This window comes from Meriones unguiculatus, chromosome 6 (assembly GCF_030254825.1).
Source record: "Meriones unguiculatus strain TT.TT164.6M chromosome 6, Bangor_MerUng_6.1, whole genome shotgun sequence".
Taxonomy (NCBI): domain Eukaryota; kingdom Metazoa; phylum Chordata; class Mammalia; order Rodentia; family Muridae; genus Meriones; species Meriones unguiculatus.
Genome location: NC_083354.1, coordinates 126,430,027 through 126,574,205, shown reverse-complemented (window position 1 = coordinate 126,574,205; position 144,179 = coordinate 126,430,027). Strand labels below are relative to the sequence as shown.

The 144,179-nt window shown below is 38.1% G+C and overlaps 1 protein-coding gene across 4 annotated transcripts; it reads right to left on the bottom strand.

Moving 5' to 3' along the window:
* Positions 1 to 40,328: 40,328 nt before the first annotated feature.
* On the bottom strand, positions 40,329 to 119,196 carry Triqk (triple QxxK/R motif containing). Of its 4 annotated transcripts, none has more exons than XM_060386006.1 (5): positions 119,062 to 119,196; positions 107,108 to 107,260; positions 73,369 to 73,450; positions 50,765 to 50,850; positions 40,329 to 45,238 (listed from the first exon to the last, which is right to left on the bottom strand). In XM_060386006.1, exons 3-5 carry the CDS (start codon positions 73,427 to 73,429, stop codon positions 45,125 to 45,127), a joined length of 261 nt encoding a protein of 86 aa, XP_060241989.1. In that variant the 5' UTR covers positions 73,430 to 73,450; positions 107,108 to 107,260; positions 119,062 to 119,196; the 3' UTR covers positions 40,329 to 45,124. The 4 variants fall into 4 exon arrangements, with proteins under 4 accessions (XP_060241989.1, XP_060241990.1, XP_060241991.1 ...); XM_060386007.1 differs by having other exon boundaries at positions 73,369 to 73,447; XM_060386008.1 differs by lacking the exon at positions 107,108 to 107,260.
* Positions 119,197 to 144,179: the final 24,983 nt, after the last annotated feature.

The following is a 144,179-nucleotide window of genomic DNA, read 5'->3' as shown; positions in this document are numbered from 1 at the left end:
AATAACCTCCTCTTATTACAATGGGAAAAAAATTCTCCCTCTCCATAATCCTATAATTCTTTCTGCAATTTTTGAAAGCCATCAAAAAAAAACATTGCTGAGACATAATTAATTCATTAAAAAGAAGCTTATAGTAAAAAATCCTCCTGTACACCAAATGAAACCTTCAAGAGATTAATGACATTCTATAGAATGTGGGAAACTATTTTTCATTCTCTCTGTTAAGGGATTAGATCCAAAACATGTAAAAATCTCCACAGTCAATAGAAACACAAACATAGAAAGAAAACAAATGATCTTTAAAATAGACAAAAAGACTTCAGGAGATCTTTTCCCCAGGAAACAATATAAAAGGCTAGCAGGTTTCTGAAGGAAGGGCTCAGCATTACTAGTCATCACAGATATTAAGATCAAAACCACTATAAAGTATTACTACCTCTGTCTTCTAATGCCCACTGCCTTATTATTGCAAGAGCTGCCATATGTAAATATTTCAGATATCTATAAGCAGACAAGTTGCTAAGGAAAATATAAGATACAGATGCTACACAGAACTGTACCCAACCTTACAGAAGAAAATGTCCTGCCATTATAAAACTATAGATAAACCTGGAGAACATTCTTCTACGAGAACGGAGCCAGGCACAAACGACAAGTCTTACACGGCTCCAGTAATGTGGTGTGTCCAAGTACGTGTCAAATTCGTAGAAGAGTCGGAAGAAGAGGGAAGTGTAAAACTGATTTATAATAGACACGAGGATTCTGCTAAAGCAGAGAGAGATTTAAATGTGTCTCTGTAGTTGTATCTCAACTGAATTCAGTTCCTCTGAATTGCTCTATCTCCAATCACCCAAACCATTCTGCTGGCATAGTCTCTCTTATTCTAGGAAGGCAAGAAACCAAGTCACTAAGCTAAATCGTGCCAAAATTAAAATAATCTAGAAATTTTTTTACACCATCCCCCCAAGATGGTTATTTAACCTTTCCTGGGCAGCTGCTGTCCTCTCTTTTGCTGCCTAATTAAACCAGGGAAGAAATGCAGGTCAGGTGTGAACAGCCAGCTACATACTTCTTCATAAAAAAGCAGTAAGGCACCTGATTTTGGATTTTTTTCCTGAAAATTTAATATTGTGCTTCTTATTTACACTGCGCATTCCCCACCCTACTCAGGTGTAAACTGACGAAGTGTTAGCCTCTTCTAGTTCATCTGTGAATACCGCACTCACTCCTAGCAGCTGAGGATGACTGGACCTTCACCTCTTCTTTATTTCCTCAAAATAACAGTTGTCAGATGCATAAATACAGACACGTCTATATAAATAAAGCCTCAAAAATAAACCTGTTCGGGGAATCATAAGCTCATGCTAAAATACTTTAACTCAATCAATTGGTGCATTTGCCTTTTCCAGTGTGTGTTATCTTAGATTAATTGTCATGCTGTCTCATGTGGTCAACCACATCCAACTAAAACATAGCTGGGGTATTTGAGTGCCTGAGTATGCTAAAAAGCAACGCAATTATTTCTCTATGTTGCTAGCAGAGCTCAGAGTCTCTAATCTCTGTGGCCCAGGCAGATGCTGGAAGGACGGAAATGGTAAAGCCTGGGCTGCACGGATAAAACGCATGCACTACAGAACACTACCAAAAGTTTTCCATCAAGGGGCAGAGACTTGGCTTTGTAAATTGTTCTACTTTTTTAAAGAAGACTGACATTCCGAGGGAAAAAAAAAAAAGCTAGGTGTTGTTAGGTGTTATTGAGGTAAATTACAGGAAGTATGTCTTTGTGATAAATTGTCTTAGATGGTGATTGATGATTAAGAGTAGAGGACAATGCAGCCACTTTTGATGAGAACTGATAGACTAAGATCAGAAAGGAGAGGAGAACCTCCCCAATCAGTGGACTTGGGGAGTGGCATGCATGCTGAAAGGGGAGGAAGGGTGGGATCGGGAGGGGAGGAGGGAGGGGCTTATGGCGGGATACAAAATGAATAAAGTGTAATTAATAAAAAAATTTTAAAAAATGGTTGTGCCAGATATTGAGAGTAAACAGTAAGAAAAAAAAATATGTCCCCATAGAAATTATGCTAGCTAGTCAGGGTCATTGTTCTACAGAGACAGTAGAAGTACTTTATAGCTTCTCTACCCAACGGTCTAGGCATAGCCACGTGTCGCTGTCCATCACTTAGGAAGTGGCTAGTACATTGATCAAAATTCTATATTTTGTTTAATTTCAATTAAGTATCACAGAATCTCAGTAGACAACCCAGGATGACCTTGAATTCATAATCCCCCTGCTTCAGCCTCCCTAGTGCTGCAATTACAAAATCTATACCATGGTACTCAGTTTGAAACGTCTTAAAAAGGTCATGCTATACCCCCGGTTACACAACACACTGATTACTTCTGCTATCCAGTAACGTCCTTCACTCCCAACAGCATCTGTACCCAGGAACCCAGAGGTTTTGTTTGTTTGTTTGTTTGTTTGTTTGTTTGTTTTTAATTTCAAAAATCTGCATTATCATGGCCAAAGGCATCCTTTTTTATCTATTTTATTTTTATTAATTACAGTTTATTCACTTTGTATCCCCCCTGTACCTCCCTCCCTTTTCCCCTCCAAATCCTACCCTCCCTCTTCCCCACCCGTGTTCCTGCCCCACTCCACTGATAAGGGAGGTCCTCCTTCCCTTCCCTCTGATCCTAGTCTATCAGGTCTCATCAGGAGTGGCTGCATTGTCTTCTTCTGTGGCCTGGTAAGGTTGTTCCCCCCTCAGGTAGAGGTGATCAAAGAGCAAGCCAATCAGTTCATGTCAGAGACAGTCCCTGTCCCCATTACTATGGAGGCCACTTGGATACTCAACTGCCATAGGTTACTTCTGTGCAGGGGTTTCAGGCCATCTCCAGGAGTGGTCCTCAGCTGGAGTATCAATTTCAGAAAAGACCCGTGTACCCAGACTTTTAGGATCTGTTGCTCTCCTTGTGGACCTCCTGTCCTCTCCAGGTCTTACTATCTCCCACTTCTTTCATAAGATTCTCTGTACTCTGCCCAAAGTTTGACTAGAGTTTCAGGATCTGCCTCAATACCCTGCAGGGTAGAGCCTTTCAGAGGCCCTCTGTGGTAGGCTCCTGTCCTGTTCCCTGTTTTCTCCCTCCTCCAATGTCCATCCTCTTTGCCTTTCTGAATGGGGAATTCTTGGTCACATGTACATTTTCATGCATTGAATAAAGAAGGTTAGAAGTGATGAGGAGACAAATACGTGAGATTTCAAGGATCAGTTTCTCAAATGCCTCAACCTTCACCTGAATTCGCCCTTACATGGTACTTTAGTTTTCCATAGATCCCCTAGTGTGGTCGAATACTAATCACCCTTTGGGAACATCGGTTCCTACCAATGCATCTAGTGGTTTCTTCCCAGGTGATCTATTTATGATCCGACTGCCTGCCATTTTGTAATTCAGTGTATAAATATAGTGCACATTTATAGTTTTAGTGGAATTTTCTTATCTGAGCTCCTGTGCTCATGCCAACAGCCAAAAACAAAAAACAAAACAAAACAAAACAAACAAACAAACAAACAAACATCCAATAAAAACCTCAATGCCAAACACCAATTTTCATTTTAGAGGAAGCTCGCAAGTAAGCCTACCAATCAGATAATGCTGTTATATTGATACTACTATCTGACTATGAAGTAACATCTGATAAGAGGTAGTTTGTAAAATATAGATGTTTTGAAGAAGGAAGCAAATTATGAGACTATAAATGCAGTCTGTACAGCCATCATTAAAGTTTTATTTATTTTCATCTATATAAGAAAATACCCAGCATGCCTATCCAATTTTGTATCCATGCAGAGATGCTGAGGTGTGGGACCTTTCAGGACAGATAGCTCTTCCCCAACCTGGGTGAGAACATTTATCTATAATGATGATGCTGTATTTGTAGCAGAAGTCATTGTCATTGAGAACCAAGTAACAGGACATTTCCAGAGCACCTTGGAGGACCAAGTGATTCGTAAGGCCACAGGTAGTCACTACTGATTAGGTAAGCAAAATCATGCAGTTCTTCCATTATTTGAACCCGAATCTCCTGTCAGTAACCTGAGGATGAACTTGGGATAACAGGAACCTTTATTTTGTTCCTTTTGCTAATGTGGCCATGCCTGATAAATGTTATTTCTGCATATATATATATATATATACATATATATATATATGCAGATTAAATTTAAAATATATATATATATGCAGTCTTAAATTTAAAAAAGACAAGAGAGGAAGGAAGGAACAATAAAGAATAAAAGAGGAAGAAAAAAGAAAAAGAGAGAGAGCTTAGTGTTTTTCAAAGTATAGTTTTGAAACCCCTAGTTTTAGAGTCACCTGGCAAATTAAATGGCTGTTTCCTACATTCTGCTAAGTGACTGTCAAAGAGGGTCAGGAAATATGTGTTTTATGGGAGGCATGCATTTAGATGAAGCTGGTGAAATAGCAGGAATGGGCAAAAAGCTCCTGTGGACGCTTGCAGATCACAAGGAAACTCATTGGACCACAGCCCAGGACGTTCAGTTGAGACTTTGCCAATTCTCAAAAACTTCAAAACTATTCAGTCTAGGTTTTGAGACCAGAAGACTTGAGTTTAGACCCTGGCTTTGACACTTCCTTGCTGCTGCTCTTGAGCAGGTTGTTATTGTCATAAGCCTTAGCTCCCTTCATCTTAGCTATAGGCAATAGTGCCTTCTCAAAGACTGAGGATGAACAGAGAAGACAATGAATTGTTCAGCAGAACAAGTATTGCCAATGTCATCACCTCTCAGAAAAGCCCTAAGAGTTTATAAATCATAAGGTTTTTCTTGAAAATATTCAAAAGTAGAAGCTATAAACGCTGGGTTCTTTAGGGGAATAATGAAGTTAGCAGCTAAAATTTTGATTGAAATTTGGAGTGACATTATTTTTCAGGGGAAATGCTAAAACCAATGGAATCTTTGGACAAGAGTTGAAATCTGGGATGTGTGCAGAAGGATAAAACACATTAGAAGACAACCCCCATTGTGCAAAAAACCCGTCCCTGAATAAAAAGTAGCAACATTGCAAAATCTGCCTCTTTCTGTTGATATAAAAAATAAATCTCTCTATCCCCCTCCAGCTATAGAAAAAAATCAGGTCTTAAAGTTATGCTTTCCAATTTATATTATATTATTTCAGTTTTATCAGTTTGTATTTGCCAGGATATGTTTCTTTTTTCCATGTTTTTCTCATTTACATAAAAATATAATGGAGAAAAAATATAAGAATATCATCTTCCCAGATGGTAATTTGGTTTCTGTGGAAGGAAGTGAAAAATAATACAGTGAAAATTTGTGAATAAGGAGTAAGGAGAGTTGGATGATTCGTACTTGCTTTTGGTGCCATTAGCAGCTGGCTGTGTGATCATAAGGGCACTACCAACCCCTGCTGTGTCATCCGGCTCTATCATCTGTAAGACTAGAAAGATGCCAGCTGCCCTCTATGCCTGTGAGACTGGTAATAAGATCAAATGAGGTGTCACAGTCAGTGCTTTGCAGAAGCATAACAAAAGAACACTTATTTTTGGTAAATGGTGGAGCCTCTCTTCTTAAGCCAAGTGCACCCATATCACCTTTAAAGGCACCAGGTAGAATTGAAAGAGGCAACATATAATTATAATGGAGCTCAAAAGATCTACTCTCCTGGGCCTCCTCCTCGCCTTCCCATTGTCATGTCTGATGATTAATTATGCGGCTCCTTGACTTCCCTCTTTGGTGGCTGGCCACCCTAGGGTTGCAGCCACTTTTCAAATCCATCTTTAGGCTTTCCAGCTATCCAGGACAGAAGTCCTTCCTGGAGTTAGGGCATGCCAAAGCTGAACCCAAACCCCCCCATTAGCCTAATTGACAGCATGGTTTTTCCCTGGGGAGAAGAGTGATAATCTAGCCATTTATCTTGTCTGTAGTTTTATCACCACTGTGCTCAGGCAGAGATGTTTAAATATAAAAATGAGATAAGGCACATTCTTCCCAGACTATGTGCCATTAATGCCAGGTTGGGGGTAAAAAGAATGAAAGGGAAGCATCTGGGATTGTGGTCCCCTCTGTTGCTGTTTTATGTCTCAAGTGGCCTTGGAGTAAGGGGATGCCCGTGAGGGCACTAAAGGACATCTCTTTGTAATTGAGAGCAGGCGGAAGCTGCACGGCCACTGCGAGCAGTGGCCTATGAAGCAGCTGCCTACCCGCGGCTGGACCGCTGCTTTTCTGAGACACGAGAAGCCCATTAGCAACATGAAGGGAAGGTTTAATTCTGCAATGAGATGTGGACAAATGTATGCCTCCCATTGAAACCCATGCAGTAGCTTCCAAAGTTAATTAAAAGCTAATTTTCTAATGAGGTGGTAACACTGGCAACAGCATACTATCAGTGTGGGAGCTACAGCCAGCAGCCGGTGAGGGAACAGGCAGCCGCCCTCTTACAGGATGGAACATCCTACCTGCATCCATTAATTAGCCTCCAGCTGCATTGCTTTGCTACCAGACACTGGTATAGACTGTCACAGAAATCATCAATTGCTTTGGCAGAGCCAAGATGTGTTGATACTTATTATGCAGTCGGCTATTTGTAGCCATAACATCACAGGCAGAAATCCATTCTTGGAAATATTAAATCTAGGGGCCGTGCCACGGACACTCTGTTCTGTCAAGTGCCAGGGGCACTTTAATCCTTCAGGCAATTGCTAATTGTAAGCCAGACTTGCAATTAGCCTTAATAAACAGAGCAAAAGTGCCTTAAATTAACTGCACTTATGTTGGTCTTGCCTCTTGTTTTGATTTCAAACACATAGCCAAACAAGATGACTCTTGGTCATTATCCTAATGATATGGGTCTCCTGGCCATAGACAGACACCTGTGGCCATTCCTTGGCATTCTTCATGGAAAATGTGGAATGGTGTCAGGCAAATAGATGCTGAATATCAGCACACTAAGAAGAAAAGCATTACATGGAATCTCAGAATCTTTGATACTTTGGACTTGCCATTTTATTAAATTATGTTAGGAAATTCATTACTTCTACTATCTGTGACCAAATGCTGATACAAAGTGAGATAAGAAATGAAAAATTTACTTTGAGTCATGATTAGATATGGCAGCAGGAACATGAAGCTGGGAATCTTCACATCTCAGTGGACCTTAGAAATAGAAAATGGGAAACAACATTTTTTTTTTGTGTGTGTGTGTGTAGGGCATATCCTCTGGACCTTACCATTATGAGGTAGTAGATTTTTAAATGACAAATCTACTCTAGCATTCCAGTTTCCTCGAATCTTCAAATCTCTTCATCAATGTTAAGCCAAGGAATATCGGGCTTGCCTAACTCATTCATAGAAGACTATCTTTTCAACCATACATCAGCTAACAACTTAAATGGACTATTACCACTTTTTAAGCAGTGCAAGCTTTAACATTAAATCAGGTTCTCTGAATTCAACAAAATGCAGTTTTACATTTTTTTTTCTATCAGTATCTGGCATCCTTAAAATCTATTTACATATGCATATTCCAGATTCTGCTTCTAAGGATTAGAAATCTCCGTGAGTTCTGTGTAGGTATAGAATGCTTTCTCATACAATATGTTGTGCATCTCACCTCTAAGGCCTGATGAGACCTGAGTCTGGTTATCAGTGCAGAGGCAAAGGGTGGTGATGAGACTTGGCACTGAAGGGCATCACATTTTGCTGCTTGGCATCTCATTCAGAACAAGTCACTGCTGTATCTATTGATAATGGAGAATCAGTTTCCTCAAGCTAGAGCAGAAAGGCAAATAAGAGAGGTGGGATGGGAACACAGCTGCCACTAAGGGTGTGGAAGTCGGTGCCCTAGCCTTATTGGAGTCCTCCCACACAAATGTGTCCCATGTTTCAAGAGTCACACTTTTCCTATCACTTTAATTCCAGATGTACATTGAAAGTGAAACTCAATCTATGTTCTACTCCACCAGTTACATGGTGATGGCTTGTGTTTGGATTTCAGTATGTTCATTTGTATGGTTACAGGGAGAAGATTCTAAGGGTATGGTTAGAAGCCTTTAGAGGTTTTTATGCACTTACGTTGCTGAAAAGTTGAATCTTTGATTGAATAGTTTCATTTGATGTTTTGTACAGAGATGCTTCTAAAAGAAAAGCAAGCCAATATCATTATATTTGGTTATTTCACCAGAAAAGTTCCAAAGGATTATGTCTAGATTCAGTAAACTGCTTGCCTTTGACAAGTGGTAAACCAGGGAAATGAAATGTACTTATTTTACATCTTTATTATTGTTTACCATAATATCTGGAGCATCTTTAGTTAAGTATAATTATCTAGAAAGCCAACTCCCAAAACAGGAGAAATAAATTTTTAAAATTCTGTTTCTCAAGAACTATCTCACTTCTGGTACCAAATCTGTATGAGAGCAGGGTTATCTAGAAGAACAGAACCATTAGAATATAAATATATTGTAAAAGAGATTTTGTCTGGCTCACTTATAAAAGAAGAGAGAAATATTCTAATTTTGTCCAGGTCCGTACTGGAGAGGCAGAAGGTACAGTGTGCTTGATTTAAGAGCTCAGATTCCTCAGCCATAAGTCCCCAAAGGTCAAGCCCACGTTGGAAGGCTGAATAAGCTGGCGTTTGGCGTCAACGACAACAAGAATGCCATGTGGAGCTGTCATAAAGAAGTACAGGCGGGTGTGGTCACGGTGACTTTTCCGCCCTCCTTTACACATCCAAGCAACCACTGGGATGTACCAGCCACTGGGAGGGTAAGTTTTCCGAAGAGAATTAAGCTCTGAATACTTCATTACTATGCAAAGGTTCATAACACCAGTTCAATAGAAGAGCCTGTTTTAAGTAATTTGTTCATCTTGGAAAATATTACAGTTAAGTTATTCCAACTGGTCTTTATTTGTAGCTTTTCACTATTGTTAGCATCCATTTTTCTCTTTCTTCTGTACCTTCCTTTCGTTTTTATTGTAAAGGTTTGTTTTCATACACTACCACATCATGCTTTTCTCTGCCCAACTCCTCACTGGTCTGTGGTAGACGTTTTGGTGTTTTAAAAACTTGTTATGTAAACATGTTTTTATTTTAATCCCAGGTGTGAGCTATGGGACTGATTCTGATTTTCCACCATAGCGAATGTGGGCTCTGAGAGGGGCTCTTTGTCTACTGCAGATAGTTTAATTCTATCTGAAGAAATAAATGTCAGAGCCCAGAGAGAGAACGAGGTCTCTGAAGAAGAAAGCTGCTGCTACTACTTTTTGCTGCTCCCAGTTGCTGTTGATGCAGTCTGACAAGAAAAAGAACTTGAAGATATCCTGAAACAAAGATTGGACTTGCCCTAAGGACCCTAATGACTCTAAACAGCAGGAAGTAACTGAGGAGAACTACATGCCCTTTCCCTTCTAACCTTCTTTCTCTCTTACCTGGTGTGGAAAGGGATTGGTGTTAAGAACACAGGTAAAGGAATAAGAAATATAAATAAAATAGTTTTTAAAAGTATGCCAACACTGATCCTCTCCATGCCTTCCCATCCAATTTCACACTCTTTCTATTTTTAATTTCCTTTTCTTTTTTATATTAATTACAGTTTACTCACTTTGTATCCCAGTTGTAACCCCCTCCCTAATTCTCTCCCAATCCCACCCTTCCTCCCTCATCTCCTCCCATTGCCCTCTCCAAGTCACTGATAGGGAGGTCCTCCTCCTCTTCCCTCTGACCCTAGCCTATAAGCTCTCATCAGGACTGGCTGCACTGTCTTCCTCTGAGGCCTGGTAAGGCTGCTCCCCACTCAGGAGTTGGTGATCAAAGAGCCAGCCACTGAGTTCATGTCAGAGACAGTCCCTGCTTGCATTACTAGGGAACCCCCACTTGGACACTGAGCTGCCATGGGCTACATCTGTGTTTCTAGGTTATCTTCATGCATGGTCCTTGGTTGGAGTATTAGTCTGAGAAAAGACCCCTGGGCCCAGATATTTTGGATCTGTTGCTGTCCTTGTGGAGCTCCTGTCCCCTACAGGTCTTTCTATCTCCTCCTTCTTTCATAAGATTCCTTACACTCTGCCCAAAGTTTGGTTATAAGGCTCAGCATCTGTTTTGTTACAGTGCTGGGTGGAGTATTTCAGAGGCCCTCTGTGACAGGCTCCTCTCCTGTTTCCTGCTTTCTCCGTCTTCCAATTTCCATCCTGGTTGCCTTTGTGAGTGAGGATTTTTCATATTACCCAGGGTCCTCCTCCTGGCTTAGTTTCTTTAGGTGTGTAGATTTTAGTATGTTTGTCCATATTATATGTTCAATATCCACTTATAAGGGAATGTACATGATGTGTGTCTTTCTGCTCCTGGGATACCTCACTCAGGATGATGTTTTCTAGATCCCACCATTTGCCTGCAAATTTCACGATTTCCTTATGTTTAATTGCTGAGTAGTATTCCATTGTGTAAATGTACCACAATTTCTATATCCATTCCTCAGTTCAGGGGCATGTGGGACATATTTTAGATATATGCCCAGAATAGTGGATCAATAGAATTGAATAAAATATGCAGAAACAAACCCATACACCTACAGATACTTGATTTTTGACAAAAAAAAAAAAGCCAAAAACCATACAATGGAAAAAAAAAAGACAGCATTTTCAACAAATGGTGCTGGGCTAACTGGATGGCTACATGTAGAAAAATGAAAATAAATAAATATTTATCACCCTGCACAAAACCAAATTCCAAGTGGATCAAAGACCTCAACATAAAACCAGACACACTAAATCTGTTAGAGGAAAAGGTAGGGAAGAGCCTTGAACTCATAAGCACAGGAGACAACTTCCTGAACAGAACACCAATAGCACAGGCTCTAAGAGCAAAAATCAATAAATGGGACCTCATGAAATTGAAAATCATCTGTAAAGCAAAGGACAATGTCAACAGAACAAAACAACAGCCTACAGACTGGGCAAAGATGTTCACCAACCCTATATCTGACAAAGGGCTAATATACAGAATATATAAAGAACTCAATAAGTTAAAAAGCAACAAATTAAGTAATCCAATTAAAAAATGGGGTTCAGAGCTAAACAGTGAATTCTATGTAGAGCAATATCGAATGGCAGAGAAACACTTAAATGCTCAACATCCTTAGTCATCAAGGAAATGCAAATCAAAACAACCCTGAGATTTCACCTTACATCCATTAGAATAGCTATGATCAAAAACTCAAATGACAATACGTGCTGGAGAGGTTGTGGAGAAAGGGGAACCCTCCTCCATTGCTGGTGGGAATGTAAACTTGTGCAACCACTTTGGAAATCAATGTGGTGCTTCCTCAGATACTTAGGGATAGTGTTTCCTCAAGATCCAGCTATACCACACTCTTTCTTTTGCTCTGTCCTGAAAAATCAAATTATCTTTTTCTTATACTTCCCATTTACTCTTCATTATTAGTCCACTGTCTTTCTCTCTCTTACACTTATACATCCCTGCACTCTCTAGTTCTCTGCAGCATTTATCAAGGTGATATGCAGGGTGATTCTTGTAGGTTGTTATCAGTACACTGAAATTTCAAGAGAACCCACAAAACCACCTGATCATATTCAATGCAGGTATCTGAAAGGATATTGAAAGCACACTGGAAATTGACCTAGAGTCATTATAATCTAAACCCTGATATTTGAGTGTCTTGGTCTTCTTTGAAACAATCTTCCATAGAGACCTGTGAATGCTGAAGCCAAATTTGGGTTCCATTTAGAAGAATAACGTGGAAAACAATGGTAATTGATAACCAGTGAATGAAGATCAGACGTTTGTTTAAAGTGTATTTTGTTTAAACAGAGTAGGAGACACATGTCTGAGAGAAGCTGCCGGGATTACCACCCGAAAAGAAAACGAATGAAGTCAATAACGCCCTAGTAGAAGAAGCAGAATCACATGTTCTGTGAGGCTGAGGACAACACTATTGGCTGCTTGACAGTGAAGCAAGCCTCAGAAAACCTGTCATGGAAGAAAGAGAAAGCAAAGTAAACACATAAGTAATTTCCGTTTGTGATGGACTCACTCTGAGTAATGAAGTGGACAGTCCCCAGCTTAGAAAAAGAACAAGTATCACGAGGCAGGTTTGTCAGAGGACGCATCTTTAAAGAGGTCATGGACCAAACAGAGAAGAAGCAGAGTTACAACACAAAAGCTAAAGTCAACTGAAAATACTCATCACAGAGGTTTCTTATCTTGTGATGACTTTACTTTTGCAATGTTACTATAGTAAGTGGATTAAAGATTGTTATTCAGCATATCACCTGCTATGAATTTAGACTTATTTAAATAGTATTCACTAAGCACCTACTATGTGTAGGCTGAGTGCTAAGGAACAATATTAGCAAAACCAAAATGATGCCTGCAGAAGAGCTGACATTTTTTTGTCATTAAAACACATGACCAAGGACCATGTATGGAGAGGACCTAGACCTCCTGCTCAGATGTAGCCCATGGGCAGCTTAGTCTCCATGGGGGTTCCCCCTTCAGGGCAGCAGGGGCAATCACAAGCATGAACTTGGTTGCCTGCTCTTTGTTCAACTCCCCCTGGTGAGGTGGACTTACTAGGGCACAGAGAAAGGTGATAAATTCCTGATGAGACATGATAGGCTAGGGTCATATATTACGGGAGGAGGACCTTCCCTATCAGTGGACTAGGGGAGCAACATAGAGAAGGGGTCCAGATGGGATGAGGGAGGAGGCCACAGCCAAGATACAAACTGAATAAATTCAAATAATAAGAAGAATCATAATATCCTCAAACCACTTTAATCAGGTTTCTACAGTTAGTATTAAAATATTTTTATTTCTTCATTGGAAATATAAAGAAAAGGGTATTTGAAATGATGTAATTCTAAAAGACTTTGAAAGATGCACAGCAGCTTTGTTTGCTTTAGGGTCTCTCTTTGCTGTTCAGATTGATGTCAAACTGGGGCAATAATCCTGCCTTACCTTACCAGTACCGAGACTGAAAGAAAATTCTGCCAAGACCTGCTCTGTTCTATATAACATTCATAAGAGCCAGTTTAAAAAAATCCCTAAGTTCTGTATGAATTAAAAATATTTTAGTTACATTATACAGTATTTTTTAAAAGTTTCTTGAATGTTTAAAACAGAATATACTTAGGGCCCTCCTTGTTGTTTAGCTTCTTTAGGACTATAGATTTTAGTATGTTTTTTTCTATATTTATTTTTTAAATTTTTTGAATTTTTATTTTTTTCTTCACAATTGATTCATTATATATCCTAATTGAAGACCCCCTCTTCAACTCCTCCAGTCCCTCATTCCCTCATCCCCTTCGCCTAGTCCAGTGAAAGGGGAGTTCTCTATTATTGCCATCTGCCCATAGCTTGTTAAGTCTCATCAGGACTGCCTGGATCCTCTTCCTCCGTGGCCTGGCAAGGCTGTATCATCAGGGGTGAGTTATCCTGTATTATATGCTAATAATCACTTATAAGTGAGTATATATCTTGTGTGTCTTTCTGTTTCTGGGATACCTCACTTAGGAATAATCTTTTCTAGATCCCACTGTTTGACTGCAAATTTCATGATTTCCTTGTTTTTAATTGCTGAGTAGTATTCCATTGTGTAAATGTACCTCAATTTCTGTATCCATTCCTCTGTTGAGGGACATCTGGGTAGTTTCCAGATTCTGGCTATTATGAATAACACTGCTATGAGCATAGTTGAGCAAATGTCCTTGTTGTATGGTTTAGCATCTTTCGGGTATATACCCAGGAGTGGTATTGCTGTATCTTGAGGTAGCACTATTCCCAATTTTCTGAGAAAGTGCCAGATTGTTTTCCAAAGTAGTTGTACAAAGTTACATTCCTACCAGCAATGGAAGAAAGTTCACCTTTCTCCATAACCAATCCAGCATGTGTCATTCCTTGAATTTTTGATCTTAGCCATTCTGTTGGATGTGAGGTGGAATCTCGGGGTCATTTTGATTTGCATTTCTTGGGTGACTAAGGACATTGGAAATTTCTTTAAGTGTTTCTCTGTCATTCCATATTCCTCTGTCAAGAATTCTCTGTTTAGCTCTGTATCCCAGTTTTTTTTTAATTGGATTACTTGCTTTGCTATTATCTAACTTCATTCAGAAGGCAAACAGGATAGACATCAGTAGAAGAGAGAGAACACAACAGAAGCCTTCCATAAGGGGCCTCTGAAAGTCTCTACCCATCAGAGGATGAAAGGAGATATTGAGACTTATAACCAGACTTTGGACAGGGTGCAGGAAACCTAATGGAGAAGAGGGAGATAGAAAGACTTGGTGGGGGCAGGAACTACACAAAGATACCAACAGAACCAAAAAACCTGGGCCCAGGGGGGCTGCAGCAACCAATACTTCAACCAAAGACCCTGCATGGAGATAAATTAGACCCCCCTGCCCAGTTTCCCTTGTAGGGGGAGGCAGAGGCTGTCTGTGACATGAACCCAGTGGCTGGCTCTTTGATCAGCTTCCCCCTGGGGGTACAGGCAAGGAGGAAGATGATGAAGCCAGGCCTAATGAGACCTAATAGGCAAGGCTCAGATAGAAGGGGAGTGCACCTATCAGTGCACCAAGGAAGGGGCATAGGGGGAGAAGAGGGAGGGAGCGTGGGACTGGGAGGGGATTGAGAGGGTTACAGCAGGAATACAAAGTTAATAAATTGAATAAAAGAAAGAAGAAAGAAAAAACACAACATACTTTTAAAGATTATATTTTGAACAATTCCATTATATTCACTTTGAAAATTTTTAACTTTAAAGTCTTTTATTTTAAAAATTTTAAATTTTTTATATTAATTACAGTTTATTCACTTTGTATCCCAGCTGTAGCCTCTTCCCTCATTCCCTCCCAATCCCACCCTCCCTCCCTCATCTCCTCCCATGCCCCTCTCCAAATCCACTGATAGGGGAGGTCCTCCTCTCCTTCCCTCTGACCCTAGCCTATAAGATCTCATCAGGAGTGGCTGCATTGTCTTCCTCTGTGGTCTGTGCTCCCACCTCAGGGGCTGGTGATCAAAGAGCCAGCCACTGGAGTTCATGTCAGAGACAGTCCTTCTTCCCCTTACTATGGAACCCACTTGGATAATGAGCTTCCATGGGCTACATCTGTGCAGGGGTTCTAGGTTATCTCCAAGAATGGTCCTTGGATAGAGTGTCAGTCGCACAAAAGACCCCTGTGCCCAGATTTCTCGGTTCTGTTGCTCTCCTTGTGGAGCTCCTGTCCCTTCCAGGTCTTTCTATCTCCCCCTTCTTTCATAAGATTCCCTGCACTCTGCCCAAAGTTTGGTTATGAGCCTCAACATCTGCTTTAATAACCTGCTGGGTAGAATCTGTCAGAGGCCCTCTGTGGTAAGCTCTTGTTCTGTTCCCTGTTTTCTCCCTCTTCAGATGTCCATCCATTTGCCTTTCTGAATGAGGATTGTTCATATTATCTAGGGTCTTCCTTCTTGCTTAGGTTATTTAGGTGTAGAGATTAGTCTCTCTCTCTCTCTCTCTCTCTCTCTCTCTCTCTCTCTCTCTTTACATATAACATGCATTTACTTAAAAGTAAGGAATAATATACAAAGAATGCAAATGAAATCCTACATGCAAACTAATTTGTCTATAAAATGAAATTATGGTATGTGACATCTTGCGTGTATTTCGCTTTTTCTTATGTTTCCTTATGTTTTACTAAACCATGTCCTGTTTTTTCATAATTTATTTTTAATTTGATTTAAAAATAGTTACATATTTTGAAGCTTTAGACAATCCAGTGTTTATTTTACATGGTTATGAAATATATCAAAACATAGTAAAATTGCATATATCTAGCTTATGTGTCTTCTTAGCTTAACTGAAATTTCTCACAATTTCGAAGTAGTTGAAGCTCTTTTATTTATGTTTTGCTTAATTAATATAAAATAAGTATTTATCAATTTATTTTTCTATTGATGGAAATTTATTTTCTTTCAATTCTTTGCACATTCAAAATAGTTTGTATAATAGTACCTCATGTATCCATATGATTCAGAATAAATCATATAAATACACTTACACATCAACACTCAGCCCTATGTATTGGAAAAATAACATGGCAGCAAACAGAAACATGTTAATATCAGTTACAAAATATTTTTATGAAGATATTTATGGTTTGGGATATATATATCCTATGCATATATATATGAAAGAAGTTGATGACACAAATGTCCATGAAACAAAAAGCGTGATATTCAATTTTATAGAAAGAACCCCATATTTGTAAAGGTGTTTGTGCCAATATGCAATCATATCTGCCAGTAACATATAAAAGGTCTGTCATTTCATATCACCAGCAATATTTGATATTTGAAGACTGATTTTTATCCAAATGTGTATACATATATAAAATCCCACTACACAATATCTTTAGTATTTTCATATTCTTGGTTTTCTAAAAATTATTTGTTGAGCTTATGGTCTAACTGGATGTCTACATGTAGGAAAATGCAAATAGACCCATATTTATCACCCTGCACAAAACTAAAGTCCAAGTGGATCAAAAACCTCAACATAAAACCAGGCACAGTAAATCTGTTAGAAGAAAAGTGGGGAAGAGCCTTGAACTCATTGGCACAGAAGTCAACTTCCTGAACAGAACACCAACAGCACAGGCTTTAAGAGCAACAGTCAATAAATGGGACCTGATGAAACTGAAAATCTTCTGTAAAGCAAAGGACACCATCATCAAAACAAAATGAATTCTTAACAGATTGGGAAAAAATCTTCACCAAGCCTTTATTTGACAGAGGGCTAATATCCAGAATATATAAATAAAGTGAAACACCAAAAATTCAAGTAAACCAATGAAAAAAATGGGGTACAGAACTAAACAGAATTCTCAATAGAGGAATATTGAATGACAGAGAAACACTCAAAGAAATGCTCACTGTCCTTAGTCATCTGGGAAATGCAAATCAAAATGACCCTGAGATTCCACCTCACACCCATCAGAATGGCTAAGATCAAAAACTCAAGGAATGACACATGCTGGATCAACTGTGGGTAAAGGAGAACCTTCCTCCATTGCTGGTAGGAATGTAACTTTGTACAACCACTTTGGAAATCAATCTGGTGCTTTCTCAGAAAATTAGGAGTAGTGCTACCTCAAGATCCAGCTATACCACTCCTGGGTATATATCTGAAAGATGCTACACCATACAACAAGGACATTCATTCACCTATGCTCATAGCAGTGTTATTCATAATAGCCAGAATAGGAAACAACCTAGATGTTCCTCAACGGAGGAATGGATACAGAAACTGTGGTACATTTACACAATGGAATACTACTCGGCAATTAAAAATAAGGAAATCGTGAAATTTGCAGGCAAACGGTGGGAACAAGAAGAGATCATCCTGAGTAAGGTATCCCAGAAGCAGAAAGACACATTTGGTAAATATCAACTTATAAGTGGATAGTAGCCATATAATATGGGATAAACATACTGAAATCTATAGTCCTAAAGAAGCTAAACAACAAGGAGGACCCCAGGGAAGAGGCTGAAACCTCACTCAGAAGACCAAACAGGATAGACTTTGGAAGCAGTAGAAGATAAGGTACAGGAAAGGAGTCATCCACAGGGATCCTCTGAAGACTCTACCCATCAGGGTATCGAAGGAGATGCCGAGACTCTTAGCCAAACTTTGTACAAAGTACAGGAAACTTTATGGAAGAAGAGGGAGATAAAAAGACTTGTAGGAAATAGGTACCCCACAAGGAGACCAACAGAGCCAAAAATGCCTGGGCCCAGAGGGGCCTGAAGAGACCAGTACTCCAACCAAGGACCATGCATAGAGAGGACCCAGAACCCCTGCTCAGAGGAAGACCATAGGCTGCTCAATTTTTTAGTGGGCTCCCTAGTAAGGGGGACAGGGTCTGACTCTGATATGAGCTCAGTGGCTGGCTCTTTGATCAGCTCCCCCTGGGGGGGGGTGCAGCCTTGCCAGGCCACAGAGGAAGATGATGCAGCCAGCTCTGATGAGACCTGGTAGGCTAGGCTCAGATGGAAGGGGAGGAGGTCCTCCCCTATCAGAGGACTAGGGAAAGGACATAGGGGGAGAAAAGAGAGGGTGAGTGGGACTGGGATGAGACAAGGTAGGGGGCTGCAGTGGGGTTGCAAAATGAATAAATTGATTAATAAATTAATTTAAAAATTATTTGTTGAATTACACAGTTTGAATACTAAAAAACACATGTCAACAAACAATGTAATAAATTCTAATCATATTCAGTAGAATTTTAGTTTTGAAATTATGTATGTGCGTGTGTGTGTGTGGCGTGCACATGAGTGTACATGCTTGCAGAGGCAGGAATTTTGTTTCTTCTTTAGCTGGAGTTACAGTTAATTGTGAGTGACACCACAGAAGTGCTAGGAATCCAACTCAGGTTCCCAAGAAGAGCAATATGTGTTCTTAACAACTAAGCAATCATTTCACCCGCTGATACATGTACTTTAAAGCACTCTTAAATTTTAAATGATAGGGCAAAAAAGAGTTGAAGTTTAAAAATGCAAGCAATACCTAAGTCATATGACTCCAGTTTCCTATTTGCTCAGGAAGGGCGGTGAGAAACACGTATGAGATCTAAAACAAAAATTACTAAAACTAAATTATTCATAGTAATTAAATCACCTTAATAAAAATTTTAGTATCTTATTAAGTATGAAAATGTACATATATCTAGCAATGGGATTTTAATTGGAATTTGGGCCAGAAAAAAACTATGAATGCTGGTTTGTAAACTCCTGGCTTATGTGACCTTTGAAGGAGGTATCATTGCATGGCGTGCGATTTCAGGGACATTTGTTAATTGAAAATAGCCCTGAATCAACATCAATTTAAATTCCACGTCCTTTGGAGGGACCTTTCTAGTAGATTTCAAAGTACAAGTATATGCTAAGGGACCCTTAGCACCCCTAAATAAGAAACTAGAGACTTCTAGAGCATACCGTCAAAGAACATCTCTGAGTGAATTGGGGTATGTAAATATGGCTAAGGATAAGTCTCAAAGATTATAATTTATACCAAGGTAAGAGGAAGGGCATGGAAGGACAGGCTTCCCCCAGTCAGGTTAAGGTCGCATGATTTTCACCAATTTCTCAAGATCACAAAGCAAAATGATCTTCAGACAGAAAAATGTAAGCTGAAGAATAGCAGAAACTGAAGCAAAAGATCCACACTGGAACCATTGTATCTCAGTTGCACAGATACCTCCCAGTACTTTTCATAGTCCTTTCTTAGAACATATAGAAATTTTGTTTCTTCATCTTATCACTCTACTTGAATATCCTTAAGAAAATGCAGAATTGTCATTTTATTTCAAAATTTTGAAATACTTCAGGAGGGTAAGTGTGCCCAATAATCAAAACCATGTTAGAGAGCTGATTCCAAGTTATGGTCTGGCTTGAACCCTGCATATGTCACATAAGCCTAAAAACTAAGAATTTTCAATCATGGACACGTCTGGACCAAATTTTGATTAAAAACTTATTGCTAGAGATATTCCAATTTTCATTCTCCTCAGGATAATAAAATTTTTATTAAGGCAATTTAATTGACATAAATAATTTAATTTTAGTAATTTTCATTTTATGCTCTCATATACATTTCACACCCATCCTGTTTAAGTCTTTGGGGAAGATTTACAATAGAGCCAACATGGGGCTTAGGAGATGGCTCAATAAATAAAGCACTAGTGAAAAAACCGTGAATACCCAGGTTCAAACCCACACAACCCACATAAAACATCACGTGTGTCCATGTACACTGTGATCCTGTACTGAGAAGGGGAGTCGGAAAGAACACACGTGTGCACTAACCAGAGTCCCATGCAGTTGGTGAGTCCCTATGTCAAATGGTAGACCCAGTAGGTGTAGAATGATGGAGCAAGAAACCTGAAATCGACCTCGTGCCTCCATAGCCTGTGACGCAGAGCATGTTTATGAAAAGGAGACTGGCAGTGTACACTAAAAACCTATCCCAGGCTCATGTTTTAAATTTTTATTTATTATAATGTATTCAATTTGTATCTCTGCTATAGCCCCCTCCCAATCCTGCCCTCCTTTCCTCTGCTACTCCCATGCCCCTCGCCCAGTCCACTGATAGGGGAGGTCCTTTTCCCCTTCCATCTGGCCCTAGCCTATCAGGTCTCATCAGGACTGGCTGTAATGTCTTCCTCTGTGGCCTGTCTCCCACCTAGGCTGTCCCCCACCCAGGGGTTCGAAGAACCAGCCACTGAGTCCATGTCAGAGACAGACCCTGTTACCCTTCCAAGGGAACCCACTTGGAGACTGAGCTGCCATGGGCTACATCTGTGCAGGGGTTCTACAATTGTTCTCAATATATACCATAGGAACACAGAAATCACTACACACCACAGGGTGTTTGTAAATTTCTTATTAAGTGATACTTAGGGGTTTTCCTACCAGAACTCTGACTATAACACAACCTTACATGCTCTATACAAGAATAGATAGCATAGATTAACGGTCTCACACCTGCCACTCATGGAAAGCAGAGAGAAACAGACCCGAAGAAGTGTTTGTGAAAGGCTCATTCTGAACTCAGACACTCTCCGTTTAGAAACCCAGACTCTTAACTTCTAGATGGTGACACTGAAAAAGTGACTTCACCTATCTAAGGTCCGGTTTTTCAGTGTCAAATGGGAATAATAATCAGGGGAATTCTCAAGGCTCAAAGAATGCAGGGCACTGGAAGAGCTTCCTGATGGGCCACGGTGGCAGAGCCTGTAGCGAATGATAGCTGTTGTTGCTATTATCATTCTTAGCTAATTAAATTGGGTGGTTTTGGAAGTGGCAAGCCCACGCAGTGCTCAAGGAAGAGGGGCTTAGTATAATGGCACAATAAATTCTAAACTGTTAAGAGAAATTATCATATGAGAAAGCCCTAATCTCACATGTTAATATAATGCTTCATTAAAATGTTATTAATAATCATTAATGTTAATTTTATTTCAGGGTGAGCTCTGCCAAAGTAGTCGGAGTACAGCAAAATCATACATAATAAATGTCTCAAACATTGTAAAACCATGTATTAATGCACATATAAATGGCTTGCTGAAAATAATGGAAGATAGCAACTATTATGTGAATATTTTAAGTGTGTTTTTACATTTTTAGTGGCCAGCTATTTAGAATTATAAAAAAATACACAGTTCCCTTTAATTCTGGGTGGTGTCTACTGATCGCTGAGATGTTCTTTGTAAACAGTTTCTCTGACCTTAATTTGGAAGTACATTGCCCAATTTGGGATACATATACAAATGATAGTTGCCTGTTGACTTACCCTGATATCAGAATATTAGCTACTTCAATTTCATTATTTGTATATTATTTATGAATAGAGATGGCCTTACTGCCAAATGGACAGCTCATTGGACTTTAACTAAATATAAACATATGTAGGCTATAGCCACTGCAATACAGGAAAGGATGTATTAGACCGGAAGCCAGTCTTCAGAGAGGTAGAAACCTGAATGCTTGATTCCATATCCAATTGCTAGATTAGGAAATGTGCTGCTGATATACTCTGGGGAGGGAAAAAAAAAACCCACACCGTTGTTAATGGACTACTACTGAGAACAGAAAAGCACTAGAAAGTAGAAACAGAAAGATTACAGAGAAGAGAAGAGATGTGTAGTGAAAAATGAGTAGAATTCAAGTGGATTGGAATAAGAAGTTCATGCAGATTAAATGATTTGGGGAAAAGAAAGGAATATCTTCGATTAGCTTCGAGAACCATCGTGAGAACCATTGTAAAGTAGACACAGACACAAAGAAGAAATAATATAGAGAACTATAGATGGGGAAAACGAGCAAAAGCATAGTGTGACAGGAGTTACAAGGGGGAAGGCCATCAAGCAGAACAAGGTTATCACGGTGTGAAATGCTGCAAACAGACAAGAATCAGGAAGGTAAGTGAAAAGGTAGGGAAACATGGGGAAAAAAACATTCAGCTAAACTGGACATCTCAAGGATTATAATTAACTTCAGGTAGAAAAAGATGTGGAGAAGATCTGATGACAGAAACAAAACTGCAGTAAAAGACGGGTGAATGCAGATGAAAAAGACAAAGCACGCACTTGGAAAAATCCTTTCTGAAATGCTTCCTCTTGCACTTGGCTAAGAGAAGTCAGTATTTGAAGACTTGGTAGAAGATGTGTTGTGAAAAGAGCAAGTGTGGAAACACAGATAAAAGCAACATGAGCTATGTGGCCGAGAGGAGGAATCCAGAAGGAGGGCTATGCTGCCACAGGACCTGTGTCATTGGTGAGTGAAATGAGCCACAAAGGCAATGGATTCTGTGCATAATCTTGAGCTGAGATTGTTTGGATCTTATTTTCTAGATCAATGTGTTGTTGTTGTTTTTGTGTGGGTTTTTTTTTAGTTTATTTTTCTTTAAAACAAATGAACAAAACAAAATAAAAACTTCAGAATCTCCACTCCAAGTAAATCACAATAAATTGAAATATAAAAATATAAAAAGCTCATAGTGACTTCAGTCCCGTTTTGTTTTGATTTTTGGTCTTGCTTTTATATGATGGATAAGCAGCATGCAGTCACAGTAGCCACTGGCATATCTAAAACAACTGGCCATTTTGTTAGTATTTTCCCTGAAAGAAAATCCTTTCTGGAGTCACACCACCCTAAGAGTAGTCCAGGAGAGCTAGCGTGCCACCTCAGTTCATGTTTTCACCAACTGGTAAGAACTCTGGTTTCCAAAGTTTAGCAGGGCATGCTTGATTTGCTCTGCATCCCCCATAACTAAGAGATATCTTTTCCTGATTTGCCATTTCTACAAGTTGGCCTTTAAGGGTTATCAATAATATTTGACATAATAAGTCTCTTTTTGTGGAGCTGCTTTCTTGCAAGTAATGCTTCATGATAACATCGACACCAGTCCTAGCTGCAGTTTGGGTACCTAAGTGTCTGAGGCTTCAGTAGAGGAATTATTATCAATGGGCAAATCATCAATGTTACCCCATGTCCTATTATTTTGCCGGCCACCTCAAGTCCAGCCCTTCTGCAATGATCCTGGGTTATGGAGACATTGGATAACAGTCTTTTGTGGCTAATGAGAAAAAGCTAGATAAAAATAAAGGCAACTGGAAGAAGATGGTGAAAGAAGATGTGGAATGTCTATCTTGGGATATCAACGAGAGTCAGTTTAGATAGACCTATGATGGGGTAGGGTGGACAGAAGCATGGGAGAGAGGAATGAGAAGGTTATGTCAATGATTTCTAAGTGAAATTTGTTCATCTTAAGGTATCCAAACTATTTTCTATTCATTTACTAAATTACACTACAGTTTATGCATTATAATGTATGTGGCCAACTTTAAAAAATTTAAAAAACCTTATAAAACTATTTAATGGGATTGGAATTAGCAATAAAATATTTTTACCACCAAAGACAAACATGTTACTTGGTGTTGAGAGCACAAAAGTCCTTGTGCCCACAGATCACTGGGAAAACCAGGAATTTTAATCACATAGTGTTGTCTTTTCAATGGAGGAAATAAATACCTGCTTTCCACTCAGAAAGCTGAAAGTGGACATTGTTAATGACCCAATGACCTTTGCTCTCTGGAAAGCCAGACTTTGCCCAAATCGCCCAGAATGTTTACCCCAAACTCTCCTTCTCTAGACCTTTATCTTTATCTCTCAGTTAATAAAAACCATCCTTAGGGGAGATGTCACATGAACTTTATAACCTCAAAGCCATCTTAGCCAGAGTCTACCCCAGATACTAGGCCCTTAAGCTACAGAATCCATTTTCATGGTTACATGTACTTTAAATTAGATATTGAAGTAATTATGACTCTTTCTCTACCCAATATTGTATCACATAAGAAAACGTTCTTTCTAAAATTGCACTGTGTTTAAATAGGCTTACAATAAACTGCTTGGCATGAGACTCTTGAGAAGTTTGAACTAGCACCTACTAAGTCAAGCTGAACTGAGTTTTCTTCTTTGTGGTTTATTTTCTTGTCAATTGTTGTGATCATAAGGACCCCCACCATTTTGTTAGAATTTATAAGGGTAGGAATGCCTAAAGAGAGGTTGGAAACTAATCTGTTACAAAAAGGAGATGATCTCACATTCTTCACATTGGGTAGCTCTCACTTGCTGAAGTGCTGTCTTTGGTTGTGTCATAGGACGGACACAAAATGTGCGTTTGTCCCTGTCTTGTGGTCAGCTTGCCTCGTCCTTCCTCTCTGAGGCTTCTTTACCTTATTGGTTTTCTTTTAACACTGAAAGGCCTGAAGGGCCTCTGTTCATCTCCATTTTATAATTTTCTCATGGGACTGATTCCAGTCTTCTGAATAAATATTCACACTTTGTAACATCTAGATTTTTATTTCCATCTTTGATGTCTCCTCAAGCTTTGAGCATTTTATTCTATGTAACCAGTATAAATGTCCAATAAATACTTTTGAACACCCATGTCCTAGGTATTAGCTTTAGCACTTTCCACATTTTATTGATTAAGCAGAAAACATGATATAGTCCATAAACAGAAGTATGAGAGTAGTCCACATACTTTCGGGTTAGGAAAACTGTAAATAGACAGTATGGTTAATAACTAAAGTGTGTATACTGTGCAAGAGTGATATTATTAACAGGTGAAGAAATGGTCATGACAAGAGATTTGAGGGTTCAGGGGGAAAATAAAATATAATAGAGTGGGTATTTTATAGAGTATTTTTGAATTTTCACTCAAAAGGGCAAATAGGATGGACATTGGAAGTAGAGAAGACAAGGAACAGGAGCCTACTATAGGGGACCTCTGAAAGACTCTACCCATCAGGGTATCGAAGCAGATGCTGAGACTCATAGCCAAACTTTGGGTAAAGTGCAAAGAATCTTATGAAAAGAAGGGGAGATAGAAAAACCTGGAAGGACAGCAGCTCCACAAGGAGGCCAACAGAACAAAAAATTCTGGACCTAGATGGCCCTGCAGAGATTGATGCTTCAACCAAGAATCACATGTGGAGAGGACTTAGAACCCCTGTTTAGATATAGCCCATAAGCAGCTTAGACTCCATTGGGGTCCCTAATAAGGGGAGCAGGGACTGTCTCTGACATGGGCTCAGTAACCAGCTCTTTGATCACCTCCCCCTGGGGGTGAAGCCTTGCCAGGCCACTAAGGAAGATGATGCAGCCAGCCCTGATGAGACCTGATAGGCAAGCATCAGATGGAAGGAGAGGAGGTCCTCCCCTATTGATGGACTAGGGGAGGGGCATAGGGGGAGAAGAGGGAAGGTAGATGAGACTGGGAGGAGACCAGGGAGGGGACTACAAAGTGAATAAATACAAAGTGAATAAATTGTAATAAGTAAATAAACAAACAATAAATAAAAAATAATAGAATGATTTGTATTCATCTTTATGAGAAGAAGCCATCCGAATAAATATTAGGGGGATCTTAGAAAGCAGAGTAAGAGTCCAAAGGCTCTGTGAGGAGAGAGACTTAGTAGTTTAAAATCACTTATATATTTCCAGCTTCTAACAAACAGTGCCTTGCACTGCTCAGAAACTCAGTATTTATAGAATGAATGAATATAAAATATAGGCATATGATATGCCAATTTCTAACTACATTTATACATCTTTTGGTATAAGACAAAAATGTTAGGGATTTTCCTATAGTTACAGGCAGAGGACAAGGAAAAAATACTTTGGGATTTTGTATGCCTATAAATACTTCCTATAGTGTGGAAAGATACTTATCAAAATGAAAATTATCAAAAACATCACAGATTCTACCTGTATAATATGATTTGTCTTAATTTATTTCTTATTGATTTTTATATTTTTTAAATAAAAACACATTATTGTATACTAAAAAAAGATAATTGTACATATATGTATGACCTAAACCTGCGAAGTTTGCTGAATTTATCTAAACTTTGCAAAGGGGACAGGATGGTCCTTGTACATTGAAGACTCGCCTTGGGATCTTATTATAATTTTTGCTTTGGGAGACAGACTCTAATTGTGGTGTGCCTCCACAAGCCATAATTTAATGAACCTGAGGCCTCATTTCTATGACCAAAGAAGACAAGGAACCTGGAGCTCAATAACACTGTTTTGTTTCATTAAATGTTCTTAACTGTTGGTGTGGAAAAGAATGTGACTCGTCTCTGACAGATGATGAAAGGCAGCCGACATCATTAGTGTCCATCATATAACTTCTGACACCTACTGGAACGAGGGCCTCTTTTTGCTCATGATCACAAGTAAAATCTTTCCACAGATTGGTGTGACATTGCTGCTTAACTCAGTGTTCAGGCTGTGCCATGCAGCCAGGGTGGTTCCTGTTCCAACCTTACACACCTCCTCAGATTTTCAATCATTTCAGCTCCACGTTTTAGGACACTTCAAGGGACAGTGACGCGCACAAAGGAAGAAGGTTCCATAAAATGCTTTATTAGAATTTCAAAAAGTACCATCTCTCATACTGCTCATTACAAGAAACAACCTGATATCAGGCAATTTATGATTATTAAAACATGTAATTTGCATTTAAATTAAATGAATTAATAAATACTAAAGATTAAAATAATGTATCATATTTTCTTATTGTTTGCTGCTTCAATTTTTACAAAACTACAATAAGGAATAAAATGCATGAGCTTTTATAATTATTATTTTATTAACTGAGAAAGCATGGAGAAAATGTGAATTGGAAAAATTAGTTTTCATTATTTCCGGCTTGGTCAGGAAAATATGAACTTATGTACATTCTTTCCTTAAAGATTCTTTTAAACAAACTTTTAAAAAATTAGATTATATTGCATTTGTTTCCCAAAATTGTTCTCAGTATGTACCTACTTAAGAAACCTTCAGAAGGGCATGTAATATGTGACCCAAATATGTTATTATAATTTCTTACATAAAATAGTTCTCTTACAGCAGTAATAGTCTCCATAAGTAATTTACTGATAAAGTTACATGTGAGATATTATGTCAAATAATATCATGAAAATCAGTACTGCAAGTCCCCTTCCTCAATCTATTGAATGTAGCAACTCAAATATTTGGAAAAGTTTAAAATTTAAAATATAACAAACCTATCAGAAAAATTCCAAGGTAATTTTATTATATTTATTTGGAGGGGATAGGGGAATGATAAATTAAAATCTGTTTCCATTGGAATTCTGGGATTAAGGACAATAATACCCTAGTGACGGTGAATCTCTGCTTAAATTCCATCCCTGCTTCATGCTGATACTATGAAAATAAGTAAGTAAGAAAATGAATGAATAAGAAATGCTAAGCTGGGTAAAGGGGTACATATAATCCCAGCACCAGACAGGGAAAAGCAGAAGGGTCGTGAGTTTCAGCCAGCCCAAATATACATAGCAAGACCCTGTTCTTTGGACAGAGTACAGGGAATCTTGTGAGGGAAGGGGGAGATAGAAAGACCTGGAGAAGACAGGAGCTCCACAAGGAGAGCAACAGATCCAAGATATCTGGTCAAGGGGGTCTTTTCTGGGACTGATGCTCCAGCCAAGGACCACTCATGGAGATGGCCTGGAGCCCCTGCACAGATGTGGCCCATGGCGGCTTAGCATCCAAGTGGCTTACATAGTGATGGAAACAGGGACAGTCTCTGACAGGAACTGATTGGCCTGCTCTTTGATCACCTCCCCCTGAGGGGGGAGCAGCCTTGCCAGGCTACAGGGGAGGACAATGCAGCCACTCCTGATAGACTAGGATCAGAGGGAAGGGGAGGAGGACCTTCCTTATAAGTGGATAGGGGAGGGGCACAGGTGGGAAAGAGGGAGGGAGAGTGGGATTGGGAGGGGAGGAGGGAGGGAGCTACAGGGGGATACAAAGTGAACAAACTGTAATTAATAAAAATAAAAATTAAATTAAAAAATTAAAAAAAACTGCAGAAAAGTATAAGAGTAGAAATGACTCAATAGTACCTTTATTGAGAAAAGGAAAAACAGCACAGATATCAACTTACTATTAACCAATATATAAAGCCACATCACAGTTCAGAACCATGACATGACTGTGGGTGCAGAAGGAAACTTGAAAATATATGAGGAAAAGGTAGAGTATGTGTTCAAGCCACAGATTCCAGTGATGAATAGTAAAAGTTTGAGTCAGATATTTAGTAATTTTAACACTGGCTACCAGAAAGAAGACTGAAATTAGAAGTATTTAAGTCAGTAGCTTTGAAAATCATTGCTTCTTGGAAAGTAACATTAAAGACAAAAAAAAATAATGAAGGATGGGACTACAAGTGGGTAGACTGATTGCCTGGCATGCACTAAGCTCTGGGTTTGATCTCAACACCCCATAGAGTGGGCAGAGTGCTGCATGCTTATAATCCAAGCATTTAGAATTAGGGTACAGGGAGAATAAAAACTCAAAGTCATCATTGACAGCACAGTAATACCAGCCTAAACTCTACTAGACTGCCAAAAAAAATGAGAGAGGTGAATGAAAGCAATAGAAGCATGATGACAATGAGCAGGAAAAGAGATACGATTTTGGTACTGATGAAGTGGTAGAAATGAGAAAAATGTTAGGAAAAGAAACAGGAACCTTCCGGAAATGTGAACGAATTGAGGTGTATCTCCCTCAGCAGTAGTACTCAATAAAAACTGGCCTGACTCTGCTGTCTACTGCTATAACAGGGACTTGACTCTTCCTATGAATAAGAGTATTAACCGACAACACTTCACAAAGCTAACAGAATAAGAAAATTAAAAATACTTCATCTGATATCTTGTTTACACAAAGAACAAACAGATAAAAAGGGTCTAAAACAGTGGTATTAAGTTAAAATGTCTCAAAAGCATTTGAAGATTAGATACAGGAATAAATACATGATGAAAAGATTGGTAAATAGATAGACTAGATGTATGTTTGCATAAACCAGACTAAAACTTTAAACAAAAACACAAGCAGAATAAAGGCATAATGGAATCTATCTATCTATCTATCTATCTATCTATCTATCTATCTATCTATCTATCATTTATCTTTCTACATACACACAAACACACATACACACACAAAGAAAATAGAGATGGTTAAATCCATCTCAGAAGAGAGCTAAAATATACCCAAGATATAATGAAAATATTATAGTGAAAAATCAAGAGGGGAACATTGAAGAAAACAATCAAGATAATAAAAGTGAGATAAATATTATAGTTTTGTCTTAGTCTGCTTTGTCTTGCTTTGATAAAACACTATCCAAAAGCAACTAGGGGAGGCCAGCGTTTATTTAGTTTGCATGTCCTGATCACAGCCTGTCACTGAGGGAAGCCAGGTCTAGAATTCAAAAACCCTTATTAAATCAATAAGTGGAGAAACATTATATGAAATGAATGGACATGAAAGCCTAAGATGAAAAGCATGAAGGAATGAAGCTAACCATTTTTTAATACTAGCCTTTTTCAAAGTATTAGTGGCTTTAACTTATCTGTTTCAGGAAAAAAAAATCATGTTAGTTCAATGGTAAATCTCAAGGCCCCTGTTATATATGAAAGACCCCTCTGGTAAAGAGCAATTTAAAAAGACTGGTTTCTGAACATTTTGGAGAAAGAATGTGCAAATTGTGATAGGAGAGAGAAAAAGAGAGTGAGAAATAGATGATGATAGATAGATACATAGAAGATTATGATAGTAGATAGATGATAGATAATGATAGATAAATGATAGACAGATAGAAGATAGATAGATAGATAGATATAGATAGACAGAAATGATGGATAAATTATGCCTACATTTAAGAAGAATTTATCATGATAATGTAATAGAATGGCTCAGTAATGTTAGAAATAAATATGACTCCATCTTACACTTGACAGAATATTAAGATAATTAATACAAATAACAGGTTATGTTGGCAAGAATGTGGTGTAAGAGGAACAGCCTTCCATTGCTGGTGGGGGTGGAAACTTGTACTGCCCCAATGGAAATCAATATGACAGTTTCTCAGAAAATTGGGAATCTATCTACTTCAAAATCCAGCTATAACACTCCTGAACATAAAACCACAAGACACACCAGCCTACCACAAGGACATTTACTTGACTGTATTTATAGCAGCTTTATTCATAGTAGCCAGAAACTGTAAACAACCTAGATGTCCCTCAACTAAAGAGTGTATAAGGAAATTGTGAGAGATTTACACAATCAAGTATTACTCAGCTGTTAGAAAAAAGCGACGTCATGAAATCTGCATGCAAATGAGGAGAACTGGAAAAATCATCTTAAATGAGGCAACATATATCTAAAAAGACAAACATGGTGTATACTCACTTATAAGTCGATATTAGCTGCTAAGTAAAGGATTATAGCACTGCAATCCTCAGACCCAGAAATGTTATAGAAAGAGGAAAGGTATAGGCAGGGAAGCATGGATCTCCCTGGGAAGGGGAAATGGATTTTGTGCGTGGAGCGGGACATGATGGGATGGGAACAGGAGGGATTGGGTACAGGAGGAAGGAATGGAGAGAGCATAGGGAGAGAAGACTGGAAGAGGTAAGAATTCAGAGAGTTATGGGGACGCTTAGTGCAGTGGAAACTTCCTGGAACTTATGGGTGTGGCTCGAGTGAGGTCTCCTAATAAAGGAGGATGTGGAACCTGAACCAGCCATATTCTGGGACTAGGACACCACCAGTTCAGCCACAAAATCCAGGCTGCTGGTGAGGTACACTGTATGAGAGAAGAGTGAAGAAATGAAAGGATGACCAATACCATTATTATGGTTTCACATTATCCCAATATCATTCTTAATGCCCTTTGATAAACAGGATTGTATAGTTGCAAATATTTACAGAATCAACAGTAAAACTAAGTAAAACCATAATATATTTTGTAACACAAAAATATAAATATCATTTAATTATCCGTTCGAAACCGTTCAGGTAACAATCCATGCTTCATGGTGGTGACTGATTAATTTTTAACACACTAACATAAGTGAAACATGACTATTTCAGGGGTAAAAACTTCCACAGAAAAAGAAAGACGCAAACAAACAAACAGAAGCAGAAAAAGTGGCTAAGAAGTTCCCAGATAAATAGCACTTGCCATTTTAAGTTGGCGACGAGGCTTCCTAAGACCACCCTTGTGTACAGAACTGCAGGTAATCCACAGCCAGGCCTGAGAGACCCTAGTTAAAACCTAGCTTGACGTGAGCTGATAAAGAAAAATTAAATAGTGCTAAAGTTGGAAATGGACGAAGTTACCATTTTTTTAGCACAATGCCATATGATTAAAGAAAATTCCAGTCTTTGTCGTGCTTATTAGAATATCAGAATTAATACATTGTTTAGTATTATCACATCAGCAGGATTTATATGCAAACATTCTTTGTATTTCTTCATAGCAATAAAAATAATTTTTAAATTTTACATGAAAATGGGATGGGGACTTGTCCAGGGTGTTAGTTGAGCAGTTGTGTGGGATGGGGATAAAGAAGGGTAGATGAGTGTGACCAGAATGTATTAAACATGTGTGAAATTGCCATGAATAAATTCATTTAAAATGGCCAGGATACCATAAATACTAAAAGATATCTAAGAATATCTCTGACATAAAAAGCACTCACATTTTTAGGTAGAAACTTATGTAACTGCTTTAATGAGATGGACAAAATAAATAAAATAGCACGTTCCCTGGGCTAGTTTTGGGTTCTATTAAAACAGACAACTTCTCTCGTTGATTTCACAGAATGACGTGAAAAATGGTTGAATCTCACCAGAGGAGAACAACCGTTTCTAACATGGGATGGTCACTGAAAACTACACGACACACAGTTGCTTCTGCAGTAAAGGTTGTGCGGTCACCTTCGACTCTCCAAGTGATTGCATGGTGATGGCTCGAGAATGGACCCAGACTGCAGTCCTGATCTTACACCATTCAGGATGTTTCACAAGCACAGCATACCGGGAAAGCAGAGAACAGCCCAGGGATAACTCTGGGACAATGTACGCAAGGCTGCCCCGGGGTGCTAGTGAGAGAAACCAAAGCCTGGCAAGGAAGGGCTGCACAGAATATGTCAGCTGATCTAGGCAGACATTGCTGAGACTAGGAGGAGAGTATTTAAACCATTCCGGTGAGGCACCTAAAATTGTACCAACTTAAAAAAAAAAATGGGATGTGCACTGAACGTATGACAGGAGTCTACCACAGAAGGCATCTGAAAGACTCTACCTAGCAGTGTTTCAAAGCAGACACTAAGACTCATAACCAAACCCTCAGCAGAGTGCAGGAAATCATATGAAAGAAGGGGAGTTAGTATGATATGGAAAGGATAGGAGCTCCACAAGGACCAAATATATCTGGGCACAGGGTCTTTTCTGAGACTGACACTCAACCAAGGATATAACCTAGAACTTCTGCTCGGATGTGGCCCGTGGTAGCTCAGTAACCAAGTAGTTTCCCAAAGTAAGGGGAACAAGGACTATTTCTAACAGGATCTCAAGGGCAGGCTCTTTGATCTCCCCCCCCCACCCCCCAGGGGAGGAGCACTCCTGTTAGGACTTTGCAGCTAGCCCTGAAGATACCTGATAAAACAGGGTCAAATGAAGGGGGAGGAGGTCCTCCCCTATCAGTGGACTTGGAAAGGGGCAGGGAGGAGACCAGGGAGGGAGTGTGGGGGTGGGGAGGGAATGAGGGAGCGGGATACAGCTGGGACACAGAGTTAACAAAATGTAATTAATAAGAAAAATAAAATTTAAAAAAAATCAATTCTGGAAGACACTTTGTTTCCCTGCTGTGGCTCCCTCCCTCATCTCCTTCCAGTCCTACCCTCCTTCCCTCTTCCTTCCCCCATATCCTTCCCCTAGCCCTCTGATAGGGGAGGTCCTGTCAGGTCTCATCAGGACTGTCTGGATCCTTTTTCTCTGTGGCCAAGTAAGTTCACCTCACCAGAGGGACTGAACAAAGAGCAGGCAACCAAATTCATGCAAGTGAACTGTCTAAGCTCTACTTAACTAGGGAACCCACATGGAGACTGAGCAACCCGTGGGTTATATCTGAGCTGGGGGTTTAGGTCCTCTCCATGTATGGTCTTTGGTTGATTCATCAGTCTCTGCAGGTCCCCTTGGGCCCAGATTTTTTGCCTCCACTGGTCTCCTTGTGGAGTTCTTGTCCCTTCCAAGTCTTCCTATCTCCCCCTTCTTCCATAAGATTTCTTGCACTCTGCCCAAAGTTTGTCTATGAGTCTCAGCATCTGCTTCAATACGTGCAGGGTACAGTCTTTCAGAGGCCATGTGGTCTTTTGCTACTTCTGATATTTATACTGTTTGCCCTTCTGAGTGAGGATTAAGCATCTTCCCTAGGGTCCTCTTTGTTGTTTAGCTTCTTTAGGACTATAGATTTCAGTATGTTTCTCCTATATTATACAGCTAATATCCACTTAGAAGTGAGTGTATACCATGTGTGTCTTTCTGCTTCTGGGTTGTGTCATTCAGGGTGATCTTTTCTAGTTCCATCTATTTGCCTGCAAATTTCATGATTTCCTTGTTTTTAATTGCTGAGTAGTATTCCATTGTATAAATGTACCACACTTTCTTTATCCATTTCTTGGTTGAGGGCCTTCTAGGTTGTTTCCAGATTCTGGCTATTAAGAATAAAGCTGCTATGAACATAATTGAGCAAATGTCCTTGTTGTATGGTTGAGCATCTTTCAGATATATGCCCAGGAGTAGTGTAGGTGGATCTTGAGGTAGCACTATTCCAAATTTTCTGAGAAAGCACCAGATTGATTTCCAACGTGGTTATACAAGTTTACATTCCCACCTACAATGGAGTTTTCCATTTTCTCCACAACTTCTCCAGCATGTTTTGATACTTGAGTTTTTGATCTTAGCCACTCTAATGGGTTTAAGGTGGAATCGTTTTAATTTGCATTTCCTGGATAACTAAGGATGTTGATCATTTTTTAAGTGTTTCCCTGCCATTCAATATTCCTGTACAGAGAATTCTCTTTTAGCTCTGTACCCATTTTTTAAATTTATTTTTTTATTAATTATTGTCTATTCACTTTGTATCCCAGCTGTATCCTCCTCCCTCATATCCTCCCAATCCCATCCTCCCTCTCTCATCTCCTCCCATGCCCCTCCCCAAATCTACTGATAGGGAAGGTCTTCCTCCCCTTCCCTCTCACTCAAGCCTATCAGGTCTCATCAGGACTGGTTGCATTGCCTTTCTCTGTGTCCTGGCAGGGCTGTTCCCCCATCAGGAGGAGGTGATCAATGAGCCAGCCACTGAGTTCAGGTCAGAGACAGACCCTGTTCCCAATACTATGTACCCTATTTTTTAAATGGATTACTTGTTTTTCATAGAAACAGACTGATGGATCAATGGAATTGAATTGAGGACTCAGAAATAAACCCACACACCTAAGGATACCTGATTTTTGACAAAAAAAAAAAAAAAAAAAAAAAAAGCCTAAACCACACAATGGAAAAAAGACAGCATCTTCAACAAATGGTGCTGGTCTAACTGGATGTCCACATGTAAAAAAATGCAGGTAGACCCATATCTATCACCCAGCACAAAATTAAAGTCCATGTGGATCAAAGACCTCAACATAAAAGTAGACACACTAAATCTATTGGAAGAAAAAGTGGGGAAGAGCCTCAAACTCATTGGCACAGGAGAACACTTCCTGAACAGAACACCAACTGTTCAGGCTCCAAGATCAAGTAAATCAATGTTAATTGTACACGGAGATCAACAGCCTCTACTTCTTGCTAAATATCGTTTCTGTGCATTTAAACACACATATATACCAGAGACATTTTTAAACAAAATAGAATTGCATTCTATGTAATTTTATAACCAACTTTCTATTCTCTGATCATTGAGTCACTTTAGGGACTATACCATGCTTGTTTTATGGGTTAACATGGCTTATTTGTGACTCTGTCCTAGGCACCTCCATTGCTCTTTGAACTTTGGATATTATGCACAGTGCTGTGGCTAATATACTTAGGTCATTTTTTGCACACTACCAATGTCATTATCATGCAATGAACATAGAAAGTATATACAGCATTTAAAGCTTTAAGGAACACTGTAAAAGAGCCTTCTAGAAAATATGCCCAATTACCACTCTCAAACAGTGTGGGAAAGACAGTGTTTCTTCAGATGCTTAATTAAGTTCAAGACTGCAATGTTGGACAGTATTTAATGTGGGGTTATCTAAGAGTATTTACTTTATGATTTTTACCTCATAAATCATTATCTAGAAATAATTTTCCATTGCTTCTCAGCCTTTTGGTTAAGATCAAGTGTAGAAATAATTTTCCTACTAAACGATCCCAAAGATGTCTGCATTTTCACCTCATAACTTATATGATTTCATTTTTCATAGACTATATCTTTAATCAGAAATAATCTAATAATAAATTATGGTATACAGGCCCGGTTTAATTCCTAAAGGACACTCAGTTTTAAAACTACACTTAATGACATATCCCTTCATCATTATTATATATTGTTCATTAAATATCTATGTTTAGATCTCTTATTACATAAAGCAGCTTTTTTCCTGCTGGTCTATTTTTTTCTATGACTATATGCTATATTTTATAATGTTATTTTATATATTAATAGTTTAGATATTAAAATTTTCTGTACTCAGGGGTATTGGTGTTAATACAACTGAATTATTCCTTCCAGAATGACTGGAGGTTTGTTTTGTATTAACGCTCCCTTGTGTTCTTGTTCAGAGTTTTTATTTTTTTAAGCTTCATCATATTTACTATTTTTTTCCACATGCACCATAGTTTAAATTGACATTAGGAAAGATACACTTGAGATTATATTTACTAACCTGAGAATTCCTTTCATATACATGTAGATCAAAGAAGCTATTAATTATCATTTATGTTCGAACAGGGTATATTATATGAATTTCATTCAAAGTTTTGGTATATTAAAAAATCTTAAATGGAACATGGTGCTGCATGACTGTAATCCCTGTAGTCTGCAATCCTTGTGGAGGTGAAGGCCATTGAATCAGAAAGCCAAGGCTGTTCTTGGAGACATAGTGAGTTGTAGGCCTGCCTGGGCTACGTGAGTTCATCTCAAATAAACCAATGAACAGCATACACACACACATACATACACATATGTACATACACATTAACTTACATACATACACATGTACATAAGATTTCATGTATATGCTTATATACAAGAACTGGCTCTTCTTATTTTCAGAAAATGTCAAACAATATAGAAGAACAAAATTCATTGTTTTAATGAAAATACTTCTCATGTCAATCATGATAAAATTTTCATTTCAGTAATTAAAGAGGTGATTGCAATAAGAAAAATACATCAAACATAAAATCTATAACTAAAAATAAGAAAATCTCAACAACAGCAATAGTGAATCTGCAGTGGTTACCTTTCAAGAGTGCTAATTCATAGCTGTGATATTTGATAATGGGGAAGATTCATCTATTTACCCCTTCTTTCCTAAATGAACTACAGTTTAAATGATTAAATATTAATCATAACTGAATAAAAGTAATTTTATAGAAGATAATGAAAGAGTGTTCCTTAGAGATTGGGAAAGACAGAAAGTAGGGAGGAGAGAAGGAAGTTATATAAAAGACACCAAAACACAGACAAAAGAATTAGTTCTGTCAGGTGTCATCAGAAGTGGCTGCATTGTGTTCCTCTGTGGCCTGGTAAGGCTGCTCCCCCCTTCAGGGGGAGGTGATCAAAGAGCCAGCCACTGAGTTCATGTCTGGGGGAGGGGCATGGGTGGAGAAGTGGGATGGAGAGTGAGATTGGGAGGGGACAAGAGAGGCTACAGTTGAGATATAAAGTGAATAAACTGTAATTATTTAAAAAATTAATAAATTTTAAAAAATTAGTTCTGATTTTCAATAGCAGAGTATTGGTTGTAATGATATATTTCAAAAACCACTAAAAGACTACAAAAGTTACCAACACATAGGCACAATTAAGAAGATAAACCTGCTTTTAAATAAATTTGTCCATTACAAACTGCTTATGTGTATCAAGATCTTCTGTTCTATTCTCTCTCTCTCTCTATATATATATATATATGCACTATCTCTAATAAATAATAATAATAATTTCAGTTAAGAAAATGTAGAGCAAATGACAGAAACTACATTTTACAGTGTCTAATGAGATGAGGGTTCTAACAAACAATTGGAATGCACACTAAGAGATACAGACAAAATACTAATTCAAAGTCACTGTGGTAGCACATGAACCCATTGATAAATCAAAGCTAATCAAGTGAGATAATGAAATATATTTCTCATCAGGTATTATGAATATTTTTGGCTTGGACATAGTATCTAAACCATCACATTTCATAAAATTATCAAAAACACAAGAGTAAAAAGAATAACAACGACAAACCCTAATTCAGGGATATTGGCTATTAATAGAACCTGTACATTAATGGAGTAAAGAAGAGGAGAGAAACTACCTGCTATGAAAGTAAATTAAAAAAGTAACCAAAAGTATTATGGACTTGATTCAAAGTACGTTATGTGTAGACACGTTGGAGACAATTAGGACCATCTGAGTATTGACTTGACATTAGATGATCCTAAGAAATAATAATTATCTGTAGTAATGGTGCCTTGGTAATATGCAATCAATTAAATACTCACCCAACCAATAAATAAAAATGCAGCATTCTATTTATTTATTTATTTATTTTATTTTTTTTCTTATCAGTTACATTTTATTAACTCTGTACCCCAGCCGTGTCCCACTACCTCATTCCCTCCCAGTCCCTCCCTCCCTCCCTCATCTCCACCGTGCCCCTTTCCAAGTCCACTGATTGGGGGGGACCTCCTCCCCATTCATCTGATCCTGTTTTATCAGGTATCTTCAGGACTGGCTGCAAAGCCCTCCTCTGTGGCCTAACAGGACTGCTCCTCCCTTGGGGGATGGAGAGGCCAAAGAGCCAGTCATTGAGTTCCTGTTAGAAATAGTCCTTGTTCCCCTCACTTTGGGAAACCAATTGGTTATTGAGCTACCACAGGCTACATCTGAGCGGAGATTCTAGGTTATATCCATACATGGTCCTTGGTTGAATGTCAATCTCAGAAAAGACCTTGTGCCCAGATATATTTGGTCCTTGTGGGGCTCCTATCCTTTCCCCATCAGACTAACTCCTCTTCTTTCTTATGATTCCCTGTACTCTGCCAAAGGTTTGGTCATGAGTCTTTGCTTTAAAAACACTGCTAGTTAGAGTCTTTCAGATGCGCTCAGTAGACTCCTGTCATACATTCAATGCGCATCCCATCTGTCTTTCTAAACGAGGATTGATTATCTTACCAGAACCTGGAAACAACCCAGATGTCCATCAACGGAGGAATGGGTACAGAAATTGTGGTATTTTTACACAATGGAATACTACTCAGCAATCAAAAAGGAGGAAATCATGAAATTTGCAGGCAAATGGTGGGATCTAGAAAAGATCATTCTGAGAGAAATATCCCAGAAGGAGAAAGACAAACATGGTATATACTCACTTATATAGACCTATAAGATATAATAAACATAATGAAATCTATACACCTAAAAAAGAAAATCAAGAGAGCGGACATGGGGTAAAATGCAGCATTCTTATAAGAAAATCATACTGTGTATTTACATATAAAAGGTAATGAAATCTAGTTTACCTTAAAATATTTTAATTTTGTTATACTTTAGATCACTATAGTTACTTCATTTAAGCAATGTATATAGTGAGTTTTTAAATAAAGCAAAACTTGTGTGAAAGCAGGTAAGAGGGAATGAATGATGACCTAAAGTAAGAGTAGAAGAGGTTCACATAAAGTGTGTTCTCAGGGGACATGTGACAGCAGCCCACTGCTTCAGAGTAGAATCAAAGGTCAAACAAAACAAAACACAACACAACTCAAAGGATGTTAGAGACTGCTCAAACTAAGAATGAAGGAAACAGGGTTGAGGGTGGGCAGTCAGAGGAGAACAGAGAACTCAAACAAAATTCCCTGAAGAACCTTCCTTGGGTCACAAATGATGGGGAATACCAACACAGGTAGCTAGCTGTCCAGGCCACTAACTCTCCCAACCTTGGGGTTTCTGGTGAAAGATGGGAGGAGGGAGAGTTATGGCCTCCTTTAGTCTTTACAGCAAAAAATTACACATGCAATTTTCTTTCACTAAAGCCTTACTTAGCCATAAAGCCAATTGCTGCAGCTTCAGACTTAAAATGTTTGTAATTTTTAATTAAATTTTTATTTTTTAAAATATTAGTCACAGTTTATTAACTTTGTAACCCAGCTTCAGCCCATTCCCTCATTCCCTCCCAATCCCACCCTCCTTCCCTCATCTCCTCCCTGCCCCATTCCAAGTCCACTAATAGGGGAGGTCCTCCTCCCCTTCCCTCTGACCCTAGCTTATCAGGTATCTTTAGGGCTGGCTACAAAGTCCTCCTCTGTGGCCTAGCAAGGGTGCTCCTCCCTCGGGGCAGGGCAGGGTCAAAGAGCCAGCCATTGAGTTCATGTCCAAAATTGTCCCTGTTCCCCTTAACAGATACTGAGCTACCATGGGCTATATCTGAGCAGGGATTCTAGGTTATATCCATACATGGTCCTTGGTTGGAGATACAGTCTCAGAATAGACCCCTGTGCCCAGATATATTTGGTCCTTGTGGAGCTCCTGTCCTCTCCAGGTCATACTAACTACCTCTTCTTTCATATGATTCCCTGCACTCTGCTGAAGGTTTGGTTATGAATCTCAGTATCTGCTTTGATACACTGCTAGGTAGAGTCTCTCAGAGGCCCTCTGTGGTAAGCTCCTGTCCTGTTACTTGTTTTCTCCTACATCCAATGTCCATCCCATTTGTTTTTCTAAGCGAGGATTGATCATCTTACCTCAGGTCCTCTTGGCAGAGAAACACTTAAAGAGATGCTCAACGTCCTTAGCCATCAGAGAAATGCAAATCAAAATAACCATGAGATTTCACCTACCACCCATCAGAATGACTAAGATCAAAAACTTGAGTGACAACACATGCTGGAGTGGTTGTGGAGAAAGGGGAACCCTCCTCCATTGCTGGTGGGAATGTAAACTTGTACAACCACTTTGGAAATCAATCTGGCGCTTTCTCAGACAATTAGGGAATAGTGCTTCCTCAAGATCCAGCTATAGCACTGCTAGGCATATATCCTATAGATGCTCAAGTACACAACAAGGACATTTGCTCAACCATGTTTGTAGCAGCTTTATTCGTAATAGCCAGAACCTGGAAACAACCCAGATGTCCATCAACAGAGGAATGGATACAGAAATTGTGGTACTTTTATACAATGGAATACTACTCAGCAATTAAAAACAAGGAAATCATCAAATTTGCGGGCAAATGGTGGGTTCTGGAAAAGATCATCCTGAGTGAGGTATCCCAGGAGCAGAAAGACACACACTGTATATACTCACTCATATAGATCTATAAGATAGGGTAAACATACTGAAATCTGTACACCTAAAGAAGATAACCAAGAAAGAAGACACAGGGTAAGATGTAATTTTATAAATATGAGAAAAGTTAAAAACAAACAGCACTTTTGAGTCTTGTGTTACCGTCAGGCACATTCCACAGGAAAGACCAGGGTGAACCTGCTCTCCTCCGGCAAAGCAAGAGCAGATGCGTGTTGTTAGCAGAGGTGGGCAGCTTACATTGAAAGGGTTACCACCCAGGAAGAAACTAGATGTCAGAATCCACCTCTTTCAGCTTTACCATGAAACTTTACCATGAAACAAACAATTTTATTCGATGAAGTTAAAAAAAAAAAAAGTCATACAAAGATGGGTGCCGTGAAAACAGAACTTTACATGCTATGGCCTTTATACTCACCATTTACTTGATTGGTCCAAATATTTATAGTTCATTGTTATGACTGCCAAAACTGGCAACCATGAGGATTGTTGTCTCAATTAGGACAGTAAACAGATTGTCTCTTTTTTTAATGAAAAAATCTAAAATGTAATACTTCACAGCTTCGCATGTTTATTCATCCAAACGAGCTGAAAAATAATGGTGCGACATCTGTTCGAGAAACACTGGTACCTCAAAATTTGGCTGCCTCCCCACCAATTTGGTTGTTGTTTTAAAAAACGAAAAAATCGGAGGGGGTACTGTCATCAAAAATCTTCTGGCATGTAAAGTAACTTATTTTTCCTTGAAAAAGCATTCCGTATCAGTTGCTAAGGATACAAAAATTGTGTAACAAGGCGTTACTATGCAGAAGGGGGCTGCAGTTCGATTGTTTTGAATGGTTCTCAGATCCACTCTGAATGGTCCACAGTGGTTCATGTTTTCCCATGTCTCTGCGACCATCCTTTGTCCTTCCCTATGCAATTACGCCTGATGAAAATGGTGAGAATGTGTCTGTCGTTACTGGATTCGTGTGCCACAGGTTTGTTTTTACTGGAGGTTCTGGCGATCCTTCATACCATGTCAGTACAACACCACCTAACTAGCCTTTCTATCCAAGCTGTACCGGGACAGGGCTAATAAAAAAAGGGGTTGCTGCTAGGTGAGAGGGAGGAGGCTCCTCCCCACACAGGGAAAGCTCAGATAAGTGTCAAGAAGTCTCACCACTGCTAGAGAAAGGAGGAGCATTGGTAGTCTCTGGCTCGGAAGTTTGTTACAGATGTAGTACATTAAAATAGAAACATGTTTAATTTCTAAGCGTTTATTTCTGAAGCTTATCTAATGCACAATTAACTCCAATGAATTATTACTGACTATATACTTTTAGAGCCTAGAAAATTTGGTGCTTTAGAATTCATGTAAACATAATAAAATTTAATTTCATTTTCTTTTGAAGTGAATATGTATGGTTAATTGAAGTGAAATACTAAATTTTTTTAAATAAAGATGCATTGATTTCCTTAAAAAGACTGATGTTCCTGTGTCATTTGACTATGTACCAGATCTATAAGAAATTAAGGACATATATGTGCAGTTTATACATATATATTCTTCCAATACACCAGGCAACCATAAATGCTAAATTCTGTGTTGATTAATATTGTGTTTAAATTTATTTATTAAATTCAAACAATTTTTAGCATTTATATATGAAAAATCACTCTGAGGCAACTAACATACAGTAAACCAAATTCTTACATGCATTTAAATTCATGGGCAGATGACCACACACTGGAATGGCAGAAATAAGAAGATCCAAATTCTCAGGATGTCATAATCATTAGTTGGTGTTAGAGTATGCCATCAGTCTTTATGAAGAAATCGAAAGAGAAACGATATATTTTACACTGCAAAATGACCAGCTGAATTTGCACCAAAATGGGTTTTTGTTTGTTTAGAAAGAAATATTAGATGATGTTATATTTTTACAGTATTTCTCCTCAAATAAATTTAAATGATTTTATCTAACCTTGCATGTGTGATCATAACCTTTGCACCTTATTCGTATACAAACACAGCTTCCTGCCCTTACCTGGAAATTTATACTATCTTGCATGTTAAGAGGTTCCAGTGTTATTTAAAAGTCATTTAAAAGTCTAATTTTTGTCTCAATCACTGTGAACAGAGTGCCATGTGGAAATAGCTATGTCTAAATATACCTGATTCTAATCCCAAAATTAAAACAAAAGCTACCCACTAACAAAAATGTGGTCTCCTGAAACAACATGGAGTTACCACCCTCTTTCTGTCTTAAGACATTCAAAAGAGACTTTCAGCCTGGTGTTTGTGTTCAGGAGGATAGCTGTTTCCAGGTAATCTGAGTTCTTCAGATTTGTATTTATGAAAACAGTATTATCTAAAAATATCATTGTCTCACTTTACTGCTAATTACTGAAATCAAAGCATTTAGCCTGGGATGTTTTCCCCCCCTCTGGGAATGTCACAAATCAGACAGTTACACAAATGGACCGAGGACATGGATAAAGCCAGGTAGTGAAACTTGCTTATTATTATGGTACAGTTCAACTAAACTTTTTAGTTATAGAAACAACATTTTCTCCCCAAAGTGCCTCTCATGAGGAAAACAGGATGGTGAGGTCTTTCTATCAGCCACTTGTCAAACATTTCCAGAAGGCACACACGTATTTTGAATACTGAGACCTGTGCTACCGTCTAACCTGGATAGGTATCTGGTAAACAGTTATTCCATATCCTCTCTCTTCAGCTACCACTGAAACCAGAAATAAGCTTTATTGGATGTGACTGTTTTTTAACACCATATGGGAGGGAAATAAGTAAATGAGAATTGCTCACGTAAATGTGATGAGACTGGAAGAAAGCAGTATTTCTTGACATGTGGCATGTCACTCACGAAAGTAAAAGGCCCATCAAATCCAAAATGCCAGCTTGGATATTCCCTTGCCTCCCACTTCGCGAACAGACATACCACATGGCATAAAATGCTGCAACCTTTCCTAAAAATGCCACTTGGATGGGTCCTCTGTGGTGAGTATACGAGAACTCTTGCTCTGTCTCTTGAGTCTGTGAGTTCAAAAGGAAGAATCCAGCAACAACACTGGCTAAATTTTGCCCTCAGATGTTTGGCATAAATAATCTGTGAGGCGATTGGAACCTTTGGCTGTTTCACACTGATGACATAAATTATACTACTTAAAAATTTCTACAGAACAAATGCTACACTGACATACTGAAATTGTTTTGCAGAAGCACCAAAGAATATCTGTTCTTACAGAAACCATGCTATAAGCTATGCTAGATTTACTCCCAGAGTCTTTATTAGAGCGTCTCTCTCTTGGCTACTGTGGAAACGACCAAAGAATTGTATTTATTTTTCATGAAGTGAATGTACACCCTAAAACTCTGTACATATCTGGAAATAGCAATTTTCTATGCATCTTTATATTACAGAGGAGATATTCTTTGGAAATATATAATATGTATATAAAACTTTTAAGCTTTATGTGTTCATTTACTTTACTATTTTGTTAAAATTCCAATTGCCAATAAAATATTGAATAGTCATTACACTACAACATAAAGACATAGAAAAAATTACAGAAAGGTACATATAAAAGTAACAGGTGACATATTTTCTATTTTTATTTTTCTCTATGGAGTAGTAATTAATTAAAGAAATTAATTAAAGAAACAAACTGTAATTTTAAAAAGCCTTTGTAATGCTCAGATTCAAGAGACAACCCAATAAAATCATTCTGTGTACGAACACTCCTGCTAATTCTGCAGTGTAAAAACACTTCACAATTAAGTAGCAGATTGTTACCCAGCTCCCTAACAAGAGGGGCAAGTTGGTACTGCAGGCAAGCAGAACAACATAATTAATATAGGATTCCAACTTTCTATTAATGGAGTAATAAGTTAATTAAAACCAAGATCAACTGAACTTTCTACTTACACCAGTTCGGGCAGCCCAAGAGAGAAGGAACTCTACTTTAGGGACATATGTGACTCTTTGAGCTTCTGCCATCCAGGTGCCGTCTGTGAAGCAGCACATGAGCAGCGACAGTTGGCAGGGAAGGAAGAGACTACTGCGGTGTGTGCGCAGTCTCCCTAATGACATACAATATGTCTGGAACAAAAGCACGCGTCTCGGGAAGATGAAAAATTTCCATGACTTTTCTGCTCTTTCTCGGGTTCTAGTTCTGATTTTGAGTATTCTTCTGCAAATGACAATACATAGTTTTTCTTACAATATACTTAGGATAAAATGGGTTTAGTGATTTGTAACCGATGGAGTTATCCATGTAAATTGGGAAGACTTGTGAAAAATGTGTTATTTAACTGTACCACGAATGGGGTATGTGCCAGAGCAGGAAGATTTATCCAGTATCAAGCAGCATACATGAGTCTAGATTTTTGGGAAAGGTCTTTTTCTAATACCCTATGCCACTAGACACAAAGATATTGCTGCAAACTGACTGTACCAAGAAGAAAATATTCAACATGTTCTAGTTTGGGAAATTGGCAAAGTTTTTGTTCCTAAAGATGCTCTCATCAGAATTCTTTCTCTTCCTTTGTTGATTACTGCTCAGCTAATCTTCATTTGGGTCCAGATAAGAGTCAATGTTTGTGGATAGTCGAAGATAAAAGAAAGCATAGAAGGCCAGGAGGAGGGCCAGGAGAGCTGCAAGCACCAGGGCAACCTCCTGGAAAAGAGAAAACGGGAGGTTTGAGCTCATGAAGACAGGCTTGCTTCACCAGATACAAAAGCATCATGTAGGACAAATAATGTCAACTCAATATTATTAACGAGTAATCTATTTTTCATAAACAATATGTAGTACAACAGCAAATGCCTAAGTGAGAAATTTCTATTAAGATTTTTCTGGTGTTAAAATTTAAATTTAAATTTAAATTTAAATGTATTGCTTTAATGTATATTTTTTATTTTGTCATCAGAATTTTATGTGCAATCAATGTAATTTGTGTTTATATATTCTATTTGGTCTCTTTATGTACATGTAACTGTTTTTTAAAGAATTATATTATTTAATAGTTTTGCAACTTACCAGAATACATTTTAAAAATTATCATTCTGTTTTCTATGATAAGAAATGCCCATGGTAACTGATTCCAAAAAATAGATTCTATACAAACATAACAACTCACACTCTTTTTTTTTTGAGATTAAATTAGAATTTTAAGAAGTCTCCCTTCGCTTTCCTACTTCCATCCTTCCAAATACCCCCCCCCCCCCGCTCTTCTTCAAATTCATGGCTTTTTCTTCTATTTTACTGTTATTAAGCTTTGTTTCTGTTTTCTCCCACCTACACCCCTCTATTACTAGTATTATTACTATTTGAGACAAGTTGGCCTCTAACTTGTTAAATGGCGATGACCTCTGGGTCCTGCCCACCCCACCTTAGACTCCAGCGGGGTTCTGGGATCGCAGGTTTGTGTCAGCAGACCTGATCACACATTCTACTTTTTAGAACCCTAAGCTCTTTAACTTACTATACTACCTTTGGCATTTTGATGAAGATTATATTAATCATTTGTATTAAATTTAATACACAATAAAACTACATTTTCCTTCAAAAATATCAGTGTGTGTTTTGTTAAGTAACTTTCTCAATATTAACGTGTTATTTTACTGCACAGAAAAAAGAACTGAGTCCAGTTCAGGATCCAAATGGCTATCAAATGCCTTAGTGATTCTCACTTTTGTATCACAGCCCTTACCTGGCATTGTTTCATGGGTAGCAATTCATTTGCATTTATACGAATTTACTTTATAGTTTGTATGAATGTAAAATAAATAATTCAATGTGTGCGACCTAGTAAACTTAAAAAACATTAAAATGAATTTGCTGTATAATGAATTTTCAGGTGAATGCTGAAAACACAAACAGACATTATGTATAGATTTTCAGTTCCTTGGTTACATTCATTTAAATATCCAAACTATGAAAATCAACATTAATAGAAAGTAAGGGTAGAGACCTGTGTCAACAAATCTTCTGTAGGACTTGATTTTTAAAACACGTCACACAGCCAGGATAAAAACTGAATCAATTGTAATAAATGATAATAATACATAAAAATAAAAAATAAAACATATGCCAGCGCAATGTAAAGTGAAAGTGAAACCTTCTTTGCTACAGCTATACACTTCGGCATCTCAGAAGGGCATGGTGGCATCAGACAGGTTTCATTTATTTTCTCGTATCCACAGCTGCGCTCCCCGGCCCATCTGGTTAAATGGCTACTAATTTTAAGAGGATATAATAAACAAGTGACACAGCCACCAGCTCAGCTGCTGTGTAGAGTGGGCAGCACAGCCATCAGCGGTAGCCATCACTTTCGCCAGCTCAGCGAAAGAGTGAAGTGTTTACTCTCCAGTCAAGGCCCCACTTCTCATCTTACTGGCTACCAACCTCAAGCGCTTCTTTCCCATTCACTGTCCTGAAGACAGTGGCCGTTCCTTTACTAAATGAGTTCACGGTATTCAGAGATATTAAGAAGAACGTTTAAAGGAGAAAGTACCAAGAACAAATATTTGCTAGGATCAAATCTCATACATTCATATGAAATGTTAAATATATTCATACAAATGTAAATGAATTGCTTCTCCCTGAAACAATGCCAGGTAAGGGGTATGATACAAAAGTGAAAAGCGGTAGTGTATTTTGGCTTATGCATAGAACATCCCATACTTCAGTGTTGTCTAGTCAGTGTATAACGTGCAGAGCGGATGACTTAAAAAGCTTTGTGGGTGACGTCATAAACAGTTTTCTTCAAAAGGCACTTTGGTTGAGGCAAACACTATGGAGAGTGAGTTTCATGCCTTGCAGGGTGTGGGAGGCTGTGACCGGAACCTTAGACACCTGTAGGCATGACTTCCTTTCCAAGATGTGGCCACTGTTCATATTTAAACCAGAAAGAACAAAAAGAACAAACAACGTTTCAAGCTGCTCATCCCAAAGGGGTTGCTGGCGGGATCTGTGTGAAACTGAATATTTCATTTATTCGAAGAAGCTAAATGTTCTCTCCTTATTCCGTTGTGATGACTATGTTTTTCTAATAAACCTTTAAAATGAGCAAATGAAGATTTGTTTCCTTTTACAAGTTGGGAAACACAGGCACCGGCGTTCTATAAGAATGGTGAAATGTACAAATGCGTGTCTGTCTATATGTGTTTCTTGTGCTTTATTCTTGGCTCTTTTCCTTCTGCTTGTTTGTTTTGTCCTGTTCCAGTTTGTTTGGTTTTGTATTATTTTATTTTATTATTATTCTTTAGATGCCCATTTGGTTTCTAGCGAAAGGATGTAGATTTAGGTGAGAGGGGAAAGGGGGAGGATCTCAGAGTAATTGAGGGAGGAAAACCATAATCAGAATATAGTGTATGTATCTTTATGTTTATAAAAGAAAAATAATAACAAATTTTAATTATGGAAAATTAATATTCTATTTGAAAAGCAACCAAATATAAAAGCTAGATGTGGAAATACCTGTCAGTGCCACTCACAACCATTTTATGTCTTAAATTATAATTCTGATTCATACTTAGAAAACATAAGAAATAAGAGTGGCTTCTAAATTAGAAATTCATTCTACTTAAGATGATATATTCACATATTAAGCTGAAACCATAATTCCTCCAAAACATTTTCTATCACTCAGTTGTACATTTACAGCCAGACACCAGAAGCCTTGCAGGGCAAATGCCCTACTTTCCAATGCTTCCCATCTCAAAGCTCACGGTGCTTGTCATAGCTACAGTGATCTCTAAAACATACTGCATCAAGTGATACCTATATGCTTTGATAGTTAGCATATTAAACGTTTGTTATGGCTTCAAGAATTTCACAAATATCCAGAATACTAACTCCACAGCAAATTCAAGAGCACTTTGTACCATAATGGCTACAAGATACAAGGACAGTTGAAAGTAAGGACAGCCCTGACAAATATTCACAGAAAATCCTATTTACACAGACTGGACACAGCTAATTTTGGGTTTTCCCTACCTACTTAATAGTCACAGGTGCACTTGATGTGTTAAGTTCAATGCTCTATATCCTTCATGTTCTTTTTCTGCTGACACCTCTGAGGTGAAAGACACAGTTTCCAACTACAAATAGAGATTCGTAGATTTACTCAGATCCCTCATGCTAAAACTGAGAGCCAAAAGGGAACTGAGCTCAGGCCTTTCGATGCAAGTTCCATTTTGATGTCACTGTTGTTCTTTTTCTCATCTGTGTGCCTGTTCCCATTTTCTATGAATTTATGTTATTTGAAGAATATAACTATGACTCACTCTAAGCAGTAAAGTAGTGACATAATATGACATTATGGTCACCCTGTATCAACTAGAGAAGAGTCGAGCATACTTGGCGTTCATTAGTCCTCAGTTGCTTCTCTGACATTATCAATATGGATAAAATCACTCACTAGGGAAATTAAAAGGCATTAAAAGACAATTGCTGAAAGAAACTCTGTTATTTAAAATCCTATGCCAAAATGACAAGGCAGTCAAAGTCTGACAGGACAGGCTAATTAGCATTCTAGGTCCGAAACACACAACACCTTCATGGCTCTGATTTTTAAAGTTTCATATAGTAATGGCCTCTGCACACACATTTCTATGCAAAGAAAATAATAGTTAAAGTCTGAGTCTCCAGGCTTACCCATCAGAATGATAGGTTAGGTTATTAAAGTAGATCTATACTAGATACTTTTCAGTACATATTTTATGTATTAAAACAAAGCTAAGAAAAAGTAATTCATCATAGTTTTTAAAACAGATATTAGCTAACAGCATTGTGCGTTAGACTTTAACATAATCAGAGCACAGGTATTTCCTCTAAGCAAACCAAAACAAAAGTGTAACAGCAAATTAAATAAGGGGCGCATAAAAATGTTGTGTATAAATATATAAATGCCTGCATTATTGCACAAATCTTAATATACAGCTAATCATTAAACTATGGTAGCAATATATTTTGTTACACTGATATTTCCTTAAAAAAATCTAGTATGTTATGAAACATAAAACCAAATACTAACTGTTTCCTTGGGGGACAATGTTGAAATTGTTCCTACTCTAAGAGTCAATCACCATGAGACAAAACAGAAAATAAATGTTGAGCATGGCATTTTAAAAGCTCGTACAATAGAAGGTCGTTTACACACAAATGCAATTTCATGTGTATTTGAAAAAAGGAAAAAACAAATTCCTCTTTTATAAAGAAAAAATTTTTTTTTTACATTAAACCTACCACACAACACCAACTGAGAAGACTGTGTTGTGAAAACAGCACATCACACAGTAGAGCTTATCAGCAATCAGAAGCAAAAGGAAGGCAGTGTTTCATGATCATAATAGCAAGTTCTGGAAGATAACCAAATATATCATCTGGCAGTTGAACAGCTGTTACAGCTTGCTGGTAATACCTTGGCATTTGTTATAAGCTATAACTTAGAAAAATTGATTTTTTTTATCTGCCAGATGAAAACCCAAATCTTCTTTTAACAATTTAATATTTAAACAAAATATTTGTATTGGTCATTTTTACTTTACACATTTGGTACTATATGTTCCAAAAGGATTTTTCTGCCTCATTTACTTCATTCTCAGATCTTGGTAAACATTTAATGAGAACAATGATAAAATCGTTTTGTTTTTTGTTAGTGTGCTGGCACAGTGAACGAATAATCGGTTGACATCGTTCTCAGTTGCACTTATCTCGTATAAGCAGATAAACAGTGGTTAGCCAAAAGGACAAGTTTGGAAATGTCATTAGCATTTCATTACACAGAGTACTAGCGACAATAAAAGACAGTAATATTACAATAATAATGTAAACAACTTTGTAGTGAAATTTACTGAAAGTCCAAGAATCTAACTAATCCCACTTTATGTTTATGACTGAAATGTTTGAGTAATAGTTATAACAGCTAGAGCAATAACCTTAGGAATGACTTATTTTCTATGTCCTATATATACTACATACTTTAATTATATATTCTTTTTAAGAGTCCTCAAATTTTCAAGATAGTAAGCATGTTTTCCCATAAATATTTACAAAAACCTTCACTTTTGTTCTTTTATTGAGATCTATCCTTTTATTGAGATTAAGATGTTCAGAATTCAATACTAATATGATTCAGTTGTATAAAATGAACTGGCATACACACAGCAAATTATAACTTATCAAATTGAAGTATACCTTTATGCCTATTGCTGTTTTCTTTGCTTCTGCCTTTAATTTGGTTGCTCTTAAAATAGGTTTGGTTTTTTTATAATCCTGTTTACCTAGAAAGAAACAGTTTCAGACAATGAGTTATATTTATATATAATTCAAAATTCACAGTCATCTATGAAATGTCAAAAATGTATACATAAAGTAAAACATAGACAGAACTACGTGGCCATTCCCAGCTGAGATTAGCATAAACATCACTTCAAATCAATATGTCTTTTTTACTCTTTTTGGAAGAAGATTCTGACAGAAATCTTAATTTCATGTGCAAAGTATGTCAAAACAAAATAATACCTTCTTTTTATAGAGAATAAGATATTCATAGTAAGTGTATCTTTTGAAATAGAGGCACTAATAAATTAATATATGCAATTATACTATCATATTTTGTAAAGCTAACTTTGATTTAGCAATTAAAAATATCTTCTGATAAATTTAACATATTGTGGCTACATTAAATTAAGAAATATTTGGTCGTTTTTCTCTGAGACTAAAAGAGGAATCTATAAACAATTGACTTTCAGTTCCCTAAATTCATTAAAACAAAATAACTTTCATTCCTTTCACCAGAGGACAGAACAGACATGACTAAGTAATGCAGAGAATACTGACATTTAGATATGACACTCAATCTTCTTTACCACATTTCACAGCCAAGAAACAAGCAACATTGAGTTAGTGTCATAAAATTTTTGGTTTTGGGATACCATCTGGTGACCCCACTGACAAGCTACAAAAGAAGCATTGCTCAGTCTCAGAAAAAAGAAGTAGATTTCACAACAAAAGGGTTGTCAAGAAAAAATATATATATGTTTTAAAAAATACTCTTAAAGGAAAGAAGTGGGAGTGGGCCCTAACTCCAAAACTATAACCCATTATTCTGAGCAACAGGTAACGCAACAGCACAGCGGACGCCACATCTGCACTGCCTTCCTAGTCTCGCCTCTTGCCTCTTCCCTGTCCTCTCCGAAGTCCGTTTCCAGAGCTTAGCCACACATTTCCCTTCTCTAAATGATACAATGTCTCACTCTCAATTTCCACATCTTCCTCACACGAAATAAATCTGAAAGCATTTGATCTAAACTAAAGTATATCATAAAAATTTAATGTGAAATAAATCTGCTTCTTAATGTGTCTGCTAATGATTCAAAAGTACCTTTAAACTTCCATATAGATTTTTAGAAGTAGAAATGGCAGGGAAGTGAGGTAAATGGACAGTAATGATGGAGAAGTGCTACAGCTGAGTTCATTACCCAAGTACAAGTGTTTCTCTGGCTACAGAGCTGTGTGTTAGCTCTTAAGCAACACTGTGTGGTTTCACACTGCTGCAGCAAGTAACTGTCATCTTACAGTAGAAATTTAATGAGGAGTATTTGTTGATGAGGTTTAATGATGCAGAAATGAGTCAATTGTAAAAAACGGATATCAAATATTCTAAATTTAAATCATGGAATAAATAATTTGCAGAAAAACATGACTCTTACCCTCTTTAAATTAGTAACATTTAATTTTGCTAGAAAAAAAAGAGAAAAAAAAAACTTGACAAGTGTTCATTCTGATTTCACATCTCAACAGTCAAGTTATCCTAGTCATTATTCCTGCTGTGTTATAAACAGTTCAGAACAATGAAAGCAGTGACACAACTCCACTCAGGGTTACCAAGCATATTTATAACGAAAATCTAAAAATAAATGTGAAAATCACAGATGTGAGCAGAAAGGAAAACTCTTATTCATCTTGTATGTATCTTATAACAAACCCAAGGTCAAATGGAGAAAAATAAGTATGAATGGTGATTTCAAACAACATGATTCATAAATAATATGCGTTACTTATATAATGTCCTGTGATATCACACAGATAGAGATCAGAGTCTACATAACAGTAGGAATTTACCATTCAACTTCTGGTGCCATTAAAGCCACTCCATCCTACCTACAGTCTTTTATAGAACAGAATTTCTAGATTGTCACTGAGGTGAATACAAACATCTAAAAGCATATTTATAAAAACGTTATCTAAATTAGTATACAGCAGGCACACTTCCAAAAGCACACCTGGCCCTTATTGGACATTCACCTTCTGGTCCAAGACATGCAGCAGCAGCAGCAGCAGCAGCACAGAGCACTTTACAGTGAGAACCCTTCCAGGTGTCTACTAAGGAAACTCTCATACTGTCCTGTAATGTATACCAGGTTGGCCTTGAACTCCTGGCAACAATCCTGCATTTCCATCTCTAATGCTATAGTTACATATGTGATCTCTAAATGTGTAAGAAATTCAGAATTTTATGGCTTCAAGAAAGAAATTTATGCCCACAATGTCTGTAAAAACTGAAATACACGGAAGTCTCTAAATGCTTATATTTAGAGTACTTGTATTTGATTACCCAAGCTAGATAATCTACACTTGTTTTTATTTATTACAGTTTATTTACTTTGTATCCAAGCAGTAGTCCCTTCCCTCATTCCCTCCCAATCCCATCCTCCCTTGCTTTTTTCCTCCCATACCCTTTCCCTAGTCCACTGATAGGGAGGTCCTCCTCAGCTTCCAGCTTCCATCTGACCCTAGCCTATCAGGTCTCATCAGGACTATTGGCATTGTCTTCCTCTGTGGCCTGGAAAGGCTGCTCCCCCACTCAGAGGGAGGTGATCAAAGAGCCAGCCACCGAGTTCATGTCACAGACTGCCACTCTTCCCTTTACTAGGGAACCCACTTGGACAATGAGCTGCCATGGGCAACGTCTGTGCAGGGGTTCTAGGTTATCTCCATGCATGGTCCTTGGTTGGAACATCAGTCTCAGAAAACACCCCTGGGCCCAAATGTTTTGGTTCTCTTACTCACCTTGTGGAACTCCTGTCTCCTCCAGGTCTTTCTATTTCCCCCTTCTTTCATAAGATTCTCTGTACTCTGACCATAGTTTGGCTATAGGTCTCAGCATCTGCTTTGATACCCTAATGGGTAGGGTCTTTCAGAGGACCTCTGTGGGTAAGCTCCTGTCTTGTTCCATGTTTTCATGTTCTTCCAATGTCTATCTGATAATCTAGACTTTTATATGTAAAGTTTTAAATAATCATTAGATTTTGAATCTGTCACTAATGCAATAAGGGTGGATAATGCAGCAGAGTGATTTAACATGCACATATGTGTTCAGCATGTACAAGGCCCTGGAGTCAATCTCCAAGCACCTGTAACAATAAATAAATGTCCAGAGTATGTCCCAGACAGTTGCTTAAATTGTATACAGGAAACAATAAAATGATAATACTGTTTTAGCACCAGTTTTCCTACTATATATATATATAAATATGCATAAATAAATATATAACAAACATATTTATCATATTTGTGGAAAAAGCCTATCTGGCACTTCAGTCATCTGCTCTGTTCTAGTGTGGATAGGAATCATACTGAAGGCTCAGGCCTCAGCTGATCGTGTTATTGTGGGAGGTGATGGATACAAAGAAGTTGCATATACCTGGAGGAGGCAGTCACTGGAGGCAGCTTTCCAAAGTTAGACTTGGTCCCTAGAGTGTGTCTTTTGTCTGATTTCTGTCAGCTAGCAGATGAGTAAGCTTCTACTGCATGCTCCTGTAGTCATAGGCTTTGAATAAGAAGACTATAGACTACAACATTTGAAACCATGAGGAAAAATAAATTCTTCCTTCCAAAGATCCTTTGTCAATTTTTTCAACATAATACAAGCATTTTAGCATACTGTCTGCATTATATCTATATATTCAATAATAATTCTATAATAATTTTCTTCTCAATCCTATTTCTTATCAAGTGTTTTATACTTCATTCCTCCAATATAATCCTGATAGTCTTTAAAAAGCTTTTCTTTCTTTATTGATTGTGACAGTCCATGGGTGGTAGTCAAAGGATAGTTTTCCGGAGCCAGTTTTCTTATTCTATGTTGATCACTGGGAATCAAACTGAAGTTGCTAGGTTTGTTGGGCAATCTTCCTAAAGATGGATTGTTTGGCAGTCTTTCTCACTGAGATATCTTGTGTGCTCCTATGATACTCTTTAAAAAAAAACCATGTGACTGTATATACATATATATATGTATATATGTATACATATGTGCGTGTGTGTGTACGTGTATGTTATGTGTGTACTTCGATTAATCTAGATTCTGTATGTAGGAGAAAACATGATCTTTGTCTAATTCATACTTATTTTGTTTAAAAAAATAATCTTCAGCTCCATTCTTTTTTACACAAATGGCATAATTTTGTTATTTATGTTTAAAAACATGCTCCTGATGCAACAGTGGCATAAATAGTATGGGAATCACCAGTAACTTTCTGAAAGGATAATACCAGCTACATTAAATAGAAACCATATCTGCCACTGTTAATGGAGCCAAGAACCCGGTTAAATAGGTGATAAGTATGTGGGGCAAAGCCAATACTATTATTCTGCTAAATGGACATAATATTAAAACAATTCTCAATGGCTTATTGTTATACCCATACATCAGTTGATCCATAGATCAAGCCTCATCAGAGAGGCTTCTATTCGCAGTAGATGGAAATTAACATAAGTATTCTCTACTGGTCAATGTACGGAGAAGAAGAAATAATGGATACAGAAGAAGACTGGAATTTGGTTAGGTAGAGAGACGAGGGTAGAAAGTGAGGATCTGAGAGAATTTAGGGGGTAAATATCAAAACAAATAGTATGAAATTATAAAAAAAATAAACTATCATGGAAAATTCATGTTATATATTTAGTAACATTAAAATAGGTTTAAAAACAAAAACATTCCTATAAAAGAAACAAATATCTAAATAAATACAACACATGTACTGAAAACAGACATAAAATATTTTTAGTAAAAATTATTCATTTTAGTGCTATACTAGTTATCTATAATAATTCCTCATATCACTTTCTTCTAAAAAAGGATACAGTAATTTTATATATGTTCTAAATCAATATAAAATCTATGTGTAAACAATTACTTCATATTTCAAGTAGTATATGTTTTTAATATTACATGGCTTTAGGCAGGAATTTTCACTAGTTCAGTCAAAACAAGCAAAAACTGTCTTTGCATCTGCCCTATTCATTTCCTTACCCTTGGCCAGGAAAAGACTGTATTTGTGTTGGGACTGGAGCTCAGGTTCATTATCATGAGAATATCTGGTTACTGCTTTGTAAGTGGTCATCTTTTCACAAGCTACTGGTTTTCTCTCGACTTCACGTGGCCCTATTCACTGTCATCGTGTGGCAGCACAGCTCTCCCTCTGCTTTCACTGCTTCGCACATTAATGCTGTCTTTTCTGAATACTGCGTAAGCTGCTTACGACTACATTATACTATCAAACAAGCACATGCAGAAAAGCTTCCTAAACTGTTATTCTTGCGATGAAAATACAGCTGGTTCTGCTTCACAGGCACATCCTTTCACCTGCAAATGGACTTGCTCCTACACTTATTCCTCCATTTATTGTCTTTTATTTGTGTCTGCAAATCTTTAATTGCCTTTAATTAGAAAAAAAGTAAATTCGGTGCTTTAATCTTTCAAATACATTCAATCATAATTCTGTCTGGGATGAATACCAAGTTCTATTCACTGTCTGATCTTTATAACAAAGATATATAATTTATTGTCCATTTATACAGACCACACCAATTAAGATACAATACAAAAGAAGAGAGATAACAGTCAAAATATTTGAAAAGAAAAATTTGCAATCTAAATTTAATTACTCAGATGAATTATTGGTAGATGAGTTATTTGCAGCATGCCAAACCTTCAACATTTTAGACTAATTTTCAATTGCTTCAAATCCCTCCCTTATTCAAAAGTCAAAGATATTTTGTTATCTTTTTTTCATACTACCAGAAGTAAATATAAGAGCAAGAAAATCTGTTACAGAATTTCCAAACTGCCATATGACCTGCCATATAATAATTTTTATTGTATTACATACTCCATGTGACTGAAGAGATTTATTTCACTACAAAACCAAAACTCAACAGTCTTTCTCATGGTATCTATAGGAAATTCTATTGGCTATGTCAGTAAACAATTTGCATTTTAATATCTTAAAGGTAAACAAAATTACAAATATTCATTACAAAATATATACTTAAAAAACAAAGTTGGCTCTTTTCTCCTTCTTCTGATGTCCAGCCTCTTTGCCTTTCTGGGTAGGAATTGAGCATTTTAGCAAGAGTCCTCCCTCTTGATTAGTTTCTTTAGGTGTACAGGTTTTAGTAGGTTTATCCTATAATATATGTCTATATGAGTGAGTATATACCGTGTGCATCCCTCTGCTGTTGGGATAGCTCACTCAGGATGATCTTTTCCATATCCCACCATTTACCTGCAAATTTCATGATTTGTACCTATTTCTTATTGTTGAGTAGATATACCACAATTTGTGCATCCATTCCTCCACTGAGGGGCATCTGGGCTGTTTCCAGCTTCGGCTATTACAAATAAGGCTGCTACAAACATGGTTGAGCAAATGTCCTTATTGTGTACTTGAGAATCTTTTGGATATATGCCTAGGTGTGGTATAGCTGGATCTTGAGGAAGCGCTATTCCTAGTTGTCTGAGAAAGTGCCAGATTGTTTTCCAGAGTGGTTGTACAAGTTTACATTCCCACCAGCAGTGGAGGAGGGTTCCCCTTTCTCCACAACCTCTCCAGCATGTCTTGTCTCTTGAGTTTTTGATCATAGCCATTCTGATGGGTGTAAGGTGAAATCTTAGGGTTGTTTTGATTTGCATTTCCCTGATGGTTAATGAGGTTGAGCATTTCTTTAAGTGTTTCTCTGCCATTCGATATTCCTCTGCAGAGAATTCTCTGTTTAGCTCTGTACCCCATTTTTTAATTGGATTACTTGATTTTTTGCTGTTTAAAAGAGGGAACAAGTCAGGAGCCTGACACAGAGGACCTCTGAAAAGTTCTGCCCTTCAGACTATCAATGTAGATACTGAGACTTATGGGCAACCTTTAGGCAGAGTACAGGGAATCTTAGGAAAGAAGTGGGAAACAGTATGATCTGGAGAGGACAGGAACTCCATAAGGAGAGCAACAGAACCAAAAAATCTGAGCACAGGGGTCTTTCCTGAGACTGCTATTCCAACCAAAGACTATGCATGGAGATAACCTAAGACCCCTGCACAGATTTAGCCCATGGCAGTTCAATATCCAAGTGGGTTCCACTGTGATAGGAACAGAGACTGTCTCTGACATGAACTGATTGGCCTGCTCTTTAATTACCTCCCCCTGAGGGGGAAACAGCATTACCAGGCCACAGAAGAGGACAAGGCAGCCATTCCTGATGAGACCTAATTGACTAGGATCAGAAGGAAGGAAAAGAAGTCCTCCCCTATCAGTGGACTTGGGGAGGGGCATGCATGCAGAGGGTGGAAGAAGGGAGGGATTGGGATGGGAGGAGGGAGGGAACCACGGGGGGGGGATACAAAGTGAGTAAAGTGTAATTAATAAAGAAAAATAAAATAAAAAAATAAAAAAATAAAAGTTGGCGAAGTTACTACATAAAAAGAAACAATTAGAAACATTGATCTGTGAGCATATACAGCTGTAGCTCTTGTCAGTCAAATAAAATGATGTCACATGTTTCCTAAAAGATAAAAGTAATATTCTCATAATAGTAAAATTTGAAAAAAATTTTTTTCAAAATTATATAGACATATATATTATTCCAAGCAACCTGGTAAACTAATCCCTAAACATGGATATCTCAAGCCAGTTTTTAGAGTAATAAGGTTATAGACATGATTCCAATAATTTTCAGGGGTAGACGGGACATATTGATATTAATCATAGACCTCAAAGCCGGTATCATTATCTAACACCACATAAATTAGCAAGCACTAAGAGAAAACAAAGCAAAACAAAAAGATGGTTAAGCATGGCCAAAAACAAAAATTTCACAAGAGTTACAAAACTATATCATTTAGCATGTTTCTAAAGTCAAAAATATTTAAGACAAGATCAACAGACTTTCAAAAGTGAAAGAGAAAAGTCCAGGAGACCTCAACCCTTCACAAAGAGCTGCAGGCAACTGAGAAGTGCTAAGAAAAAGAAAAATAATCTTCTCCAGGAAAAGAAAATACCAATTGGTTGTCCAAAGCCAATGCTCATCTCTGAGAACATACAAATAAGTAACATTACACAGACTGAGCAGGTTATATTTAAAAACATATACACATATACATATACATAGGTACATGTAACAGGACATATTGAAAGCAGTGCTAGGAGGAAATATCATAGCACTAAGTGCTTTCACAAAGAAATTGAAGACATCTCATATAATCAACTTAACAGCACACCTGAAAGCCCTAAAGAACAAAGAAGCAGACACACCTAAGAGGGGTAGACAGCTAGAAATAATCAAACTCAGGCCTGAAATCAATAAATGAGGGTAAAAAAAAAAAAAAAAACAATTCAAAACACCAACGAAACCAAGAGCTAGATCTTTGAGAAAATCAATAAGATAGACAAACCCTTAGCCAAACTAAATAAAAGGCAGAGAGACACCATCCAAATCAACAAAATCAGAAATGTAAAGGGAGACATAACTGCAGACACTAAGGAAATCCAAAGAATCATTAGGTCTTACTTCAAAAGTCTATACATCACAAAATTTGAAAACCTAAATAAAATGGACAATTTTCTTGATAGATTCCACTTACCAAAGTTGAATCAAGGTCAGGTAAACAAATTTAATACTCTTATGTCCCCACAGGAAATAGAAGCATTCATTAAAAGTCTCCCATCCAGAAAAGCCCAGGGACAGATGGTTTCAGTGGAGAATTCTACCAGACTTTCAAAGAAGAGCTAATACGAATTCTCAGAAAAACATCACCAAACTCATTTTATGAGGCCACAGTCACATTGATACTTACACCACAAAAAGACCCAACAAAAAAGAAAACTTCAGAACATTTTTCCTTATGAACATTGATGGAAAAATACTCAATAAAATATTCACAAACCGAATCCAAGAACACTTCAAAAATATCATCAACCATGACCAAGTAGGCTTCATCCCAGGTATCCAGGGGTGGTTTAATATATGGAAATCCATCAATGTAATCCACCATATAAGCAAATTGTAAGAAAAAAACAAAACAAAACAAAACACATGATCACCTTCTTAGATGCTGAAAAAACATTTGACAAAATCCAATAGCCATTCACGTTTAAAGACTTGGAGACATAAAGGATACAAAGCATATATGTAGACAGAGTAAAGGCAATATACAGCAAGCCTATAGCCAACATCAAACTAAACAGAGAGAAACTTAAATCAATTCCACTGAAATCAGGGACAAGGCAAGGCTGTCCACTCCCTCCACATCTCTTCAGCATCTACAAATAAGTAGAACTCCTTACTACCCAAAAAAATTCTAACAGGAAACTCGTACAACTGATAAACACCTTCAGCAAAGTAGCTGGATACAATATTAACCCCCCTAAAAGATCAGTAGCCCTCTTGTATACAAAAGAAAAGTAAGCTGAGAAAAAAATTGGGAAAACCACACCCTTCACAATAGCTACAAAAACATAAAGTATCTTGGTGTGATTCTAACCAAGGAAGTGAAAAACTTGTATGAAAAAAAACTTCAAGTCTCTGAAGAAAGAAACTGAAAAAGATATCAGAAGATGGAAAGGTCCACCATGCTCATGGATTGGTAGGATTAACAAAGTAAAAATGGCCATCCTACCAAAAGCAATCTATAATTCAATGCAACTCCCATCAAAATACAAACACAATTTTTTACATACCTTGAAAGAACAATTCTCAATTTCATATGAAACAACAAAAAACCCAGAATAGCTAGAATAATCCTGTAAAATAATAGATATTCTGTAGGTATCTCAATCCATCATCTCAAGCTGTCTTATAGAGCAACAGTAATAAAAAACAAACAAACAAAACAAACAAACAAACAAAAATCCCTGCATGTTACTGGCATAGAAACAGATTGGTGGATAAAATGGAATTGAATCAAAGACCCAGAAATAAACACACACACCTATGGACACTTAATTTTTGGCAAAGGAACCAAAACCATCAAGTGGAAAAAAATTAGCATCTTCAACAAATGGTTCTGCTCCAACTGGATGCCTACATGACTGAAAATGCAGATAGGTTCATATGTATCACCCTAAACAAAATTAAAGTCCAAATGGATCAAAAAAATCAACATAAAATCAGACACATTAAATCTAGAAGAAAAAGTGGAGAAGAGCCTTGAATTCATTGGCACAGGAGACAACTTCCTGAAAAGAACAACAACATGGGCTCTAAGATCAACAATCAATAAATGGGACCTCATGAAACTGAAAATCTTCTGTAAAGCAAAGGACACTGTCAATAGAACAAAATGACAGCTTATAGACTGGGAAAAGATCTTTACCAACCCTAGATCTAAAAGAGGGCTACTGCCCAATATATAGAAAGAATCAAGAAATTAAACACAAACAAATAAAATAATTCATTTAAAATCAGGATACAGAGCTAAGCAGAGAATTCTCAACAGAGGAATATCAAATGGCAAAGAAACACTTAAAATAAGGACATTTAATCAAGTATGTTCATAGAAGCTTTATTTGTAACAGCCAGAATCTGGATGGACAACCTAGATGTCCCTCAATGGAGGAATGGATACAGAAATAGTTGTACATCTACGCAACGGAATACTACTCAGCAAATTAAAAACAAGGAAATCGTGAAATTTGCAGGCAAATGGATAGAGCTAGAAGAGATAATCCTGAGTGAACTAACATAGAAACAGAAAGAAACACATGATATACAATCACTTATATGCAGATATTGGTTGTATAATATAGGATAGCCATCTACAGACCTAAAGGAGGTAAGCACTAAGGAGGACCCTAGGGAAGATGCTTAAATCTCATTCAGAATGGCAAATAGGATAGACACCAAAAGCAGTGGAAGAGAGGAAACAGGATGAGAGTCTACTATAGAGGGTCCTCTGAAACACTCCACCAAACAGAGGATCAAAGCAGAAACTGAGACTCAGGGCCAAACTTTGGGCAGAGCACAGGGAGTCATATGGTAAAAGAGAGGGGTGGGAATAGATGGACATGGAGAGTACCGGAACCTCACAAGGAGACCAACAAAACTAAAGGATCTTAGCCCAGGGGCTCCTGCAGAGACTGATGCACCAATGGAGAACCATGCATGGAGAGGACCTAGACCCCCTGCTCACATGTGGCTGATTGGCAGCTCAGTCTCCACGTGGATCATCTTTGAGTAAGGGAGCAGGGGCTGCCTCTATCATGAACTCGGTTGATTGCTCTTTGAGTACTCACCCCTGGTGATGTGGCCTGGCAAGCTGGAAACAACCCAAATGCCCCTCAATTGAGGAATGGATACAGAAGTAAAGGTACATCTACACAATGGAATATTACTCAACAATAAAAAACAAGGAAATCATAAAATTTGCAGGTAAATGGTGGGAAACAGAAAAGATCATCCTGAGTGAGGTAACCCAGAGGCAGAAATACACACACAGTATATACTCACTCATAAGTGGATATTAGACACATAATATAGAATAAACATAATAAAATCTGTACACCTAAAGAAACTAATCAAGAAGGAGGACTCTGGGTAAAATGCTCAATCCCCATTCAGAAAGACAAAGAGGATGGACATCAGAAGAAGGAGAAAACAGGGAACAGGACAGGAGGCTGCCACAGAGGGCCTCTGACAGACTCTACCCTGCAGGATATCAAAGCAGATGCTGGGCCTTATGGCCAACCTTTGGGCAGAGTGCAGGGAATCTTATGAAAGAAGTAGGAAACCTCTTCCTGAGGTTTCCAGGGGTCATACCAGAGACTGATACTCCAACCAAGGACCATGCATGGAGATAACCTAAGACCCCTGTACAGATGTAGCCCATGACAGCTCAGTGTTCAAACGGGTTCCCTAATAATGAGAGCAGGGACTGTCTCTGACATGAACTGATTGGCCTGCTCTTTGACCACTTCCCCCTAAGGAAGGAGCAGCCTTACCAGGCCACAAAAGATGACAATGCAGCCACTCCTGATCAGACATGATAGAGTAGGATCAGAAGGAAGGAGAGGAAGTCCTCACCTATCAGTGGATTTGGAGAGGGGCATGTGGGAGGGCGGGTATGATTGGGAGGGAAGGAGGGAAGGGGCTACAGGGGGATGCAAAGTGAATAAAGTGTAATTAATAAAAATTAAAGTAAAAAAATATTAAAAAAAGAAATGTTCAACATCTTTAGTCATCAGGAAAATGCAAATCCAAACGATTTGAGATTCAATCTTACATCCATCAGAATGGCTAAGATAAAAAGCTCAAGTCACAACACATGCTGGAGAGGATGTGGAGAAAGGTGAACCCTCCTCCATTGCTGGTAGGTGTGCAAACATGTACAACCACTTTGGAAATCAAGCTTTCTCAGAAAGTTGGGATTATCACTACCTCAATATCCAGGTATACCACTTCTAGGCATATACCCAAAAGATGCCACACTATTCAATAAGGACATTTGCTCAGATATGCTCATAGCAGCTTTATTTGTAATAGCCAGAATCTAAAAACAACCTAGCTGTCCCTCATGGAGGAAAGTATACAGAGAATGTGGCACATTTATATAACTGAGCTTTTAGGAAAACCAAAACTTCCAATACAACAAATAATTACTACAATTGAGAAATAGAACACTCAATATAATAAAAAAGTTGATAATCATTATGTTTTAGTAAATTCAATATGACAGAAAAAACAGGGAATGAAGAAAACTCCCCCAAAAGAAAGACTCTATGCAGCAGGGTATCAAAGCTGAGATTCAGAACCAAACTTTGGGCAGAGTGCAGGGAGTCTTATGAGAGAAGAGGGAGATAGAAAGACCTGGAGTAGACAGGAGTTGACCTAGAGCAACAGAACCAAAAATTCTTGACCCTGATGTGTCTTTTGAGACTGATACTCCAACCAAGGGGGAGATAACCCCTGCTCACATGTAGCCCATGGCAGCTCAGTATCCAAGTGGGTTCCCTAGTAAGGGGAACAGGGAATGTCTCTGACATGAACTCAGTGACTGGCTCTTTGATCACCACCCCCTGAGGGGGCGGGGGGCAGCCTTACCAGGCCACAGAGGAAGAAAATGAAGCCAATCCTGATGAGACCTGATAGTCTAGGGTTAGAGGCAAGGGGAGGAAGACCTCCAATATTAGTGGACTAGGGGAGGGGTGTGGGATGAAAAGAGGGAGGATGTGATTGGGAGGAGATGAGGGAGTTGGGCTACATCTGAGATACAAAGTGAATAAAGTGTAATAAATAAAAAAATAAATTTAAAAAAAATGACAAAAGAAAGAAAGAAATTTTTAGTTTTTAAATACTTATGAATCAAAGAATGCAGTCCAAATATTTCAGAGATGTAGAAAAGCATGCAAACTAGTAAAGAAAATTAAATTTAAATAAATATAAAATGAAGCTTGAGAAATAAAGAACTTTCATTTACCTTAATGTTATAATTTAAATTTGTTTGTCCAAAAATAAAGATTTTGAGGAATACATATACAAAAAATCAAAATCTTAAAGTTTCAGGTAATAATGAAAAATGAAAACCATACTTGAGAATTAAGTAAAAGCTAGAAAGGAATTAACAACACTACTTTAAAATATTACTACTTAAAAATGGCTCAGAATACAAACAAACCAAAAACCCTTTTGAATACTTTTCTAACTCATTATAAAAGAAAGAAATAATAAAATAAACATTAGCTTTCAAATGTTAAGGAACAAAATTGTGAAGATAGGAAACATCATCATCTTAGGACATCTTAATTTTTATTTTTTGAACAGTCACATTTCACTATATATATAACATACAAAATAGATCTGAAAAATCATAATTAGCATAAGTAGTGCTATATCTACATATAAGGTAGTAGTTATTTTTTTAATGCCAGAGATGATGTTAGCAAGATTGACTACACAGAAGAAAGTGTCTATCAAAACCTGATAGCATAGCAAACACTCTTCACAGCTTTTGTGCAATTTAAGTTGTTACCAGCGTTAGCAAGACTATTATGTTTCATGTAACCTTCTGGGCAATGAGAAACAAACATCAATAGTAGATACAGAAACGATAACGAATTTATAGCATTAAAAATCATCAAATTGCAAAGCAGCAGCAAGGAAGGAAAAATAAAAAAATAGAAAACGACAAAATGGCAAAAGTAATTCCTGTTCTATTGACAATTATTTTAAATGTAAATGGATTAAATGCTCCAATAAAGAAACAAATAGCTGAGTGGAATTTTAAAAGACACAATTAAATTCCTTCAAGATGAGAGTCATTTTAGATTTAATGATACATTGACTGTGTCATTACAGAAACAAAAGATATTGAAGAAGGAAAAGGAGGGACAGAGAGAAGGAAGGAGGGAGAGACAGACAGACAGAAACAGAGACAGACAGAGCAGTAACTGTAGAGAGAGCACTAGAGCCAGCCAGAGAGCAAGCACAGGAATGACCAGGTTCAAACTGGACAAAAATAAACTTTATAAAAACTATGATCAGGGGATGATTCCAGAAAGAATTAGTAGCTGCTCACAACCAGGAAGACTCAGATGCTGTCTACACATGCTGTTAGTACAGACCTACCCTGTAAACCTCAAAATATCTCTACGTTTCTTACAGTCTCTAATATAGTACAACGCCTACATAAACTTTATTGTTTAAAAAAAGAATGAGGACAAACAAACAGTAGTCATGTTAAGGTCAGAGCCTTTTTTTATTCTGAGTTTAGATGATTCCATCTACTTTGAAACCCATGGTTCATGAAGCACATTTTGTATGTATTAAATTCAAAGTATATACATAAAATACATAAACATATACACATATAGGCATATGTATGTATTGTGAAATAGATATATAGGTAGAAATAGTTTGATAGATGATAAGTAGCTAAACAGCTAGATAGTTTGATAAATAGATGATAAACAAATAGATTATGAAAGAAAATAATATACTGATAGCGTGAAGCTTCATTTATAGACAGATCACCAAGATGGCAATAGTAGATTTATATACTGCACCCCATAGATTAACATAGAGTATTCAATCCTGTGGTGACAGATTACACATTTTTTGAGGGCATGCTAACATTCTCCAGGATGTATAACATACTAGAACACAAAACAAATTTTTACAAACATAAGAAAGAAAACTAACGTCACTCAAAATATCTTCTTTATTCAATGGAAATTACACATCAATAACATAAATCAAATGGAAAAATTTACATATATGATGTGAAAGAAAATAACTACCTCTCCACCAATCACTGCTGAAAAAATATTTTATGACATGAAAATGGACAAATTAATTGCATGCAGCACAAGTAGATGCTACAGTTTGAATATCCTTTTCAAAATTCATGCTGAAATATAATTCACAACCCCAATGTTGCTTATATTTGGAGGTAATTAGGGATATACGGGATCATCAGGATGGGACATTCAAGTGGATCTGGTGACTGTAAGGGAAGAAACACAGGGTGGGGAAACTTAGGGTTCCTCTGTTTCCATGTAATATCTGATAGAGAAACAGAAAAGGAGGCACACGCAACATGTCAACCAGCTCACAGTCTCCTGAACCTTTCTTTTCTAAACACTATTGGGTTTATTTTAGTTTTGATAAAGCAGCAGAAAATGGTTGACATAGTATGGAATGAAGTTTAAATTTCCAGTAATAACTACTGCAAATTAAATAAATAAATAAAAACTTAAAAAAAGAAAAAAAAAACTACCTGCATCAAAAAGTATCATCACAACTAAGCAACACAAAATAGCTCAGGAACTATAAAAACAATAAATTAAGTGCAATATTAATAGAGAGAATGAAATAATAAATACTAGATATTAAGCTCATAAAATATAAACTAAATTGCAATAGGAAAAAGATCAACAAAAGTAAGCAGGGATTTTTCAAGCTAAGGAGAGTAAACAAAAACCAAAATGAAGAGAAGAGGGAGGAGAAATTCAAGAAAATAAACTCAAGCATGAACATAACAGGCTATTACGGATAATTATATGCCAACAAACTGAATAACTAGAAGAAATGGTAATATTTATATAAACATGGATATATTCCTAGAAACATTTTTAACTTGTAGTACCAAGAAGGAATCAAATATAAATAGAAAACCTAAAGAGACAAATAACAAATAAAGATACTGAATCAGTAATCAGAAATTTTCTGACTATAAGCATCCCAGTACCAGATGCCTGTAGAGATGAATTCTTCCAGACACTTAGAAAAGAATATCCTTCCAAAATATAGTAGACAGAACGTTTCACGTTTAGCCAGTTTAACTTATATTCCAAAGCTGAACGAAAGATGTCACAAAATGAAAATTACCTCATATTTATCAGAGTTTCTAAAATAATCTACAAATGAGTAGAAGGCTAAATTTGATACTACATTCAAAATATCATTTACATTGACCAAACTGTATTAATTCCAGCTGTTGTGGTTAATTTAAATTGTCAATTTATCTAAATTTGAAATTACTATGAAAACATACATCTGGGTGTGTCTGTGAACATGTTTCCACAAGGTTTAACTGAAGAGGGGATACCTACAATGAACTGTGTAGCCAAGTGCCACTGGCTGGCATCTGTAGCTGAATTAAACAATATTCATTTCTCTCTGCTTCCTGACTATGGGTGTAATGTGACCAGCTACTCCACAGCCTACCAAAATACCTTCCCTATGTGGGGGACTATGCCCTTTTAATGGTGACTCGAAATAAATCCTTCATTCCTTAAGTTGCTTTTGTCAGGTACTTTGTCACTATAATGATGAGAGGAGCTAACAGAAAATTGGTACCAGGAGAGGGGTTATGCCTATGAGGCACCTCATCATTTGTTTTGGGGTCCTTTGGAACCACTTTGTGGAAGGGATGTGAAAGACTTTGGATATGCAGTGAGCAGATCTGTTAAGCCACTGTGGTAGTAGAGCTTAACTGACAATTCTTGGGGGATGGCTCAGAAGACCAGAATGGTGAGAGAAATGTGAAGAGTGGAGGTCCAAACCATGAAGTTCATCAACAAATAATCTACCTGAAATAAGATAGAGGCTATTCAATTTGCTTTCTGCCAAAGAATTTAACTTTGTCTGTCTACAGCCTGATCTGATAACTTGAGTCAACTAAATTAAGAAGTAATACATATATAACAATAATGGGGAAAAAGATGCCAGGAATTTTAAATAGAGCAAGGGGGGATATATGGAAAACCTTGGAGGGGGCAAATGGAAGGAAGAAATTACGTGATTACATTATAATCCCACCACCCGAAAGAGTAAATAAAAGAAGTAATGGATATCTTTGGTTGTTACCCAAGTTGAAGGACAGGGTAAGGATATGTATGTCAAAGAGTGTAAAGCTAAAGAATCTACAGATCTAACACTTAATAATATTGTGTCTTTCATAAGATTCCCTGCATTCTGCCCTCTGGAGAGGACAGAAGCCCCACAAAAGAGAGCAACAGAACCAAAAAAATCTGAACAGAGGGGCCTTCCCTGAGACTGATACTCCAACCAAGTAGCATGCATGGAGATAACCTAGAACCCCTGCACAGATGTAGCCCATGACAGTTCAGTCTCAAAGTGGGTTCCATAGTAATGGGAACAGAGACTGTCTGTGACATGAACTCAGTGGCCTGCTCTTTGATCACCTCTCCCTGAAGGGGGAGCAGCCTTACCAGGCCACAGAGGAAGACAATGCAGCCACTCCTAATGAGACCTAAAAGACTAGGACCAGAAGGAAGGAGAAGAAGACCTCCCCTACCAGTGGACTTGGGGAGGGGCATGCATGGAGAAGGAGGGAGGAAGGGAGGGTTTGGGAGGAGAGGAGAGAGGGAACTACAGGGGGGATACAAAGTAAATAAAGTATAATTAGTAAAAATATAAATTTTAAGAAAAGAAAGAAAAAGGACACATTAAATAACTTAATGTGGACACTGTCAACAAAAATAAAATAATGTCATTACCATAAAAAAATAATAATATTGTATCATGTTCAATAGAAAATCCATGAGTAGATTTTAGGTGGATATGGCCTACACAAAAGACACAATTATGTGGAATGATGTATATTTTAATTGGTTTTGCAATACCTAAGTTTATAAAGATATGTGTATGTGTGTGTGTATATATATATTTTATATATAGTAATACACAATACAAAATACAAAACTTTATTCATTGGCCTATACATTCTTAATTTAACATTTTATTATTATCATTTATTACAATTTATGCAATTTGTATGCTGGCTGTGCTCCCTCCCTCATTTCCTAACAATTTCAACCTCCCTCCTCTTCTCCCCCTGTGCCCCTCCCCTAGTCCACTGATAGCTTTGGTCCTTCTCCCTTTCCATCTGACCCTAGCCTATCAGGTCTCATCAGGACTGGTTGCATTGTCTTCTTCTGTGGCTTGGCAAGAGCTTGTCACTGACTTCATGCCACAGAAAGTCCCTGCTCCTCTTACTAGAGACCCCAGTTAGATACTGAGTCTATGAGCTATATCTGAGCCTGGGTTTTAGGTCCTCTCCATGCATTGTTCTTGGTGGGGGTATCAGTCTCTGCAGGGCACCCAGGGCTCAGGCTTTTTGGCTTTGTTGGTCTCCTTTTGGAGCTCCTATCCCCTCCAAGTCTTTCTATCTCCACTCTTTGTACCTCCCCTTTCTTTCATAAAATTCCATTCCCTCTATCCAAAGTTTGGCTATGAGTCTCAGCTTCTGCTTTGATATCTTGATAAGTAGAGTCTTTCATCGGCCCTCTGTGGTAGGCTCCTGTCCTGTTCCCTGTCTTTTGCTTCCAATGTCTATTGCATCTGTCCTTCTGAATGAGGATTGAGCATCTTCCCTAGGATCTTATCGTTTAGCTTTTTTAAGAGTATAGATTTTTGTATGTTTATCCTGTATTAAATGGTTAATATCCACTTATAAGTGAGTACATACTATGTGTGTCTTTCTGCTTCTGGGTCACCTCACTGAAGATGATCTTTTCTAGTTCTCACCGTTTACCTGCAAATTTCATGATTTTCTTGTTTTTAGTAGTATTCCATTGTGTAAATATACCATAATTTCTGAATCCATTCCTCCATTGAGGGACATCTAAGTTGTTTCCAGCTTCTGTCTATTACAAATAGAGCTGCTATGAACAGGGTTGAGCAAATGTTCTTGTTGTGTATGTGAACATCTTTTGGATATATGCCTAGGAATGGTATAGCTGGATCTTGAGGTAGCACTATTCCTAATTTTCTGGGAAAGCACCAGATTGATTTCCAAAGTGATTGTACAAGTTTGCATTCCCACCAACAATGGAGGAGGGCTCCCCTTTCTCTACATCCTCTCCAGCATGTGTTGTCACTTGAATATTTTATTTTAGCTATTCTGATGGGTATAAGGTGAAATCTCAGGGTTGTTTTGATTTGCATCTCTCTGATGACTAGGGAGGGTCAGCATTTTTTAAAAAGTATTTCTCTGTCATTCAATATTCTTCTGTTGAGAATTCTCTGTTTAGCTCTGTATCCCATTTTTAATCAGATTACTTGATTTGTTGCTGTTTAACTTCTTAAGCTTTTTATATATTTTGTGTATTAGCCCTATGTCAGATATAGGGTTGGTGAAGATCTTTTCCCAATCTGTAGGCTGTCCTTTTGTTCTGACGACAGTGTCCTTTGCTTTACAGAAGATTTTCAGTTTCATGACGTCCCATTTATTGATTGTTGATCTTAGAGCCCATGCTGTTGGTGTTCTTTTCAGGAAGTTGTCTCCTGTGCCAATGAGTTCAAGGCTCTTTCCCACTTCTTCTACTAGATTTAGTGTGTCTAGTTTATGTTGGGGTCTTTGATCCACATAGACTTTATTTTTGTGCAGGGTGATAAGTATGGATCTATTTGCATTTTTCTACATGTAGACATCCAGTTGGAGCAGCACCATTTGTTGAAGATGCTGCTTTTTTCCATTGTATGGTTTTGGCATCTCTGTCCAAGATTATGTATCCATTGGTGTGTGAGCTTATTTCTGGATCTTTGATTCAATTCCATTGATCCACCTTTAGGTTTCTATGCCAGTAAGCATGTAGATTTTATTACTGTTTGCTCTATAGTACAGCTTGAGATCAGGGATGGAGATACCTCCAGACGATCTGTTGTTGTACAGTATTGTTTAGGCAATTATAGGTATTTTGTTTTTCCATATGAAGTTGAAAATTGTTCTTTCAACTTGTTATTTTATGGGAATTACATCGAATCTGCAGATTGCTTCTGATTGGATGGCCATTTTCACTATGTTAATCCTACCAATCCATGAGCATGAGATATCTTTCCATCTTCTGATATCTTCTTCAGCTTCTTTCTTCAGAGGCTTCAAGTTTTTTCATACAGGTCTTTCACATGCTTGGTTAGAGTCACACTTATGTAATTAGTGGCTATTGTAAAGAATATTGTTTCTCTAATTTCTTTCTCAGTCCTTTTGTCTTTTGCATACAGGAGGAGTACTGGGTTGTTGTTGTTGTTGTTATTGTTGTTGTTTTGAGTTCATTTTGTATCCAGCCACTTTGCTGAATACAAAATTTATCAGCTGGAGGAGTTTTCTGGTAGAATTTTTGGGGTCACTCACGTATACTATCAGATCATCTGCAAATAGTGATACTTTGAATTCTTACTTCCAAATGTGTATTCCCTTAATCTCCTTTAGTTTTCTTTTTAATTTAATTTTATTTTTTTGTTATTAGTTACATTTTATTAACTCTGTATCCCACGTGTATCCTGCTCCCTCCCTCACTCATCTCCTCCCTGCCCCTTTCCAAGTCCACTGATTGGGGAAGACCTGGAGATACCTGATAAAACAGGGTCAGTTGAAAGGGGAGGAGATCCTCCCCAATCCTTTAGTTTTTTTAATTGCTCTAGCTAGGACTTCAAGTACTATGTAGAAAAGACATGGAGAGAGTTGGCAGCCTTGCCTTGTCCCTGATTTCAGCGGGATAAATTTAAGTTTCTCTCTATTTAGTTTGATGTTGGCTGGCCTATGAATTCTTATTTTTGTTTTTTTTTAACTTATTATTTTTTTGTATTTTTAATTTTTAGAGTGCATACTTTGGGAATATTATAAAATAAATGTATATTATCTTGTAACAGTTATTTTACTTATTTATCTTAATTCAGTTGAAATTTTTTATTCTTCAATTACAAATGAGATTTTATTAATTAATTATTTTTTGTTTAAGATATCATGGGTAGAGGTAGAGAAAGGTGGAAGAAAGTGTTATGTTGAGAAGGGGAAGTTGTTGTTTAGCTTCTGATGTCTATTTTATTACTCTTTTTAAAAAAATGTGTACCTATTCCATGGGCTAGCTCTGTGCTAGCCTTGGGGTCTTAGGTTATCTCCATGCATAGTCCTTAGTTGGAGTATCAATCTCAAGAAAGACCCCTCTGCTCAGATATTTTGGTTCTGTTGCTCTCCTTGTGGAGTTCCTGTCCTCTTCAAATCTGACATGAACTGATTGGCCTGCTCTTTAATTACCTCCCCCTGAGGGGGAAGCAGCATTACCAGGCCACAGAAGAAGACAATGCAGCCACTCCTGATGATACCTAATTGACTAGGATCAGAAGGAAGGAAAAGAAGACCTCCCCTATCAGTGGACTTGGGGAGGGGCATGCATGCAGAGGGTGGAGGAAGGGAGGGATTGGGATGGGAGGAGAGAGGGAACCACAGGGGTGATACAAAGTGAATAAAGTATAATTAATAAAGAATAAAAAAATAGTTGGTTAAAAAAAAAATGTGTCCCTAGGCTACAATTTCTCAAAAATCTCAGGGTTTTCCTTCTGTTTTACATAGTGCATGAGTATTCTATAAGTAAACATTTCATGTCCATTTAAACAGGAAGCCTGCATTTTGAGCAGGCTGCTTCCTGTTCTGTTGGTGTTATTCTCTCTCTAGATGTCTCTATTCTAGTATCTGAGGATATGCATGGGATCTTAATCCCCAAATCCTGTCCCTTGTTAAGTCTGCACTTAACAAGGACTCCTAGAAAATTTCTTTTCTTCTTTCTAAGTTTAGTTCAAGATGTGAAATGGAATTTTATTTTATTCAGCATATTTTAATGAAGTATTCTGAAAATATAAATCACTACCATCATGAGGCAATAGAATTAAAATTTTAAATTAAAAAATAACTTATTACATGATAGTACATAAAATATTGTAAAACAGCAACTATTTCTAAAAATAACAATATTTCATTTTTATACAATAGATAAAATCACAAAAGCACTAGTAAAAGCAAATATATGAAGTATTTTCTTTGCCAGCAAGTATGGTTATATATGCTTTTGCTTCTAATATCCTTTAAGGCATTTATTTATTTATTCATATTTTTCTGTAAGTTTTATATATATATATATATATATGTATGTATTACAGAAAATGTATTCCCAATCAAAATACATAACTGTCCTTTTCTTTATTTCCATTTTTAGAAGCTCATTCCTTACCAATTTGTTTTCTGTACTGATCAACAGGAAGTTTTGTAGTGGAAGAATCTTTTCTACCCATCTTTGATCTTCAAAATGTCTGCTAAAAAGAAAGAAAACAATTACAATGAAACATTTAAAAAATATGTATCTGAAAACTCTCAAAGAGGTCCTTAAAATGATTTTTAAAGAAGTGGGTTGACATGCTGCTGACTTAAATTCAACTAGATATTTACAAAGAAAGCAAAACTCTTCAAATAAATCTTCAGCTATACGATCATTGGTGATAAAACCATTATTCATTGATTGTAGATCACATTAATTTCATCAAGAACTAAGACCAATTAAACCAGGATATTAGAAGATAGTATCTGTAAATGGCAATTTTCTTTGCAGTTACCCCCTGTGTTACCTTAAAATGAAAAGATTAAAGTATGTGAGCTGTGATTAAAGTGAGTGTGAATTTTGTTTTAAAATGCCTCACAAATGTATCCAAGGTGGATGGGTTAGGCTCTGCTCTGTTCCTGTAACACGGCAGCAAAAAGTATTAATGTGTGTTATTATTCTCACCTTTGCAGTCTGTGCTGCCTTAGTTAATCCTCAAATCAACTTTCAAAATCTATTTTTATTAAATTTATTGCATCAGAAACTGTCCTTTTCTCACCAAATCTACAATCACTTTTACTTATTTTCACAGTTAGACTATACTGCCTAACTTTAATTAAAATAGTAATTAAGTTCTTATTATAGGAATTTGAATGTATCATTTTCAAATGTAAGTATGAAAAACTCTCAGGCATGACCAGGGATTATTTCTCCCTCACCTAAAGCACTGGAATACAAATGAGCCTCAGACAAAATGACAAGGACCCATTTCTAGAAACTATCCAAGGAGTCATCCAAGGAGTTGAAGGAGTATTTTTAGTAATTTTTCATCCCTAAGAAAATAATTAAATTCTTTCATGAGTTGCTAGATATTTGTGAGCCATATTTACTACATTGTAATATTATACATACAAACATTCACTAATGAGATGCAAGCATTAGTGCTTGGAAGTTGTTCCTTGCTCATTTTCGCATAGTTCTAGGTGAACGTGGCATGGTCAAGCAAGAAGTCAGTTTAGGATTAAAACTATGAAGGCCTCTTTTTCTCTGATTTCTATTGTTACATATATATGTATATATAAAGACAATCCACCTTGCTTGCTCAGTGTGACTTGAATGTGCCCTGGATACCAGTTAGGGGCCCAGTCCCTGGAAGCAGCTAATTCTCCCTCCCTCAGCAGTCATTAGCTGCCGGTAGTTCTTTGTCTAGGGGAGACAGGAAAGGAAGGAGAGAAGTTATATAATTATATTTTAATTAAAAACTGAGAAATGGAAATACATAAAGTCACTGGGGTTAAAGAGGCTGCAAAGGCTAACTTATAAAAAGCAAAATTACAGGCGCAACTCCCTGTAAGTGGTAAGAAGATTAGCAAAAACCAAGGAGGCAGAAACTTTTAGCCCAGGATTCAGTGAGTGAAAACACTCCTGGGCCCTCATGCTCTGGGGGAGCTCCATATCTTGCCTGCCATGGGGGCAACTGTGCAGTGTGCTGTCGCCTTCACCCTGAAGGAAGGGACACCCAGAGGAGGGAATCACAGAGAGGAGCACACAGAAGTTTCTCTAAATGATCATGACTCGCTCAGAAACAAACACTAGGAACGGCAGGGATGGGCTCTGAGTTTCCCAGTCTAGAGACCTCAAGAGCTCAGATAAGAATTTGAGCCAGGACACTCTGTTCTAGTCTCTTGGTTTTGACTGGATTAATAAAGGTGAAAGTCTTTCAGGCAGAACTGACAGAATTTTCCTAATGAGCTTTATTAGGGTTTTCATATACCAAATACATCTTAAGTCTGTAGTTAAAACTACATTCTTTATATATGCCCACAGAAATAGCCAACAATGATGTCATCCAACACAGCAAAAAGACATCACCAGAGGAAGAACTTCCACCCACCTGTAAGGAAATTGTAAGCCCATCTAAAAGCTTTTCTTATGATAATAATCTTCAGACTGATTGTATAACAATACCTAGAAATGTAAAATATCTACTGATAACAGAAAGTCAAATAAATTAAGTCTAATAAACCATGGTGCTATTACATCTAAGAAGACACATACTTAAAGTTTTCTAAATGAAACTAAGATATCATCTAAGCCTATACAGTCTTACTTGTTATAAATCAAAACATTAAAAATAGTTCTGTCAAGACAAGCCATAAATAATGTCAATAGATATAATGTATTCATATAGCAGTTCTATTTTGCATAGTGTTTGCATTTATTAATAGTAAAGTGGAGTCATTATTTTAATCTTAATTGTGTGGAGCTTGAAGACATATCCATTTCAGGAGAGAAGTTAGTTTGCATGAATAAAACACAAGATAATATACTTTCTTCAATATAGCTTTTTTCCTTCATGGAATGTGCATAAGATAAACACACAAAACAAAGAAAATTGCTAAGTCTGTGTGCAAAATGGCTGTTCATGACACCACCCTTCTCTTCCTGGTCATTACACTACCCTTGTATTCTAATCTTTTAACAAAAGTAACACTTAAGAGACTAGTATTGTATTGATTCATTACTTGTAGTGATAAAAGCCAATACCTTTTGACTAAAGGAAATTGAACTTTATTCATTTTCATAATACTATAACAAAAATATTAACAAATCTAAATAGTCATAAGCATCTGTAGGCTGTAAACAGACTATACGTATAGTCTCCTTCTATATTATATTATATATATTATATAAACAGATAGATTGATAGATATTAGTGTATATAAAATTGTAAAAAGCCTTAGAAATTTTAAAGATCTATACAAAAGACAGAAAAGTAGCATATAATTACTCCTTTCAATTATTTTAGTGATTGATAATAATACTGGGTCAGAATCTCAAAAAATCAACTTTATTCTTGTGTTTGGAAAAATAATATTCTATTCTTTAACTGAATTATCAATAAAAAACAAAATAAAACCTAAAATGCACTATAATCATAACTACATTTTCTTTGGGGAAACAAGCAGAAAATTGTGAAAAGTACTTTTCTTCGCTCATAAATGCACTGATTTTATTTAAAATGATCTAAAGATACACCTGTTCATCTGTGTGCCACTGACTGCCAGTGTTTCAGAGATCTAAAACTTCTAAAATGCTCTGACTTTCTTTTTGTTCTTCAAAGCCTTGCAGTAATCATCATTCATTTTTATTGCTTTGATGACATGATAGCAAACACTCAAGAAATCCAGGGAGACATTAGCACATACAGCCACGATTTCTAATAAGACAGTTATTTGCATATGAGATCAGCCACAATTCAAAATGTGTGGTGATAGATGTGGAAAGGGAATAACAGATTTATATTAGCGTGTACAATACCAAGATTGTATTCATAATTTAACTCCTTAGAGACTATGTCTCATCACCTTCTTTTATAAAGATCACTGCATTCCCTGAGGAGGCAACTTGCTCTGATACCCAACTCAACTAAAATATGGATTAATAAATCTCTATTTATTATTTATGAATTTTGCTGTAGGACTGATTTCAGATTAAATCATCAGAGAATTTTTTATCATTCTTGGAACTTGAGAACATATTTAAGGAACAAAAAAACACCAATGTTATTCAAAACATAGACTACATATTAAAATAATTCAGAACTAAAATTTTAGTTATTTAAAACTTTATACTCCAGATCTTTGAAGACTGAAGACACCATTACTGTTTAGATATGCTTTCTTAACCTGAATTAAACAGCAATTCCTGCCATAAGTATGTTTTGACATATCTCGTGTCACTTAAAGGGGCTGCAGATACAGATCAGTTGAAGAGGGTACTACAGCTGGGATACAAACTGAATAAACTGTAATTAATATAAAATAAAATTTTAAAATGGCAGATTTTTTTTACTTGTAGATGACATGTCATTCTTAAAATATAAAAACATCCATCCGACCTTCAGAAATATAACAAAGTACCAGTTAATTGTAAATATCTTCATTGAAATCAGAGAACTTCTCACAACCAGAATATGTATGAGCAATGAGGAAACTGACCCAGATGACAAAGGCAGCAACCAGAAGAAAACAGTTCATTCTATATCACCAGATTAGACAATTTGAGTCAATACTGTGCCATAATAAGTTCTTTTGTTAACATTTCTATTAAAGTATGAGATAAAAAAAAAATCTCACAGTCTCTGGCAGTTTTGTGCCAGCATTCCTGCGGCACAGTCACAGCTGTCTGTACCACCAGCTGCAGGGACAGAAGATGTCTCTGGCCTCCATGCACATTCACTATCGACCTTTTACCTCCACCCCACAAGATTCATCTTTAAAGACAAAGTACTCATATGCTCAGTCTCATTTAAACCACGCTGGTTTTCTTAAACTATATACATTGTCTCTGAAAACCTAGATCATAGATGGTGCTATTTAGGTAAGGTCTGAAGAAATTTAGCCGTGTCCACAGTGTTCAGACCTTTTAATAAAGTCCACGGCGGGGGGGGGGGGGAGTTTAAAAGTAGGAAACCCGTCATATATGTCTCTACTTCCAGGAGGAGAATTAAACCAATCCATATCAAAACATAAATTATAAGGTGTATACACCTTATACATATATATATATACATATATACACCTTAGCATTTATTCCTATTAGAAAGACACTAACTTATGAAAATTCTTTATTAGATATCAAGTTATAATTAAACTTTCACCCGAAATTTACCCTGCCTACAAGATGTGCAGGGACAAAAATAAAGCAGGGAATAAGGCAGTTAACCACTACCTGGCCAAACCTGACACTTGACATATCTCAAGTAAAACAGCCAGAAAAATAGAGCATCATATAGGATGTAATAATGATCATGGGTGATATTTCTTTCTGACTTTTGACACAGTCACTGTTTCCAAAGTATTCAAATACTGACTAAGTTACTATACCTGAGTCTTCTAAATGATGACAGTTGCTCTTTTTTTTTTTTCCTGTCATTCGTTTGTGTTCCACTGTGCTACCAAACTCCATTTTATTTAAACAAACAAAACAAGAGAGGAACAGTGATTCATAAACCCCAGGGCGGGTGTGAAAACTCACCAGTTCAAAGCTGTCCTTGAACTTTTGATCCTTATATTTCTACTACACATGCTAAGACTAGAGGAGAGTTCAGAGCTTCCAGGAGGGGCACAACAGAAAGAGATCAAGGAAAGCAGAGGCCCTTATAAAGAGGAGCTAAGTGTCACACTCCAGGGCTTAACGCCACAAAGGGAAGAAGAGCTGACAGAGTGAAGAGTTAATCAGAATGTATGGGCACCCTAACCTATAGACTCTAAAGATCTGTTGAGACGAAATGACCAAACTCTGGAGTTAAAAGTAACCAAACATTTGAACAAAATGTCCTTTTTATTAAGGAAGAACTGGGAATCTTTAATGAAAAATCAAGGGTGACTGATTATTGAGATGGAGCCAACTTTGGTTCAAGATAGCCAAAGTGGTAGACAAAATTATTGCAAATAAATGCAGGAATTAAGAAACACGATAAAGTTTTCATTGTAAATGCAAATAGTGAGAGGACCTCATATAACTACATGCAAGCTTGGACACAGAGACTCTGAACTGAGAAGACTACGGAAGGATGGAGATGTCCATAGATAATAAAGAAAATGTTTGAAGTCATTGCAGTCAATTATAATAAACAAATGAACTGAAGGTTTTCTTTGACTTTTCTTGCTTGTTTTAATTTATATTTAAACATTGGTGACATAGGAATAGAAATATAGAAATAAGATGATTACCCATGTATTAATTCAATAGGTGAGCTTAGTGGCACAATGGCCTTTAATTACAGAACTCAAGTGGTAGAGGTAGAGGTAGGAGTATCAGAAATCCAAGGTCATCCTTGAGGCCCAGCTAGTCAACAAATATAAGGTAAAAAAACCAAATACTAAACAAACAAACAAGCAGAAGACTGTGAAAGTGGTGTCTATTGTGAGAATCTGCTTAAATGGAAAAAAATGACATGCTTAAGGATGGAAAGATTTCAAGAAAATGAAAATACATAGGGAGCCAATGAAACATCAGAAGTGCTTGTGGGACATGAGTGCTCACAGAAGGACATAGGACCAAATGTTTCACATTGGAAAGTGAGCAAAGGAAAAAGGGTTGTGTCCCATGCTGAACCAGCTTTATCTTAAGACTACACAGACTTCTGGTGCCTTTCATTACTTATCTGGGACCTGGGTAAAATGGGAAAATCCAATCTTAGCAAAGGCTAGCTATGCAGAAGGCAAGTTGCCAGGTCCTTCTTCAGCCCAGCTGGAGAATCTCAGCAACTAAGAGTCACAGAGATTTGATGATGTTTTACTTTAAAACTTCCCAGTAATTGCCGTAAACATCAAATCTGCTGACCACCACTTTGCTCCTTCTTTAGCAAGCTCACGGCAATTATTCTACATGTGATCATTTCAAAGCTATTGGATGAAAGCATGAGGCTTGACAGATTACTGTGACACCCCTCGGCTTTCTTGGTGAATGACAGCCTGCTTGTGCAGTACGACTAGGCTGTTGAGGCTTTCATTTTGATAGGCTTTCTGAATGCAACAGGAACTCGTCAACAGGTTTTGTGCAGCAAGAAAACCAAATTCAATGCATTTATTACTATTACATAGACTAGAAAGTTAGAATATAATTAATAAACTGGAGAGGTAGAATACAACCAAGGAAATTCCAAATGCAATCCACCATGCAAACAGCTCATAGACATAAAGTGATACTTGCGAACTGACAGTTTAGAATTGGGAAACAGCTTTAATGGGTCCATGAGGCAGAAAAACTGATATTAGCGATGTTTCCCAACTGTAAGCATAGTTCATTAAAATACAGAGTCCAAGGCCTCGCCCGCTCCTTAAAGGATACCCAGCAGGGCTGGAGGGCGGGCTAAGTGTATTCGACAAATACCTACTACTTGGCAGAATTTCCAAACGTAAGTGGTCATGGACCATACTTTGCCAAATACTGTGCTGGATTCAGAGAAACAGCACTAACAGAAACAGGTAATACAGGAGGATACCAAGGATGGGTGGTGACAGTGCAGAGTGTCACATACCCATCTGAGAAAATGTTTATAAATACTACAGGAAAACAATACAGTTGGTTTTCCTCAAATCTAACGAAACTGGTTGTTTTAAATATAATTGTATCAAAAAAAAAAAATCTCTCAGCACCCACCAAAAGAGATCCACAAGTATTTTGCTTACTTTTCTTTTGATGCCTTTCCATGCACAGACTGTTGTGGCATCTGGACACATGACGTACTTGAAAACAACACATTAAATTTATACTGCCCAGAATAGACAGAAAGCTGCCTTTGTGTGTGCCGTTAATAACATTCTTCATTGAGGAGGTTGATGTGACATTAGCTGGGACCCATGTAATAATTTTTATAATTCTAAACTTTGCACAAACATAAGAGGAGTAGGTACTACTAATTTGAAATGCCGTATAAGGCAGAGCATCTCTAGTTGACTATTTTCCCAAACATGAAAGCAACCATTGCAAGTCAGTAAAGTTTTACTAGAGAAAGCAAGGAATGAACTTCAATTAACTTCTAGTGCTATATTTCCAAAGAAGATGCAAGTTGTCTAGGTTACCAATATGAATTTGTGGTCATCAAATGAAAGTCATTAATTGGCCTGGGGAGAGTGTTCAGTGAGTAACAGTGCTTGAAAAAGCAAGAGGATGAAGCCCGTGGTAGCTCAGTAACCAATTGGTTTTCCCTAGTAAGGGGAACAGGGACTGCTTCTGACAGGAACTCAATGGCCGGCTCTTTGACCTCCCCCTCCCCCAAGGGAGGAGCAGTCCTGCTAGGCCACAGAGGAGGACTTTGCAGCCAGTCCTGAAGACACCTGATAAAACAGGGTCAGATGAAAGGGGAGGAGGTCCTCCCCAAACAGTGGACTTGGAAAGAGGCAGGGAGGAGATGAGGGAGAGAGGGAGGGATTGGGAGGAAATGAGGCAACTGGATACAGCTGGGATACAGAGTTAATAAAATGTAACTAATAATAAAAATTTAAAAAAAAGAAAAGAAAAAGAAAAAGGTCCTGAGTTCCAATCTCCAGCCAAACATAAAAAACCGGCATGGCCACACAAGCCTGTAACCCTAAGAATGGGAGGCAGAAACAGGAGGATCCCAGGAGAAACTAGCCAGCCATCCCAGTAAAAATCGCAAGCTACAGATTTAGAAAAAAATACCTGCCTCAAAATTAAGCTGAAGAATGATAGAGAAATACAGTCTTTTCCACTCAGCAAGTGTACCTGCTGGAAGGGGGAATGTGTGGGACACCTGTGCTCGCTCAGCCCTCCTCAGACCCAATTCAACATGCTTCTACAAGTGTAACTATGTTTCCAAGGGTATACATATACCTAATGAAAAAAGTCTTACATTAAAAGGGGAAAAAGTCTTTCATCAAAGAAATCATACTCTTTTAAATAATGGTTACATTTCATATAAGTGGTTCTTTTCAATGAGTTTCTAAAGGGGACTACAGAGATGGCTCAGTGGTTCAGAGCACTGGCTGCTCTGTCAAATGACTAGGATTAAATTCCTAGCACCACACGGCAGCTTACGACCACCTGTAACTCTAGTGCCAAGGGGTCTGGCACCCTCTCCTGGCTTCCCCAGATCAGTGTCCAGAGCCCACAGGCTCTCGTGCAGTCAAAATACATATTTGAATGAAATAACGCAAATGTATTTATTTTAGTGCTAAAGGGTTTAATAATATAAATTCAAAGATTAAAAAAAAAGCATGTCAATTTCACTGCAGGGCTGAAGTAAGACTCTTAGCCAAAACAATGTAAAATAAACAAACATCTGCAATTCTCTTATAAAATCAATGAGGTAGACAACCTGACTACTGCATATAAATGCTTAATGAGGCAAGTAGAATGAAGAGTAAGGCTGTATATTGTGGTTTGAATGTGAGTGGCCCGCTCAGGTTCATTTATTTGAATACCTGGCCCCCAGTTGGTGGAACCACTTGAGAGTGATTAGGAAGCGTGGCCTTATTGGAGGAGGTGTGTTACTGGGCAGAGGCTCTGAGGTTTCAAAAAGCCCATACCCTTCCCAATTATCTCTCTCTGCCTCATGCTTGTGGATCAGGATCAAGATGTATGCTCTCAGTCAGCTATTGCTCCAGAGCCTTGTCTGCCTGCTTGTTGACATGCTCCCGCGATAATAGTCATTGACTCTTATCCTCTGGAAGTATGAGCCCCCAAATTAAATGCTTTCTTACACAAGTTCCCTTGCTCATAATGTCTTTTCACATCAATAGAAAAGTAACTAAAACCAAGCAAGGTAATGTCAACCCAGACGACTAAGCAACATAGTAAAAATTGTTTTCCATAGCAAGACAAAGAGCAATTGAAGCTAGAGCTACATCTACAACAAGCCTTGAGTTAGTTCCCCATATGAAAGATGTGTAAGAAACCCAAGAGTGTCTGGATTACTGTATAGATAATAAGGTCCTCACTTTATTCAGCTTGCACCAAGTCCAGCTCCACAGGAGAAAGGAAATCACTAAGTCATAGGTGTGGCCATCTTAGAAAATGTTGGTATAGTAATCTTGTGGGATATATACAACTTACCCTTATTCATTCAAATGCTGATTTTTCTACCCCATTCTCTGGTTTTAATCTGGACATTGCATTGTGATGCTTATCGTAAGCATCACCTGTCTCAAGTTTGTGTAAACAGGCCGCCATTTGTTTTCTATGTTGTCAATCAAACAACCAGCCAGTGTTGTGCAATGGTGAGAATAGGGTGGGACAACCTGGTCTAAAGGAGAGAAAGGAAGAGAATGGGAGGAGGAGGGAGGGATCAGCAGGCGAGGACTTGGAACCACGAGGAGGGATGAACTGGACCTGAGATATGACAAAAGCAAGTATAATGGGTGAAATCAGAATGGGAGGAAACTATGCAGCCTTGGAGGTTTAGGATGGAGTAGCTATTGTCCAGCATTGTGCTCTAGGTTAATTAAATAAGTCCTAGTCTCTGTGTGGTGATTTGGATACACAACTGGTTTTGGAATAACTGTTGCTTAACTAAAAGATAAATCAATAGTAAATATTCATAACCCACAACAGAGAAAGGAAATCAAGAAGTCATAGATGTGGCCATCTTAGATGGCATTTTCTCTTTTTCCATAGTCCTTGAGTAAGCAGACTGGTGATCTGAATGGAATTGCCAAATAACAGGGGAGACAGACATCTTAACATCTGTCCTTACCAAATGACACTTCAAGTTCTAGGAATGGGTTACATTTAATTGAGTTGTTGGCCAAATAGGCCCCAAAAGAATCCCCATACAACCCAAAATATTGCAAATGATATTGGTTGCTCTCTACAAACTGGTAAGGGCTTATTGCTAAAGACAAAACCTACACAAATCATTGAACATGGAAAATTCAAGCTCGTGCCTACCTAGAGCCTTCATCCCTACTGATTAGTATTCATGTACTAGAAAGTACTCTGCATGCTACTAAAGGAGCAAGGTAAACACCAACCCAGCTACAAATCCTTTGATCTACAATGATCACTTGTCTACAAGATGTGGTAGAGCAATAATGGCACAAAGGCTGTGGGACTAACCTACCAATATCTTATTTATCAATATCTTATCTCTGTGAGATGGAACTAATTCCCAACATTGCTCAGGTGGCCAACAACTTGAGACTGTGTAGGCAAGAGACTTAGAAGAAAACCAACTCCTACTGTTAATCTAAAGGAATGTGGGAACGAAATGACTTCTAATGACATTCTGCTATACTCATAGGCCAGCTATCATCAGACAAGCTTCCTCCTAGAGGACATAGGAATAAATACAATTACACATCTAGATAGTGTACAGAGAATGAAAAACGTGGTAACACTCAGTCCTAAGTGGGATGTCTTCATCAAATCCCACCCTTCAAGGCTCAGGTAACCCTGCAGAACAGGAGATAGAAAGGTTGTAGGAGCCAGATTGGTTGGAGGACACCAGGGAAACAAGGCCTTATAACACAGATGGACCAATGTACACATGAACTCACAGTGGCATCATGCACAGGGCCTACACAGGTCTGGGCCTGATGGGGTCCCAGTGCTGAGAGTGGAACTGGACACAAATCCACATTCCAAACCCAGAAGCTATTTCTAAATTGATTATCCCTGGCAAATAAAAAACTGGTTCTCTCTAACAGAGTCTTACTTTGAATACAAACAAGCCTTAAGGCCAGGCTCCATGCCTAGCAGCTAAGAAGTTCAACACGAAATAGACTCAGTGGCAATTCTGGAAGGCTTGCTGTTGTTTTATTTGGTTTTGTATCATAATGCTTTGTCTCAGATTTTTTTTTTTTCATTTCTTTTTGTACTCTACCAGGATTTTGCTTATATACTCTGATTTTAATTTTATGTTTTAGGGAATTTCTATGAGTGCCAATGTGCATGTCTCTATATCTATATATGTTTCTTGTACTTTTCCTTAAGCTTTGTTTTTCTGTTTGTTTGTTCTGTCCTATTCAGGTTTGTTTGTTTGTTTGTTTTTATCTTATTGTTTTAATTTAATTATTTTGTAATGAAAGAGAGCAGGAAATGATATGGATTTGGGTTTGTGGTGAGAAACTGAGAGGAGTTGGGGGAATTATAATCAAAATATATAGTATAAAAACATTTATTTTCAATAAAATTATGAGTTTAATAATTATCTAGTATGTACATATGTATAAATTAGAAAATAACTACATATATCAAATTTCTAAAATTCAAGATATTTATTGTGAAGTTATGAACACATATTCTATCAAATCTAAGATATTTAAAACATGACTTCCATATTCTTGCCTAGAAAAAAAATACAGATATGTCTTTGTACACTGAGCTTCTCAGATTTATTTTTAGTGACAGAAGTAACTTATGCTCATTGCTAGTCATTTCAACCTGTATCCAAATGTTAGTAAACTATTCTAGAAGAAATCAGGCAGAGTCACACTGAGGATATAGAAAATGCAGATATATCTCTCTTCTGTCTCTCTGAAAGCATATATATATTTCAGGAATATAATCATCTTAAACAGAAACTTAGAGTCATGTTCATGAATAGCATTTAGAAGACATTGTTTGTTCCTTGACAAATACAGAAAAATGTATAAACATACAGATTAGAAAGGTATAAGACCTTTAGTTTAGCCATTTCTTTTTAATAAAAAAGAATCCTGAGTGAGGTAACATAGACCCAGAAAGACACACATGGTATAAACTCACTTATAAATGGATGCTGGCCATATAATACAGGATAAACATACTAAAATCCATAACCAAAAGAAGCTAACTGGCAAGGAGGACCCTAGAAAGGATGCTTAATTCTCATACAGAAGTGCAAATAGAATAGACACCTGAAGCAGTTGAAGAGCGAGAACAGCACAGGAGCCTACTATAGACGGTCTCTGAAAGATTCCACACAGCAATCAAAGCAGATGCTGAGACTCACGCCAAACTTTGGGCAGAGACTGAGGAGTCTTATGGAAAAGTGGGGGAACAGAAGAATCCAGAGGGGACAGGAGCTCTACAAGGAGACCAACAACACCAATAAATCTGGGCCCAGAGGGGCCTCCAGAAGCTGATGTACCAACCAAGGACCATTGGAGAGGAACTAGAATCCCTGCTCAGATGCAGCCCATAGGCAAATCATTCTCCATATGGAACCCCTAGTATGAGGTACAGGGGCTGTCTCTGACATGCACTCTGTTGCTTGTTCTTTGATCACCTCCCCCTGTTAGGGTGGCCTTGCCAAGCCACAGAAGAAGAGGATGCAAGACTAGAATCAGATGGTAGGGGAGGAGAGCTTCCTCTTTCTGTGGTAACAAGGGAGAAGAGTGAGGGATGGTGGGACATGAAGGAGATGGGGAGGGCTACAATCGAGAAATAAAGTGAATAAATTATAAAAAAACAAAAATAAATTTAATATAAAAAATTTCTAGCAAGGCCACCCTGCAGGGGAAGGTGATAAAAGAGCAGGCAACCAAGTTCATGTCAGAGACTGCTCTAAAGTGAAATAATAATAATAATAATAATAATAATAATAGTAAATACTCGTTTGTATAAAAAATTCCTAACTTCTTTTATACAATTTTAAAACCTAGCATGCATGCGCCTATGTACTAGAATGAAAATAATTATCTTCATGCCTAAAAACATATTTTGCATATTAGGAAAAGTCTAATAATACTAATACAGGATATTTTAATATATATCTTCTAAAACAAATGAAAGATATGAGGTAAATATTATCTAAGTGCTGAGGTGGAACCAAATAGCTCAAGTGAACCATAAGGATTCCTTTGCGGTTACCTAGCTCCTGGTAACTCAGTAATTCAGCATTTCTCATTTAAAAGGGCGCTGGTAGTGAGTAGAGGTCAACAGTATATAACTAGTATATATTCGATTGGACAAAAGTTACATTAAAAGTGTTCGTTATATGAAAGTCCCATGCGGTATCATTATTACCACTTCACTAATGTAAGAATTTCTCAGAGTGGTAGTTTTCAAACAGATTGTAATATTAAATTTTATATTTACAAATCATGAGGCAAATTACACATTTAAAAGCTACCAAATTATACTAGAAAAATGCCATAATGAGTACTGAATTTAGAACACTGGAAAATAATATGGAAAAGGTTAATAAGGAAAAGCACTGGGGTATCAATAATAATTACAGTATAGAATAAGAACAAGAATATTAAAAGTCTAATGAAATTATTGCTAAATTATATCATAGAGAAAATGACTGATTATATTTTTAAAATATATGAATAAGAACATTTGAAAATCTACTTTGCCATCTCTTTCTAGCCTCCGTCTCTTATTGAACCTTTCTATTTCTTCAAAGGTACAGAACCCTTTAACTTAAGGAGATGTCAAAGAATTGATTGTTAGTGATCCTGAACCTTTTTGAAGCATTCAGTCTTATCCAGAGAAATAATACAGTTCTAGGAAATGAAAATATGGTAAATATAGATTTGAAACATCTTATCCAAAAGTAAAATGGGTCCAAATTTCAGCCATCCTGAGAGCAACAGATGCTAACCTAAAATATGTCCAAAAACTATGGGTAAAGCAATGAGGATTGTGTATGAATGTTCAATTTGTAAAACTATACCATATACACTATAATGCTGTAGACATGCTACTATATATATTTTATGTCATGAAATAGCATTTTAAAAAGAATGTAGCTAAAATTATAAGAAAAATATTAGACAATTCAAAGACTTAAAATGAACTATAATGAACATGCTAGAAGTATGAAATCTCAAATTACAGGAAATAAAACAGAAATTTAAAAAGCAGTAAAAAGGTTAGAAAACAAGATTTTAAGAGATGATCAACACAAACAAAAAAAATTCTTTGAAAACATTGGAAACTAGATTGTATTTATTCTTGTAATGTGGTCATCTTGTTATTACAGCAAACTTACGTTAGCCCCAAGAAATATGTTTGAAGTTTTGTTCTTGACTGTGTGCTTCAAAACCATGTATCATTTCATGACTAACAGATTTTTATAGTGATTATCTTCACGTGAATGCTTAATAGAACTTACCTGTAAGACCAGTTAGTCTTCCTGTTTTGTTTTCTATGTGCAGAAGTTAAAAAGCAACAAATCAAGTAATCCAATTAAAAATGGGGTAGAGTTAAGCAGAATTCTCAATAGAGGAATATCAAATGGCAGAGAAACACTTAAAGAAATGCTCAAATTCCTTAGTCATCAGGAAAATGCAAATCAAAATGACACTGAGATTTCACCTTACAACCATCAGAATGGCTAAGATCAAAAACTCAAGTGACAACACATGCTGGAGAGGATGTGGAGAAAGGGGAACCCTCCTCCATTGCTGGTGGGAATGTAAACTTGTAAAACCACTTTGGAAATCAATCTGGCACTTTCTCAGACAATTAGGAATAGAACTACCTCAAGATCCAGCTATAACACTCCTAGGCAAATGTCCAAAATATGCTCAACTATACAACAAGGACATTTGCACAACCATGTTCATAGCAGCTTTATAGCCAGAGTCTGGAAACAACCCAGATGCCCCTCAGTAGAGGAACGGATACAGAAATTGGGGTACACTTACACAATGGAAGACTACTCAGCAATTAAAAACAAGGAAATCATGAAATTTGCAGACACATGGTAAGATCTAGAAAAGATCATCCTTAGTGAGGTATCCCAGAAGCAAAAAGACATACATGACATATACTCACTTATAAGTGGATATTAGACATAAAATATAGGATAAACATTCTGAAATCTATACACCTAAAGAAACTAAGCAAGAAGGAGTTCCCTGGGCAAGATGATCAATCCTCACTCAGAAAAGCAAAGAGGACAGAAATCTGGGCAAGATGATCAATCCTCACTCAGAAAAACAAAGAGGACAGAAATCGGAAGAGGGAGAAAACAGGAAACAGGACAGGAACCTACCATAGAGGGCCTCTGAAAGACTCTACCCAGCAGGGTATCAAAGCAGATGCTGAGGCTCAAAACCAAACTTTGGGCAGAGTGCAGGGAATCTTATAAAAGAAGGGGGAGATAGAAAGACCTGGAGGTAACAGGAGCTCCACAAGGAGAGCAACAGAACCAAAATATCTGGGCCCAGGGTTCTTTTCTGAGACTGATAACTCCAACCCAGGACCAAACATGTAGATAACCTAGAACCCCTGCCCAGATGTAGCCCATGGCAGCTCAGTATCCAAGTGAGTTCCCTAACAATGGGAACAGGGACTACCTCTGACATGAACTGATTGGCCTGCTCAGAGACAGTCCCTGTTCCCATTGCCAGGGAACTCGCTGGCCACAGAGGAAGAGGATCCAGGCAGTCCCGGTGAGACTTGATAAACTATGGTCAGATGACAAAGGAGGAGAACTCCCCCTTTCAGTGGGCTAGGGAAGAGGATAGGGGAAGAGGGAGGGAGCATGGGACCAGGGTAGTTGAGGGAGGAGGCTTCAATCAGGATCTATAACAAAAAATGTGAAAAAATAAAACTAAAAATTACAAAAAAATCTGGTATTTGTTCAGGGTTGTCCTAGAGACTCTGAAAACAGCAGCTGCTGCTGCTGTTGTCCTTGCTCAGCCGGGCCCAGAATTAAAGTAGGACTTTAGTGCTGAAGGTACCACACTTCAGACACGGGCCTTGGAAGAACTGTACTGGAGCTGACCTGGAAACTTATGTCCAACAGTATCCAAACACGCTACACAAGCTGCCTAGGGTGAGACATATTCACTAGTCTTAGCACTAGAAAGTCTACAGACTACGGCAATGGCCATCCCAGAAAAATGTTTCTAGTGGTGAAATAGTGATTTGTTTATTTTGAAGGCAACCAACAGGCATCTAATTGAACTTGAAGATAGTTAAATCAGAGAGAATTCATGTCTGGTACTGTAAAGTCAGCCAACTTTACTCTCCAACCTAGCTGGAGAGGTCCTGGAGTCCAGAGATAAGCAAATGAATACCACTTGCCTAAACTAGTATAAGCCCTAATTGCATTCTAAATGTGTATCCTTATATCCACACATAAGCATAGTTCTGACCTGTCATCAGAAGAGTTTCCTTCTGAAGCAAACAGAGACAACTAGAGAAATCAACAACTGGTCAAGGTTCGAAGAACAGCTGACAATAGGATGCCTGACTCCAATTTATACATCTGTAGCATTACCCCTACATCTAAGGCTCACATACTATCACAGAACAGGAGACAGAAAGACTGTAAAAGCCAGAGGACCTACAGACTGATACAAGCTTGCATCATCTAGATATGACAAGAAAGCTAGACCCATGAAATGTCGATGAAAGTCTGTCTAAAAAAGACCACACCCATAGTAGAAGAGCTATAGGTAATGAATGGCCATTGAGAGAGACTCTAGGGATCAGCACCCTGATAGATTATCCAATCCCAAATGGTTATCCCTAAACATACGTATATATGAACAACACTAAATACTTACTAGATGCCATATATAAATATATATTACATTGTCATATATCAAACATAATGCACATTGTATATATACAATATAAAGTATTTGCTATATATTATACATCTAAAACATACATACTGTATAATAAGTAAGTCATGGGTTTGAGAGGGAGTTGGGGGACAGAAAAGAAGTCAGGCAGAATAAAAGTGGAACAGGAGAAAAGTGGAGTGGAAAAGGAAGGGCTTAACATGAAGTAAATACAGTATTCATGTAGAAGATTTTTAAGAATTAAAAACTTCCTTAGTATTCAGCTTCTTTAGGTTGTCCTATATTATACATCTAATATCCACTTATTAGTGAGTGTATACCATGCCTGTCTTTCTGTTTCTGGGTTACCTCACTCAGGATGATCTCTTCTCATTCCATCCATTTGCCTGCAAATTTAATGATTTCCTTGTTTTTAATCGCTGAGAAGTATTCGATTGTGTAGATGTACCACAACTTCTGCTTCCATTCCTCCATTGAGGAGGATGCTTAAATCTCATTCAGAATGGCAAACAGGATAGACACCAGAAGCAGTGGAAGAGAGGAAAAAGGACAGGAGCCTACTATAGAGGGTCCTCTGAAAAGCTCCACGCAACAGGGGGTCAAAGCAGATGCTGAGACTCAGGGCTAACTTTGGGCAGAGTGCAGGGAGTCTTATGGAAGAAGAGAGGGGTGGGATTAGAGGGACATGGAGAGTACCGGAACCTCACAAGGAGACCAACAAAACTAAAACATCTGAGCCGAGGGGCTCCTGCAGAGACTGATGTACCAACAGAGGACCATGCATGGAGAGGACCTAGACCCCCTGCTCACATGTGGCTTATTGGCAGCTCAGTCTCCATGTGGATCTCTGAGGGAGGGGAGCAGGGGCTGCCTCTATCATGAACTCGGTTGTCTGCTCTCTGATCACTTGCCTGTGGTGATGCAGCCTTGCCAGGCCACGGAGGAAGAGGACCCAGGCAGTCCTGATGAGACTTAACAAGCTATGGGCAGATGGCAATAATGGAGAACTCCCCCTTTCAGTGGACTAGAGGAAGGGAATGAGGGGAAGAGGGAGGGAAGATGGGACTGGGGGAGTTCAGGGAGGGGGCTTCAATTGGGATATATAATGGATAAATTGTGAAGAAAAATAAATAAATAAAAATAAAAATTGAAAAAAAATTAAAACCTTAAGTTAATTCTTTTCTTAAAAAGTCACTGCTATGAATTGACTGTATCATTTGTAGTTTAATTGCCTCCTCATCCTTACTTTGCACATGGGTAAATCCCATATCTAGAGGAAATTCTGTGGTTATGCTATGTGTAAATAGCATAAGGGATATCAAGCTACAATAAAGTTCCCATATCAGATTATTTTAAAAGACGGAGATTATCCTAGTGGGACAGATCCAGTCCCATCGACATATTAAATTTTGGTCTAAGAGTCTGTTAGAGAAATTTAAAATTCCAAGTAAATATGCAAAATTCCGCATCGCTAGCCAGGCCAGTGATGAGCCAATCCACCAGGAAGGCAAATGTCTAACATCTGCGATAGGCTCTATGGGATATTTGCTAAAGAGATTATCAGTAGTTTGCTATTTGCCTCAGTAAACTAACAGAATAACAATCATTAATGTTCAAAAACGAGAAGCCGCAAGCACAGGAATTCAAAATGTTTTCTGAATTGAATAATACAATTACAAAAAGAAAAAGTAATTTATATATTTAAAAGTACAAAAATGATGCTTATGAAATACTTTTAACAGGACAAAATTACATTATAATATTACATAATAAACATAAATTAAATGATCTCATGTAAGGCTCCCTCCTCACAAATCCAATTATATTTATATAGTTTATAAATATATTTTATTTATACTGATACTTCTATATTAATATCATGAGATATAGTATCTGTTCAGCCTTGTCATTTAATTAAAAAAAATGTGTTTTACAGAATGGAGTATTACTTAGCTGTAAAAAACTGACATCATGAACTTTGGAAGCGAATGAATGTATGGAACCAGAAAAACTTCTGAGTGGAGTAATCCAGGCCCAGAAAGAGAAATGTGGTATATATTCACTCTACGTGGATATGAGCCATTGGGTAAACGACAGCCACGCTACATTCCACAGACCCAGAAAGGCTGAGTGGAGAAGACAGTCAGGGAGATGTAGGAGCTCCCTGAAAGGGAAAGTAGAATAGTTTTACAGGTTGACAGATGTGAGTGGGGACAGGAGGGGTGGGTGTAGGGGCGTTTGGGGGGAGAGTGTGGGACGACACATGGGATTGTGGGAGATTTGAGGGGTGGTGCAGAAACTTAGTGAAGTGAAAACTTCCTGGAATATACAAAAAAGATCCTAATGAGGACTCTCTGTAATGGGGTATTAGGAGTCTCAACTGGCCATCTCTTAAAGCCAGGCGAGGGTACCAGTGGTGGGACTGGGATGCATTCAACTGAATTACTGACCAAGGGGGTCCCATAAAAATCCCAAACAAACCAGGAGGTTGGTAAGACAAAGAGCTGCTCTCACAAACTGACCACAGGAGTTCCATTCCCAAGGACAACACCCACACAGCTCATTGAATATGCAGTAGTTACAATAGTACCTACATAAAGCTCTTACCCCTACATTTTAGTCTCTTCGATGCTGGAACTCTGCAGGTCACCAAAAGAAAAACGTGGATACCAAGCTAGCCACAAAACTATTGGCCTACAATCTGTCTCCAAAATATAAGAGGACCATGATGGCACAGAACTTGTGGGAGTATCCAACCAATGTCTGATTTGACTTAAGGCCCACTCTGTGAGAAGGAGCCCACATTTGACACTGTCTGGGCAACCAAGAACTAGATAGATAAAGAGACTAGACAGCACAGAGACCTGCAATAAAGCCAAACACGACTGATTTAAAAAAAAATTAAACCCTCAATGAAATGATTCCTAATGATTTTTCTGCTAAACTCATAGATCAGTGCCTTGTTCAGCCATCAGCAGAAAGGCTTCCTTTGGCAGCCGGTGGGAATAGATGCAGAGACCCCACAGCTACACATTTCTGGAGAAAAAGTCTAATTTGAAGTTTTCCACCAAATCCTTCCACTCAGAACTCAGGGAATCCCACAGAAGAAGAGGTGGAAAGACTGTAAGGCTTAGAGGGGACAGAAGACAAGGCTGTCAGAATCAAGGCTCTTATGAACTCACAGACACTAAAGCAGCAAGCACAGGCCTACATGAGTCTACATCTCTGCATATATTGTAGCTATTAACTTGGGATTTTTATGGGACTCCTGACTGTAAGAACAAGTGGGTCTCTGACTCCTATGCTTGAGCTTAGTACACTTTTCCTCCTGTTGAATTGCCATGGCCAACTTCACTATGATAGTTTTTGTTTCACCTTATTATATTTTATTTTGTAGTGTTTGATTGTTAACTCTTAGATGTTTGCTCTTGTATAATCAGAGACAGAAAGAGATCAGATCTGGAGAGGAGTGAAGGTGAGGAGGAAGTAGGAAGAGAGGAGGGAAAGGAAAGTACAATCAGGATATTGTGTATGAGGAAAAACTCTCTTTTCAATAAAAAAAAATCTGAAAATCTTTTTAAAAGTGCCTCATGTTCTGGACACTGATTGGAACACTCTTCCATGCTTTTTTTTTTTAAAAAAAAAAGGAAATTGAAAACTATATACTTTGGATTCCCTATATGAATAAGAAAATGAACATAAACAACTACATAGCACATGGTCTTTGTACACTCATACACATACTAGTCAATACACATGCTTCAGCAACAGCAAAACCAGAAATAAAAGATTTGGAACATTTTTATTTACAAAGCCATGTACCTCTTTACAGAATTATATGCTTCACTACATGGTCAGTAAAGAGTAATAGAATATTAGATGCTTCAACTAACAGTTATGTTTTCACCATTTTGAAAATTTCATTGAAGTTTTTCTAATCTCACAAAATAAATACTTACACAAGTAGAGAATAATATCTGTGTAATGCAGAATCATACTAGAGTAAAGGCATCCCACAAAAGATAGACAGCTCACTCCTGGGGACCTGTATTCTTCTCTTTCTACTTGAAACCATGACCATTTTTTAGAGTAAAGAATGGATAATATAAGACATAGAATGTCCTGAACTGATAAACTAAAAATGCTCAAGTGCTCTGACTAAAAAGATAAGGAATGGTCCTTTACTTTCTGACCTGAAGATTGATGTTTACAGGCTTTACTCATCAAGCGGCAAGAAACAACTCTGGAGATAATAAAGCTGTAGTTCCTAGTAACTGTCAGTTTTGAAGATTTAAGCAATATAATGCGGGTACATAGAAGATCCTTTAGTTATCTGATTTGCATGATTTCCAAATGAACATTAAAACTGACTAGTGCCAGAGAATTGGAGTCATCATCAAAATTTGTATACTTTTGCATATTCTGGAAAATAATCCCTACATAAATAATGAGGTCTAACCTGGGTGCGGTGGCACACGCCTATAATCCCAGCACTAAGGGAGGCAGAGGCAGGCAGATCTCTGTGAGTTCAAGGCCCACCTTGTCTACAAAGTGAGTCCAGGATAGCCAAGGCTACAAAGAGAAACTCTGTGTCAAAAAACAAAACAAAATGGTAGGGTCTACTTGCATTTGAAAAGCATATTGCCACATCATCAGTAGTCAACATATTTATTCACATTATATTAATTACAAAGCCACTTTTTATATACTATTATGTATGTATTGGTATGCACATATATACCTATATTCTCAAATAATATGCTTATGTGGGCATGGAAATTCAGTCTTTAATGACAACATGTGCCCATTGGGACAGCTCCATGTACTGCTTTGAGTGTAAAGTGCAATTAATTCTCAACCAAATTATAAACAAAGAAATATAAAGTTTGTCCAAAAACAAAACAGTAGAACTTATAATAAAAAATAAAAGCAAATAGCAAAAGATAAAAAGAAATATGTTTAACTTAAATAATTATAATGAGAAGCAAAGTTAACTTCTCAGTGAAAAAGATGTTTTGTTTAATGATATAATCTATCTCCTAAAAATGTCTATTGCATTTCCTAGAATGCTTTGATGATATGTACAAAATGATGAGTAAATTATTTCTCAAGTGTGATGTATCGAGGAAGTAGACCAGTGAAACAAAAAGAGTAATATCACAGCACACAAACAGAAAATTCACATTTAGACAGAAATCTCACAGTTTACATCGCATTCATGTTTAAAATTAAACAGCATTTTTTCACATTTTGAAAATCTCCCCCCTAAATGTGGAAAGAACAGCAAGCCAGGACTTTAATATAATATTTTTTTCCAACCTGGAACAGCTGCAAAAAAAAAAAAAAAAAAAAAAAAAAAAGAAAGAAAAAGAAACAAATCTTGCTGGAGATAAGCTTGGTTATAAATATCAACATTTTTTTTAAATAAGGGAGTCCGGTTTTCATACCATCTGCCTCTTTCTAAACAGGGAAACCCATGAAAATCATAAACCAGGACATTCCTTTCATATAAATCATTTAAAAATGAATGCAGTAAAAACCCTGTGGATTATTCTCAGCCATAGTTTTTATACTTGCCTATCGTAGCACGTGCGCACGCGTGCGCACACGCGCACACACACACACACAAAGGATTTCAAGAAAGTAATTTTTATTCCATGAAAATAATTACATAAATAACCCCCCAAAAGTTACCTCCCAAATTTTTTCATTTTATTTGGTATTTTAAATTTTATTTATTATTATTTATTACGATTTATTCACTTTGTATCCTGGTTATAGGCCCCCCTCGTCTCCTCCCAGTTCCACCCACCCTCCACATCCTTACTAGCAGGCGGGGCTGTTTTGGTGATGGTAGCCATTCTGAAAGGAGTTAAATGGATTCCCCAAGCAATTTTACTTTGCATTTGCCTGATAGGTATGCAATTAATTCTTGTCAAACATGTAAAAAATATACATGAGGACAAAATACAACTTTGTCTATAAATAAAGCTAAGAAAGCTGGGCACATCCAGATGCAGAAGACATTAGATACTTAGCTTTAATCCTGCACAAAAATCAACTCTCAGTGGATCAAAGACCTCAATATAGGACCTGAAGCCCTGAAACTGCTGGAGGAAAACATTTCAAGATATAAAGGTAGGATGAACTTTCTTTAGACAGACTCCAATTAAACAGAAAATAACCCTAAGGCTTATGTGAAATTTAAAAACTATACAGCAAAGAAACCATCCATCAGCAGAGTGAGCAGACAGCATATAGAATGAATGGAAATCTCTTCCAGCTATATTTCAGTGAGGGGTTAAATAAAGAATACATGAAGAACTGTAAAAACTAAAAACCCAAAACAATCTGTCTGCCAATAATTGAGCTAATGAACAGAATGGATAGTCCGCAAAGTAGAAACACAAAATCCAATACAGATTTTTTAAAGTGTTCCACACATTCTATTACTCTAACTATAAGTAATTCAGGGGAAAGACAAATTATGGAGATGATTTAAAAAATTATGTCCAGGAGTTGTAAGCCCCAGGAGAGATGAAGGTGATGCAGGAAACTCCCAGAACAGTGAATCTATTCTAGGGGACACATGTCCTTCTGCATAGGTTCAAGCCCACAGAGTTGACGGTGCCAACAGTGAGGCCTGTGGAGCTGTTAGCTTGGAGTGAGGGCACACGGCTCTGCCCTGCTTAGACTAGCCCACACACCACTGTGCTGGGGCATGGGCATCACGGGGAAGGCCACTTGTGTTTTAGGACAGGACAGACATGGGAAATCGCTGCATCCTTCTTTCTACCTGGCTGGTACCCTAAAACTGATTACAAAGAAGCTTTATAATAAAATATTCTCACAAGATGCTTCTTGAAAGTACTAGATAATTACTTAAGTTTCAAAATTTTTTCTTCCATTAAAATTTTCACCACATTCTTCAATATTTTAGTACATAGCTAGATTGTGTATGACAAGTCATTCTCATAGAAACACAGAATTATTTTAAGGGATGTCTTTTTCAATAGTTTCTGAATTTGTAACAGTGTAAAGATCACTGAGCCTCTCAATAATGTCTGCAGCAAACTGTGTAATCAAGTTTAGTGAATGCCTAATGCTGCACTGCAATTCGGTACCTCTCACCCGATGTCTCCCATTTCGCTCCATGGTTATCCCCATTCCCATCCCTCTCAAATCCTTCAGCCGCTTCATTCTAGTCTGGACACATGGGCTTGTTTCCCGGGTCAGACAAGCAGACATAGGACACCAAGTAATAATCACTCACTCTGCAAGCTTGCCATAACTCCTCTCTTCCCCAACACATTAACAGACAGACACACATCCTCGGAGAGAGTCTGTCTGCAGTGGTGCCTCTGTCTTGATCTCACAGCATGGAGGACCCTGCTCTCTGCCAAGGCCTTTTCTGTGCTCAGATGCTCCCCAGTCTCAGCCTTTCTACCTGCTGTCCTCCTCCTTTCTATCTTCAGTGCTGATGGCCAAATTTGAAACCTCATCTGCTCATTAAATTCATATCCTCACTGACCTTCCTACCTCCAGTGCTCCCTCAAATCCATCTCCACAGTACTTTTAGAATAAGTTCCTGAAACTTAAATTTAGTTGAAAACCTCCATGGGGCTTATAGTTCAGTGTTTTCCTATTTCCTTAAGTACAGTTCTTACTCTACTGTAGTCTAGCTTTTCTGTTCTTACCAATATTTCTACCTTTGTAACTGCCAACACACACACACACACACACACACACACACCACACTGGCAGAAAGGTATGGCAAGTGTGAACATAACCCAACTCTTCTGCATCCTTCCTCCTGGTAGAAGGCAATGCTGGTTCTCACCACTCTTGTATCTGGAAGTAAGCTATTTGTTTTGACCAATAAAACTCTAAAGTGAAAGCCAGAGGAGCTGCAGAGGTCATGGGAGTGTGTTCAGGTGAATCACATTATTGTGATTATAATGTATAATGTTGTGTCTGGGGCCCTTAAGTTTTTCACTTAACGCATTTTGGGCATACCACTTATGTAAAAAAGATAAACTTGAGAGGAGGGGCAAGATGGCAGTGCCGGGAGGACTCTCATTCTGAGCAGCAGCACCAGGATCAGCACAGTGACCAGTAATCAGAACTCGCGGCCATAAAACACAGTCATTGTGTTTCCCAGGTGAGAGGATACCCCATGGTGGGGGATTCAATCAGCTTTTAACTCACCAGGCTAAACCACGGAAGAGATCCCGGTTCCGCCAGACGCTTGGCTGCCTGCCGCCACCCCAGCCCCAGCCCAGAGCCACAAGCCAGTGTCTCTGGTCAGGGTCCCAGACTGAACCATGCGCACCACACTATCAGAGACTGGAATTTTCAGTGGAGAGATAACCCCAGGGTACAGGAAATGACTGGGACCGGCCTTAGGTCACCCAGACATCCCCTGGAAAAGACTCGGGGTCCACGGGCACCCCAGGAGCCAGCCCGGAGCCAGAGCCGGGGACCCAGGTTCCGGCACTGAGCCCTGCCTGCCTACGCGCTTGACTCGCAACCCGAGATAGAACTGTGGGCACCAGGGCACCAGCGAATGAGTTTCACTGTCCAGTGCAAACACACAGGGAGGGAAATGGCTGGTCTGATCTCAGAGCACTCAGCCGACACCCCCAACCTGAAAAGGTCCCCGGAAAATTACTCAGCTTAGGGAGGCACCCAGGTTCCCAAAGGCCGCAAAGGCAGACACAGGCAGTTTCTGCGCACCAGACAGCTGGCAGAGACTGAGCAGTGTGCACCAGGGCAAAAAAAAGACACTGAGAGTCCGTGTCTCCAGAGAATCCACAAGGAAGGAAGGAAACTGTACTGACCTAAATCACCCAATCCTTCCCTAGAAAAAGTCTAGCAGACTAGTGGGGCCGAGGCGCCAGCACTCAGCTGTGCTCCAGACACAGGCACAAACAGTTGATGCGCACCTGATGTCCAACTGGGTCACAGCAGCTGATCATTAAATTTACAACAAGAAACCCAGAAACAGGGCAGCTGCCCTCAGGACTTCCCTGGGTGAGAGGAGAACCCTCTTGACTAACAAAGACCACAGTTACCACTCAGGTCTATATCCCTGAGGTGAGCAACTCCTGAAAAAACACCAGCCATCCAGGGACTATACCCAAAAAGCTGAGAAGACACCCTTCAGGAAAAACCAGCTTTTACAAAGGGGATTCTCTCCACCACAGGATCCCCAGGAACCACCAGAAAATAACCCCAAACACCTAAGATAGCAAAATGGGTAGAGGGCAGCGTAAAAGCTCAAGCAACAAAAGACAGAGCAATATGGCATCTCCAGAACCCAGTTACCCAGGGGCAAGTAGCCCTGGACACCCCACCATAGCTGAAATCCAAGAAGATGACCTAACAAGTATGCTCATGAAGATGATAACAGAAGAAACAAATAAGATTCGAAAAGACATAGAGGAAGATAAACTCAAACAGAATATTGCCATCCGTAAAGAAACAGAGGAAGCTGCAGCCAAACAGTTTATGGCCTTTAGAAAGGAAATGCTTAAAACACTGAATGAAATGAAAGAAACAGAGTTGAAGGAACTAAAAGAAATACAGGAAAGTACAATCAGACAGGTGAAGGAAGTAAACAAAACAACTCAAGACCTGAAGATAGAATTGGAAAAATTAAAGAAAACACAAATGGGAGAAATAATGGAAAGAAAGAATCTAGGGAAGAAAACAGGAACTACAGAGGTAAGCATAACCAACAGACTACAAGAGATGGAAGAAAGAATCTCAGGTGTAGAAGATACAATGGAAGAAATCGATGTATCTGTCAAAGAAAATGTTAAATCCGAAAAATTCCTGACACAGACCGTCCAAGAAATTACAAGAAATGTAAGACAATATGAAAAGACAAAACCTAAGAATAATAGGTATAGAGGAAAAAGAAGACTCCCTTCTCCAAGGCCCAGAAAATATTTTCAACAAAATCATTGAAGAAAATTTCCCCAAGCTAAAGAAGAGGCCAATTAGAATACATGAGGCCTACAGAACACCCAACAAATTTGACCAGAAAAGAAAATCCTCCCGTCACATAATAATCAAAACAGTAAGTATACAGAACAAAGAAAAAAATACTAAAAGCTGCAAGGGAAAAAGGCCAAGTAACATATAATGACAAACCCATTAGAATCACACCTGACTTCTCAACAGAGACTATGAAAGCCAGAAGGGCCTGGACGGATATCATACAGACCCTAAGAGAACACAGATGTCAGCACAGGCTACTATACCCCGCAAAATTCGCAGTCCTCATAGATGGAGAAAACAAGATATTCAATGACAAAAACAAATTTCAACAATACCTACAAACAAATCCAGCATTACAGAAGACACTGGAAGGGAAAATACAACCCAAGAAAGCTCGCTACATTCAAGAAAACACAGGAAATAAATAACCTCACTTCAGTAAAACAAAAAGCAACCAAGCACACAACCTGATGACCACAGCCAACATCAAAATCAAGGGATCTAACAGCCACTGGTCATTAATCTCTCTCAACATCAATGGACTCAACTCTCCAATAAAAAGACACAGATTAACAGAATGGATTCGTAAACAAAACCCAGCAATCTGTTGCATACAAGAAACACACCTAAGACACAAAGATAGACATTACCTGAGGGTAAAGGGTTGGAAGATGACTTTCCAAGGAAACGGACCCAAGAAGCAAGCAGGAGTAGCCATTCTAATATCTGATAAAATAGACTTTCAACCAAAATTAATCAAAAGAGATGGGGAAGGACACTTCATACTCATCAAGGGAAAATTCCACCAGGAAGACATCACAATCCTGAACATCTATGCCCCAAATACAAGGGCACCCACATTTGTGAAAGAAACATTGATAAAAGCACATATAGATCCCCACACATTAATAGTGGGAGACTTCAACACCCCACTCTCAACAAAGGACAGGTCAACAAAACAGAAATTAAGAAACAATGTCTCTGACAGAGGTCATGAATCAAATGGACCTAACAGACATTTACAGAACTTTACACCCAAACACAAAAGAATTTACCTTCTTCTCAGCACCTCATGGAACCTTCTCCAAAATAGACCATATAGTGGGTCACAAAGCAAGCCTCAACAGATACAAGAAGAATGAAATAATCCCATGTATCTTGTCTGATCACCATGGAATAAAGCTGGACCTCAACAATAACAGAAATAACAAAAAGCCTACACACACATGGAAACTGAACAACTTGTTACTAAATGACAGCTGGGTCAGGGAAGAAATAAAGAAAGAAATTAAAGTCTTTCTAGAAATCAATGAAAATGAAGACACAACATACCCGAACTTGTGGGACACAATGAAAGCAGTGCTAAGAGGAAAGTTCATAGCACTAAGTGCCTTCAAGAAGAAATTCGAGACAGCTCATTCAAGCACCCTAATGGCTCACTTAAAAACCCTAGAAAAAGAAGAAGCAGACACACCAAGAAGGAGTAGACAGCTGGAAATAATCAAACTCAGGGCTGAAATCAATCAATTGGAAACAAATAAAACAATTCAAAGAATCAATGAAACCAAGAGCTGGTTCTTTGAGAAAATCAACAAAATCGACAAACCCTTAGCCAGGCTAACTAAAAGGCAGAGAGACACCACCCAAATCAACAAAATCAGAAATGAAAAGGGGGATATAACTACAGACACTGAGGAAATCCAAACAATCATTAGGACTTACTTCAAAAGTCTATATGCCACAAAATTTGAAAATCTAAATGAAATGGACAATTTTCTTGATCGATTTGACTTACCAAAGCTGAATCAGGACCAGGTAAATCAACTAAATAGTTCTATATCCCCCAAAGAAATAGAAGCGGTCATCAAAAGTCTCCCATCCAAAAAAAGCCCAGGACCAGATGGCTTCAACGCAGAATTCTACCAGACCTTCAAAGAAGAGCTAACACCAATTCTCTTCAAACTATTCCACAAAATAGAAACAGAAGGAATATTACCAAATTCATTCTATGAAGCCACAGTCACCTTGGTACCTAAACCTCACAAAGACTCAACAAAGAAAGAGAATTTCCGGCCAATCTCCCTTATGAACATTGATGCAAAAATACTTAATAAAATACTTGCAAACCGAATCCAAGAACATATCAAAGATATTATCCACTATGACCAAGTAGGCTTCATCCCAGGTATGCAGGAGTGGTTCAATATACGGAAATCCATCAATGTGATCCACCATATTAACAAACTGAAAGAAAAAAACCACATGATAATCTCCCTAGATGCTGAAAAAGCATTTGACAAAATCCAACATCCATTCATGTTCAAAGTATTGGAGAGATCAGGGATACAAGGCACATATCTAAACATAGTAAAGGCGATATACAGCAAGCCTATAGCCAACAGCAAACTGAACGGAGAGAAACTTAAAGCAATCCCACTGAAATCAGGGACAAGACAAGGCTGCCCACTCTCTCCATATCTCTTCAACATAGTGCTGGAAGTCCTTGCTAGAGCAGTAAGACAGTTGAAGGAGATCAAGGGGATACAAATTGGAAAGGAAGAAGTCAAATTATCACTATTTGCAGATGATATGATAGTATACGTGAGTGACCCCAAAAACTCTACCAGGGAACTCCTACAGCTGATAAACACCTTCAGCAAAGTGGCCGGATACAAAATTAACTCAAAAAAATCAGTAGCCCTCCTGTATACAAAAGACAAAAGGGCTGAGAAAGAAATTAGGGAAACAACACCCTTCACAATAGCCACAAATGACATAAGGTACCTCGGAGTAACCCTAACCAAGGAAGTCAAACACTTGTATAAAAAAAATTTCAAATCTCTGAAGAAAGAATTAGAAGAAGATATGAGAAGATGGAAAGATCTCCCATGCTCATGGCTTGGCAAGATTAACATAGTAAAAATGGCCATCTTACCAAAAGCAATCTACAGATTCAATGCAATGCCCATCAAATTACCAATACATTTCTTTACAGACCTGGAAAGAAAAATTCTCGACTTCATATGGAATAACAAGAAACCCAGAATTGCTAAAAGAATCCTCTACAATAAAAGATCTTCTGGAGGTATCTCCATCCCTGATCTTAAGTTGTACTATAGAGCAACAGTTTTAAAAACTGCATGGTACTGGCATAGAAACAGAATGGTGGATCAATGGAACCGAACAGAGGACCCAGAAATAAACCCACACACTTATGGACACCTGATCTTTGACAAAGACGCCAAAACCATACAATGGAAAAAAGATAGCACCTTCAACAAATGGTGCTGGTCTAACTGGATGTCTACATGTAGAAAAATGAAAATAGATCCATACTTGTCACCCTGCACAAAACTGAAGTCCAAGTGGATCAAAGACCTCAACATAAAACCAGACACATTAAATCGGCTTGAAAAAAAAGTGGGAAATACCCTACAACTCATTGGTATAGGGGAAAACTTCCTGAACAGAACACCAACAGCACAGGCTCTAAGAGCAAAAATCAATAAATGGGACCTCATGAAACTGAAAAGCTTCTGTAAAGCAAAGGACACCGTCATCAAAACAAAGCGACCGCCTACAGATTGGGAAAGAATCTTCACCAACCCTTTATCTGACAGAGGACTCATATCCAGTATATATAAAGAACTAAAGAAGCTGAAAAGCAGCAAACCAAGTAATCCACTTAAAAAATGGGGAACAGAGCTAAACAGAGAATTCTCTGTAGAGGAATACCGAATGGCAGAGAAGCACTTAAAGAAATGCTCAACCTCACTAGCCATTGGAAATGCAAATCAAAACAACCCTGAGATTTCACCTTACACCCATGAGAATGGCCAAGATCAAAAACTCAAGTGACAACACATGCTGGAGAGGTTGTGGAGAAAGGGGAACCCTTCTCCACTGCTGGTGGGAATGTAAACTTGTACAACCACTCTGGAAATCAATCTGGCACTTTCTCAGACAACTAAGAATAGCGCTTCCTCAAGATCCAGCCATACCACTACTGGGCATATATCCAAAAGAGGCTCAAGTACACAAAAAGGACATTTGCTCAGCCATGTTTGTAGCAGCTTTATTTGTAATAGCCAGAAGCTGGAAACAACCCAGATGCCCCTCAACTGAAGAATGGATGCAGAAACTGTGGTATATCTACACAATGGAATATTACTCAGCAATGAAAAATAAGGAAATCATGAAATTTGCAGGTAAATGGTGGGATCTGGAAAGGATCATCCTGAGTGAGTTGTCCCAGAAGCAAAAAGACACACATGGTATATACTCACTCATATAGACATACAACATAGCACAAACCCACTAAAACCTGTGCATCTAAAGAAACTAAGCAAGGGAGAGGACCCTAAGAAAAATGTCCAATCCCCATCCGGAAAGGCAAAGAGGATGGACATCAGAAGAAGAAGAAAACAGGAAACAACCTAGGAACCTACCACAGAGGGCCTCTGAACACCTCTGCCCTTCAGACTATCAAAGCAGATGCTGAGCCTGATGGGCAACTGTTGGGCAGAGTGAATGGAATTTTAGGTAAGAACTGGGAAATAGTAAGAGCTGGAGAGGACAGGGTCTCCACAAGGAGAGCAACAGAACAAGAAAATTTGAACACAGGGAACTTCTCAGAGACTCATACTCCAACCAAGGACTATTCATGGAGATAACCCAGAACCCCTGCACAGATGTAGCCCAGGGCAGTTCAGAGTCCAATTGGGTTACATAGTAATGGGAAGAGGGACTGCCTCTGACATAATCTAACTGGCCTGCTCTTTGATCACCTCCCCCTGGGGGGGAGCAGCCTTACCAGGCCATAGTAGAGGACAATGCAGCCACTTTTGATGTGAACTGATAGACTAAGATCAGAAAGGAGAGGAGAACCTCCCCTATCAGTGGACTTGGGGAGTGGCATGCAAGCAGAGGGAGGAGGAAGGGTAGGATTGGGAGGGGAGGAGGGAGGGGCTTATGGGGGGATGCAGAATGAATAAAATGTAATTGATGAAAAATTTAAAAAAAAAATAAACTTTTATGGTTTCAAGACATTGAGATATGGGCTTGCTTCCATGAATAAGTAAATACAACATAGCCAACGCCATTTTAACTGTTAATCATGAAGCATTTCTATCCTCTGATTTAGGTCATTACAACATCTTGTTGCATGTTTTTGTAACACAGCATTGCACTAAAATAGCTGTTGTAATTATGTTTTCTCTATTAAACTGTATTCTTCAAGGCGAGAACTGTGTGCAACACTCAGTAGCCTCACGGTCAAGCAGTATTTCTTTCTTATTAGGTACTTTATAAACATAAGAATTTACCCAGCCCTCACTTATTAATACCCAAAGATTGCTCTAGCCAGTGAAGACTGAGGGAAAACAGAGCCATCACATACTGCGTTATTTACTCCTTTTGCTGCAATCAAATGACCACGAAAGAAACAAGGAAGAGTAGGAAGAATTTATCTCGGCTCCCCATTAACTGCACAGTTCACTGTGGCCTGAGGCATAGCAGAAAGTCAGGTCACAGTCTCACAGCAGGAGCACAGGGCAGTGTGCTTACACCCCTGTGGACCAGCACAGTCTGGAGCACAGAGTCTCTTCCTCCACTCCCCTCCACTCCCAAAGCTTCTAGATTCTCTCCTCAAAGCACCGAGTGCTCAAATACACAAGGCTGTGTGGCACATTTCACAATAAAACCATAATTGTATATTGTATACTTGCTAGTGATAATCATAATAAGTAAGTATAAAATATGTGGCTTATTAGATACTGATGAATACTACAAGAAAGAGAGCAATACATAGTGTTGACAGAGACCTTCTAACTGAAAAGTGACCTCTTAATACATATAGGTAGTGACATTTTAATAGTGCAAAAGGTATTAGAGAGAGTACAACAGCAAAGCATAAGTTTGCTGATAAGGGGAAAGCCTGGAATGTTCAAATGAGTGAGTTCTAAGCCTGGAACAAATGAATGGGTAGAAGAGCAGAGACGAAATTAGAAGGAAAACAAGGAGGGGCAGGTTTTGTAGAGAAATCCTGGCTGACTTCAGAGCCTCCTCTTTCAGCTTGAATGGCTAGAGAGCCCTTGAAGGCTTGTGAATCATGACGGAGAAAGGAAAGATGTGGTCAGCAGAGTAAGAGGCTGATCCTCTAGCTGTAGTTCCTTCTTGGAACTCCTTTGAAGCTGTGTGCCAATAAATTAAGAAACAGTAAATGTAATGCTGCATAGCCAAGTTTATGCTCACTAATTAACACATCGCAATATTGACTAAAACCAGCAAGTAATTATCAAAACATTATAATGTAATAAAGCATAATAATGCTCTGAGTGTCAGGAGACCGCATGTCAAGTGTGGCGACAGGTCAGTACACAACGGCACAGTACATTTAACAAACAAGTCAGATCAAAACCCACAGCCTAGAAATCTTGCTTGGTTTACTTTGACATGTCTAAATTACACAAAATAAAAACATGCAGAACATTTTCTCATTATAATAGTGCCCTCTGTAACAAAAAGCCATGTTCAGAACCCAAGTTCATTGCCAGAAGCAAACAATTCAAACCAAGAAAAACAAAGTAAAAGGAAACAAACCACAAATCAAAACCCCCTTTTCCAAGTGTTCAATCAAGAAAACACACCTTACACCGTGTCCTTGAGGCTGCCAAGTCTAAGCTCTGGAAAGCGGCCAAAAAAAGAGCTGCTTCCTGAAGCAAGGTCTCAGAAGCTGTGCTGCATCTCTGGCAAATTCAATTCCAGTCTCCAAAAAATACACTCTTGGTTGATTTTTCTTACTGTAATTTAAAATGAGAATATATGGACAAATTAAATGGATGATTTCCAGTTACCTAATTGTCTAAGAACAAGACACACTGAAGGGGCTGGAGAAAGATCAGTTGTTTAAGAGCTTGCTGTGCAAATCTAAGGACTGGAGTTCAAGTTTCCAGAATGTATTAAAATGAAGGGGCCACCAAAATTCTTAGTGCTTGGGAAGCAGACAGAGCGTCCCTGAAGCAAGCTGGCTAACTGGACTAGCCAAGTCAGTAAACTCAATATATTATGTGGAGATAATTGAGGTGGACTCCTGATGTCATCCCTGGACCTCCAGATGCAGGCACCGGACATACAACCATAAATCAGAACATACAAATGCATACAAACACGAGCAAAAAATAACTTAAAAATTAAAATGAAACAAACAAAAGACAAGCACAATTTAGAGTTTCATATCATTTCTTTTTGTTTTATTCTTTGATTCCTGGTTTTCTGTTACCTATTCAACACAAAACAGATTTAACTGCCAAAGTTCATTTGGAAAATAATGCGTCTTCATAAGGCACAATCCCATAATAACGGCTAGGAGAAGGTCCCTTATAGGAAACCACTACAGAAATTTCCTTAACCAAATAAATGTGCAAAGGTCATCTGAGTAGGGGGAGGTTTTCGAGTATGTTCTAGAGCGATGGTTCTCAACCCTCCTAAAGCTGCGACAGTTTGAAACCTCATGCTGTGGTGACCCCAACCATAAAATTATTTTCTTGCTACTTCATAACTGTGATTTTGCTACTGTCATGAATCACAATGCAAATATCTGATATGCAGAATATCTGATAAGCAGTCACCAAAGGTGTCATGGTCCACACACTGAGAACCACTATTTGAGAATCATACATGAGTGTACAAAAACAAGTTTCAGATATCTTTTAGTTATTTCAGCTTGTATATCAACTCACAAAGCAACGATACTTAATCACACATTTTAAAGTGCACATTACTTCCAAAGCACTTAATAGTCATAATAGAAAATAACCATGTATATATAATTTATTCATTTTTGTTCAGTGTGTACACATGCATTTACTGAACATTAAGAGTCATATATATTATACACATATTATGTATCAAACTCCGAGCTTTCCTCTAGTTAACACTGAAATTACTCTGTACAGATGAGAATCAAACTTACATGACTCCAAACTGATTTCTAATAACTAAAAACTTAAGAATTCATGCACACACATGAATTTATGTGAGCGAGGGTGTCTATGAAAGCCAAAAGTGGGCTCCAGATCCCCTGAAGCGGTGCAGCTTACGGTAAGCCACCCAGTCTGCGTGCTAAGAACTGATGTTTGGTACTGTGTAAAAGTAGAAACACTGTTAACTGCTGAGCCATCTCTCCAGACTCACAGTCATTTGCAAGTGTAATGTAGATAAAAATTCAAATCAAGAGTCCTAACATGAAATAATGGCTTTTAAATAAATATTGCTCTTAGAGTATAAAGTTTGATGCTTATCTCATACTACAGACTAAAGATGACAAAAATAAATCACAGTCCTAAATTCAAGGGATAGCATTATAATACATTTGCAAAAAATGTCTGAGTTAAGCTTCATAATTTTGAGCTATACATGTAAATGTTACTTTTATTTCCTCAGAGGAGGGTATGAGATTCAAGATGTACCCAATCTGTATGAATTCACGACTTAGGTTGAGCCCAGAGTATTGCTTTCTCTCTTCTAGGTATTCCCAGGCCTAGGCCTGGAAGCTTCTAACCTAAATACAATCTAGTCTGGTGTAAGCCCAGACCTTGAAGGCTTCAGCTTCAAGCCTTCATCTACTAACCTAGGCTTAGCATGTTTTCAGCCTCTGAGACTTACTGCTGAATAAACCTACCCTTTCTAATTATTTCTGGTCCAACTCAGCTGTTCTAGCTCAAACTCCTCTCCAAGCTGACTGATTCAAATTGGCTTCTCTCAACTTCTGACTGTGTTGCTCTACTTGGAAAAACTAACTCTGAACTCCACAAACTGAACTACACTGACTACACAACTGAATTCAACTGCATTCAGTGAACTGCACTGAACTCACTTTTCTATATCGTTCCCGTGAGAGTTGTGTGTACCCTATCTCTGCCTCATTCTGCCAATCTTTCTCTGATTAGTCCCTTTGTCTCTCAATTATGCCATTAACTTTCAAACAAGCCTGCTTCCTTCTATAAACTGACTCTACCTTCATTCCTTAGGATTAAAGGTGCATACTAAGGCTATTTCTGTATTCCAGCCAGCTCCTACTGTAATCCAGGATATGTCTGCGTTCTAGCTGTATCACATAGGCCTTGGAGGTCTTTAGACGTAATCTCTTGCCAGAGCAGCTAAGTTGCTGAATTAAAATTCCTCTACATACATAAGCTTCTTAGAGAAGCCAGAGTATTGTAAGTTTAAAAGAACAAAAACAGTACAAAGATGATCCACACAACAGGAGTAACATTCACAAATCAGTTATTAGATAAGTTTTGTACTTAGATTATATGAAGGATCTTTACTTTTTAGCAATTAAAAAAATATTTCAAATTTGCCAATAATCAAAGAATTTGAAATAATAGTTCTCCAAAGACTTTTCAAATTTCCAATAAGCACATACATTATTTATTATAGAAAATGAGAACAGAGACACATCACTTTCACCTGCGCACGGTTGACTACACCAAAAGAAAAACATTGACAGTGGAGGGAGATGGTGGAGAGATTAGAACCCGCAGGCATTGAAAAGGAAAGTCAAAGAGTGTACTGCTTTGGAGAGCAGTCAGCAACTGCGCTGAAAAACACAAACACAGAATCACATATGAGCAATACTTCTGCTCTTAGATGTACATTCAAAAGAACTGAAAGTATCGCTATATAAATCTTGCATGTGTGTCTTTAGAATGGAATCATTTAAACAGCTTCAAAGAGGAACCTATCCACAATGAACAGACTGAAAAGTCAAGGCACAGCCACATAGCGGGATATTATCCAAAAAGGCAAATCAAACGTTGATGCACATTAAAACATGGATGATCCTAGGAAAAAAAAAAAAAGAAAAAAAAGAAAAAAGCTAAGTGAAAAAGGGCAGGTAGAAGAGTTCACTGAATGTGTTGTTCTCTTTACATGAAATATTCAGAAAGGGAAAAATCAATAGTGACAGCAAAAAGATAGAGGGGTGCTGTAGAGGTACAAGCGATAAAGTGTGATTTCTAATGAAGAAAAGATTCCTTGCTGAAATACAAAAATATTTCAAAATTAGACAGTGTTGATGGTTGCACAGTTCTATAAACATTCCAAATCATTTTTAAAATGCTAAATCTTATGCTTGTGAACAGTATAGCTCAACATAGAGGTTAAAATAAAAGTATCACACAATCCATTCTAAAGTTCTTTTCTAAAAATGGGGGGGGGGCAAGTGCTCCCTGCATCTTTTAGGTTATGCAAAGGTATCATGTCCATCTCTCGTAAGTGTGAGACTCCTGAAGTGAATCGAGGATGAACAGTGAAGAGATTCCATGGCCACTGAGGGCACAAGCGCTCCAAGGACAGTTCAGCCCTGGCTGTCACCTCAATCACAGTTCATGCAAAAACTCCAGAAACGGTAACTGAACAGAATACTGAATTTTTTACAGTGTGAATAATGGACACCGGCCCTTATAAATGATGATGCAATTAGTGATAATATTGAGCAGTTGGCATTCTTAAAATGGCAGTTAGCATGGCAAGCACTGTGATTGTGTAATCAGCTGTACGGTCGGAACTTGTTTTCACGTCCCTCGGGAATAAAGCATGATTAACTGTAACTGAAGAAATGGTTCCCCTGGGATGCAGTGAGTGACCTACTTGAGCATGCTACCTTGAGAAGGAACAGGACAGAAATCTGCGTTAAAATCTACCCAGGGAGTTTACTCTTTAGAGGAATCTATGTGTTCTGAACTATGGGCTGACATTCCATTTGAAAAAAAAAAAAAAAAGGAGGAAAAAGAATATTTGTAGGATGAGATATGAATACCAAAGTATATATAAATATTATTATCCAGAAAATTATTTCATTATCAACTAAACCAATTTTAAAAGTGGAGCACAGATAGTCATATTTTCTGCAGGTACTGAAATGTTTGCTTTCACAACAAAAAAATTGTCTATGCATTACATTTTGAGATTGCATTATCCACATCTAAACTATAAATCTAAGTATGTTCAAGTAGCCGCTAACTAAATTATCAACTTAAGCTTTCATGAATTTTTATAGACCATATTTAAAGGTATCATAGAAAGCAAACTTATATGATTATAGATTGTTTTGTCTAAATTGATATGCCTAGGAAGACCAGAAAACATTGTATTTTGTGCCTTATAGGTAACTTAATCTTCTAAACTTTGAATGATTTTGACTTTTTTAGCACATATGTTTATACACGACAACATCATATAATCCCTGTGTTCCTAGGGCAGTTAAGAAACTGTTTACAGTCCTTAAAGGAGGGTGTTAAAAACAACAAAGAGGGCAAAATTTATCTAGGTTCCTTTTGTTGTGTGATAACAGAAATAAAGAACTTCAGGGAGTGCTGTGTTTGAAAGGGTTGAGAACTAATATCTTAACAGGCTAATCTGGTCAACTTGGATCTTTTAAAACCTCCAGTAGGTCCCCTGCTACATGGTGCAAATTATTTTACATAGTGTATATCAGCCTTCTTCACTTGGCCACTGGGTCCCTATGGCTCCAGCCTCAGGAATATTAGGAATAGTCTCTCCTAGTCACTGAACTCCTTGCTATGTTCTAACTAAATGCTACCCCTGCTTTTATAGAGTCAACAGCTCCACAGCTCCACAGCTCTGTTCCCTGTACCTCAACACAAGCTTCTTCCTAGACTTGTCAACCTCAGAGTGGCAGCGACTCTTAAAACCTCATTTCATTTTACAATTGATCTGTGTAATTCACCTACGTTTCCCAGATACATCTTTGATTATATGGTTGAGATGCAATTCACTTATTGAAACACTTTACCTTTATAGTCACTCGGTTTAGTGATCAAATATTTACAATATACGGATAGTAACTTATTTTTGCCTTTCAAAAACAAAGTCTAAGATCTCTATATAAATGTTGATCTATCTCTACAGATCATGATTATTAAATGTAAATAAAAGTATATTTTTCTGGTATTGGCACAGTTCACTGAAGATCAAAAAAAAAAAAATGCTGAGGCAATAACAACATTGACAGACATTGGGAGCAAATCTGGACCTCCTGGATGGAAAAGGAATATTTAGTCTTGTATGTTAACATTAATAATTCAGGCCAAGAGAAGACCACATTTTACAAACTAAAAAAGGCCCAGAAATGCAACAGGCATCTTTTTATGTAACATATGACCACTCTAAGAAACAATAATTTCAAATTATAAACATAAAAAAGAACTATTCCATGTGAAAATTACAGAATGTATCTTCAGGAAGGGGAAGTTCCTGTTTTCATGTCTGTTCTATGCATCGTCTAATTCTATAAAACCAGTGGAACAATGGTTTAGAAATTTAAAATATTTTCCTATGTGTTTTGTATTTCTGGGGTTTGAGCAACAGAAATATGCTATCAGAGAGCCTAGCTACTTTGTTTGCTTTGGAGGAAAATCAGCCTGAAAACGTAGTAGTTATAAGATGTGTGCCATGAACATAAAAAGTGTATGTGTATGCTACTGAAGCTGATGGAGATATTTCTCCAAATACTATGATTAAATCTAATTTAAATTTGACAGCATATGTAAAGGAAACAAATTAATCCCATAGTACAATATATATTTGAATAGGAATAAGACATTGTGAACTTCTCACCTACCTATGCCAGAGATGATATTATATCCCCTGGCCCAAAAATGTACAGCTTCTAATTCCAGAACCTGGGATGAGTTACTAAGGGATCCTCACTATCATTAGGAGATGGGCTACAAAAGACCAGTCAGAAGGAAGAAGGCCATAAATCTAGAAATGTGGTGGCCATAAGACCTGGGGAAGGCAAAGAACGCAAGACTGTCTACTGGAGGTTACACAAAGAATACAGTCCTGATAACACTGTCAATTCCATTCAATGTGACACGTGCCAACTCCAAACTAGCGGAGTCTAAGAGGAAAAAACTGCTTTGTTTCTAAGCCACTCAACTAGTGTTGGTTATACCAAGAGTAAACACAATATGTTTTTCATATATTTTTCTTGACATCTTTCTATCTTTGCTACTATCTCTCCGCTATCATTTTATCACTGTCGCTCTCTTTTGGGTGGCGTTCTAAACATAGAGGCCATGTATTATGAATGCACCAGCATCAAAATATCCTTGAGTTGGTCTTCTTTGACCTAAGGCATGCCTCTGGGTTGTTTGTTAATTTCCTTGATTTGATGGGATGTTTTCTACCACTTAATTTCACCTTCAAATGCTATATTTTCCAGAACACGTTAGTGCATAAAAACCTGTATCGGGCATTTCTGTATAGTCTAGTGTTTCCCATATGTTTTGAGGAAACAGACTTGAGGAAAAGAAAGAAACTAGAAAATGGAAATCCCAGAAGCAGAGAAAGGACAGAATTGGAAAGTAAGTAATCTGTTCCGGCCCAGAGAGTCTATGCTGAGTACTACAAAGAATGCATTACAGTGCTCCAGTGTGCCTTCGAAAAAAGAAAAGAAAAGAAACCCGCAAATATCCAGTCTTTCCTACACAGAATGAACCTGATGATTAGAAATGTTTTAACCCAAGGAAGCAATATGTCTGCTGCCAGAGTCGAATCTGAAGCTTCCTATCCAGAGTACTGCCCACTTGAACCAGGGTATAAACTATAACTTTAATTAGGATCTGGTCATGGGTAGCCATATAATTTATTATTCTAAATCCTACAAAGGCACATATATGTAAAACAAAGTGTTCTCTGGACTGAGTCATCTTTGTTTCGTCGTAGTTGAAATTTTAAGTTTTGCAGTTTAACTGGACTGCTATTTTTGCAACTATGTAACCATGTGAAATTTTAAAGGAAGCCAGATACTTTATTCTTGCTTCAGTCTCCATGACTTAAATGACATGGTGTTGACACGAACCTTCAGTTTACGAAATTCTCCTCCCTTGTGACTCAGCACAATGGCTTGTTATAGCACTGAGTACAGAATGTTTACCTTTTTATTATTCAAATTTATGAGGTAAAACATGGCTTTTTCACTAAAATGCATATACTAACTACTCTGTTATTTCAAAGACACATAGAATTTCTACCATAAAAAAGATTAAGTATATTTAAGAGGTATGAATTAATTCTAGGAATAAATGATTCTTATTTGTTTCATTAAGAAATTTCTTGAGAAAATGAAATGAGTAAGCATGTATCACTATCTTCTATTAACATCATTTTGACTGTCCTGAGAGAAAACAAAAATACTACATTCTAAATAGTATGCTTAAAACCTTCATAAAGCCAAATTATTGCTATTAAAACATGGGTATATGCAAAAAGTCTGGTAGAAATATTCATAGAAGAATGCTTTCTCATAGGGCACTTAGAAGCACAGTAAGGACATGCATTTTCCCTCAAGCTGACAGATTCCCTGGAAACCCAAACAATGGGTCTCAAAAGTCAACAGAAGCTGCTTTAACGTCATCATAATGATAAAAATGCCATTACACACTTACAATGACCAAGAACTAGCACTCAGTGGGTACTGAAGCAGACTCATAGAGAAACTTTGGGCAGAGTGCAGGGAATATTATGAAAGAAGGGGGAGATAGAAAGACCTGGAGGGGCCAGGAGCTCCACAAGGAGAATAACAGAACCAAAAAATCTGGGCACAGGGGTCTTTTCTGAGACTGATTCTCCAACCAAGGACCACACATGGAGATAACCTAGAAACCCTGCACAGATGTAGCCCATGGCAGCTCAGTCTCTAAGTGGGTTTCCTAGTAATGGGAACAAAGACTGTCACTGACATGAACTCAGTGGCTGGCTCTTTGATCACCTCCCCTTGAGGAAAGAACAACCTTACCAGGCCACAGAGGAAGATAATGCAGCCAGTCCTGATGAGACCTAATATGCTAGGATCAGATGGAAGGAGAGGAAGACCTCCCCTATCAGTAGACTGGGGGAGGGACAAGGGAGGAGAAGGGAAGAAGAGTGAGATTGGGAGGCAAGGAGGGGACTATAGCTGGGATACAAAGTGGATAAATTGTAATTCATTTAAAAATAAATTAAAAAAGAAAAGAAAAAAAAAAAAAAAAAGAAACCAGAGTGCTAGGTACAGTCTTGGCCTACAATCCCAGTCACTCTAAATAAGAAAATATGATAGGTAATATTAATTGTCAACTTGACTGGACCTACAGTCATCTAGGAGACAATCCTTTGGGCATGTATGTGAGAGATTATCCTCACTGTGTTGAGGCAGAAACACCCAGTGTAAAAGTGGGTGGTGCCATTGCTTGAGCTGGATCTTGGGTTGCATTAAAACGAAAGTCACCTGAGCGCAAGCATTTATAGTTCACTTCTTCCTGACTGTTGATCAAATATTCCTAAGAGCCACATTCTCCTGCCTCCGTGCCTTCCCACCATCTTGGACTACTTCTAGCACATCAATCCATAATAAACCGATCCATCCTTAAGTTGCTGTAGTTGGGTATTTTGTCAGCAACCAGGAAAGTAACTAGTACAAGGGAGTATCTAATCAGTGACTGGATTCGCCAGTCTACATCTCTCCAATGACGGAGCTAACACGGATGATGCAAAATTTCCCACAAGGTGATTAAAGTCTGGCCTCTGGGGAAGGGAATAGTGGGTTAGAGTAGCTAGGAGGAACTAGTAGTCATTTTTGGTATCTGATCAAAAGCACTAACCAAAAGTCTGTTAAAAGCAAAACCAATGTTTGAGCACTGTTTCCAAACTCAAGACAAGACACAAAAATATACTATTGAGTCTTAAAATGTTTAAGTCATTGGGATGATCTATCTAGTCCATCAGTTTCTCTACTAAAAATTGAGAGTTCAGTAGAGGAGGAGAGAGTTCATATGAATAGTTTTAAGAATTACCAGGTCATTTTGTACACTCAACATTTATGATGAAAGAAATAGAATACTTCCTACTCTAATGTTTTCTCTATTCAATGGTAGCATGTCTACAACTGGTACCCACTTTTTGAGGGTTATTTGAGCAAGAAAAATAGCAAACTCTAAAATATTTGAAAATCAAATCAGGAAAACAGTTACCAGTGAAGATAATCATGCTATTTTTTTAACCTATTAAATTAAGTTAAAACATAAAAAGTCTTTCGCATGAGCTCTAAAAAAAGAATCAGATGATGACTTTACAGTTGTGTGAGTTAAGCATGAACAGCCTCTCTTTGTCCAAAATGAACACTGATGCAAGAGAAATTTTACACATCTAACACTTATCTCAAAATACAATTTCACATTGTCCTGTAACATTAATTTTCTTCACTTGCTTAAGTATCTGACTATGCTTTCATAGACATAATCAGTGAGATCTGCAATGAACCACAGCTTACATTAAAAAAAAGCAACAAGTTATTCAGCATTCCATGTTTTGGTTTGATTTCTAATAAAAATGAAATGGCTTCTGATATATCTATTTGGCTAGTTAAATGGGTTAAGAGGCTCTTTGAAAGAAAGTCTTTAAAAAAATATCTCTGCTCCACGCCTTCCTTAGTAAGACATGGGAGAAAGTAATCATCTGTCCTTAAATTAAAGGAAAATAGGTGGTTTCAGTATAGCCTCCACTTACTCTTTAAATTTTGCCCAATCTAGATGACCGATTACTCAATAGCTTTCCTTGGCTTCTCAAAATGGTGACATCAAAAAGGTTGAAAATTATTAGATTTAATACAAACATTTCCCAGTCTTTCCAAGAGCCCCCACATGGCCACACTCTCTTCTCTGTGCATTCTTAAGGGATGGGGAACTGTTGAGGGCACGAAAACTGTCATGAAAGAGTACTTCCTGTTCTACCTAAGCAGTACCGACACTGAAACAATGGAGGAGAGAAAAATGGGCTTAACTCTCATTGCTCAACAAACCAAAGAAATAAGAAAATAATTCAAGTGCATTTAAAGTACTCTAAGCTAAACAATTGTAAACTGTAATCAATAACACTTTGCATTTGTGAAGATCACAATAATTTTTACTTTAAAATCAATCCCGCTAGGGTAGATGCTAGATTGGAAACTTTACAAGTGAGAACCGGTTGAGGGTCCTCACTGAGGAAAACTAACCTTGCCAGCTTCCTTCCTGGCAGGCACTGTTAACAGCAGAACAAGGGAAGCATGCTTCCTGAGGAGTTATGCGGGAGGCTTGGCACAGAAAAGCAAAAGCCTTCTCCTTTGTTTTCCCATAGAATGTTTGTTCTGCTGAATCACGTGGGCCCAGAAGCTCTGAGGGAAGACGCAACTTGCAGTAGTTACCTGTGTTATCATTAAACATGGACTCTACCGTAGGTGTTTAGAGAGGTTTAACATGCTTCCGTGTTGGAAAGAAGCAACAGAAACTTATTCTAACCATCACCATTTCTTTTCCAGACTCCATTTAATCATGGGGAGAAAGTAAGTTCAAAGTCCCAGGCCCTAGGAGAGCCGGGGACTTCCCAAGGGTTGCACAGCTTCTGTTTGTAAGGAAACAGTTGTCTCAGTCCAGCCATCTTAGGGACAACTTGTAAGGAAATAGTTGTCTGAGTCCAGACATCTCAAGGACAACCTCTCCATCTTTCTGACAGAGTCAACTAAGTTCATGTTCCCAGACCCAGGAACCTACTCCTATCCTGATTGATGGAAATCCCCTTGCTCAACCCCTTATGTCAAAATATGATCAGACAATAAACGCGACAGACCACCCTGCTCCCCCTCATTTTATGGTTTCATCCCTTAAGTATGCTGTACAATATCCCTTCAGGGTCGTAGTTCAGCTCCAGAGTCTGTTCTGGGGCCCTGATTAATCAGTAGTGTCTTGATTATACCAATTTTTTGTCACCTGCATTGACCTGTTGTTTGCGTTATGTCGTATTTAAGTAGACCGCACAATGGCGATAGCCTACTGGGAGAATCATATCTGAAAGCCTTTCCCGTAATAAGTTGCAGCTTCCAGAGAAGTTCTTTAAGATCAAGTGGAAGGCACTATGTCGCAAAGCCCCTTTTCCGAGTCTTACACATATAGCAACATCTTTGGGTTCAGGGATTCAAAAAGCATCAGGAAAAGTAACCGCACTTCACCACCAGCACCGCTAACCAATAAAGTACCTATGCTCTACAAATATTTTGGCTTTCAGAGACTTCCTATTAAAAGGAAAACAGGAAAGAGTCTGTGGGAGTTAAAACACAGGAGAGGGAGGCCTGAGCAGGATTAGTGGAAACTGGAGTTACAGCAGCTAAGCAAGTTAAAGGACAGCAGTGAAGGCTAATCGCCGGCCTAGGGTAAGTCCTGGGGAGTGGGCGGGACTGAGAGTTTCAGGACACCAGGACACGCTGGCAGGGTGCGCCCGCGTTGCTGGGCAACCGAGGGGGCCACGCCCACCCCACCCCTGCCCAGTCCTTCTCTCTGGGCCCCAGAAGCAGAGTGGTGAGAAAACGAGGCCTGCTGGACTCCGAGCCCAGCTCCCCCGGAGGGGCCTCTCGATGCCCAGGCCCAGCGCCTGGGGCCGTCCCCAGGGCCGGAGCTCCAGGCTCTCCACGGGGCTGGGAGACCCTGGCAAAGCGCGCTTCCAGCCCCGGGCCCGCGTCCAGAGCGCGGCGACCCCAAGCCCCCCGCCCTCGTCGGAAACACACCTCAGCATAGCCCAGAGAGGGCCGCCCAGCTGCGGGTCCGGCCGGGTGGGCAGCTGTCCACGCTGCTGTCACTCAGAGGCAAGGGCGGGACGAGGAGCCTCACGCCCCTAACTCGGGATGGAGCCGACGGGAGGGGCGGGGCCAGCGCCCAGTCGGCACTCTGATTGGCCGGCCCTCCCCGGAGAGGCTTCAGGTCTGCGCGCGCCCTTAGGCCCATCGTTTTTACACCCCGGAGCTCTGAGTACTCCTGAGGGTGCAGAAGTTAACAGACAGGAGCCTGGCAGCTTTCACAAACGTAAAACAATAACCAAAAGTTATTTTAATGAGTGACCGACTCCCACCTTTTACACGCAAACAGAGCCACATCCAGTCAGGTGAATTTCCAAAGTCCTGAGAACACTCAAGGAGCAAGGGGTGTGGTGGGGCAAGATAAAGGAAAATGAATCGGGGGAGGGGGCTCTATTTTTGTTGTTGTTGTTTTTACTTTTTATCTTTTAATATGAGAGTCAGTTTAGGAAAAGTAATTCCTGAAACATGACTGCGATTGCAGATGGTTCAGGAACTTACTTTTTGAACCTGTAAAACAAGAACAAATACCATTTGGAATGTATTTGATAACTGACTGCTTTCTAAATTATGCTTTTTACAGTCCTGACAAAACCTCCTGAGAAATAGTAATATCCACGGCGTACGAAGCATTGACTACGAGCAAATCTAAGGGTCAGACAGTGATTCTTTTTATAGTGATGTAGACTACATTTTAGATTCTGACTGTAAGAGTCAGAGGGGATGGAGGACATCAGGAGAACATGGCCCGCCAAACCAACCAAGTCAGCAATGGCTCTCATGGGCTTACGAAGACTAAATGGAAATCACAGGGTGTGCGTGGGCCTGCACCAGGTCGTCTGTGTGTGTTGGGGGGGACAATGAAGCCCTTTTAAGATATCCTTTATTAAATTAAAAAGCAAACAGGAAATGAGTATCTTGTCAGATATAATATTAGAAAGAAAAATAAATCCCTCAAAATTTACACTTGTTCAAATAAAATGACCACCATGTTGTGACAAAATTATTGGAAAAAGGAAACATTCCAATTGCAAATGATTTTTTTTAACTTGCTGAACTTCCAAAATCTTCTGAGAGCTTGCAACTATGAATAACTCTATCCAAAACTTTTTTGATGTGTGTGACTTATGCTCCCATTTAAGCTTCTTTAATCTTTTAAAAATATTTGAGTCTGAAAGAGTTATGATTGTGTAATAATAAGCACATTGTTGTAAATAAATACTGTTAGCTTTAAATAAATGCGTAGAACTTCTTTGAGTCATTTTTCAAATGCATATTCAAATAGAGAGAATGCCTTTGTTTGAATTTTTCACATGCATAAAATATACATTTAAGTAAATGTATTGTATGCATGTAAATGTGTTATCTTTGAAATAAACACAGCTGTATGTGCCGCATATGGATCGCTGCAGATGTTTGAGGCATTCATTCTGATTGCTGGAGCTCTGCACCTTTTTATTTAGTCACACATCCAGCAGAAAACATTGTGCTCCATATGCAAAGAGCGGGAAATAATTCGGTTCTGCCACTGAATTTCCTACTGTGAATACTCTCATGAGATAGGCTTGGTTCAGCTCCTTACAGTATCAGCACTTACTGCTGTAGGAGCTGGTATTGGCCACTGTACAGCAGATAACTCTACCACAAAGTAGCTTCACAACAGTCTTTAAAAGTAACTATGCTAAAATAGTTGTCTCCAACTAACTTTAATACTTCCTACATTTTGAGCAGAAGCTTATGCATTTGATTTTTCTCCTCCAACACTTGCAATTCCTGCACAGACACAAGGTATTTTGGAAGAATTTATATGTATGAGATGTAATATAACTGACTAAGTGCCAAATTATACATATATTTTAGAGACAAGCAACTTACAGGGTCAGAGGTTTGACCCATTATCGTCATGGCTGGGAACGCGGCAGCAGTCCGGAAGGTGTGGGGCAGGAGAAGTAACTGAGAGCTTCATATCCTTTCAAATGCTTATTTCAGTTGTTCACTGTTTGAAGGGACCTTGTGATGGTTTGAATGAGAATGGCTCGCACAGGTTCATGTATTTGAATGTTTGGTCCCATATTGGTAGAAATGTTTTGTAAAGGATTAGGAGTTAAGGTCTGGAGGAGGTGGTGGGGGCTTTGAGGTTTCAAACCCCATACCGTCTCCAGACTCTCTCTCTCTCTCTCTCTCTCTCTCTCTCTCTCTCTCTCTCTCTCTCTCTCTCTCTCTCTGTGTGTGTGTCTGATGCTGTGGATCAGATGGAACCTTTCAGCTGCTGTTTCATAACTGTGCCTGCTTGCCCACCGCTATGCTCACTGCCATGATGGTCATGAACTAATCCTCTGAACCTAAGTAAGCCCCCAAATCAAATGCATTCTTCTCTACATGGCCGTGCTAAAGGTGCCTCTTCACAGCACAGAACAGCAAATAAAAGAGAAGTCGTGCATCGTGGGGGGAGCTGCAGCGGCGGGGTCATGACACAGCTAGCTATATGTTTCACAGGCAGTTAGAAAACAGGGAGAGATGCACACCAATGCTCCTCCTGTTTCCCCTTCTGTGCACTTCGGGGAGATGCAAGGAGATGGTGTAGCCACATCCAAGTCAGACTGCTTTGGAAATAATGTCAGAGATATGCCCAGAGGTGTATCCTCAGGTGATTATAAATTCCATCAAGTGGACAATCAAGACTAAACATCACTTTGTGAGGCTGACACAATGCACATCACTTTAAACTGTAACCCCCCAGCCCCCAAACGAAGGCCTCAAAGGCCATGCATTTCCAGGCCTTGGTGACTTTCTGTCTTTAGGTAGCCCGGATTCTTGCATAGAGAGTACAATGTGCAGGATGGTGTCGAGTTCTTCAGCCAGCTGGAGATGTCCCTCAGCACCTCTCACCTTTTACCGTAGCCTCTGTGCCTTGCTCATACATGGATGAGCCTAGAAAACCACTACCTGCTGAGGTGGGTTTTATGCAAAGAACCCCAAAGTTCTATTCTCTGGTCAGTCTCTTTGCAAATATGAGTTTGTAATTCGTAATTGTTTTTATTCATTACAATTTAATCACTTTGTATCCCAGCTATAGCCTTCTCCCTCCTCCCTTCCCAATTCTGCACTCCCTCCCTCTTCTCCTCATATGTCCCTTCCCCAATCCACTGATAGGGGAGGTCCTCCTCCGTTTTCATCTGACCCTAGCCTATCAGGTCTCATCAGGAGTGGCTGCATTGTCTTCCTCTGAGGCCTGGTAATGCCCCAGCCCCCACACACACCTCAGGGGGAGGTGAACAAAGAGGTTGCCACTGAGTTCACCTCAGAGAGAGCCTCTGTGCCCCTTACTAGGAAGCCCACTTGGACACTGAGCTGCCATGGGCTACATCTGTGCAGGGGTTCTAAGTTATCTCCATGCATGGTCCTGGGTTGGAGTATCAGTCTCAGAAAAGATCCCTGTGCCCAGAATTTTTGGTTCTGTTGCTCTCGTTGTGGAGCTCCAGTCCCTGGGTCTTTCTGTCTCCCTAATCTTTCATAAGATTCCCTGCACTCTGCCCAAAATGTCTCTATGAGTCTCAGCATCTGCTTTAATACCATGCTGGGTAGAGTCTTTCAGAGACCCTCTGGGGTAGGCTCCTGTCTTGTGCCTTGTTTTCACCCTCTTCTCATTTCTATCCCATTTGCCTTTCTAAATGAGGATCGAGCATCTTACCCAGGGTCCTCCTTCTTGCTTAGCTTCATTAGGTGTACAGATTTTAGTATTTTTATCCTATATTATATATCTAATATCCACTTATAAGTGAGTATATACCATGTGTCTTTCTGCTTCTGTGATAACTCACTCTAGATGATCTTTTCTAGTTCCCATCATTTCCCTGCAAATTTCATGATTTCCGTGTTTTTAATTACTGAGTAGTATTCCATTGTATAAATATACCACAATTTCTGTATCCCTTCCTTTATTGAGGGACATCTGGATTGTCTCCAGATTCTGGCTATTACAAAATAAAGCTGCTACAACATGGTTGAGCAAATACCCTTGTTGTATACTTGAGCATCTTTTGGATTTATGCCTAGGAGTGGTATGGCTGGATCTTGAAGAATCACTATTCCTAATTGTCTGAGAAAGTGCCTGATTGATTTCCAAAGCGGTTGTACAAGTTTACATTCCCACTAGCAATGGAAGAGGGTTCCCCTTTCTCCACACCCTCTCCAGCATTTATTTTCACTTGAGTTTTTTATCTTAGCCATTCTGATGAGTGTAAGGTGAAATCTCAGAGTCATTTTGATTTGCATTTCCCTGATGACTAAGGAGGGTGAGCATTTCTTTAAGTGTTTCTCTGCCTTTCGATGTTGCTTTTTTCAGAATTCTCTGTCTAGCTCTGTACCCCATTTTTTAATTGGATTACTTGATTTTTTTTTGCTGTTTAACTTCTTGAGTTCTCTATATATTCTGGATATTAGACCTCTGTCTGATGTAGGGTTGGTGAAGATCCTTTCCCAGTCTGTAGGCTGTCATTTTGTTCTGATGATGGTGTCCTTTGCTTTACAGATGTTTTTCAGTTTCATGAGGTCCCATTTATTGATTGTTGATCTTAGAGCCCAGGCTGTTGGTGTTCTGTTCAGGAAGTTGTCTCCTGTGCCAATGAGTTCCAGGCTCTTCCCCACTTTTTCTTCTAACAGATTTAGTGTATCTGGTTTTATGTTGAGGTCTTTGATCCACTCTGACTTTATTTTTCTGCAGGGTGATAGATATGGATCTATTTTCATTTTTCTGCATGTAGAGATCCAGTTGGACCAGCATCATTTGTTGAAGATGCTGTCTTTTTTCAATTGTATGGTTTTGGCAGCTTTTGTCAAAAATCAGGTGTCCATAGGTATGTGGGTTTATTTCTGGGTCTTCTATTCCTTTCCATTGATTCACCAGCCTGTTTCTATGAATTTGCATTTTCATGAGCTAGAGGCTGTCATGGATGGAGACTTGTCTAGTTCAAAGCAGGAGGTTTATCCTTAATTGTGCTAATGGTCCTAACTACAGCTGCTATTCTCTGCCTCCCTTCAAGCCTACCTTTAAACTAATGCATGTACATTTCATCATCAAACTAAGTGTTATGAATTTCTGTTTCACTTGCTGCTCCATCTGTGAACAGGGAAAAGAACAGCAAGAACTAACCATGACACAGCCCAAATGCTAGACTCTCTTGAAATTTTCTCAGCCAACCAAATCCATCTAACACTTTTGAGTTCAACTTCAATCTTTTCCTCAAAACATGAAAATGATGAAGCCAGATTACTTACCAGAATAGAACACTGGCATAGTTCCCAAGAGAATCCTTGGTCTGTTCTGAGCACCGTGAGTCAGGCCTCCATTATTCTCATTTCTCTTAGCATTCTGGTCAAACTCCCATTAGACTAGTCCATTATGCCTTGCTTACAGATTTCTATAATGGCAGTCTCTAGCCCATGATTGCAACCTAAGTCAAAGGCCTATTGACTGTGTTTATTAACACATTATTAAAGCAACAGCTCCATTCCCAGTACCAACTTCCTATATTAATCAGTGTTCTTGATGCTGAAATAAAATGCCCACAAATGCAACTTAAAGAAGAGTATCTTTCAGCTGTTTTTAAAGGATATACTCCATTATGGCAGGGAAAGGAAGCTAACAAGAATGTCTCTGAGGTGTTTGGCACACTTTTTCACTTTTATTTAATTGAGGGTAGCCCTCTATGAGACTACAGCACTCACATTTAAGATAGCATATCCTTCTTCAGTTCTTCCTGAGAATAGGCTCAAAACTCAGAGGTGTGTCCATTAGATAATTCTAATCCATCAAACTGATAATCAAGATTATCCATCATGTTAGCAATTTTTAGGAAACACCAACAATTCAATACCTGAGATTATAAGGGGTAATTTAAAATAGAAAACTGTTATCACCATGTTCAGTCCTGGTCAGAATGAGGTAAGATGGAGACAGAAGCCTGGAATCATCAATGAAACAGTGCAGTGTGCTCACTGTCCTCTGACACAATAAATTGGAGTAAGACAGTTCATAAAGACTCTTCTCAAATGTTGGGAGCTTCCTCTCTGGTTTGTCAATTTATAAAAAGAGTAAATTAACCAGAACATCTGTTGCTCTTAGAATTCAGTCAATTATGTACTAATATGGATGCTATTTTTTGCAATGATGCTCTTTTTTCATTCCCTATGTTTTATGTTTGTTTCTGCACTGTTTTGCATGATAAGACTTGCCCAGATGAGTTTGTACCATTGGTGTTTAAGTTTAAATGTAAAATACATATTTTTATATATATTCCTTGTACCAAGTAGAATCTGTTGATAACAAGTGACAAAAAAAATCAATCTTGTTTCAAAGCAAAATGTGTGTGTACATACATATATACATACACATATATTTTTTCCATTGGTGAATTCTCAGAATTAGAAAAACATGAAAGAGGGTTAGCTGGTTACTTTTTGTAAGTTTAGGGAATTTTCTTGATAAATCTTTGATGTGGGAGAGCCCAGACTGTTGTGGGTCATGCTACCTCTAGGCAAGTGAGGCTGGGTCATATAAGAAAGTAATCCCAGCAATCCCTGAACAACAAGCCAGTAAAAGGCTCTCCATTGTGTCTGCTTTGGTCCCTCCTTTCAGACTATTGTCTTAAATTAGTGCCTTAGCTGCCCTCCATTGAAGGTCTGTAAGCTGTAAGTCAAATAAATGTTTTCTTCCTCACATGATGCTTTTGGTCAGTGTTTTATCCCAGCTAGAGAAAGCAAAATAGGACAGAGAGGAGCTCTGAGAATCTTGGGAGCAAGGGCCTGTGAACAAATTTATAGATCTATTAACAGCACTTCAACTCCAGTTGCCGCCAGAGCTGTAGAAACATCGTATCCCTTTGGACTCAAAATCCTGGGAGACAGAGATCAACTCTTTAGCAAATATTCATTAATTTGAGTAGTATTGTTTATGTTGAGTTAAAACTCTAGACTTCCTTGATACATGTAATAATAATCAAGTAAGTTTATCTCTTCCAACCCTATTTCCTCAAATTGCATTTACTGTTACTTCAAAAGTAATAGTACTTAACTTATCAAAGTATTCTGCTCAGGTAGAACTTTTTTCAGGATCTAGACAAAGCCTAGAGTTACATTGCAAAGAACAAAACAGAGAAAACTCTCTGTCTTCATAAAATTTACATTTGGAAAAATATGATGCCAAGAAGAAACAGAAAGAAGGAAGGAAGGTAAAATACCACAATTTCTGTATCCATTCCTCCATTGAGGGACATCTGGGTTCTCTCCAGGTTCTGACTATTACAAATAAAGCTGCTAGAACCTCTGCTCAGATGAAGCCCGTGGTAGCTCAGTAACCAATTGGTTTCCCATAGTAAGGGGAACAGGGACTATTTCTGACAGGAGCTCAATGGCAGGCTCTTTGACCTCCCCACCCCCCAAGGGAGGAGCAGTCCTGCTAGGCCACAGAGGAGGACTTTGCAGCCAGTCCTGAAGATACCTGATAAAACAGGATCAGATGAAAGGGGAGGAGGTCCTCCCCAATCAGTGGACTTGGAAAGAGGCAGGGAGGAGATGAGGGAGGGAGGGAGGTTTTGGGAGGGAATGAAGGAGCGGGATATAGCTGGGATACAGAGTTAATAAAATGTAACTAATAATAATAATAAAAATAAATAAATAAATAAAGAATTAAAAAAGAAGGAAGAAAAGAATGAAAGATGGAAAGAAAATACACAGGATGTTTTGTATTTTAAGTGTGAATAATAAAAATAAAATGTGGAAAATCATGGTCATTGTTGTAAGTGAGCTGAGAAAATAAAGGTAATTGAATGAGTTTTTGTTTTGTTGCTAATTTCAAAATTTTGAGTCTCAGCCTTTAAAATGACCGATGTCTCTTTGAAATCAACCTAACTTATATTTCATTAGTTTCTTTTTGTAAGTGAAGTCAGTGCACGTAATCCAGTTTTTACCTTGAATATAATCAAGTTTATTAATAGTGTTTTATTCTTTCTCTGCCAGTTTTTAGATAGCATTAGGATTAGACCTTCTCAATAGCAACATTACCGAGGATTGATACAATAACTTAACATAGTACACAGTTCTGTGAGTTTAGGTGTTGAAATAGAAAGTCATCAAAGTAACTCAGGTAAAAGCCATTACCCACATTGCAATGGAATCACAAGGAAATCACACACCACATCTTAATCTATTTGACACTGGTCCATCAGTGTTTGATATTATTATTTCAATATTCTCTTATGATCTATTAATGTTTTCTGCTTCTTGGACTGATCTAATACCATATATTTTCTTAGAAAGGCATCTACTTCTGCTAATTTTCGGTTTCATATCAAGAGATAACTTTTTAATTACAAATTTTCATGTCTGTGATTACTTTCATGCCCATATTCAAATCACAATTATTTTTACTTTCATGAGGGAATGTATCTACTTTTTCTCTCCCAAGAACACGTTAAATCTAGAATTAATTATTACATCTTATAGTATTTAATGCCCTATGTTATTTAATTTTTATTTAAATTCAGATTAGTGTTACTTTTTTATATTATCAATATAAAAAGGTTTTAAGTCTATAATATTTCCTCTTAGCAGAACTTCCAGTTTTTTTTTTTTTGTTTTGTTTTGTTTTGTTTTTTGGGTTGTTTTGTTTTGTTTTTAGGGTATTGGTGCAATGTGGTATTTTGTCTGTTATGTTGTAATTATACTTTTAATTTCATAAATATTTAACTACTAATTATGATGAATAATGAGGAATTATAGTTAGTGCAGAAGTATTTTGTCATTATTATATTACTCTGGACTTATATATTCTATAGCATATTATATCTTTAAAATTGTTCAAGTTTTCTTCTATATTTACCAAGAATGAAAAGATTAAATAGAAAGTTTTACACATAAATAATGAATAAATAGAAAGTTTTACACATATTTCACAATGTTCGTTATATATTTATATGTGCAGGAATTGTTTCTTTGCCATTTTTCATAGAATTGCACTCTATTGTTCATATGTTAATTTTAAAGAAAACAGAGGAAATTTTACAATTTAAATACCTTCAATGATGTTAGTTAAGGATGCAGGTCTTCAAGCTCCTTAAAGCTTAATCTAGACAGAGAAGCCGTGAAAGAACTATGAAGATGTTACCAGAAGTAAGATGGTAAGAGTGAGCCCACTGAGGAATGCTGGGATGCCAGGATGCTATTTTATTATTCTTGAGAGCATGCTTTATCAGAAAAGAATAGTTTTATTTCCATCATCTCCCCTAATGTAACCACCCCTGAGTCTGGTGAGTCTCACAGGGGGAACTGAGACAGAACAGCATCACCTCACACACTCGTACCACAGGCACGACTTGGCTTTGTCATTGTTTGCAGCTTCATCAGTATCCTCTTCCTTCATGGCCTTGCTGCAGCGAACTGTGGAATCCTCCTCAAGTTCTTAAACTCTTATTGTTGGCCGTGTAGCAAGATATTTAGTTCTAAAATGCCACAGAGCATAGAGCAAAACACTCTATTGGGTGTTGCTAGCACATCCCAGCTCTCCTTTGATCCTCTTCATCCCCAGGAAATAACCTGTTTCTTTGGTGCCTAAGATGAAGACTGTCTTATTGAGCCATGGGATGAAATTCTCCTCAGTCTCAAGATCTCAGGGGCAGACACATTTCTCTGAGTCAGTTTTTTTCAGCTGTGCACCACAGCTATGATAGATGTCCTTAACAGAAACACATTCTGAAACCTAAGTCCTCTCATTCCAATACTAAAAGGCAGCCCAGGGACTTAAAAACTGTATCTTCATAGTTCGTTCATGTCTTCTCTGTCTATATCCAGCTTTACTGAGCTTGAAAACCTGCCTCCTTAACTAACATGATTGAAGGTACTTGAATTGTCAAATTTCCTACTAGTTTCATAAATCATATTTTTGGAAAGTATTTCATAAATATCTCAACATCATCCTTGAATCCATCTCACAATGAAACCAAAGTCCAGCCAATAGTCTTATCAATGACATTCTGAATTTTGTTAGTTTTCTCTGGTTAATTTGTTAATTAAATTAAATAATTAGATTTGTTAATTTTGTCTGGTTAGTCACATTAGCAAACGTTAAATAATAAGTTCAGGCCTCAAAGTCGAGTTTGATGGGTTTCCTCTTTTTCTTAAACGAGCCAGTTTTGCTTTTACTAAACTTATGAAAACGGTTCCCCCTATATAAAGGAGAAAAGATAAAGAATATCCAATGTCTTGACTTTCCCTAAGCCCCATCACAAAGCCAAGGCCATGCACAGCCAGGTGAACTGAAGTTTAAGAAATGACAAGTTGTTTATTATGTTTGTCCTTTTGAATGAGGATTGAGCATTTTCCCTAGAGTCTTTCTTGTTGTTTAGCTTCTTTAGAAATATAAATTTTAATGTGTTTATCCTATATTATATGGCTAATATTCACTTCTGAGTGAGTATATACCATGTGTGTCTTTCTGTTTCTGAGTTACCTTATTCAGGATGATCTTTTCTAGTTCCCACCATTTGCCTGCAAATTTCACGATTTCCCTGTTTTTAATAGCTGAGTAGTATTCCATTGTGTAAATGTACCACAATTTCTGTATCTATTCCTCCATTGAGGGACATCTAGGTTGTTTCCAGATTCTGGCTATTAGAAATAGAGATGCTATGAACATGGTTGAACAAATGTCCTTGTTGTATAGTTGAGCATATCTTGGTATATGTCTAGGAGTGGAATAGCTGGATCTTGTAGCACTAGTTCCAATTTTCTGAGAAGAAAGCAGGAGAAGACAGGGAACAGGCAGGAGCCTACCACAGGGGGCCTCTGAAAGACTTTGTGGCTTGAGGTATTGAAGCAGAGGCTGAGACTCAGAGCCACACTTTGGGCAGAGTGCATGGAATCTTAGGAAAGAAGGGGAGATAGACCTGGAGGAGGACAGGAGCTCCAAAAGGATACCAACAAAGCCATAAAAACTGAGCCCTAAACCTCTCGTTTGCCTTTCTGAGTGAGGATTGATCCTCTTACCCAGGGTCCTCCTTCTTGATTAGCTTCCTTAGGTATACAGATTTTAGTATGATTATCCTATATTATATGACTAATATCCACTTATAAGTGAGTATGTGTGTCTTTCTGCCCCTGGGATACCTCACTCAAGATGATCTTTTCTAGATCCCACCATTTACCTTACAACCCCTGCACAGAAGTAGCCCATGGCAGCTCAGTGTCCATGAGGGTTCCCCAATAATGGGAACAGGGACCACCATCTCTGACATGAACTCATGGGCTGGCTCTTTGATCACCTCCACCTGAGGGGGGAGCAGCCTTACCGTTCCACAGAGGAAGACAAAGAAGCCAGTCCTGATGAGATCTGATAGACTAGTGTCAGATGGAAGGGAAGAAGGACTTGAGGAAGGGCATAGGAGAAGAAGAGAGAGGGAGGGTGAAATTGGGAGGGGATGGGATAGGGGGCTACATCTGGGATACAAAGTGAATAAACTGTAATTAATAAAAATAAAATATTTTTTTAAAAAAACTGAGCCCTGGGGGCCCTGAAGAGAATGATACCCAACCAAGGACAATGTGTGGAGAGGACCTAAAACCCCAGCTCAGATGCAGCCCATAGAGTTAGTCTCCAAGTGGGTTCCCTAGTAAGGGGAGCAGGGATTTTCTCTGGCATGAACTCAGTGGCAAGCTCTCTGATCGCTGCTCCCTCCCTGGCAGGGAGTGCAGCCTTGCTAGGCCTCAGAGGAAGACAATGCTACCAGTCCTGATGAGACCTGATAGGCTAGTGTCAAATAGAAGGGGAGGAGGACCTCTTCTATCAGTGGACTAGGGGAGGGGAATAAAGGGAGGAGATTAGGATTGGGAGGAGATAAGAGAGGGGGCCACAGCCATGATACAAATTGAGTAAATTGCCTTCAGCAGAGTGTAGGGCATCAAATGAAGGAAGGAGGAATTAGTATAACCTAGAGGGGACAGGGAGCCCCACAAGGTCCAAATATATCTGGGCACAGGGGGCTTCTCTGAGACTGTTTATCCAACCAAGGACCATGCATGGATAAAACCTACAACCCCTGCTCAGATATGGCCCCATGGTAGCTCAGTATCAAAGTCGGTTCCCTAATAAGGGGGCAGGAATTGTTTCTGACATAAACTCAATGTCTGGCTCATTAAGACTCCCCCCCGAACCCCCCGAGGGAGGAGCAGCCTTGCTAGGCCACAGATAAGGACATTGCAACCATCCAGAAGATACCTGATAAGCTAGGGCCAGATGGAAGGGGAGGAGGACCTCCCCTCTCAGTGGACTTGGAAAGGGGCAGGGAGGAGATGAGGGAGGGAGGGGAGGATTGGGAGGGAAAGAGGGAGTGGGCTACAGCTGGGATACAAGTGAACGTATAAAATTATTTAAAAATAAAAAATATTAAAAAAAACAAATTGAGTAAATTGTATTAAATGATAATAAATAATTAAAGAATAAATGGCTAATTGTTCCATGAAAACATGACATACTAAATTGTGATTGGCAGAGCAGAGCATAAGTGGTGTGGTGATTTTCATAAATGTGAGGGTAAAGTCAAACAAAGTGCTAACATTTTTATGAATTCTCTTAAATTAAAATGTGATTTATTTTGATAGTTTATAATCTCTCTTGAAGCCATAAGCAGCCTTATATACAAAAGGACTTTTTGTTCACTGTTGCCTTTGTCCCACAAGCCTCAACTGTTAGAATGATGTCTTAAAGCCTTCCATCACTTCCACAAAGCACAAGCCATCCTCCCCTGGGGATGAACCAGGATGTTATTGGAGCAGAGAAGGAGAGAAAGTTGCTTTTGGAGAAGGAGGCACTCTCATCACCTCCCCTCAAGGAGATGGACAGCTGCTCAGAGACAAAGGCAGAAGGAAAGTCCTTTGTCATTGAAGAGTGGCCATTAAAACCTCTCATCGCTCACAAGGAGGCTTGTGTTAATAGTAGTACCCTTTGTCCGCTTTCCAAGTTACTGGTAAAGGTGCTGCCCCAAGCAAGAGCAAGGAACAGAGCTCGTATGCCCATGGGAAGAGGCGAGTTTCTGGGCCAACATAAATTTGTATCTGTCTTTGCTGAGGGAAGGACACAGTCCTCTCTTAGACCCAAGACTCAGTACTGGGCGCAAGGTGTGTGTGTTGACTGCCATAAGCATGGGGGCTGGAAGGCTGAGAGAGCTCTACTCTGTGGCCAAGAGATCTGGGCCTCCAGGGTATGGCTGTCACTCAGATGTTTTCCTTGTAGTCTACTTTCTTTTCCTTCTCTTCTTTGATAAGACAAAGGTACATTGTTCTGCTACTACGGAACAGAGTGTTCTGCAAAGGATGTAGTCATTCCTTCACAAAGTAGGAGGACTGTCAGTTTGTGGAGTAAGAGTAGATACTCCTACTAGAAGGAAGAACGGAGCCTGCTAAAAGCTGAGAGAGTAGATAGAAGAAATGCTGATAGCTTAGATCCCTCACTAAGCAACAGAAATCCATCCCATTTATGGAAGAAATGATGCTCTGACAAACTGAAGATGATGGGAGCAAAAACAAAGCCCAAAATGACAACATTAATCATTTCCTATACCTCCAGCTTGGCAAGAAAAAGGACCCCATGACCTCAGATGTCTGCTATTCTTTGCTTCCTCTAACAGAAAATCAGAAGAATATCTGATGAGGACAAATACTGCTTTAGTAAAAGTTCAGTCCATTCCTAGGTAGAGAAACAATGGATTAATTTGTTCTTTCCATTTTAAGTTTACATTTTTGTACTTTGTGGTTTCTTTTTTTAATCTTTGTTGAATTATTTATTCCCCCCTTTAGTTATGTTAACTTAGTATTCTTTATCCTTTCTTTCTTGGTGTTCAAAATGCATTTTATAATATTTCATCAAAACAAATACAATGTATGACTCTCTTGTGCAGTGCTGTACTCTCTGCTTTCCTGTGTCGAGCCTGTGAATGTGAATTTCTGAGGATGTGCTTGGTTCTGTTACCCTCCCTTCCCAACTTCTCAGGCTGCAAACATAGTTTACAGCTTCTATTCTCAGGACTGCTGGCTGTCCTATCACGTCTTCCAAAAACCCAGGTTTACTGTGCATGTTACTAATGAGCCATCATGATAAATGTAAACATCCTATTGTTCAAAAATAACATACAAAAACATAACTGTATATATCAATGTCATACCATATAATAGTTTGCTACATGTAGGCACTGTATCTTTAACTCCTGCTGATGATTGGTAGCTCCTGAAACATTCAACATTTCCTTGTGATGAATGGTTTAAAAATTCCTTCTTTCAGCTTTTCCCAAGGGATTATTATGCAAAGGTTTATTGCTCACTATGATTGCCTTGCTAGTCTTCTACTCGAGTGTAAATCTGTATTACAATTTATTTCCTTTTTACAATTTTCTTCAGTGAATAGCTATCTGTTGTGTAGACTATAAATGCCCATGTCATATTTTCAAAGTTATTTCTCAACCAGGTGTGGTAGTACATGCCTGTAATCCCAGCACTCAGGGAGGCAGAGACAGGCTGATCTCTGTGAGTTTGAGGCCAGCCTGGTTTACAAAGTGAGCCCAGGATAGCAAAGGCCACACAGAAAAACCCCATCTCAAAAAACAAAAACAAAAACAAAAAGTTATTTCTTTAGAATGAGCAATATGAGAAGCAAATACAAGAAACCATGAATGTCTACTTGGTTCCAACTCTAAGATCCTGTACTAAGATTTTCTTTAGTAGTCACTTTAATTGATATGTATTTTAACCCTATAAAAATCTCCTAGTACAATGACTGCTCCTCAGGATTCCCTCAGTAAATAAATGTAGGATAAATTAATGAATAATTAATGATCATATTATATAATCAAATATTACTTACTTAGCCCTTTAATAACATGTTATCCTCATTTTGTCTCCACTAATCATTAGGTATATTACAATAGAAAGTGAAAGAGATCTGCTCTACAGGGTTTTAGGACAGCTGAGGCTACACAGAGAATCCCTGTCTAAAACAAACAAACAAACAAACAAAAAAGTGAAATAGAAGTGAATTGAAGCTATATTGTGAGGGATTCCTATGAAACCACAGAAATGGACACATGCCTCATCCCTAACTCTGACACTCTCTAATTGATAAAGACTTGCAAACGAAAATGTAGATTTTTGTAATGAAATCTGAGGGAGGAAACAAACCACTTTTAAGGGTAGGCTGCATGCCCAGCAGTCGCTGGCCAGTAGAAATCCAACTCGACTTTGGATTTTCCTATCTCATATTGTCAAGTCAGAACCTTTTAAAAAAATGTCAGTTTAAATTTTTCATTTTATTTAAAATATATACTATTTTATCTATCTTTATACTCTATAGGTCCTTTAGTGCGTGCGTGCCTGTGTGTGTGTGTGTGTGTGTGTGTGTGTGTGTGTGTGTGTGTAGGCTCCTAGTTCAGCTTTTTTATGGGATTCCTGAATTGATAATGAGTAGGTATCTGTCCTTATCTAGTTTTTGTGCCTTTTCTTTTCTTTTTGTTTGTTTTGATCTACTCCAATGTGTTAATTTTTGTTTATTTTATTTCATTATTATTCCTTAGAAGTCTCATTGCTTTCTAATGGGAGACAGAAAGAGACTGGATCCAGATAGGAGGGAAGGTGGGAGGAATACAGTGAGAACAAACCATAACTAGGTTATATTACATGAAAAGAAAATCTATTTTTAATAAGAGGAGAAAAAAGATAAAGGTAGGCATTATGCTGGTTTAATAAGGCGGCAGTTTTCCTCCCCGCTGCATGACTTCATTAGCCTCAGGTAGCTGGCTAGGTTTCCAGTACTAGGCATGGTTTGCCTCTTGTCAAATGTGCCAACTAGAGTTGGTTATTGCCTGTCAACCTTACACAAAGTGCAATCACCCTGGAAGAGAAACTCAAAGAGGAATTATCTAGACCAGGTGGGCATGTAGGCATGCCGAGGAAGGGTCTTGATTGTTAACAGATGCAGGCCACCATGGTCAAGTGTCTTGGGCTGAATTATTATGCAAGGGGCGGCTGAGTGCAAACTAGCAGATAAGCAAGCATTTGTTGATTTCTCTCTGGATGTGATGTAACGAAAGTTATTTCTTTTAAAGAAAATGCCATCAGCATTTCAGATCCCACTTGATGATGAAGGCATGGTGTAAAGAGCGAGAAAGTGATGCCCTAGAAATACACGACTTCTGAGGCTATAGCTTATAGGGACAGCAGGCTGGTGATGGTTTTGTAAGTAAAGGTGCTTCCAGTAAATACAGATGACCTTAATTCAGTCCCCAGTTTCTGAGCATCTGTGTTTGATCTCCAGAATCCACATGGTGAAAAGAGAGAACTAACTTTCACAAGCTGTTCTCTGGCCTTCCTCACACATGACATGGAATGAGAGTTCCCACACACAGAAGTGCACACATATACACAGACGCACATACATTTAAAACATTAAAGTATGTTGGAAAGAAGAAGACATAACCAGATAAGCATTGCGTGCCAAAACACTGCATATCAGTTCACAATCATCTCACAACACAACTATCATCACACGACAGCAGAGTGAGAAGGAACCTTGTTTTACAGATAAAGGAACTGAGGGATATAGGAACTGGAAATTGCGGTTCAAGCAATACAACTAATGAGCGGGGATGGGATTCAAACCTTGCCTAAAATCAAAGTTCTGCCCTTATTCACTTGCCCTTTTCTATCAAAGCCAACATAAATGCAAGTACTGATAGGGCAGCGACAAAAGTGGATGATCAAGAGTAGGAAAAAGACGGAACTATTCATAAAATGGACAAAGTAGTTAAAGAGGCCATGAAGAATATCTAGTACTGGACAGTGAAGGCAGGAAAAGAAAAAGAGTAACAACAAAAGCTGATGACACAGAAATTAGTAGTAAGGTAATAAGGAGGAATTTAGGTCTCTAAATTGAATGAATTTTATTGATCACTAATATCTATCAACATCAATGGACTCAACTCTCCAATAAAAAGACACACTCTAACAGAATGATTGTGGAAACAGGATCCAACATTCTGCTGCATTCAAGAAACACACCTCAGCAGCAAAGATAGGTATTACCTCAGAGTAAAGAGCTGGAAAAAGGTTTTCCAAACAGACCACAGAAGCAAGCTGGAGCATCCTAGTATCTAATAAAATAGATTCCAACCAAAGTTTATCAAAAGACATGGGGAAGGACACTTCGTTCTTATCAAAGGAAAAATACACCATGAGGACATCACTATCCTGAACACATATGGCCCAAATACAAGGGCAACTGCATTCATAAAAGAAACATTATTAAAGCTTAAATGGCACATCAATCCCAACACATTAATAGTGGGAGACGTCAACACTCCATTCTCACCAATCGACAGATCATTGAGACAGGAGCTAACTAGTGAAATAATAAAGCTTATAGAGGTCATGAATCAATGGACCTAACAGATGTTTACAGAACTTTTCAGACAAGCACAAAAGAATATACCTTCTTCTCCACATTCTCCGAACCTTCTCCCAAACTGACCATATAATCAGTCTCAAAGCAAGCCTCAACAGATACAAGAAGATTGAAATTATCCCTTGTATCCTACCATACCACCATGGTCTAAAGCTGGACCTCAACAATAACAGGAATAGCAAAAAGCCTATACACACGTGGAAACTGAACAACTCTTTACTCAAAGCCAACTGCATCGGGGAAGATATAAAGAAAGAAGTTAAAGGCTTCCTAGAATTCAGTGAAAATGACTGCACAACGTACCCAAACTAAAGGGAAACAATGAAAGCAGGGCTAAGAGGAAAGTTCATAGCGCTAAGTGCTTTCGTGCCTTCATAAAGAAATTTGAGACATCTCATACAGGCAACTTAAAGGCACACCTAAAAGCCATAGGGGGGAGAAGAAGAAGAAGAAGAAGAAGAAGAAGAAGAAGAAGAAGAAGAAGAAGAAGAAGAAGAAGAAGAAGAAGAAGAAGAAGACACACCCAACAGGAGTAGACAACTGGAAATAAACTCAGGGCTGAAATCAATAAATTAAAAACAAAGGCAAAATATAAAAGTTTCAATGAAACCAAGAGCTAGTTCTTTGAGAAAATCAACAAGACAGAAAAACCTCAAGCCAAACTAACTAAAATGTAGAGAGACACTATCCAAATCAACAAAATCAGAACTGAAAAGGGGGACATAATGACAGACACTGAAGAAATCTAAAGAATCACTAGGGCTTATTTCAAAAACCTATATGTCACAAAATTTTAAAATCTAAATGAAGTGGACAATTTTCTTGATAGATTCTAATTACCAAAGTTAAATCAAGGTCAGGTGAATAGATTAAGTAGTCCTATATCCCCCAAGGAAATAGAAGAAATAATAAGAAAGAAAGAAAGAGAAAAGCCCAGACCAGATGGTTTCAGCACAGACTTCTACCAGACCTTCAAAGAAGAGCTAACTCCAATTCTCTTCAAACTATTCCACAAAATAGTGACACAAGAAACATTACCAAGCTCATTATATGAGACTACAGTTACTTTGATACCTAAACCACATAAAGACCCAACAAAGAAAGAATTTCAGGCCAATTTCTTTTATGAACATTGACACAAAAATACTCAATAAAATATTCACAAACCAAATCCAAGAATACATCAAACATATCATCCAGCATGACCAAAGTAGGCTTCATCCCAGGCATGCAGGGATGGTTCGGTATGTGGAAAGTCATCAATATAATCCACCATATAAACAATTTGAAAGAAAAAACAACACATGATCAACTTTTTAGATGCTGAAAAGCATTTGACAAAATCGAATACATTCATGTTGAAAGTCTAGGAGAGGATCAGAGATACAAGGCACACACCTAAACATAGTAAAGGCAGTATACAGCAATCCTATAAGCCAACATTAAATAAAACAGAGAAATTAAAATCATTTCCACTGAAATCTGAAACAAGGCAAGGCTGCCCACTCTCTCTGTATCTCTTCAACATAGTACTTGAACTCCTAACTAGAGCAATAAGACAACTAAAGGAGATCATGGGGATTCAGATCAAAAAATAAGTCAAAGTATCACTATTCACAGATGATATGATCATATACAGGAGTGACCCCAAAATATCTATCAGGGAACTCCTACAGCTGATAAACACCTTCAGCAAAGTGGCTGGATACAAAATTAACTAACTAAATAAAAATCAGTAGCCCTCTTGTACACAAGACAAATGGGCTGAGAAAAAAAGATTAGGAGAACAACTCCCTTTATAATAGCCACAAAACAAAACAAAACAAAAATATTTTAAAGCGTCTTGGGGTAACTCTAACCAAGCAAGTGAAAGACTTGTATGAAAAAAAACTTCAAGTCTCTGAAAAAGAAATTGACAAAGATATCAGATTATGGAAATATTTCTCATACTCATGAATCAGTAGTATTATCATAATAAAAATGTCCATCCTACCAAAAGCAATCTATAGATTCAATGCAATTTCCATCAAAATACCAACACAATTCTTTATAGATGTTGAAAGAATAATTCTCAACTTCATATGAAAAATAAAAAACCCATAATAGCTTAGACAACTCTGTAGAATAAAAGATATTCTGAAGTTATCTCCATCCCTGATCTCAAACTATACTATAGGGCAATAGCAATAAAAACTGCATGGTACTGGCATAGAAACAGATGGTGGATCCGTGGAATTGGACCAAAGACCAAGAAATAAACCCACACATCCAGGGACATTTGACTTTTGACAAATGAGCCAAAACCATACAATGGAAAAAAAGATAGTATCTTCAACAAATTGTGCTGGTCTAACTGGATATCCACATGTAGAAAAATACAAATAGATCACTATCACCCTACATTATATTAAAGTTTAAGTGGATCGAAGACCTCAACATAAAATCATACACACTAAATCTGTTAGAAGAGAAATTGGGGGAAAGCCTTGATCTCATTGGCACAAGAGAAAGCTTCTGAACATAACAACAGCTCAGGTTTTAAGATCAACAATTAATAAATGGGACCTCATGAAACTGAAAGGCTTCTGCAATACAAAGGACACTGTCAACAAGACAAAATGACAGCCTAAAGACATGGAAAAGATCTTCACCAACTCTTTATCTGAGAGAGGGCTAATGTCCAGAATATACAAAGAACTCAAGAAATTAAATACCAACATAATAATAATAATCCAATTTAAAAATGGGGTATAGAGCTAAATAGAGAATTCTCAACAGAGAAATATCAAAGAGCGGAGAAACACTTAAAGAAATGCTCAACTTCCTTAGTCATTAGAGAAATGTAAATTAAAACTACTCTGAGATTCCATCTTCCACCCATCAGAATGGCTAAGATCAAAAACTCAAATGACAGCACACGCTGGAGGGATGTGGAGAAAGGAGGACACACCTCCATTGTTGGTGGGAATGCCAATTTGTACAACCACTTTGGAAATCGATCTGATGCTTTCTCAGAAAACTTGGATTAGTTTACTTCAAGACCAAACTATACTACTCCTGGACATATATCTGAAAAATGCCCCATAATAGAAGTATCTTTGCCCAACTATGTTCATAGCAGCTTTATTTGTAATAGCAAGAATCTGGAAACAACCCAGATGTCCTTCAACATGAAGAATGGATATAGAAATTGTGGTACATTTATACAATGGAATACTACTTAGCTATTAAATCCAAGGAAGTCATGAAATTTGCAGGTAAATGGATGGAATTAGAAAAGATTGAGAGTGAATTAACCTAGAACCAAACGACCTGCATGGTTTAGACTCACTTATAATTGGGTATTTGCCATATAATATAGGATAAACCTACTAAGATCTACAGACCTAACAAGGAGGACCCTGTGGAGGATGCTTAAATCTTATTCAGAAGGGCAGATAGGATAGACATCAGAAGCAGTTGAAGAAAGGGACCAGGACAGGAGCCTACCACTGATGTCCTGTGAAAGACTCCACCTAGCAGATGATTGAGGCAGATGCAGAGACTCAAAGACAAACTTTGTGCAGTGTGAGTCTTATGGAAGTAGCGGGGCAGGGAGGTAGGACAGAAGCTCCACAAGGAGACCAACAGAGCCAAAAAATCTGGTCTCAAGAGGGCCTGCAGAGACTGATCCATCAACCAAGGACCATGCATGGAGAGAACCTAGAGCCCCTGCTCAGATGTAGCCCGTAGACAGCTCAGTTAATGGGCTTTTCATATTAAATATAATTATCTTTCTGTCTTTTCCTTGTACTAGACAATACCTTAAACACAGCAAAATGCATAGAACTTATCTGTGTTAAAGCTCAGGTGTCCAAAATTTTGTATGTGTACTGGTCTTGTTAGTACAAAGCAAAGTTAGGTGCCATCATAGAAAGATACAGTGGTTTTAACATGGTGAGTTCTCTATATAGTTATGACTATCCTGTGCCATAGCAGGTTACACTGTGACGGCCAAAAAGAAAAAAGAAAAAAATTGAACTAGACAAATGACAAAAATGGTGCTAGGCTCTTCACTTTGTTTTATCATTCAAATATTCAACTGTAATCCAAAATTCAGATAGATTACAGATCTTGCTGACACTGGGAGTCAGTGACGAGGACAGGAACAGAGGCAGCAGTGTCACCACGCAACACAGATGAATTCGCTCCACCTTGAGCCTGATGTTAATGGCCGGTGCTAGTGGACTTGATTTATCAGCCCCACCCCCTAAGGAAAGGACAGACCACACTCCTGAGTGCTGCCGTTCTTACCGTGCAGGTCTTCGATCCAGAGGCGGCACATTTGAAAACATGTTTGAGATGCACTTGTCACATGCTTCCCTGGAGCTTACGCACATGTGAACTCAGTATTCTGTGCCTTTGTAGACACTCTGAACGATTCAGATGCATGTTGAATCTGAAAGCCACACAATGTGCACTCTGTGTGTGTGTGTGTGTGTGCAGTGGGTAGTGGGAAGTGAGAATGTAAGAAGTGTGATGTCTTACACAAGACTGAGAAACCAAACTAGCTTTGCTAAACCTTTGCAGAGTTCTCCCGCACAGAGTTCTCAGGCTTAATTAGTAAATGAGTTTGATCTCTCAGTGGAGGTAAAAGAAGGGAAGAATAATATAAAATCTCCATAATAGTCCATCCTCAAAAAAAATGCTAATAAATTGAAAAACGTTCAGTGAGACTTTAATGAGGAATGGCTTTAAATATTTGGTCTTGGTTTGACTCTCATACAATGTAAAAAAAAAAAAAATCTGGTCTGGGACTGTAGTCAGTAGCAGAACAATGGCAGTATGCATAAGGTCCTGAGTTTAATGCCAGCACCACGAACAAAGCAACAACAAATGAAAGAATCATCGTCCTTAGCTCATGTGTCTCCTTTGCACATCCTAACAAGTAAAAGCTATGATTCCTGGGCCAGGACATAGTATGCTGTCAATAACCACCAACTGAAAGAAGGGCAGGAAGGAAGGTGGAAAAGAAGACCAATTAGAATGAGATGAATAAATTAAAATACAAGCAAGCAATAAAAGCAAATAATGATCTTACTCTGGCACATGAATTTTATTTCCCAACAGTGTGGTCCATGAAGAAACAACAACCCTCCAGCCACTCATATAATAATTTAAAAAAAAAAAAACCCACCACAGAATATAAATCTGCAGGAAGCAGATGCTCTCGATGTTTGTAGATGCCGATTCTACATAACCTTTAGTGATATTATTTGTTCAGTTTTCCTACACGCTTTCCCCCATGAAACAATCCATATACTCGCTTAAACAGTAATAATTGCTAGCAGCCTAACTCTATAAACAACTGGACAGTAATAAGTCAGGATGCGCCTCTGCAGAGGAAAGAAGAGGATGACTTCAGAAAGCAGATGTTAGCTTCAAACGTCCAAGGATTTATTATAAACAGAAATGAGTAAAGAACATGAAAAAAAATTTGGCAGAGCTATTTGACTACAGAGCTAAGGAAAGGACATTTTCACCATCAAGTGGACACTAACAGCCAAATTGCCAGAAAGGCCCCTCTTGAGGGAGCAGTAATGCCGACACACGACTACATTTGTAAGTTGAAAAAGTGGTTAAAAATGGAAAACAGCAGGACTTTCGACTGGAAACTTTCTACTGGAAAATCCATTGCAGGATAATTGTATTCTGTTGTGACAAATAGAAAATATATGCAAATAATGAATTAAAAATCAGTTTTGAGTAAGTAAATAATGTCACAAAAAAAGAACTCTAAGAGTAAAGCTTGTAAGTTCTCCCTTCTTCCACTACTTCCTTCTCTTCACTATTCATTTCAGCAAATACTTTAACAATAAAAAAATAAATAAAAAAGTAATGTATGTAAGCCTAGACTAACTCAAAAGAGTGATTTTGTGTGTATGATTGCTGGCATTTCTGCTATATGAATAAACACTAGCAAAAATATTATCATATTCATTAAGAGATTAATATTTTTAAAAACACAACTCCATTAAGTAAATGCATGATATTATAGGTTGTGGGTATTATTATATTTTATTTACTGTAGTTACTCTGTTATTGTTGATGATTCTGAATACTAACCAAGTCAACGATACTATTAAAAGTAACTTTATAAATTGTAATCACATATATTTCAAACCTCAAATAGGCTATTCAGACAATGAGCTGTTAGAGAGACTCTATTACAATACACAGTAACACGGGATGTGGAGATGCTACATTTATTTTAAGAGAGAGAGAGGGAAAAAACCCTCTGTATTTCATTTGTTACACTGCTAACTTCACTTTAGGTAATTGCATTCAGCTTTATTATTGCCCAGAGCAATAACTGATTGTTAGTTATTGAAGTCTGAAATGATTTTCTCATTTCCCAGGGGAATCTGGAGATTTACATGGTGCACAGCAGTAACTAATAGATATAATCTGGTCATAATGTAGCCATATAATGTGTTATTTACTTGTAGAGAACATAGATGTTCAACATCTTAACGTTTCCTTTTAAAGTGTGGCATATTTTACTCCAGATATGTAAGCATTAATTGCATACTGCTGTACCTTTTAAGACTATCAGAATGTCAGCATTCTTTTATAAAAACTGGTCAGAAATAACATTTTGTTGGAATTTGTGAGAATAGGCATACATATGCACATAGGTATGTTTATCCTTTTATGACTTAAAACATTATATTTAATTTAGAGACTTTCAAAACATTCTTAACATATTAAAACTCCTTTATAATTCTAATGTGTCTTTCAATTCTAATCAAATTTTGTGTTAGTATAATAAAAGTAAATATTATCAGGTTAGTTTTGTTTGTGGCATTGCAGCAAGAATCTATTTTAAGAAGTCATCATTTTCTTTACTCCATATTTTTAATAGTAAAAGCCCCTGATTTAGAAAGCTACATAAACATACTCTTCTGCTTCTTCAACATATTAACTTTAAAAGGTAACTTAAGTCTAAACTAGGAAGAGCATACAAATGCATTCAGAATAGAGGAGGTTCAGGCAAGCTTCCACCAAAGCGCTCACCTTTATTGTGTGGGAAGGTCTTTCTTTACAAAATGAGAATACTGGAATGCATTTATTCTGTATAAAATGGACATATCATTCAAATTGACTGCATGTGATGCTTGAATAAATAAAATTCTAAAGCAGTAGAGTGTAATAGGGGCAAATGTTTTATTAAAGAAGGTTTTTCTTCACTTTTTCTTTTCCTATCCAAGTGATATGAATGTTTTATGAAGGTTTCAGAGTGTCCCTACTGGAAACATTATGTGGCCCATACACTTCACAAAGCAGGACACATTTTTGCATCTTAGTCCCAGTAACCCTAGTGACTGTTACGCAAAAAGCACCTTGTGTATTAGGAACAACATTCCCTCACCCTTTTCTCAATGTAAAATAATACATAAAGCAAAAAAAAAAAAAAAAAAAAATTGGAGCTATAATAGACACTTGTATTTTTTGGGATTGAACTTAGCATGTGTGATGTGTGCTTCTGTTTATACATTCTTCTGCTAATTTTGAA

Excerpts from the sequence above, each read along its gene's own strand:
- Triqk (XM_060386006.1), bottom strand. The coding sequence starts at position 73,429 with ATGGGTAGAAAAGATTCTTCCACTACAAAACTTCCTGTTGATCAGTAC. Across the intron at positions 50,851-73,368 it reads TCAGTACAGAAAACAAATTG|GTAAACAGGATTATAAAAAA; the intron begins GTAAGGAATGAG and ends GTTTCTTTCTAG. Across the intron at positions 45,239-50,764 it reads AAACAGCAATAGGCATAAAG|GAGGTTGCCCTGGTGCTTGC; the intron begins GTATACTTCAAT and ends TCTCTTTTCCAG.